Genomic DNA, 144,179 nt, shown 5'->3' with positions numbered 1-144,179 from the left:
TTTTCCCGGCTCCTAGCAAAGCACTGCTGGCTGTGCCACCCCAGCGGACACATGGAACTTGTCGGGTAGGTCCCCTGCAGGGAAGTAAAAGCCCTACAAAATGTTTTTGCATATGATAAATAGAAAAGCCTTAATACTGAAATAAAGGTCTTGTCATGACTACTTTTCACTCACGCTTACTTCCGCCGCCATCCACCAGGATAGGGCCATGTCACAACCTCTGCAGGGATGGGGGTTTATGGACCATACAGTTCCCGAGCAGACAGACATTGATAAAGCTCCAAGCAGGGACAGATTTAAACTAAATCCTTGGGGATGGGGGAGGGTTAGCAGCATCCCTGTTTGTTTGAGAGGACAGGAATGAAAACCTTAATAATACCTAGTTACCCACAGAAGACTTGGTCTCCATTTTCACCAGTGACAGATTGGACATGGAATCATCAGTGGTTTTCAGTGACATTGAAAATAAGCAAGCTCAGTGGAGGACACTGTCATTTTGCATGGGTTTGGTAGTCTAAGCTTTCTACTACAGGTTTATTTAAATGTGTGTGTTTTGCTTAAAAAAAACCACAATCACAGCTAGGACATACCCTTCTCTAGGACATTTGCCAGTGCTGTCAAGGGCAGCTTTATGGGAAGGTATACACAGGTCCTACGTGGAGATGCTGTTCATTTTCCTCAGCAGGCTCAGCACACATGCTTGAGCACTCCTGCTGTGGAAATCTGCTCGCTCTGACTAGCAGGTGGAGAAATGAATTATAGCAACCATCCCTCTAGGCCAAAAAAAAAATATCTACTGATTGTCACAGTAGTTAGATGTGAGCTCTCATTGCCCTTTACTTTTGGGGGGATCATTTTGTCTGCAGAGCGGCTAGTGTTATCATCTGCTCACTTCCCAGGTTGTTGTTTCTGCTCCAGTTGCCTTTTTCACTCATACCGCAGAGCCACTAGGCATGAACTGTAGTGGATTGCCCTTAGGAAACCCAGTGACTAGCATGCTCAGCTTTTGCTGGCCCTTCTCCCTTGTGAGCAGGCCCTTGGGGGACTACCTCTGAACGTCGCCCTCTTGATTCTTCTTCAAGGTGTGTTCTAGGTCAGTGCCTCCACTCTCCCTGTATTGTAACAATTTTTCCTATGTTTATTTAAAAAAGCAATTAACTAGAATGGAAGTTTTCCAGCCACTCCAGTGAAGGAAATAACGACATTTAATTTCAGATCTAAAGTTCCTTTTTTTCGCTCTGCCTTGCCATATAGAACCAAGACAAATACCCAAAAGGTACAAAGTCAATAGCATGTAGCCAATAGCATGTAGGTCATCTAAAATGGGCTTGCTTATGACTCTTTGGCATCGAGGTGAGGAAAACACTCCAATGGGACCAACACCAACTTAGAAATATTCCCAAGAAACCTGATCCCTCAGAAGCATCAGATGAGTCACAATTACTCATTTGCTCCTTCAGTTGGTTGGGGAGGGGGGCATGGAGAAATAGCTTATTAATATTGGCTCATAACATCTAAAAATTGCAGCAGCCCACAAGTGGTTCAGTTACAGTGGCTGCCGTGTAGGGGAGACAGAGCCAAGATCCACCCAGCCTCCATTGCTTCTCTCCCAGACTTGCAGCTTCGCTGACTCCCATTGCAGTCAGACCCAAGGTATGAGCTGTCTATGTAGGAGTGTTTGCAAGTGGTATTTCTCCAAGGCACAGTGTAACACTGACACACACACTCTGATAATCCAAATCATTATCTAGGCCTGCAAAAGGGTAAACCGAGTGGCAATGTTGGCTGATTTTTGCATTATATTGCCAGGTCTGCCAACCGTTGTCTGCTTTGAAGATCCAGTCTAAGCAGCAGTGGGGTCCACATGGACACTCACGGTATTCTTAGGGAGAAAGGGGATAAGTTGCCTCTCCAGAAGACTGTGCTTTTGGTGGTTTAGAGACAAAAGAGGCTTGTATCAGAAAATATTTGTGTACAGGCAATTTGAAAACATTCAAGTAACGTTATGACTGAACTACCTGACTCTATTTTCACAATAAACTCAGCTATAGCAAACCTCCATTTATAGCAAAGCAAATTAAAGTCACTAATTGTTTCATATGTGCAATGTGGGAATTACAGTTTCATTTATAATGAAACTTTGATTACACTGTAATTGTTCTGGCAGAAAAATGACTCCATTTTCAGAGGCTTCTGCTGTGTTTTCAGACTGTGTCTGTCTGCAGTAGTTTTTATATTCCTTGACTAGCATCGTGCAATCACATCTATTTAGGCTTTCCCAGAACTGTGATTCATATTGCCTGTTTCTCAAAATGCAGAGAAACTCAACAGAAACAGTCTGATTGAGGTGGAAAAGCAAATGCAGTGTTTTGGGTGTCTCGGTAAGTCCTGACTCTTCTGTGCAGAATCCCAGGAGAAGTATCAACTCATGCCTTTTACTTTGCTCAGCAGACTTCTGCACTTGACGTGTCCTCTAATGCTTTTCCTCTTTCAGAAAGCCACTATTCCCTTGCAGAATGCTTCTGCCACTTCCTACCAGAGCTTATCTAGTAATTGCTTACAAAGTATGAGCATGTCTGCACTGAACATCTGGAATGAAAAAGCCATCATTGGAAAGACCTTCATGAACTTGGTCCTAAGGTAATTAAATGCATAAATCACATTCCTCATGACCTTCTCCCTCCTGTAACATATTCTGCTTAACGCTCATCCATGAAGATCACTGCTAAGGTGGTTATTGGTATAACTTTGGATGTTACATTTGTTGGCATTTCTCCTGTATGTTTGCACTGGTGAGATGGGAGTTTAGGACTCTGAACTGTTTGTAGCAGGGATCTCATTTTCTTGGATTTCTACATCCAATGTCTACAGGCCTGAGCGCTTTATAGAATACATAATAATAATCTGAAGTTTATCGTCTGTGTTTCCTTTACAAATTTTCCAATGTCCTCTCCTATTACACAGGAATACTGTAGCTATGAGCGGTGTAGGAGGGGAGCAACTCTACACCTGTAGTTCCATAGAAACCATAGGGTAGTTACACATAGCACAGTGAAGGAAGAAGCATTTGTAATTAATGTCAACAGATAGGGGCACGAAGTGACTGACAACACCGTGTCATTGTGGCCCAAAGGAGGGAGACTTGCAACTGAGACCAAGGATGTTGTTTCCATGTCATCGACACCAGGGTTGAACCTTGAAGTCAATATTCACATCGCTGGATTGGGAAGCATTCAGTTTCCTCAAGATCAACTCTCTGTAGTCTGAAAGTGTGAGAAAAATGTGTCAGGCCACTTTCTTGGCATACTTCTGTGAAAATGAAACAGATTTCCAAGATATGAGAAAATTAACACCACAAATGAAGCTGTTTTGCCAGATGACTTCAGCCTTTTCATTTTAAACACTCTTCCACAAAACGACTTGCATTTTTCCGAGTAACAGTTGTAGGCATCAGCAGTAATATGCTTTAGCATTTAGCTGGCATTGCTAATGAATTTTTATGTGAGACACACCTCTGGATGAAAAAACTAACATATTGACATTGAAAAGTGGAACCATTTTAACCTGGGTTATTTAGAATTCATAACTACTAATGGCTAGGTAGCCTGGTAAAAGACATGTTTTGCTGCTCATGTTATAAATCATCCATGTGACACAGGCATTCACTTCTGTATATTTGAGCACAGCACTGAACAAGATGTGCCACTATTTTAGAAGATCTCAGTGTTCTCAACTGGAGAAACTGGTACTTCTAAAAGACTGTTCATCCCTACATAGGACTTGCAATCTTCTAATAATCTCAAAGCTGGGGGGTTGGTGCCACCAAAAATATCCATCTTCAAATTTCTTTCTTGTGATTTGTGGTTTTCTCTGAAGGTTTTTCGGCAATCTTGTATTTATCTCCTTGAAATTTCAATAATTCTGCATTCATAGAGGCTGAATTTATGGTAAATATATCTGCATTTCTCAGTATGTCATGGAGTTCCAGGTAGGCTAAAAAACTCCTTTGATCAGTTATAATAAATATCTTGGTTCAGATAATGTCAAAAATATCCATTATCAATTAACATTAGTGCTGAGGCACATCTCATAATTGATTATGTCAAATCGCATTCGTGATCAAACATATAGAGATGTCTGATCATGCTGGAAAAATATAATTAGCAAATTTGATTGTAATCTATCATAAGCCAAATTAACATATGGAAAACAATTCAGATAATGCTTTAGGAATCTAAAGAGAATTCTTATTATGTTAGAATGTCATAAGCCAGAGACTGCCATGAAAGGAAAGAAAGGTAAAACTAATTAAAGCATTTCCAGTAAAAAGCACTTTTCATTACAAAATTCCATGTGTCAAAACTGGAACTATTCACAGAAAAGGGTTGGTTTTAGTAAGTCTTAGGATAATTTAAATTCCAAATTGTCAAAATACCTCTTTTTGATTCTTTAAAGGAAAAGCCTTCTTTTCTGACATAAAATTCCTTTTCTGTTCAGCAATTTTCATAAATATATAATGAAAAAGCTTTAAAAAATAAAAGTCAGTCGTCAGAAAAAAATGTTTTTATTAAAACAATCTTTTTTATTATCATGACATCACACAGAATTTCTTTTTTTTCTCTCTGTCCCGAGTAAGCTTTGAAATCTCAAAAATTCCTACAGATCAGAAAACTGCTTTGCATTCAGCTCTTACACACATGGCAGCATTTGATTATCTCAGCATACTTGTTTTAGTTAGAAGTCATGAGACAACGTCAGTACTATGAAACCTATCCAAACTTACAAATTCTTTATTTGGGGGCATATATTTTCAGTGTGTCGTTTCAGACAGATTTAAGTTTTAAACGTTTAACATTTTGCACTCTTTTTTCTCCTAGACCTTATTACATTATAGAAATAGCTATTGCATGATGTTAAACATTTCTCTGTCATCCAGTGATAGACAGTTGATCCATCAGTATGTATTTCATGTGCAAATCCTTTCATTTTCTGTTATACACTTCCATTGCTGGTTTCATGATTTTTTTTTATATGCAGTTCCTTTGATGTTAAATAAATTAATTTTGAACCACAAGTAATTGACCGAGTTTCCTACATAAAAGCATTTAATATACTACTTTTTGACCTATGGTCTCCCACATGCCAAGAGGAATGTTAAAATTCATGCCACGTTTAGCAGGACTGCAAATCTGGGCTTGGGAACATTCAAACAGAATTTTTAAAATAATATCAATGCAGGTAGCATCTCAACTACTCACTGCTTACTTGGATGTCTTTAGTTAAGACTGTGGTGTCACTGTGGCCAAAAAGAAACTGCCTTTCCAATAACAGGTCTGAAATCAGTGCAGGGACTACATGATAAAAGCAAAAACATCCACACGGATCCTTATCATCAACCAACCTAAGCATCAAAGCAGTAGTTCAATGTACCAAGACTTGAGTCAGAGGCAGCTATCTGCTCTATCAGCTTCAATTTCACAGGGAATTAGATGGCAGGTCTTTGCCGTGAGCACGAGAGCAGCCTGTTCCCAAAGTGACTAAGATTTTTGGCAAGTGAGGCAACGCCTATGCTGTGTGTTGAGGCAAGAAACAACCACGTTCAGGGTTACTGGCCAGCAGATGCCTGGAGGCACTGGACCAGCACTGTTATCCAGGGCTACCATCTTGGCTTTGAGCCCCATGAGTCCATGGCTACTCAATGTTTTGTTTATTCAAAGGGCAGAGAAAGCAATCTCCCTGTATGCCGTGTAGACCTATCCAAAGTCACTGCAAGGAGGGCTTGTACCCCTTTCACCACCAGCAGTTAGAAGAGTCCTCATAAGTGTAAGAGAACCAGACACTAAAGGAAAATAGCTGGTGCCTCTGGACCAGCAACACAGTGGCACCGTTGCGAGCTGTCCCATCAACCCGGTAAATGTTACTCACGATTTATCTGGAGGGGGACCCAGAGGGCTACTGCTTGCAGGGCATACACTAAATCTGTGCAGGCACCATGTCCTTCATGTCGCTGTGTGGCATGACTCAGAGAAGATGGACATGCGGAGCCAGGAATCATTAACATACTAATACATATCTGCCACTTATTAATGAAGTAACACTTATACATGTTCAACAGGACAGTTGAGAGTACAAGAGGCCGCATGATAGTGCTTTTAGGGCAAACTGTGACCTTCTCAGATGTCTAACAAGGAAAGGAACAAAGTCTTCGAATCATCAGTCTTTTACCCTACTGAGAACCAATAAGAGTCACCTTGTCACTCACTCGCAGATCCTACGGATGGCTACACTTAGCTGAATTTGCCTAACTCCCTTTGACCAAGGTCTCTGTTTCTATCACCCATATTGGAAACCTCAGACTTAAGCTGAAAATATTCAAATCTGATTGAGTTTTCTGCAGGATCTGGGCAGGCTTGAATTGGGGCTACATAGAATTTAGGCTAAAATACTCCCACCCACTAAATAATCTTCCAGATCTTCCTGTAAGTCACTCCTGAGGGAGACAAATGCTCTCTTGGCACTGTAACAGCTGATAAGAGTTATGTGTAGTTGTGGGGGATGTTCATGTCCAAGTTAATGCAGGTGCTCAGACTTTGGCTGCCAGCATTCAGGATAAACTGAAAACCAGTAAGTCCCAATCTTGCTTCACTTTCCTGAAAAATAAATAAGAAATAACTGAACTACAATCAATAGATTGTGTAGCATATGCAAGAAAGAAATCCAATAGTGTCTAATCTGTCATTAGAAGAACAACCATCCAGTTCATAATCTGGGACATTTTTCTGATGGACTGTAAAGGAACTTTCAACTGTCCTGAATACCACATGGATTCCTAAGGCATTGGGAAATTAAGCCTTAAGGCCTTAACGCCTTGACTTAATTTCTCAGAAAAGGAATGGCTCTATCTAAAAGGACTCACACCTCCAGTATACTGTTTCTGAGAAAAAGGCAGCACAACAGCCTCCTTCAGATAACAAGCATCCGGTTTGTGGTCAAAAATGTTCTAATGCCTTATGCATCTCCACAATTGCCGTTTTTAATATTCCCTGTGGCACCAGCTAGGAAATCAGATACAAAATCAAAATAATGTAATGATAAAGGAGTTTGCCATCTGATACAGTTCCAGACATCAGGGAAGGCAGGAGCTATAAGGATCACCAAATCAACGTCAGCAAATGTCAGCAACTGCTCAGGCTTCATCCAGAACAGGCATTATGTTATGCTGTTTAACAGAATCAAAATTCTATATGTGGTTGGATGAAACATGCTGAAGTTCGGCTGCTTCCTGTCATTATACATGAAAATTCCACTTAGTGATGATAAATATTGAGCCATAAACCACTTCAGAGTTCAGGAAAAATTTCTTGTTTTCAGAATGTTCTTCTGATGTTACAACAATGTGACTCGGGACCTATTACATACGGCTGTGTCTTTTAATCTAATGTACTTAGCTTCAATGTCAATTTTAGAAACTCCCCCTGGAGCTACATGAAAACTGAAGTCTTGATCATTGCCCAGCTTTATGGAAATTCAGTGCAAGCAATTATGAGCTGAACCCTGAGAAGGTCACGTTTGTAAGTAAGAGGGAATAAGGGAGCTTAGTGAGAGTGACTACTCTGTGAGCGGCAGTGACAAAACGAAGTGTAGATACGCTGTTCAGCTCTCTGTCTTGAAGGTGCTTGTCAACCTGATGACACCCGAGCTCCAGGATCTCCTCCCCATGTCATTGCCCACCAAGCACTCCTCCAGGCGATAAGTGCTTCTGCAAGTGAAGTGGGAGGCAGCGGGGACTGAGATCACCCCACAACTGGGGTGCCAGCAGAGTCTTACCCCTCTCTCAGTGGTCTCTGTCTTTGGTCTGCTTGGGCTTTTGAAACTTTTGGGGTAGGGTTACCTTTGCTGAGGGGTCTTTGGTTGCAAGTTAAAAAATCCCTGATCTCAGTGCTTACATTATATCGAATTATTCTGTCAAGGAAGGACTTAATACATCTCCTCCTCCCATCTTATGCTATCTTTCTTTACCACTGAGTGAAATAAAAAAATACAGGTTAAAAAAGCACTTGCTTGTATTTCACTTCTCCTCTTTTATTGCATTTTCTTTTTTGCTTTTCTACATCATACTTTTACAGTTCTCCTGGTTTTGGAAAAGCTACCAAAAGGTAACAAGTGAAATAAGACATGTCAGTCCTGCAGAAATTGATTCCTTCCAAATGAAACTACCTTTGATATGGTATGTTTTTCAAAAGAATCCTTTTTTATTCTGCCAGCCCCACTACACAGCTTTGCAGGCTTGAAATTAAATTGATGTAGTGTTTCCTCTGAGTCCTGTATGATTTGAGAAGAATTAAAATGATTTACATTTTTTTTAATTTTGATTTTATTTCATTTCTTTCATTGGCCTTGAAGGAATGTTTTCATAACTATGAACGTCCATAATTTATCACAATAAAGGACTGGTAAATGGACAGAGGTCTCATTTCCCTCTTTTAGACTAAATCAGAATTGCTGAATAATATACTGTGAACGTGCTGAGATAACTGCTAATAGTGAGTCTTAGATTTAAGTGGTAGAAACCTCAGCAGTTTGCCTAGGGACAAGCTGACTTCTGGCGTCACTAATATTGAGGAGTTATCATGTAACACAGTGAAGTGAAAGAAAATTTTGGTTTTTAATGGATTTACAACATAAAGTTGTATAGTCATACAAACAGGAAAGCACGTGCAGAAAAGGTCTTCTTAAATAACAGTTAGTGTGCCCAATTCACAGGGGTTAGTTTTTGCCTTGTTCGGTCCTTATAGCCTTGCATTTGGACTAAAATAGATGTAAATCGCTACTGTTCTGATCTGGTAGGATTTCAGGTACTAACGAGGAAAGAGATAAAACTAGTAAGTATGCAGCTTGCATTTGTGATTTGATTGATAAAAGTGCAGCAAAAGGTGGGGCAGTATAGGCTAGGAATGACAGCATGTTTACAAGACACATGGCTCTGTAAAAATTATGTCATATATTTTCTTGTTATATTTCATAAAAGTGCATTCCATGCATCCACTGCCTTACTACAGGCAGTAAATCAGCCTGTCCTTCCTCATTCTTTTGTTCTGGCACATAAAATTTCTACAGTTCATATATATTTTGGCAACCACAGGGATGATACTGGAAAACCGGGAAAAGTGTCTTTCTGTATTCACACTGGTTTATGCCAGGAGACTTGGCATCTAATATTAGACAGCTGATTTCATATTTGACACAGATTAGTAGTGCCTTAGACCTACCATCTCTCAACCCATATTTGTCCATTAAACAACTTTGACTCTTTTGTAATGCAAACTAGCTGAATGATAGTTTCCCAAGCGTACAGAATTGCTCATTATGTCAGCATCAGTGTCTGATTTGTGCTCTTGGCTGTGGCAGTAAAAGGACCTGCAACTCCCCTTTGTGCTAGCTGAGTCTTCCTTGAAGAAAATAGAGGGTGTTTTTTTACTTCCTTTAGTCTTTATTTTTGTTGTTGTCACTGAATAGTAGCTTCTACCTCTGTGTAATAACATGGAAATGCAGCTAATTAAATCCAAGGATTGTAAAATATTCAGTGCTGAAAGGGAAGCTGCCAGAAAATCCATTTGTGCAGCATATTAAAAGGAAAAGAGCAAGTGCAACTGGAGAAATTAATAAAACTTGACCAGTGGAATCTCTTAGATAAGATTCAAAAGGCTACAGAAATTCTCTAGGCTCTGATGTATTGAACAAAGTGAACATCTTAGGTTATGACTTGCCCTAAATGAGTGGGATAATTAAAATGACAATATTTATTCACCACGGATTCATTTAGTTTGGAATAGGTCTCAATCATTCATAAGCTCTCTAGAAGTGAGGGCTGCTGACGGGGTTTTATAAACTGGGTTGGGGAGCTCAGAATTTTTCCGTGTTTCTTTTGAGTTGCTCAGATGTGCATCTTCCTCGCTGCACACTGAGGGTGCAGGATGGATTCAACCCAAATCGCAGGGATAAGCAGTGGGCAGCCGTGAGATCTGCCTCGGTTCACAACTGCAGACGTTGTGCCAAAGCTGCAGGCATGTTCAGCAGATGGCTGGGAGCATTTGGGGCATGACGGAGCACATGGAGCCATCCGCAACATCTAGACAGAGGCAGGTAAAAGAGATTTTCCCTCTCACACACACAGCCAGTCTATTTGAGGGATTAAAATGCAGATTTAAGGGAAAATAAAAAAAGCCAAACCAAAAACATTTGGTAGAGAAAACAGGACACTGACACCAACATGAAACTATCACAGGAGTCTTATACTAAAGGTTACCCCCAAATAATCAGAAGTATTTCTGAGTTGCATTGATATTTGCACCTCTGTGTTCATAGTCCTCTGAAAGTCTTGCTGCTTCTTTTTCTTCTTTAACGTCAGACACTCACATGCCTGTGAAATGTTTTGCCTCACTTGGGAGGGAAATACACTCCTCTGCTTTTCTATGCTAGATTATCAATTATGTTAAAGACTTCTCTGCCTACTAATGAGAGAAGGAGAGGATGAGCTTTCACTGAGAGCTTTCATTTGAAGTGAAAATCTTTAGTAGAGCCCTCTCATTACGAAGGACACTATAATCACCTTGATGGGAGAAAAAAAAAGTATTCTGGCTCTGTACTTATCTTCCTCCCACTCTCTCCCTCATTTTCCTTCTCCCTCTCCTTTATGCACATGTGCATATGTGCGCACACACACTCTCTCTCTATGGGCTACGGAAGAAGCAACCTACAATGCATGTATTTTCTGAGCTGCAGGGTTGCATCCACACAGGTACAGTTATTTTTTTTTCCAAAATGGCCCGAACCTGTAACATGTGCACTCCAGCACTCACACACCATACTTCAAGGATTTCACTTTTATTCTTTTCAGTCCACTTTTATGGGTTTGACCTTTATTTTCTGCACACATCCTGTCAAATCCTTTGCAAATGAATTTTATAGACACAAATATTTGCTCTAAAGGAATTTGGAATTATAAACACCCACACTCAAGGAGACTTTACTTTAAACATGAATGCTTTGCTATGGAAATACTTGCATTCTTCACTCGGGGAATAAAATCTGCATCTTGTCTGACCGCTTCCAACCAGGCAGCACAGCCTGAGTTACAATTATGCACCATAATTCCCTGTGATGGAAGTATACTGACAATAACCAATTCAAATGCATTCAGATAAATAAATTTAAAGTAAATGCATATTGCTGGAGGATGCTCAGCTAGCAGAAAAAAGAAAAGCCCAGTAGCCTAATATGTTACTCCTTGGGAATAGCTCTCTGCCCTTATGCTGATACATTCTTTGGGAATGCTTTAATGCAGTTCCTATAATTAGCAAGTACTTCATAATCACCTAGAGAATGAAAGCTGTCTGTGAAGCTTGGGTTGATTTTGCAGGCATTGTAGACCAAATGCTTCTTGTATCAGCAGAAGGAAGGTTGCAGGCTGGGGTGGGGGGGCTCTAAAATATTACCAGGAGGCAACAACAGTTCCCTGTATCAGACTACATTTCTCTTCTTTGAGAAACAGGAGTGAAATCCTGGTCTTGCTGAAACCCCTGGGCATTTTGACAGCTGCTCCCCCAGCAATCCGGCTAGGGCTATGGCTTCATTGACATCATGCAGGGGGCAGGGAGCAGTGAGGTATGTGGGGACAGAGTCAGGTGCTCCTCTCCTTGCCTGGATGACGAGGTCACCCGTGGGCTGTGTCCCAGCCTGGGGAGGCAGCAGGCAGCGCTCACCCAGGCTTTTCCCCTGTGCCCTGCGCTTGCAAAGCCCCTCCAGCCACTCGTGTTCTGTTCTGCCCACCCCTCTCCCAGTCACACCTCGAGGCTATGATGTCTACAGGCAAAATGTGTTCCTCTAAATAAGATTAACTGCCTGTGATAGTATGGAGAGATTACTGTGTGGGTTTTAACCCTTTGAGTGTCCTGGGACAAACTCTATGGGACCCCCTCTGGCACACGGAGTGCTGCTGCTGCTGCTTGACGGTGCGTTCTCTATTGAGTGGGCACGCTGAGAGATGTGGAAAACGCTGGCTGGATATCAATCTTATATATCGTCTTGCTTGGTAATTATTCTGTCAAGCGTCTTGTGAGAGGAGAGAGCCGTGGAAAACTGGGCAAAGACTGTTCTTGTAAATATCTTTGAGCTTAATGTTCAGAAATTACATAGCGATAAGAAGGACCAGAGTTTATAGTCTTATTTCATTTGAACGTAAAATCAGCCTAGTGAAAGAAATGTCTAGAAGAGAAATTGTGTAAACATTTTACTTCTGGTACTGCTTGCCAGGTGTTTGAGAACTTAAAAAGAATAAATGACTGGAAAAAACCCCAAACCGTTTTAATTTTAATGTAATTTTTCCCATCTCTTTTCTTTCTATACAAACTTGAATTTGATAAGAGAGGGTTGCACATTTACAAAATACATTAGTTGATTACAGCTCACTCGCTGAACCCCGTGGAACCCTGCACCTTCTCCTGTTAGTAAGCGTCTCAAATAAATTCACTGTTTTTCACTTTGAAACAAAGACGGCTTTTATGACATTTCATTCTGAAATGTATTTACCTGAAATAATTGCTTAGAAGTGATCTACAGGATTTAGACTGCTCAGAGTATTCTATAGGATTTAGATTGTGACAGCCAAAGGATTTAGACCGTGATAGCGCTCTATGTCTAAAAAAAAAAAGAGCAGAGAACTTATAGCCAAATGGCTCTGTGGTAGTCTGATTAGACCAAGCCTGAACCTTATGTATAATAAATATAATGCATAGTAATATATCTCTTTGATTTCCTGTAGAAATTTGTAACATGCTCATGTGATAGTATTGTTCCACAATTACTGGAATACTTGGAATGAAAAGTTGAAGACTACTGTACAAAAGCTAGTCAGTATTTTTGAGAATTTCAACCAAAATGTGGAAGGGGACTGTGCCTTTCAGGCACCCAAAAGCAGCTAGTTAATAGGGTGATTTGTTCATTGTTGGAAAGGTGAGGGGAAGAGCATTTCTAAGACTAACCTTTCATGCAAGGATAAATTAGATTAATGGTTTACAAAATGTTCTGGGTAAAGTAACTCTTTTACCTGCAGGGTTTTGTGTAGGCAGGCATGTGAGAAGTCTGTTTGCAGCACTGCAGGGTTGGCATGCACTGCTTATTTAGATTCATACCTGCAAAGTCAGTAGTGATTTCATGCCATCAGAATGAATTTGGAACAGATTTCTTTGCTCTTTCCAAGAGAGATAATTTGTAAGAAGCCCTCTTAGAGGAGGTTAGACTTGTCCTTTCTTTACCCTTCACACCTTCTGAACCACATGCCTTCAAGGAGGATGTTAAAAGGGCATTGAAGGACTTTGGTCAAAGCGTAAGACCAGATTCCTAAGTCCTAGATTCTCTGTCTATATCAAGCACAGAGATCCTGTGTGATCCGGAGATTGCCATTTAACTTCTTATGTGCCTCAGATTCAGTTGCTCTGAAATTGTAAAATTTATCCATCTCCCAAAGTAGGTAGCTCATATTATAACTTTTTGCTCCAGGACAGGAAATGTACTATGTACAAGAGGGGTCTGGGAGCTTTGTTTTGTCACTGCTTGCATCACACTTTCAAATTATCAGTTTCTAAGGTGTAAACTGGGATGGACACGGTCCTGGGAGACGCCAAGCAGCCACATCTTCCACTAACCAAAGTGGCAGCAGAGGAAACTGAACATCTCCTGGGAACGCCTAGAGAATCAAATCATACTATAAGAGCAGAGTCAGTGCAGATACACGTATGTATATATATACATATATATATATATGCATGTCTACGCACACATATCAACCGATTAGCCTGATAAACTAGCTAACATTCAGGCAGAATTGTTTTAGCAATGGGTATAAAATGACTATATAAATCAGACATCTCCCTTCCTTGCAATCCCAGTCATTGTCAGAGAACGTACATGGAGCTTATCCCCTTAAGTGTAGTAGAAGCAAAGTGCAGCCAGCACATTCCCTGCCCTCCGCTTCCAGATTTGCTTTTCCAGAGAGTTCCTGCCATAAGAAGCTCTGACTTTCTACCCTAGATTAAGGTGACAACGCTTTTCTTATCATCCGTTTTCTTCTTTCACAGTCTCTGGTGCTACGGCTTTCAAGAGGCACAAGGAGACCTCTTACACCACATGCTTTGGCTGTGGCCATGGTTTGCCATGTGGTACATTGCCTGGGGCAGCAACTTCTAGAAACTCCCACTCTCTCTTACTACAAAGGGCTTTAATTGTCTCTTCCGCTCAGTCATAAATGTGTCTTGCACATGTGGTGGGTTGAATAGAGTCTCTGGTTGTATGGCAATGAAATTGTCTTTAGATGGGAACTGCCCATACATAATAAGCTATAATACTTTCTCACATTCTGTAAGAAGAAGCTTGACAAAAGCTTCAAAAAGTCATTAAAATGTACCCTAAAATACTTTACAGATGAGAATTTTCTCAGACACGTGGCCTGGCTCTCGTTCAAGTTGATGCAAAGTAACTTGCTGCCCTTATGTGATCTTATTTTTGTTAAATAACAGCAGAAGGAGCAAGAAATTGAGACACACACATTCAAACCAGTTCAGTAAAGATGGTTAGACCCTACACAGAGACTTTTCTGTAAGCATCATAGGAAAGGACCTCAGAAATGTTCAATTACGTTTAAAAATACCATGATAGGATGCCTTCTAAAGCAATCCCTCCCTGCATGCTGTTTTCAAGCCAAGCAGCCAAGGATGAGTCTTAAGTGGTGAAAATACTATTGAAGATGGGGATAGGAAGCCCAGCTGTCTCAGACTGTCACACCTGCACAAAAAGACGACAGTGGCCACTGCTTAATGGTTTCTTAGCACCTGTTGGGGATGAGTACCAAAACGGTGTTCACTGCTTTTTCTCAATAAGCCTTTTGAAAAGAAGAATCGAAGAGGATCAGTAGCTGTCAAAGGAGAAGCCATGCAAAACTACAGGATCACCCCCTGAACATATATGGTCTGAGTTCATTAAACTCCACGCATCTCTGTAAAGGCTTCCCCTTGTAATTGAGGGAAGAAAATGCTCCCTATTTCTTTTCCTACTAGAATAATTACAGTTATTAAGACACACCAGGCAGGTCAGGGCAAAGCCTGTTTGGAGTTTGCATTTCAACTACACATTATGCACTTGCATTGTAATATATTCTAACTGACGGCATCGTTATGGTGAATTAATCTAAATTACGTCTAGACATATATTTACAGCAACGAGCATCACAGAGACTGCTTGGTGGCTGACTGCTTGGAGGATTTAAACAAGAAAATCCTGGGCTTAAACCTTACAAATAAATGACTAAATTGATAAACAGAGGAATAAATGAGTTTAGGCCATGCTTCAGGAACAATACCAAAATCTTCTCCCTAGAATTTTACTAGTTTACATGTTCCTTCGCCAGTTTACCATTTTAATTATCATCCTCTCTGCTGCAGGGACATAACCCTGCTGTAATGCTATTGCAGGCTCAGAAGCTGGCACAGGGAGAGTGCAGGGAATTCACAGTAAGTCATAGGAAGCATTACATGTTTTCTGTTTCTGTGCAGTAGAAGTGCCTGGATATACCTACATTTTAAAAGATTATCATGAATTTCCTATGGCTATTTTAAGTCAGGTGTGTCAGGAAGCTTAGCCATCATTTTACCGCTAGGAAAGTTAAAGACTTTAGCACTGTTCCACCACTAGTGGTGATGGGGGGAGAAGGAGGCTTGTAGTTCACGCTGTTATTATTTATTATTTCTAAGGAAAAAGGCTTTAGGAACAAGGCTGATTACTTTTAGCACTTTCCACCTACAGAAAATCATTTTATTACCCAGCTGTAATAAATCCACAGCACTGCCAGTGGATCATGTAATTAATTGTAATTTTATAGACTAAGTATATACAGCACTTCATCCTAAACTCACTGCAGGGTTAAAGCTCGCAACTGCAGGGTGAGGGACAGCATATAAGAGGTTTGGTGCTTCACCAGTGGCAGTAGCCGTGACTCTCAGGAGAGCTCTCGGGGGAGCTGGGCACGCAGGAGATACCTGACCCAGTGTCTGTGCAGCCCGAGGAATCTCCACGTCATCAGAGAGAACCGTGCTGCCATGTCACGACAGCATTCCCCTGCGGCAGCAGGGGGACAGCATGTTCCCAGCCCTCCCGGGGAAACGACATGCTTTCTCCCCCAGTGTGTGCTTAGTGACAGGGGAGGGACTGCCTCTGCCAGCCCCTTTGGTTTTGAGATCTCAATCTGCCGGCTGCAGTGCAACCATTGTGGGGCCGTCCAGGAGGGCTGGGGAGGTGCTGAGGGTGGAAAGCGGGCTGAGCCCAAGCAGGGGGGAATTAGGCGCTCAACAAGAGAAATATGAGGCCTGAGACTGCTTCAGCAGCAGGGCTCTGCGTCTCCCAGTGTGCTGGAAAGCACTAGTGATTTTTACACTCGAGGAGCCCCACAACAGTGAATTCAACTCCTTGACATGCCTTTTTTCTCCGTAGGGAAGCAGGAAACATTAGCACAGGCACAGCCTTGAGTAACATGTCTAAACAGCTTCCAGCCTGGAGAAGGCTTTCACTCAGCTGACTCAGAGCGCGGGCAGAGCTACCGTCTGTGCAGATGTGCCTGCAGATAAACCAGGTGGAAAGAGAGCAGTGCAAGTACTGTATATGTCCTACAGAAATGGGGCTGAGGTAAGAGTGATGGCAACACAGAAAGGTCAAATCCATTTCTTAAGATTGCCCAAGAGGCCTGTGCCAAACCCAGCGTTTGAACCTCGGCACCCCTTGAATCCCGGGTGAGTAATTGAGAGTGCAGTGGAGGTTTACCTTCAGGAACACTATTGCTGCTACCTTTAATAAGTGCTTTAAGAGCTCTGTCAAAAGTGTTTAATAGTTATTTAGAAAGCAGACGTAGAGATGTGAGTGTATGGCATTAGTTAGCTGCTGCTAGAAGCTGGCTTGCATTTCTGGTCCCTGCTGGTTAAGGGAGGCTGAGGAAATACTACAGAGGTTTCAAAGGGGAGCCACAAAGCTGGCTTGTGGGCTGCCAAGCGGACCATAGGAGGGGAGACAGAAGGACCATAATTTATTCAGTTTACTGAAAAAAAGAAGCCTGAGGTTATTCGGGTGTTTTATCCAAGTGTTAGCACATGGGATGGATATCTGAGAGTGGAGAGCTTTTAAACTTCTACTGACAAAGGCATGACAAGATCCAATCACTGATAAATGTCTTTCGGTGGGAGAAACTCCAAATCACAGCCTGCAATCAGTGGTGAGGACCTCACATGATTGCCTTCAGGCTATGAAAGAATTCCTTCTCTCTGCCTCCGAGATATATTTTGATTACTTCCCTACCCATCTACCACTTTCTGAAGTATCAGACCTTGGTCACCAGTTGGAAATGGGACAACGGTGGGGTTAGACCACTGACAGAAGGCTCTACATAGTCTCCACTTTCTGCTTTGTGTATCTTCCGCTGATGTTTAGGGTCATGACAATGGCCAGATTTGGGGTAGGAAAAGCATTTTAGTCCAAAAGATAGTGCGGCAGGGATCTTGAGATTTTTTTTTCCTTTATCTTCAGCAAGAACTGCAGTTTGCAGGCTGGAATTCTTCATTGTCCCAGGGGCCTTCAGCGTGCAGATACTTGGTTGTGTCTTCTTTGCACCTGGTGCAGAGCTTTTTCTCCAGAGAGCTGAAACACTTAGTATAACTGTAGTCTTTGGTACATGCAGGAATTCAGACAATTCTCTCAGGACAATAAAAGGACATCGCTACCCAAGTTAAACGTTTAAAGTCCCAGAAAGTCCTTCTCAGCCACTGAGAAGGTCTATCCTGGCCCATCCTGGCAATGCCTGAACTCCTCATGCAAGTCCTTCAGGCTGGCAGCAATGGGCAGCTTCAAGCCCGTCTCATTTCTGTTTCCCATTAGGATCGGTAAACTGGAACCCTTCCTGCTCACCTCCCCTTAAGAACTTAATCTCACAGGTGTTCTGAGAAGATCCCAAACTGTATTCAAAATGTAATGCCAGTCGCTTTTAAAACATAGCTGGAGAAGAAGAAGGTCTTTATGTTCCTGGTAAAGGGTGAAAATGCCCAGCTGAGTTACGGTCAGTTGACACAGGTTTATTTGTCCTTTCTCTGCCTGGGGGAATTTAAACCCCAGATCTCCAGAGGAAGAAATCTTTGCTTCTGGCACTCCTTTGAGCAATCTAGTTAAAAGGACATTTTACAAGCAGGTAAACACCAACATCAGTCATGATTTTGAAGAAAAGTGTAATGTAGGAAGAGCACTGACATATCCTTTCTAATGTAAATTAAGGCCTGGGTGTGCTCAGTGAAAGTACTCAGATATCTGCCTGCAAGGAAAAGTGGAATACAGGAGTTTTGGCCTGGTTGCTAGAGTGTCCCATCAGGTTGGCTTCCCTCGTGTTTTATCCACTCTCTGGCATGGAATGCTCCCCTGCACTGTATGAGGAGCCTATCCCAGGACTAGCAAATAGCCATGAGCTTGTGCATGGTAGTCCTTCTGTGAACCTGAAGCTTAAGGATTTCTGAAATTTCCAGACGGATAAGTGAGAAACAGAGAAAGGCGATGCCAGAAGAAGAATATTCTTCTGGCATATTTTCAGTACATGGTCGCTTTTGTAAACTGCCCGTGAGAAATATCTGGGCTTTTACAAAACCATTTGTCACAGAGTTATTCTGTGAGCAGCAGGGAAAAAAAATATCTTTGGTGTAAAACAAGAATTACCGCAATGCTTCTTTCATTCATATTTTTAGCCTTTTTTAAAATGAAAACACACCTAAGTGAGCTGTCTGTGTATGCAGTTCTGTTTCCCCTTAGCTTTTGAACCTACTCATTGATTTGAATCAAATTTGAGATAAGAATAAAACCCTCAAAGGTTTTAACTGCCAGAACATTATTCTGGAGGGGAGCTGGAAGGTTAAAAGTGCAGGGTAATCTGGAGAGGGGACAGAAAATCTTAACATTGGTCTGTTAAAAAAGCAAAGAGACACAGGCCTGTAAGAAACCTGAATTCATGTTTTGTACTCATTGCTGTAATCTCATTTTCTCTTTCTTTCTGCAGATAATATCCACGGTTTCTAAAGGTCTGAGCCTCACTTATAGTTCCCTCCAATAGCTGACTGTTCTTGTGACCCTTGTAGGAACTTTGCAGGGACAATATATTTGAGGGTTGTCAAATTTGGTTCAAATCAGCCAGCAAGTTCTGTGACTACCGAAGAGGAAAATATATGCAGGGTGCAGTCCCAACAGAAATGGGAAAGCTTGTCAGCCCTGCAGCCATGAACAAACCACCTGATACCAGCCAGAGCTAATGAAAGGAGAAGGGCTCAGGCTACTTTATCCACTCCAACATATCCCCCTTAAAATAGCGTATTGAAACACAGGCTAGTAGAAACTAGTTTATTGCTTTTAAATGCTTCAATTGCTGCTTGTGGTTCATCAATAGAAGAGCGGGCTACAGCACGCAGGGAGGTTTGTTTGGCCAGCTGTGAGCCTGAGCAAGTCCAGACTCATGTAAGCAGTCATCACTTTCTCACTGCTAATATACCCATGCAGAGCTCTCTGTTGTTGTTTTTGGGAAGAGTGGGTGAGGATGGAAGGAACATGTGGATGAAATACAGTTCCAGGACAGCGAGCGTCATTTGATCAGCATGTGGAGAGGCATGGGAGAGGAACATTTGCAATGTGCTATCATACATAGAGATCGCTATATCCTGACTGTCTGAATATTACAGATATTTTTAAGAGGCTGCAAAGTGATAATTAACTTTCGTGTCCAATATTCCAGGGCAAGAATCTTGTTACCGAGCTTATTCATTCGTGATGGCCAATGTGCATTCATTAAAAAAAGGCATATTTGGGATTTTTATCCAATTTTTCTGAGCCCTTATGTATTTCAAAAACTCTTAACATCTTATAAAAATCAAAAATCTCATTTTCTAGGCAACACAAAGAAGTAATTATAGTAATTTTATTTTCACTAAAATTATGTTTGGAATCTGCTTCTGTGGTGTAAACATAACCCATCCTGCCATGTAACAGAAATTCATTTTAAACAGGGCACAGTTACACAGCTCATGTGAGGTCTGATTCTATTTTCAGTTATTAGCCATGAAAGCTACTACTGTACAAGCTATCGGTTCAGTGATAACCATTTGGTGGGTAATTGCATAACTTACATTAGCTCAATGCCCCATGTCAGCTAGGGCTTGAAGCATTCGCTCAGGATTAGCCACTTCTGCTGAGGAAATTTCTGCAGGCCCTATTTGCATTTACACTAATTGCACTTTCTACACTGTGAAAGGCAGGGAAAAGGAACATTAAGCTGAGTACGGTTTTCTCATATTTTCTCTTGTGGGTCCCTTCACACTTCCTGGGCTATGTGATTACAATCTACATATCTAGATATTGGTCAAGAACATCTGTATGTTTTCATACAGATGATTATATCACTGCAAGTGCACACACGAAGCACAGATAATCTCTGCGTGCACAGCGGCATGTTGGATTTACTGCTTAGGTCTGACTCACAGTAGAGCAAGTACGCAGAGCAAGTACGCAAACGTAGCAGATGGATCAGACTCCGCACAGATGCTCCGTGATGCTGTATTCCTGTCTGGGAAATCCCTGACCCCCGCAGAGATCCTCAGTGCTGCAGCAAGAGATAAGGATTGGGACCAGTTATGAACAAAGGTGAGTGTTTGTGGCAGTACAGCAGTTCCACAATGATTAACTCAATTTATTTTAAATCAATTTAACATTTCAGTCCAAACTGCTGGAATATTACCTTTGGCACAATGCATCCACACTTCCCTCTCTTTTTGCAGCCAGCCTGTGGCTCCCCGGGATGTTGAATTGCCTGCATGTTTGGCAGCCATGTCACCTTCCCTGACATCTAAGGAGGTATTTCCTTCACTCCCTGACCAGCAACTTGACAAGCAGCGCAGCAAGCAGACGAAAAGGCAGTGTGTTTTTATGAGTAAAGGCCAGACAACTGCGATAAAAGCTGCCCCTTTTACTGATCACAAGCCTCTCGAGTGGACTCAGCTAATAATGTTGCAGTGCTGAAAAGCTGGAACTTATCAAATGCAAGGAGCCCTGCGGTGCAGCAGGGAGGGATGAGGCAGGAAGAAATGGGAGGGGAAGGAAGAGAAGGCCCCCTAGAAATGCCAGCGTGCTCTAACAAAGCCCGAAGCCGCGAACCCTGGGCAGAGGTCTGTTGTTGGGAGGTGGCAGCGTGTGGCTGCCCGGCAGAACACAAATAGCTCCTTGTTGTGCTCCTGGTGGCTTGTCCCCAAGTGCTACAGGTCCGGCTTTGTTTTCTGGTTTTAACCACTTGATCGCTTGCCCGTGGGTTTACCCCTGCCTCCCCTCACAGTGATTTTAACTGGAATTCAACTACACTAGCTATTAAAATGGAGCTTTTGGGTGAGGGGAGTGAGCAGCGGCTCAAGGCCCATCAGCGCTGCCTTCTCCTCTGCAGGGCCGTGGAGGGCCAGGGAGGCACTGGGAAGCCCAGCAGTGGGTCCGGCCTGCTCCATGTGGCTTTTCCAACCCCCTTCAGCAACGACCCCCCTCCCGGCTGCCCCGGTGGGGAGAGCATCTCCCCAGGCTGACCCCACACCTCTGCCCGCGGGCCCAGCTCCTGCCTCGGCCTGCCCCAACCACCTGCACCCGGCATGGCCGCAGCCTCGGCCATGGGCCACGCCATGGCTGCCCAGGCCTGCGAGGCGCAGCGCGGGTGAAAGCTGCCCCAGCAAGGGGCACCTGCTTCCCTCAGCGTCCCCATGGTGGGGACAGGAGGAAGCATGGGGGCTGCCGGTGGTGTGTGGCGGTGGTGGGGGAGAGGGGAGGCGGCTGGGTTCGGCCCCGATTATCCGGCTTGGGAACCGCTCGTCATCTTAACAGCCCGGCCTCTGCAATCAGGTAAAAGCACTGCTGCTTCGATCCAGCAGGAGATAACCAAGGGGCTGAGATCGCATCTCCCTGCCTCTCCGCCCCGGCCTCCGCAGGGATGGGACGGGGACAGCCGAGTGGCTGCTGGCACCTCCTCACCCCGTTGCAGACATCTGCTTGGGGCCAAAGGGGAGTCACCTCCCAGGAGCAGCCGTTCCTTCCCTTACGGTCAAGGTGAGTCTGAAGGACTGCCTCGGATGCAGAGATGCTCCTTGTAGCACCAGTGCGCAAAGCTGCAAGAGGATCCCAGTCCTAATTTTCATTTTCTATCAGGTTGACTGAATCTTCCCAGCAAAATAATTTATGGAACCAGCAGCCGTGTCTTACAGACGTCTTTGAGCAGAGTTTCTTTTTTGAGACAGACATTTACATTCATACAGAAGTGGATGGATTTGCATTAGTAGCGAGCACTCCCAGCTCCTGGTGAACTCATCAAGACTTGACCAAAGGCAACACTCCTGGAAACAGGAGGCTTGTAAAAAATTGCCTAGCTGTCAGTATCGCATCAGGAAACGCTGTCCTGTGCGTAGGTCACCTACACAGGCATGGCTGCTCTGGAGAGGCATGACAGCCTCAGCCCTTGGCCAGCCATTACACTACTGTGTGTATAGTTAACGTGTGAAGCTGCCATCAGGGGTGCCGGGCAAGGCAAAAAGAAGACTCAAGTGTGTGTAACAGGCTGTTTTTCTGTCCAGCCGAACTCTTTTTTCTTGACCTCCCTGGCCCTGAATGCACAAGCTGTCCTGGTTTGCACACCCCTGCATATCAAATTTGAAGGAAGTCACACCAGTTTTCTACTATAAACCCACTTGCACCTGTTTATCTTTCACAGTGAGTGTATCGGCACCAAGCGTAGCCTCATGCCTCTTGCCTCCACCACCTCAACAGGGGATCTGCCACTGCCACTCACATCTCAGCTCACTGTAGGCTATTCTTCCTCAGATGGCTCTAGAAAACTCATTTAAGAAAACACACTTTTAAAAATACTTTTTCTGCTTTTTAAAGTTTGTTTTGAATTTTGGTTTCAGCTTTTTCTGTAGGGTCTTAAGGCAGGTATGTCAAAATGCTTACAATTTTAGTACCATTGAATCTCACTGGAAGCACAAGCTGGGTTGCTAAATTCCTAGACACATTTAGTACGTGGGTTTCATTTGTTTCTATTTAGTTCATTCCACTTAGGAATGAATACAGACAGGATAAATATATATGGCACAGGAGAATTCAATAGCTTTGACAGCAGCTTGCTTCTGTTGGTTTCATGCTCTGCTGACCAGTGGGATGACACTGGTGTGAAAGGAGAGTCAGGCCAATATCACTGCTCTAAGCAGCCCAAGACTGCTCCATCCTGGAGCACCCCTAATTGGGAAAGCAGCCGGCCTCACGGATCACCCCAGGATGGTGAAGCCATGTCACAGCAGGCACAGACAGTGGCTGGCAGGTGCTCCTGCAAGGTCCCAGGGATACACGGTCTCTCGAATGCCAAATCTCCAGCTACCAAGGCCACACCCACACACCCCAGCTACCCACGCCATAGGCAGCTGGTCATCCTGACCTGTGATCCACTGACCAACTGCCCCCCGTGGGTGGGATGGCAGCATCAGGGTGCTGCTCGGCAGGTGTTTGTGGTACGGGGCATTGGGGAGAAGGGAAAGGAGGGGAAAGGGAGAAAAGGCAAAGCAACCAACATCTACTTTCCTACTCTCATGTTCAGCATGTGAGACGTGGCAGTTGTTGGCAGCATGATTATATAGGGACTGAAGGTGATGATACAGGTACTGCCGGAAGGATTGAGAGAGTCGTGCATCTCCTTTCACCCTAAGCATGTGACTTGTTTCACTGGGAGCTTCTCTGGCTTTTAATGAAATCAGATGGTCAAAGCAGACTAGGGGGATTTGAGAATGCGTAGTTAAATTGAGCAATTTCTCCCTCTTATGTTAAAAATAGTTTTGCTATGCTGACCTAAAAGCTAGGTTTTGTTCATCAAATCATTTATTCAGATCTATAGTCCACAGGATAATTAAAATTTAAGAGTTAATTAAACCAGCAATGATCTAAGCATAAGTCTATAAAGAAGACAGGGAATCAGATACCTTATATCTCCTCTTAGAAGTCATGACTTCTATCACATATAATTACTTTCCCCTGTGGTGTGCATGGGAAAGACCTGTTTCTAAATGAGGACGTTTTCTATTAAAAACAGCAGGAGAAAGGTTCAGACACTAAGGGCTTCATCTGTAAGGCTGATTTTCGAATGAAATCAGCCCCAGTCTGGCAAAGCGGTGGTGCAAATGTTTATTTATGAGTGTGTGAATAGTTCTGTTGCCTTTAATGCCATCACTTCTGCTCCTGAAGTTAGGCATGCCCTTAAAGGCTTTGTTCCAGCAGCCTCAGAGCACTCGCTGGAGGCTTGTTCAACTGGCAACACACAAGCCAAGCACCTAGGAATCACAAACTTCAAAAAAGTGACAGCAATACACAGCTCCCAAGATCCTGGCACCTAGCTGTTGCTCTGGCAATGTCATGACTGGCAAGCGGACTGTGAAGGAGGTAGGACTTGGGGAGATAGAGTGCAGAGCTTTGCAGAGAGTTGTGCGTGCATTGAAGGGGAAATATGCTGAGGATGCATTCAAAGGGTGGGAGCTGAGCTGTAGGGTTGTTAATGGGACTGGGACAAAGTGGATTGTAGGGCTCTGTGGAAATGTGGTGAACTCATCAGAGGTGGACTGGGGACCGTAGCTGGGGTTGGCAGAGAGATGCAACAAAGTTTGTTGGAAGTCTGTGGGGCTGCATGTGGGGCAGACTACAGAGCCGGCTTTGGGGAAGTAAACAGGACTGTATGGAAAAGTCCCTGTCTAGCAGTGGCAACTGTAGAGCAACCTCTGGGTATTATTTCTCTTACCACAAACACTATCAATTTTTCTTTCTCTTCTTTGCAAGGTGAGATTCTGCACAGATTGCAAACTGATTCAGGTCATCTCAGTAGCACAGATTAATCCTGCAGGATCCAACTGTACATGCAGGCAGTTGCTACAGCCTCTTGAGTTCTGGAAATGTAGCTGACATGGTGATCAGAGAATGAGATTGCTGTGGAAACTGCTTCAAGAAGCTCTCGTACTTCAGATGAGGCAATGACCTAAATGTTCTTTAAGGGTACAGGGAGTGGCTTGTGCCATAACTATGAAACTGCACTTGAAAAAAGACCGAGGAAACAATACAAATTTTTTCTTCAGTAGTCATTCTTTGATTTTTTTGAAATGGATAGATTGTATTTCCTCTTTCTTCTAATTGTCAGCTTCTTAGATTTCAGTTTTCCCCCAGCCCACCTGGCAACAAGGAAAGAAAGACACTATTTGACTGACTCCTCATGTGTCAAAGTAGAGGATATCTTCCCTGTCTGATTCTGGATTTGAGAAAGCAACTAAGTAGGGGGTTGAAAAGGAAGATGGCTTCAGTTGAGCATCAATTTACTACTGCTCTCTGTCCTCCTCATTGAAGAAGTGTCTCCTTCTGCAGACAGCCTTACTGTCTGAGGTCCTGGTGCTTTGTCTGGCTCCTTGCTTGGTTCAGAGGATGAACGGGTAGCTTGTCCAAGCAGCTTCAAGGAAGTAGCGCAGTTTAAGCGTTGACTAGATATCATTTGTCCCAAAACTGAAGAATCTGGGAAACATATGGCAAAAGCATTAATGGGTAAGCAGTGAACAGAAGAGAAGGATAATACTCATTGAGAGGCACTTAGTGCAAATGATTTGTTGAGCTCTGTTTTCAGTAAATACAAAGTTTAAGTAGATGTATATACACGTGTGTGTGTGTATCAGCTTTTTCAAGGTGCCTGCCTGTTCACATGGTGTATCAGCCTATCCAGCAGGGTAACAACCACTTGCATGAATTTCATGTCACTGAATGAATATTTTTGGGCACACTTGATATCTTGATGATTCCTACCTTCCATTTCAGAGTTCTCATTACTTCAAATGCCAAGCAGAGACATAGACTGTTAAAATAGGCTCTTTTGGGTTTTCTTTTCTGACTTAGAAGGGCAAGAATAAGTGCCCTTGGAATCATTTAGCTGAAAGCAATCAGCCAGCATCATCTGAGCTTTTTCAGCCCTGTTGTTTACATGCAGGCATACTTTGCTTTCAGCCTTTGAGGAGTAGTGCACGTAAGGCAGGCCTTCACAATGATGTTGGTATCTTCCCCTGGAAGGAAGTGCCTGCCCATCAGCTGTGTCAGCAGTTACCAGAAATCAGCTAAACTCCACGCTTGTATGAAAAGGCACCAAAGATGACAATGAAATGAACCCAGATGGTCCCTTTAATGACTCTTCCTTTGGGATTCATGAGGCAAAATGCACTAAGCTCTGCAGGGCTCCTATTTAATGTTACTTTGTAAGTGAGCTGGTTTTGGACTACCACTGTAACAGAACTTGCGTTTTTGTCACCTTTTGCGACCTGTTAGTGGTGGACATTACAGAGCTGTCTGAAACCTGAGTGTAGATGTGGGGGAGAAGAAAGGCTGTGCAGTCACAAGACTGCCGTATCGTATGACAGGGAATATGTGTGCAATGCAGGGAGGGGCTGGTGGCAGAAAAGGGCAAGAGCCCTCATGTTTCTGTTACAGATTTACATCACTGTACCATTTGGTATCACGGTGACCCCCACTTTCCTGGGGAAAGCAGCTACTTTCAAAGCAGTTGGCAATGATCCTCATACTCCAGCAATGACTAGCTAATGTCTCAAACAACCCTACTGAGATACTGGAATGAACTTCTCACCAGGTATGGGTCATGAATGTTTACTTTCTTATTGAAATATTGGGTCTACTACACACACTTCCACACATAAGCATATGCAGACAGCTACATAAAGAAATCAAACAGTATTTTAGCTTTGTAAGAAAAAGAATTGCAGAAGTCTGGCAGAATAGTCTGCTATAGGTAGATACGTAGGCAGATAGCTTGAAGAATCATTCTCCCCTGTCTATCCTGGGAATAGGTCACATGCAGAGAATAGTGGTCAATAGCTCAATGTCCAGATGGAGATCGGTGACAAGCGGTGTCCCTCAGGGGTCCATATGGGGACCAGTACTGTTCAATATCTTCATCAATGACACAGACAGTGGGATCAAATGCACCCTCAGCAGGTTTGAAGTGATGCCAAGCTGAGTCGTGCGGTTGACACACCTGGGGGACAGGATGCCACCCAGAGGGCCCTGGACAAGCTCAAGAAGTGGGCCCATGTGAACCTTATGAGGTTCAACAAGACCAAGTGCAGTGTCCTGCACCTGGGTTGGGGAAACCCCTGGTATCAATACAGGCTGGGGGATGACGTGATAGAGAGTAGCCCTGCAGAAAAGGACTTGGGAGTACTGCTGGATGAAAAGCTGGACACGGGCCATCAATGTGAACTTGCAGCCCAGAAAGCCAACCGTATTTTGGACTGCATCAAAAGAAGTTGGCCAGCAGATCGAGGGACATGATTCTGCCCTTCTACTCCACTCTGGTGAGACCCTACCAGGAGCACTGTGTCTAGCTCTGCGGCCCCCAACATAAGAAGGACACAGACCTGTTGGAGGAGGTCCAAAGGAGGGCCACAAAAATGATCAGAGGGATGGAGCACTTCTCCTGTGAGAGCAGGCTGAGAGTTGGGGCTGTTCAGCCTGGAGAAGAGAAGGCTCCAGGGAAACCTTATAGCAGCCTTCTCGTACCTAAAGGGGGCCTACAGGACAAACTTTCTAGCAGGGCCTGTTGCAAGAGGACAAGGGGTAATGGCTTAAATCTGAAAGACAGAAGATTTAGGCTAGATATAAGGAAGAAATTTTTTACAATGATGGTGGTGAGACACTGGAACAGGTTGCCCAGAGAGGTGGTAGATGTGCCATCCCTGGAAACGTTCAAGGTCAGGTTGGACTGGACTCTGAGCAACCAGATCTAGTTGAAGATGTCCCTGGTCATTTCAAGAGATGTTGGACTAGATGACCTTTATAGGTCCCTTCCAACCCAAACTATTCTATGATTCTATGATTCTCTCCTCCTCTGCCTTTTGATTGCCCACTACTACCTCTGATTCAGTGCTAGCAAAATCACTATGGATCTAAGCACAACTAGATTGGGAGGATGGAGTATTGAGGGAGAGATTGGCACCCTTTCTTTTTCTGCAAGTCAGTTTTAGTCTGTATCACCTGTGGGACCTGGTTTAGTGCATGCTGCATGGGTGGAGGTGCACTAGAAGGGAAAGAAGGTAGTAACAAGAAATTGAATGTGAGGGTGGACGGGATTGCATCTTTCTGGTGCATTTCTGGCTTAAAATGACCGTGAAGTCTATGACCTTTCTGTAATATATTATGTCAGGAAAACTTATGCAGTTCTACTCTTCAGGCTAAATTTATGGGAGGAGAGTGAAAAATAAAGCTTCATGTTGGATACTCTAAGTTTACTGTGTAGAATTCACTTCCATACATCCATGTATCCATCCATGCCTATCATTACTGTAGTATCTGAATAAATAGTACTACTATTTAACTCACACTTCTCAATGGATTTTAATATTACTCTTTTTTTTTCCTCATGCAAATGGAAAGTAGTCAGATTCTCTGATGAGTTCCAGGTAAATAGTCAGAGAATGACATGGGTCTATGAATTTTTTTTGTCAGTTGCTGTTATGTTCTTGACATAGAAAAACAAAGGTGGTGATAGAAGGGGAGGAGTAAGGGATGCTGAGCCCAGCATTTCAGCAATGCCCTTGAATTCTTGTTTTACCTGTTCACCTGTAACTGTATCTTATCAGAAGCACATCAGAAGCCTCAGGTAGAAATACAGGCAGATCACTGGGCCTGAAAAAATGAAGCCGTGGGCTCCCAAAGTGCACAAGAAGAGAACCAAGACTGTGCTTTACTGAGAACATAATGAAATGCATTAGGCTCTCTCTAACAGAGAGCTAAATTCCTAAGCTGTGCAGAGGAATGTCTTAGAAATGTTCAGCTTGTTTCTCCCTCAGCTCAAATGCTTATTTCTAAAAGTGAAAAAGAAATTCATTGTCCATCTGCACTCACTCCTCTGGTTTATGGCTAGAAACACCTGGCAGGATAAACAGTTAGACCCTAATCCTCACTTTCATGAAGTTAGGTACCTCAGTGCACTTGAGGGCCTGAGCTCCAGCATGAAGATGGGCTTTCAAACAGAGTATTTTCTCAACACAACATCATGTTTCACAGGGGTACCATGTAGCGCTCAAGCGACTTCAGCTATTCCTGATTAGGGAGGTGTATTGAGGTGAGCACATATACCTCTGCCAATGCTTGAGAAATCCAGTCATATGGTCAAAATGAGCACTAGTCATTTAATAATTTATTTGATCTGGAAAAATCATGAAGGGTGTGAGTATTAGGAATTCAGGAGAATTCCCACAAAAGCATTCAATGTCTTCTCTTAGAGCACTGGAAGGGAAAGAACGTGATATAAGGCAGAACATTCGCTACAGATGGCCTTTCAAACCTGCTGCAAGCCTGACATGATGTAGAACGGCAGATTTGTGTCTCCTGAACACGGCAAGTCTGCAGAAAATATGAAAACTCCTGGAATTCTCTCAAACAATTCTTACTTCTCCATCAAGTGTTTATTTACAGATGTATTGCTCCAGGGGTAGACCGTTCGGAGGGGGGAAAAAAAGTAGTAGTAATTTGTATCATGTGACAAGAATGTAGCCTTATGACTTCTCACATTTCCTTGATTATCTTGCAGAGTTTTAAAGTAATAATCAGCATGTGAAAGACAGAATGTTCACATTTTTTGTGCTATAGATTTCAACATGCCAAGGCAGTGGCGTGTAGCAATATAAATCGTCAAGACACTAAGAACTTGTCCTTGTGTCTTTAGTGATGTTTGTCATTCAAACTATGAAAGGTACAGCACTTCAACTGGTTAATCTGAAGACAGGATCTCATAAGACTACTTGACCAGAAGTCAGAGCAGAAATAAGAATGAATGATCCTTACAAATACCACAAAACACTATACAAAATTAATCCTGATTCCATCTGAACTAAAATGAAATTCTGAGCCGTACCCTGAAAGGGATTCAGTTAAGTGCTGTGATCTAAACACCCGCTCTTTCCATACGCGTTCTCCCTGCGTATCAAACCACAATACTCAGGTTGGAAACACAGACTGTGTGTTAATAACTCAAAACAGATGTCCTTTTGGAAAGGCTTGCCACCATACAGTAGAACCCTTCCAGAATCTTAAAATTCACACATAAAAAGAGAGCTTTACGGGAATATTACTACATTCATTAATGTTTAGAAAATTTCACATCACCACCACGCTGTAACAACGCTGCTTGCAGACTATTAGGCTGTACTTCAGTGCATCACAGTGATGCATTTCCAGGTTTAAAGATTTTGTATGTTCATCCCCATCATTTCCAAGCTTTAAAGAAGTGCATCCCATACTTTCATTTGCTGAGATAACTTGGAAAAATACACATTGCCATGATACTGCACAACCAATTTGCTGCAAACTGAGAGTTTTACCAAAATGCTATTTCTCACAGGGTAACAAAGCTCAGGTTTGAGAAAAGCAGTCTGGAGCTTCATTTTCTATCCTGCTTAGAATGACAAAATGAATAGATTTACCAGGAAGGTTTAGACACATCAGAATCGGTAGCTCCCCTCCAAGTGGCACTGCCTGGGGTGGCAAACGTGGCCTTCATGGGGTCACAGGACACGTCCTGCAGCTCCCTTCCCACCCCCTCCTGCAGATCAGCGTCCAGCCCTGCCCAATGTCCTGCCCTGCCTGATAAGCAGCAGATTATTTCCAGACCTTTCCATGCTAGAGATATCACCTGGGTGTGGAACCATAGGCACTTCATATTTAATACCGTCATGACCTTGTATTTAATAACTGCATTAAGATAGTTGGTAGGTACGCACAAAGTCCAACTTGTAAATGCTTAAAGAAATGTTTCTTCTGATTCCTGATAAATGAACAGAGGTTTGTAATTCACTCAGGTTACCTGCTTTTCCCCCTCTTCTGTCCCCTGAGACTTATTTAGTGGCCAATGCTTGCAACATGGTGGTTGCTTGGAGAATTATAGTTGCTTGTAGATAACTTTCTTTAAAATGAAGATCTTGAGGCTGAAACGAAAGGGGAAAGGTCTTTCAGTTTCACTAAATGCACATATGTTCCCATTGTGTTTCTTTTTTGCTAGATGATATTCTAATAAACTCAGTGTTTTGTCATGAGCACCAAGAATCTAATCCATTTTTAACAAAAGGCAATGGAAAAGAATCTTTTTGTTTTTCATGGAGCTGAGATTCTGCACCAATTGTGTTTTCTCTCTCTGCCTAGCAGATATATGAATAAAATGCTGCAGATGTGGGTTTGATTGTCATGAGATGTTCTTTAGATCATGTTATTCAACTGCTGAGCCAATTATATCATTAGAACATCTGTTTATTCCAGATTTGTTCCTTTTGGATACCTTTTCATCTCCATTTTGAAATCCTGCAATTTGTTCTCCCTGAGAAAAAGGAAAAATGCTGTGGAGTTATACCAGGAAAAAAAAAAAAAAGATTAACAATACAGTGTTACAGACAAAAATATTTCTCCTTCTGAAATATGGAAGAATTTTTTTTTCAAGACAATATGCCTCTCTCTTATATCTACAATTTAACTATCTAGTGTATTAACTATTATCTCTTGTTTTTAGCTAGTCTCCCTGTCCTCCCTTTTTCAGTCAGTGGCAAGAAAGGAGCCCTTTCCTGTCCTGCTCTTGAGGGGAAAATGCATCTGGCCTCTTTCAGAAGTCTATGTGTGGACAAGGGTTCTGGAATTGCCTGCTCCTCACTATTAACTAGCAAGTTTAAACAACTGAATCAGATGCAGGTGGCAGCATTTGTAGATATCTTGCTTAGGTCAGATGTTTCTCGCCTGGGTTGTTGCCCTCTCAGAGGACAGACAAAATCTAGCCCTAAAAAAAGAATGAAATAAAGTCACAGCTAGAAGGAAAGTAGAAGAGACACTTCTCTGAAAAACGTGAAACTCCAGCAATGGCAAGTTAACTCATGATGACTATTTCTGAGGACTGGAAAACAAAAAAGCAGAACACGCTTTTTCTCTTGGAAAAGACTTCTCCGTTGCTTACTCTTCATGGTGAACATCTACACATTTATAAGCTTATGTAAACCCCCCTCCCAGATATTTTTGTGAGTGTAATTCATGATTCTCTTGCCAGAGAAATAGTTTTCTTTTTTGAAATATTTTCCTTATAGTTAGACACTCTTTTTTTCTCACTGTGCATGATTGGAACATTAGTACAGCTACATCACCATACACTGCCTGAGGAAAGAATCCATGGTTTGTTTAGGGTTTTTTTCATTTTAATGGAACCCTGCACGTTCTGTGATAGAAGACCTATCTCAAAAATTTGATTTCTGCCAGTCGACATTATGTATCTGATTTGTATGTTCAACTCATATTTCCCATAATTTTAATTTTAATAATTTTCTTAATTCTTAGCTGCCATTTTGAACATTAGCCTGTTGTGAAGCAGCTAAACTAACATTTTTATGTCAGTTGAGCTGAATCTGCAAAACATGAACAGAATCATAATGAATGAGTCTGTACATAATTTGTTCATTTTCTCCAACCATTTTTCACTTTCACCTGCATCTTTGCACTGATCTAAATACTTCTGTATTTTGAAAGTGGGTGGACAGAGGCGACTGCACGTGTCTGATGAGTAAGAGGGTTATATATACACCTCAAGTAGCAACTGTGAAAAGCCATGAGGGAAGTGTGTTTGAAGCTTGGGTAGCATCAGACATTCTCTTTTTGTCACTTTATTGGACCTCCTTTCATGCAGAGAATATCGACAAATTCTGTCAATACTCTTGCAGCAAGGCAAACCAACTTGTTTTGGTTCTGTTTGCTGTCTCTGTGTGGCAAGCACAGCAAGAGCCAAGTTCCTGCTCCAGGTCCATGTTTGGAGAGGGATGTTTGCCATGGAGCCTCCCTGATTAGACTATGCAAGGAACTGTGCTGGATATGGTGCAGGAATGCACCAGTGGTTGGATGATTACTGCAGTGGTTTCCTCTATGGTCTTCTTCATTGTTCCCTCTCGGTTTGCCAAAATTAAAAAAAGGGGACTTTTCATCCAAGTTTCTCTTCCCTTCAAATCCTTCCTTGGTTTCCTAACGACCGCATAACCCATTCAAACTCCTTGTACTGTCTTGAAAGACTTTCTGTAACTCTCTAGACTGCAACTTTAAGTGCTTCTTATACTTGTTCACAGTTATGTCTCAATGACCACATCCTTCATCTGAGCGTGGGTGACCTGTTCTTCCCATCCCCAATATGTTCTTAGTGGAAGGGTTCTTGAAGTCTTACTCACAGAGGTATCGTTTTTCTACCCTCTCTTTCCACTGTCCAGTAAAGCTTGTTTCTATTGACATGAGGCCCAAGTTTTTTCAATGATATCTTTAAAATGAATAAAAGCATCAACACAACATTACTTGTGCCAGACCCAAGCAGTCACCTTTTGAGGTAAAGGCTGTGGTTCTCATACTCCCTTAGTCCATAATCACCATGTTGGTTATTCTCATTGTAGCAGCATATCTAAATTTAGATTGCAAATTCTTTGCCCGTTAAATTGCCTATTTTGTGTGCCAAGCGCAGAGCACAGTTTAGGCCCTGCATGGTTTGGCTACGGGTTAGGATTACTTACAGCTGGGGTGGCATGTGTTGCTGGCTTGCTGACCAGGCTTTCTTGCAGGATGCAGTCTGTCCTATGCTCTGTTTCAATTTCATTCGTGGGTGCAAATTAGGGTATTGTCTTTGACCATTAGTCTTAAACCAAATCTGGAAATAGCTCCTTAAAGGCTGCCCCTTGGCTTGTGTGAGACCATGGAAATAGAGGACTGCTGAGATGCTTCATAGGAACCCTCATTTTTCTATGCAAAAATGTTTCTGGAAACGTAATTTCCACAGAAAGAGCTCAACTCCAGAGCTCCCTTTCCTCTCACCTTGAACCAGCCAACCTGTGGAGGAACAGGCATCCAGTTCTCTTTCCTCCCGTGTTTGATGGGAAAAGGTCCAGTGTCTGAAAAGCTGAAAGTTAAGCGTGTGTGACTTGAGGGTGGAGAAAGTAAGCATAGCTGGTGATGAGCAAGGAGAATTTTCTGGATCAACTGATCAGGTGTACATTTGTCTAGATCACATTAAAGAATAAATAAATGTAGAAACAAAAACAGAAACAAAAAAGAGCAATGTATTATGAAAAATACATCTTAAAAGGTAGCACTAAAGATAAATTCTGACTGCTGTGCTTAGCTTAGCAAAAAGCCTGCAAACTTTTCATTGCACTCCTCTGTTTGCTGGCAAATAGCATTAGGCTCGTACTGCTTCCAGCACACTACATAATGACTTTTCAGACTTAGTCAGTATTTAAAAAATTCATTTGAGGCCCAATGAAATGTAGGTACACTTTAATCTAATTCATTTAAAAAATAAAACCAGGTAATTTTTTGTTTAAAAATGTCAAAGTAAAACATTTGATCTTAAATAAACACATTCCTTTATTTTTTTTCCGTAGCTGAAACAATTTCATGAATTTGCTAGGGATTTCCATGCAATTTTGCCTGACCCAACCCCCTTTTTTTTGGAGAATATGACACACAGACAAAAATGTTTCCAATTCTTTCCATATTCAGAAACGTGTAAGTAAAAAATCATAACTGTCTGTGGAACTGGGACCTCTTGTCTTTCCAACTGTGTGGCCTTCGGGGGCATAAGTGGGTATTTGTGCCAACAGCCGTGGACAATGTGAGTTGAGCCTCATCGACACTGATAATATTTTTCTACGGTTTTGACTAGCTAGTGCTAAGCAGCTGTTTGCTGTGATGCCTGCCTCATCCAAGTTTCTGCATCAACAGTCCCCCCGGACTTGCTCCTGACAGTTCCACTCTCCTCCCTGCCCTCTTTCTCTCATTCCCTCCTTTGTTTTGTCTTTCCCTTTCACTTACCACATTCCTGTCCCTGCCTTCAGTGAAACCAGGGCTGTGAAAGTACCAAAGGGTTGTTGCTGTGGATTGCTGTGTTTTATCTCCTTTCCCTAGTTTTTGGCTGTCTTGTCTGTTTTGACTGTAAGCAATTCAAGGTGCAGACTGTCTTCTTCTCTTCATTCACATGGTGCCTAGAACAGTAGGTCTCCATTCCCGGTTGATCCTTAACAACATGAATAGTAAGTATGTAAGTAGAATGGACAGCAGAGTTTTATGTACTCACCTAAATAGGAAATGGTAAACAAGCATGATTCTCGCCCCAAACCTCTCCCTATATGAGGGAAAATAATTCTGTCCTCCTATAGTGGGACCCTTCCATGCCTATTCTACTTTAAGTGTGTTCTGTATTTTTATCTTCCGCTGGCAGCCTCATGTGCCTTTACATAGCTATCTTTCCAGCATGACAATTCCTCACTCCTATTTTTCCTTTCCTTTCTCCTGCAGACCAAATTCAAATTTCTCAATCTCCATATCCACTGCCTTATAAAAATTCTCTCTTCTATCCTGCTCTGCAAACCTAATTAACAGCAGACTCCTGCAAGAAGTCAGCACACATAAAACCTGGGGTAGGCTCCTGCACTGCAATTTCTTTTCAAGCAGTGGTGAAACCAAGTTGATAGAAGTATTCAGTGTATCCTACAGTGTTTCCTTATCTCCTGTGAGCGTAGTCTCTCACACAGCTGCTTGCCAGCATTTTTCTGACTCACCCAGCAAAGCTGGGATTGGAACAAATCAAAATGAACCGAGTTTCCAAGCTTTAATCCTGAAGTCCTGCACCTAGTTCCCAACCTGCGCAAAAAGGGCTTGCTTACATTTTCCCCCCTCGATCCAGGAAGTCTCTTATATAAAATGCTTTCCTAGGTCACTCAAAAATCATTTCATGATGATTCAGTGGTCCATAATCTTTAATGAGCTTTTGGCACTGTTTGGTGACTGCTTGGATATTTGAGGAGTGCACATATAAGGTGCACTATGTAAGTGTATGAGGGAAAAAACTTTTTCAGGGCTCATAATTTATAGCTCAGCAAAGATCAAGCATGAAAATAGTATAGTCTCAGTTAGCTGCCGGTCTGGATGATACAGGCAAGCTGTAAATAAAAACCGTCTGTGTGTTGCTGGACTGTGAATAAGCTGCTTTGCGCAGCCGAGGAATGGCTTGAGCTGGCTGTTAGAGGCTCAGAAAAGCCCCAGTCTGCGCGAGAGGCTGCCGCCCTGCTCAGCTGTTGGCAGTCACCTAATAGTTCGGGGGTTGGTTTTCTTTTTCTTTTAAATTAACTTGTAATAAACTTCAAGTTAACCTTAAACTGAGGTCAGTCTGAGGCTAGGTAGATGATATATGTCCGTGATACCAAAAACATCTAAAGGGTTCTGGTTACTTTAACTCCTCTCAATCTAGTTATAGACCTTCATATAAGATAGAAACTATTCTGGTCCCACAAATCTCTAGTCTTCCTAGCAATAGGATAAGAACAGGCTTCTCGGCTATTTTTTTAGATACTGAATTTTTTTTTTTAATATCAGTGATCAACACATGGTGTTCATTTCCCTCCCAAAGTCAAACCACCAGAGCTGAATGCAAACACAAATGAAGCATGTTTTCCACAGACTAAAAGCTCCTGGGCAAGGGAACTTGCTGCCCTTAAAAAAAAAAAAAAAAAAAAAAAAGGAAAAAGAAAACAAAAAAGAGAGAGAGAAAAAAAAAGATATTGTCTCGCTTTCTTACATGTTTCTAAGGGCCATTTCCAAATATAGTCTTCCAAAGAGCCGAATACCACCTGCAAGATCTTGGTGTGATGTAATTTGCTGCAGCGAGGTCTCCAGGCGCTGTATTTTCTCAGAACTTTGTCAAAACCTCTTGTACTAGAATTTTTTTGGAGCAGAGTTGATCTGATGAGAAGTCTTTCTACTGAACATTAAAAAAAAAAAAAAAGTTGATATTAAATTTCTACTTTGGAAAAACACTAGGAGAATGTTTTTAAACTACTAAAATGCCCACTTACGTCAAAACATTTTTCTAGTTAAAAATTAGCTCGATTTACAGAAAAAATGCTTGGTCTTTTTTAAATGCTTAGAATAAAAGTTTGTTTAAAAATTACATTCATAGAATACTTAGACTTACCAAATCAAAACTTTTTTTCTAACCTCACAAAAATAGTCAAATGTTCCACTTTTGGCTGAGGAAAGCTATTCAAATCTAGAATGTTCTTGTAGAAGCACTGAGTGTGAAATGGCTTTTTAGGTGACATCCTTTCATTTTGCAAATCTGCCAAATCTATTCTTCACTCCCTGTGAAGTGGTCAGGTGTTAATCAACATTATCCTATTAGCTATGGAGTTCTCTGTTTTAACTGCCTGGGGATGGTATTGTTTGCACAGGTGTCCTAGCTGGGGAACTGAATTAATATCCATTTTCCTTGGCTAAAAGGCTTGTTTTTCATGTCTTGCCTGTCTTTTTGCAAACATAAATGCAGAATCTCTTTTGGACTTGCATTTACAATTAGCTGTTTTCACACAACAGGCTTTCTTTCCTGCTGATGCTGGTTCATTAGTATGTAGATACACTTTCATGCCTTCACCTAATGGCCTGATCCTTTTCTCACTGAATTAATTAAATGTCTTGCCATTAATATCAGTGGAAGCAATGTCTAACCCTACATCAGTACTTCTCTTTTCCTGAAGAAGTTGCAGGTTTTCCCAAAATTAGTGATTAGACAGCAGGTTGCTCTCCATTAAACACAACATTAAGGTGAGCAGCTTTTTCTAGTCTGTAGTTCTCGGTGTTCTCAGTCACATTAAGTGTGCTCTCTCTGTTGACAGTGCTCAGTCTGTCATAGTCCCCAGGCTTGTGCTGTCCTTTTCACTGGAATTTGGATACGCAGATCTGAACTCCAAACGTTTCCTGTCAGATTATTTGCCTACCTACCAGCCAGCCGCTGCTTAATACACTAGTTCATTTATCTTTCCTATGAGCTAAGAGTTTTCAAAACCAAATCCTTTTTTCTCCCTAGGAGTCTTTGTTTCTAGTTTGTATCTCTGTAGCTCTTTATGGAACAACAAATCAGAGAGATCAGCTTTGTATTTAGCTCTGAAGGTGGAAAGGCTGATTTGCTCTCCAAGACACATCCAGACCCTATGACATATCCTCTCCCCAGTAAACTTAGGAAGGATTTCTAAGTGAGTTAGGGCTTGTATTAGAAAATTATACCGATTTGCCCTGACACAGAGCCCAGTTAAACTAAATGTGAAGGTCCGTGGGGTTTCAGTGAGATTTGGCTCAAACAGTGAAATGAGCCCTGTTCTACAAAACAGATACCTGCTGCCTTTTCCAGAGTATTTGGTCTTGCGTCTAAACAAAATGAAGTTTACCTAAGCTTACTACCCAGGAACGGACATATACCTTAACCAGTTCTCTGCAAGATAAAATAGGCTACATTTTTCTGTATTTATTTTTTCTTCCTACCAGACTTTCAGATTATTTAAAGCACTGAAGTGCAAATAAAGTTGTGGTGATAAAGCAACCCACTATTCTGTTTAGCATACCTCTCCCAAAGCGGAAAGAAATGGTTGGGTATTGTTGTAGCAGACAAAGACTCCATCCAAGAACATCATGCCAATGCAGGAAACCTTAGATACATGCGCATTTGGCAAACAAATGACTTTATTCTGTCCGCACCTGCTTAATTTTACCTACATTCAATTTTGTCTATCTCTCTTCTGCAAAGATAATAGTGAAAGAACATCTAAGAATGCAAGAAGCTGGCAGTTTCTTATTTTGTAGGATGAAGAGTATCGGCCTGCAAGGACAGACTTTGTCTATAGCTTCCCTAGAAATCCACTTTATAATGGCAGCTGGGTAACTAGGTATTACTTGTGGGAAAACTGGGTAGGATGTATGTAAAGATGACCTTGTTCTACCCTGACCAGGCTACATATCCATGGGTGGTGAAGTCTACAAAGATAAAGGCAGACTGATGATCTTTATGTATTTCACCACTTTGTTGGAGAACATTTCTCACGCTTTGCTAGGGATGCCCAGGTTTTGGGATTGGGAGAGAGGGAGGCAGGGGTGGAGGGATAGCAACATGGGGAAGGTTTGGGGCACAGCATCCAGCCCCTGTCCATCTCTAGTCTCACTGATTGCATGGATACCCTGGAATAATTTTGATTTGGGTAAGATTTTCCTGCTTTAAATGTGAAGGGAACAAAATGGCTGCTCCATCTCTTTGCTATCCCTTGGCTAAAATGAATATGAAAATGGAGGGTGGGACAGTTGGCAGCCTGGACAGATGTGCAGTGGTTAGCGAAGCTGATTTCTGTAGGCAGAAATTAGTTGAAGATAGCCAGCGTTTCCTTATCTCTGATTTTTGAAAGATTTTTGAGTGTCTGCTAACTCCTTTATAAGCTGGTATTTGTAATTGCTTTGAGATATTGCGTTCAAGTGCTGTAAGTGCTTTTTGAAATTGCTTCCAAGGGGACAGTTTTCTGAGATGCTACCAGATATAAAGTAAATGACGCACAGCTGAATTCCTCACCTGCTTCTTTGCTGAGCTGTTCCAGCGACACAAGAAGCCACAGGCACGCAGGGCTCACAGGTCCTGCACCCCAGCTGCCCCTCCCTCAGCACTCGCCTGCTCCATCCCTCCTTCCTCATTTTACTCCGCAAACTCTTGCCTCTCAGTTGTCAGACAAAGTGGTTCTTACCTCTCACCTGAACCCCGTAATCATAACCCCATTAATTACAAGACTACTTCTACACGAATAGAAGTATGGTGAGGATGCTTATTATTTAGATGACAGAGAGAGTGTTTCCTGTTTATCTGGTTCTGTTCTTACGAAGTATCCTGCTACAAATAAGCACCAGCTTTCATAGGATCAAGGATCGCCTTGATTTTACCAAGGCGAGTCCACATCCTGGAACCTGCAATTGCGTTTTAATGCCCTGGAAACTATTTTCTTGCTCGCAAAACCTTTATTTTGCAATGTTATGGTGTAGGCATGCGGTGCCATCGCCACATGCTGTTCTGCTGTGATGTCACCATGTTGCAAAGTGACACGTTGGCATTTACAAAGCAAGAAGAATTACAACCCAAAATAAGAGATATGGGAGGATTTTCTTTGTTTATAACCAGGGGGCTGGTGAGTCAAAAATAAATCAGCAGTTTAAAACAAATCACAAAAGTCTTTAAACAGAATTTCAACAAAATGTTGTTCATTAGTCATTCTTCTATTACTAAGCTGCTTCATAATTATTGCTTATACATAGGAAGCTTGCTAATTGCTTTTATATTGAAATCTCTAATTAAATATTTGGCTTAACTAAATAATAGATTAAAAATGGCATGAAAGGACATGACGTGAATAGCCGACTTCTGGTAATGGGGAAGATGCCTTGGGAGAGAGCTGTGTGATAACAAACAGCCTCTCTGCAGCAAGTGTGCAAGGAACTGGTCTATTTCAGTATAATTCCCCCCTCAAAATGCTGAAAAGAAATAGTCTTTTATCATAGATGAGTTTTTTATTCAGCTAGATCTTACTCTTATATTGCTTGTTTCTCACTAGCCAAGCTGGACCACATAAAGTCTCCTTTTCACTCTGTGTGTAGGGAATCCCTGTGTCACACCAGGTACAGACTGTGGGGGATGCCTCAGAGGGGTTCCCCCTTCCCTAGAGATAACTCGATTTGTCTGCTATCAATGCAAACAGCTTTATTTTTAAGCGCTATTTACATCAGGTCTGGGCTATTTCTAGAGCCTCACAAGCAAAGATGAGCAATTTCCTCTCTGGTAATCTAACTGGGCTACTAAATCTAAGATTAACAGCCTTCCTACCTTAAATGGTCTTAGTGACGCTGTCTACAAAGCCTTCTATGTTAGGACAATCTAGTGACAGCATTACTTTTGAGAATACACATCCAAGTGATTGAGCTTAAATTAATCTGTTAATCATTTTAAAGAAAACACTGTATAAACTATTATGATTTCTTCATTTGTTAATTGTTGTCCATCATAAAGGTATAGCAATTCCTTCTACTTAGGCACAATTGTTCTAAATTAAAGGGCAATATATTTCAAGGTGAATTTAATTGCATATGGTCTGGCACATTAAAAGGATTTCCAGTTAAAACATCTGAAATGTATCAGAAGCTGGAGCCAGAGCTTCACAGCTCAGTGACCAAGCCGCTCCAAACAAATGAACTGGATCACTTCATTGATTCATATACGGGCGCCAAGACAACGTGTTTTCAGGTTGCTATTTTCAGCATTGATGTGGACTCTATTAGAGGTCAAAAAGCCATATTACCCATCCAGCGATTGAATTAATGTTCATTAATGTTCATAAAGATCACCTTGCAATGACAGTGCTTGGAAGATTTCAGCCAATGTACACAGACGTATGGAAAGAGAGAGCTGTATTGGAAACAGCTTTGACGATTATGTAAAATATATCTCCAGGCCATTCCTGGTTTTTGGAAGAAGATTTGTGACACAATCACCTCGGTGTTTGCCATTGTCATCTGTAGTTTGTGCACATCCCTGTACAGAAGATTCAAAAGGCCACTTCTTCTAAGAGCAGAATAATAGGGGAAGAGGAACCTCAGGGCCCAACATCACAATGTTGTCATCAGAGTTGGTTTTACCATTGTATCAAGTGAGAGAAGGACTCATCTTGAGACAGTAGGCACAGACACAACAGAAACAGGTATTTCCTGTGGGTTTTTTGCATTTTATTTTGCCCTGTGTTTGGCAGTCCTTTCAAATGCCAATTTCCCTGCTCGATAAGGGCATATCATGAGAATGAAAAACAGACAACGTCTTGTAAGCCACTATATTTTAATCTTTTGTAGAAAAAATTAGAAGACAATATAATTCTTGAGAAAGTGAGTCAGCCTTATTTCCTGGCCAAATTCTATTTTGAGTTATTAGTTTCCCTTTGTCTGTATTCCCCCACACTTTCAGCAACACTGTAGTTTACATCCAAACTCACAGTACTCTGACGTGCTGTTAAAAGTCTGCTTCCTTCCACTGCACAGGTGACTGCCAAGGTTGTAGGAAAAGAGACTCTTGCTTGTTAAATCATAGCATTCTGCAGTCTTGGGTTAGTCTTTACATAAAAAGTACTGTATAAATACAGATTTCAAAGGAAATGTATTATTCTTTATCACCTTTATTATTTTATGTTTCTTTACGCCTATTGGGAATGAATACTTTGAAATATTTTGTAATGTAAAATATTCATAATTCTGCTTCTTTAAGAACATGAACTAAACTCAGTGATCTCAGTAGGATCTGACCTGGCATGTGAGCTTTGATCTAAATCTAAGTATTTTAGATCTTTCAAGCAGCATTGACATGACTAGTGGATAGGGTTTCTGAAGAACCTCAGAGTCGCAAGCAGTATAAAGTCATATTGACTCGGACAAGTAATAGCATTTATCAAGGCGATGTCGTATTAGTGGTGGTAGTGTGGCTTTATAAACATACCCTAGAACTCCAATCAAAAGTCTGACAAACAGGAACATGCTAATCTTACAGTAATAAAAATAATTATATTTTAAAAGATACACCTCAACCTCTCTTTACTTATAAAGCATAAGGAGATTGTCTTCGTGATCCGATGACTGACTGTCCTTGAATTATTTCATCATAAACTAAAAATGGCAACAGAGAAACCTCCAAAGGAATGAGCCTCTCTTCTGAGATGCACTGAATATACACGGGGTATGTTTGAGTCAGTCTGTGCAGTACTTAGGGAGCCTTAACACATTGCTATAGTATGCTACAGGTCTGGTGTCACATGCACTAATAGCAGGGTAGAGGGCTGGAGCTAATCTCACCTTCATGCACTCAAGGCATACTCACTGTTCACAAAAGTAGTACCATGGTGCCGTTGGATCTTTGCTGAGACTTCTGCCCTGTGGTAGCCCCACTGATGGTCAGAAAAGGCCTGAGGGGTGATCCTGAATCAGTGTGTCCCCCAGCAGTCCCGGAAGAGCCCTCCCCTGCCCCAGGGCTGCGATACTCCCAGGTGGGGGAAGACCTGCGCCTGCCACCCAGCTGGGCTCCTCCAGGCAGGCTCTCCTCCCCCGGGGTTTCCTGCCAGGGTCAGCATGAACCCAACGTAAATTTGCTTTCAGATGTTTACAGGCTGCAGGTTGCTTTGGTAACATGGTTAAATCCCAGCCTGGGTCTGTTTGATTTCATCTGTGCGGTCATCTTTATTAGATGACCAGGATTTCTTTTCCCAGCACGCTTGTTCTGCTGTTTATGTGGGACAGCAGTCAGGCAACTCTGGCAGACCAGGACTCTTTCAGCATCGTCATTCACGGGAGCTATGCCATGGCTTCGTCTGTTTTATTTTCCTCAGCAATGCCGCCAAACTAGCAAGTCCCAGAGAGTGTTCCATTCTCCCTGTCCCACAGGGAGTGGGTGTTAGCCACGCACCTCCTGCATGGGATAGGGAAACAATGCTGCATCTCCATAGGGCATAACTCAGCTCTGACTGTGCCTCGCAGAGCCCAGCCCAGCTCCTCGGCAAACTTTGTTATCAGATTTTCCATCTGCGGCAGAAGCCTGACTTTACCCAGCCGCCTCAGCTGATCAATACACTGACACCAATTATCACAGCTGCGAGATCATGTGGTGAGAGGTAGAGTCTCATCAGACACGTCTGGAGGGAATTAAAGAGTTTCTGTTCCTCGCTTTGCTTCTCCACAACCACCATCTTATTCAGAATATAAGACAACAGAGGCAGTGGGGAGCAGACAAGAAGGACTCATCCCTTTCATTTCGAAAAAGGATCATGTCATTGTCATTTAGACTTGATCCTCATTGTGAACGGAAGTATTAAAGGATTAGTGAGTCATTTATACCCGGTTATACCTCCAAACATCGGGGTGGCTTTCATTGCAGCTCAGGGTCACTGCTCCCCTGTGTGTGCAGAGGAGAAGAGGATTGCCCAGTGTGACCGCCACACCAAGAGAGGGGTTAGCTAACGATTTATTTCCAATGAATTAACAGACTAAGGGAATCCTGTGTCTGAACAGCTTCCTAAAATAACACTGCTTAGTTGTTGTGACAGTAAATCCTAGATTAACATGTTGCGCTCCCTTTCACCTTTCCTTCTATTTCTTATGCTCACAAAAAGAAAATTAGTCTCCTCCTCCTCAAGTAGGATATTGAATGTGACTGTCTAGAAACCTGTGTTTCATCTGAGGACACATGACATGCAAGGGAAAGCCCAAATCCTAAAGCTCATGGAAGCTGACAGGAGTAGTGCCTGAAAAAGAGCCATATAAGACTTTCAAGCATCGCTCTAGAGCTAGACATGACATATTTGTTTTACAACACCAGAAGCTGAGGTGGAGTAACATCACAAACTCAGGTCTGTTTTATGCTACGTTCTTGAATGCAGTCTAGTGTCAGACAGTTTAAACTCAGTTGCTAATCTCAATTAAAAGCTACCACCACAAAAAAAAAAAAAGATTTCTCTTTGTGGGATTTTTCTGGGGGGAGGGTGTTTAGATACTATTTTGATTGCTGAGCATTGAGGCACCAATCCACCAGTTTCAACAGCAGCAGCAATGCAGGCCACGTCAGATAGATAGCATATGGGTATATAAGGCATTAACTGACTTCAGGGGTAGTAGAAGTTGGATGACATTTAGTGGCTGTGAATCCCTGTTAAGATCTGATGAAGTAAAAGTGCTCCTTTTGGCAAGACTCTGACTTAAATGGTCTCACGGCATCCTTAAGTGATTAGCTGTGTACCAAAGTGTGTTCCAAAAACCACTGTTTTGTATGTACGTGAGGTTACGGTGTGATAACTACATTGTGGGAAACTCTGAGCAGCCCATGAGGTGGGAGAGGACTGCAACATCTGTGAATAAGCTCTGACTCCCTAATTGCCTCCCTCAATAAGCTGCTGAAGTGTGCAGCAGGAAGGTGCAACCCCACCAGCCTGCTGTGCCTGGTGGGTGCATTTAGGTGGGGTCTGTGCCCCGGTGCATCCACCAGTGTGTCCAGATCACTGCAGCAAAGGGGCCGCCTGGGAAATTGCGTCGCTGTAGGCTTTGACAGGGAGAGGCTGAGCATCTCCCACCCAGGAGAAGAAGGTAAGGCTGAAAATTAAGTTAATGGGATATAGCTGGTATCCAGAGAGAGTCCTTGATCCTCCAATAATCTCTCTGAAAAGAGGAATTCAAGTTGTACGTACAGGTCTGCAAGTTATCCATTATTACCTAGCAGTCTCTTGTCTTTCAGCTGTATAATATGGCCATAAAGATTTATTGTCTGAAGGCCAGAATCCTTTGGAAACCCAGTAAGCCTCTGTTTCAGTTATGGCTGGAAAAAAATCTCTCTCCTCTTTATTTCTCCTGCTGAGTTTCATGCTTCTCTACTTCCAGGTTGTATTCACTGCAGTATTGTAAGAAAACACCGCTTCTGGCTGCACAACGCAGCAGGAAGAAATAAAAGAGCAATGAGACTTCCATCATGGTTTGAAGATCTGATCGGTGCAAGAGTTTAAGAAAATTCTGAAATTATTGCTAGGATAAGGAGGTATCCAAGCACACACACAAGTAAGACCTGGAAGTCTTACTGTCCATGGTGAATTTTGCACTTGATACCACCCTGCCAAAGGAGAGTGAGGTAGCATGGCCACCTTGTACAGGAGCCTGTTTATAGCTGTCATTAGCAGGAAAGTATGCTGAAACTGATGCCATTGATCTGCAGCAGGATTTTGGAGTCACGAGCCTTGTGCCTTTAGTGGTGTTCAAAGTCCTACTTTAGGTACAGAGACTCCTCCTGCCCTGTATGGGGAAGGTTGGGTAACTCAGAAAAAGATGGAGAAAGAGAGGGATACAGGCTAGGGATTTGGGGGTATGGAAGTCAGTGTACATTTCAGTGTTCCCACCTTGTTCCCCTGGCTGCCCTCCTGCCTTGCTCCCTTGCCCCCTGACCAGCGGGTGGTGAAGAAGGACCCCCTCTGGCAGGGGATTAGGGTGGGGGCTGCTTCCCACCAGGCGAGGAGAGCTCAGCCCATGCCTCACGGAGGGGCAGCCGAGAGTTAAGGTGGCTACCTCCGGGGTGCTCCAGCTGTGCACTGTGCTGCTTTCAACAGGCAGGGGAGGAGCTTCCTCCAAGCTTCTCTTTAAAAGGAGTTGACTCAAGAAAAGAAGCAATTACATGCTCTGGTTTTGAGAGGGTTGATGTCCGCCTGGGTGGAGGTTAGCAGCTGGTTGGATTTGTACTATATTAAATGTGCTCTAAGCAAGCAGGTCAGGATGACTCCCTCAGGTGACAGAGGTGCCAGGGAAGATAGCTAAGTGCATGCAAGTCTCTTGAATTCCCAATACAGAAGTCTCACCCACTGGACACAAGGCAGGAATGAGTGTACAGGTCCAGCTGGTCAGAGGTCAGGTGAATCCCAGGCACAACAAATCATCTGGCATGGTTGAGAGGTGCCTTCAGCATTAAATTGCAGCAGGGGAAAACGCCTCTCCTGTTGTGTGACCACAGATAGCAAGTGAGTCGGATACTGGATGTACAACAATGAGGCCAGGGTGGCAGATGCACTTGGAAAGGAAAGGCAGAGATTAATCTGCACTGGGACGAATGGGCGTCCAACTAGGAATTAAGTCCAAAGTGCTTCATTGGTAGCATCAGGGCTTTTATTGGTTTTTCCTTTCAAGAAATGGAACTTCTGATACTTTAAGAACTTTCATGATATAACACCCAAAGTGCCTTTGGCTACCTTTGAGATCAAGTTGCAGCCATGCAGAGGTTACATGTGCAAAATCAGAATTAGGAGAGATTCAGGAACCTCCGTCCCTCTGTAGCCATTTTATACTGTTCTGAAGCCTTCACACCCCATAAGAGTAATTAAAGGTGGTGCAAGAATCAGACCTGAATTCCCTGACTGCAGTGTCCTTATCATCACTGACGCATCAGGGGAAGCCAGAAAAAGGTTTCATATGAACACTTCAGGGATGAACGGCAATACTTAAAATTTGTGGCATATAAAGTCACACTGCCATTCACATTCACTTGTACTTGACAGGTCTTTTATTATTATTTTATGTCTTTTTTATTATTTTCTTTTACTTTATTTTATATTTATTTTTGTGTTATCTCATTTCTTTTTTTATATTGCTGCTGTAGCAAGTTTAGCATTCAGCATATTATTCTCTGGCAAGAGGATGTGAATGAACTCTGATTCAGCAAGTCAGCAGCGCTGCGAGAAGGACTTCAGGGTCAAAGCAATCAGCTGCTATAGACATAAAAGCATTACGCTAAAATAGCATTGCAGCATCCACAGGAGGCACAAAAAATCAATTTCTCTTTAGAGACCACAGAAATAATGATGATGTATTTTTACAGTAGAAGGTAGAATGCAATTTTGTGATGATGTCAGGCCTTTTAGATACTCGGTGATGTCATTTGCTCTGGATGGAATAAGAATAGCCAGCATCACAGTTCTCATCAGTGATGGCTGGATTTGCAGTTTCATTTCAAATAGATGCCAGTCAAGAGCCTGGATATTTAGTGAAATGTCACTTAACCACAAGGAACACACTGACCTGAAAAACTGAACGAGATGATCTCTCACGGGAGCTCAGTTTCTTGTGCAATCTGCATTTTTTTGCTCTGTTCTTCTTTAAAATGCAACAAAAGAAACCCAAAAGCAATTTGCCATGTTGGCTCAGAATCAGAAAACACTGAAGCAGAGGAAACTGCCCAGCATGAGGTTTTTGGGATTTCTTTCCAAACTGACGATATTTTGAACATGGAAAATATTTCCCAGCAGGTTTGGCTCAACCTGGGGGTGAAGGTTCCTGATACACCTGACCTCATATGTTCGCCTCTATTCATCAGGTGATTGCTGCTCAGCCCCCTGTGGTCCACCCCCCTGGTGCAGGACAGAAGTGCTTACTGGTGCCCTGTGGTTCAGAGCCCGCAGGAGATGCTGGGTTTGACTTTTCTCCATGACTTCAGCTCTGAGAGTAGGGATGCAGGGGGCTGTGAAAAGAGACGGCTCCTTTTCTCAAGAGCCTGCGCCTCTCTTCCATCTTTTTGCAGGACAAGTAGGCCAGGATGGACCCCTGGCCTTCAAATAAGCTCTCCATCGAGAGATGGTGTCGCAGCAAAGTCAGTGCAGGGGAACTGCACGCTTAGCAAGCTAAGCCTGGCAAGGTGTTCACTTCAGGAGCTGGGCAAGATGTATCTCCTGCCGTGTTTATTTGTTTGCAGGTGAAATAAAACACAGCCAATGGGTAGGGAATATAATGCGCTAATGCACATTATCACTTCCCTTCTGAGTTTACAGCATCAACAACATTCAGTCAGCCCCTTATTACATACAGCCAGGTGCATGCTCTTTCTTTAAATCTATTCAATCATAAGACTACCTCCGTAAAGTTTAGGATACAAAAGGCATTTGACCATGCAGAGGATAAAAAAGAACATTTGCATCCCAAGGTAGTATTTTTAAAGTGATTACTATAAACATATAAAAATCAGTCCAGCTAGAGGTGTAATAAAAACTGGAAATTAAATGGAAACAATTAAAAAACCCAAAGCTTTTCCACTTTAAAACTGCCAAAGCAGATTTAAGTAAATAAAAAAAAAAAGCCTTGTTTAGGACAAAATAGCAGATTGTTTTTCCCTACTTTTCCACTGAGAAAATTCTCAGTGACTTCAAGAGATGTGAAACTTCTGAATTATGAAACTTCTTGAAAGTAATAATCAGAAGCTGATTAAAATTGTTGTATAAACATGCATTTATTTTTACACTATTCTAAGCTTTATGATAAATCTTTACAGAAAATATCAGAGAATTCCTAATTTCTTTTAGAAACAAACCCGAAGTCCATTCTTGTTCATTGTCTTCAGCACAAAGGTCAACAGAAATAGCAATTTAGTCTGTAAAACAATGTCTGTGTGACTTTTAATTATTCAGTGAAATAATGGATGCATTAGTTTGTATTTTCAGTTCACATGAACACTTGGTCCTGATGGATATTTGCTTATGCAAGCAAAAGCCCCAGTAGTATATAATAAATAATTAAAACCCTGTTCAAAAATACCGGCAGATACTCTTCATTTTCCAATCAGAAGATTGTTTCATTTCCTAGGTCATCATTTTTGCACCTTTTCCCCAAGTGGTCACTTACCATTAAAGACATTTTCCAAAGAGGGTGGCCCTGCTGAGGAAGTGTCTCCTGCCTCGGCCTGTCCCTGTCCAGAAGTGCCCACTGCTTGGACTGGCCTGCATGGCTTCTGCTGACCAAAGCTGAGACCTCCAAACAGGATGGAAGGTCACCTCTGGCAGGGGGACAGCGACTGAAAGACCGGAGGAAATGCTGGGAAAGGTTTTCAGAGCTGTTTTCAGGCAGCTAGAACCTGCAGCTAGAAGTCGTATGTGAAAAGACCTCAAAGAAATAGCAAAAAAGCAGAGTGCGAGGCAGTTGCATTAAGACCTTTGAGGACTCTGACCAGGTCTCCTGCACTAGGAAGTATTGAACAAGAGATATTTTCTCTTCCACAACTTATGTTGGCATGTATTATTATATTTCTAGGTGTTCCTCAGGACTTACACAAGCTCCTATTTGTGTGTAGTTACTCCTTAGGTCATAGATACCTGCAGGCACAGGTAGTCTTTTCAGCTCAAAGGGTCTAGGAGACGTTCTGTGTCAATGAGCTGTGTGAGTCTGATTGCATGTTTTGGGCAAGAATATTTCCTTCTATTGGTTTTGAAATCAGATAGATTGAATTTGTACAGGGAGGTCCAGAAATTCTTGTCATTATTGATATTTTAGGCATTGTCCTCAGGGGACAATAGATCAGATCTGCTTGAGGGGCTCTTTCTTTTCTTCCCGCAATATCTGAGGCAGTTCCATGCTCCAAATTTTAAACATTGCATTTAGACATTTACCCACCATAAAATGAAGACATTAACTGAAGAAAAATACCTCCTGTTTCTAATTTGAGTTTGAGGAGAGCAAATAACTTTCAGAGACCTGCCTTGCTGTAGATCTAGTTATGGGTGAATCAGCAAGGAAAGGTACAGAGCAAACTGCTCAGCCCTGCCTGGTGGCCGGTCCCAAAACCCTCCAGAGAAAGAGGCGGCTGCCAGGCTGCTGACCATCATTGCATGATTATGACAGAGGCAGGTGTGGAAAGAAATAGTCCCTGTAGCAGCTCATGTGAAGAATAGCTTGAGCTTCACTTGGGAGTTGGCCAGCTGGTGGCTGGGACCCTGGAACTCATGAGTCCTTGGTGGAAAATGCAGTGGAAAGGCTGTGTCCTGCTGTGTTGCCTCAGCTATAATTTCCGAGTGCCTTGAAGGTGCAGTTCCACGTAGCTGTAATTTGACCTCAGGGTGACAAAGTAAGATCAATAAACACGCTAAGGTCCCTAGCAGGAGACAAGGACGTAACCTGCCTGCCAAACACACAAAGTACAAAGAGCTTGGCAAGTCTCTCAAGTTCATTATATTTAGTAACTCACTCACTATATTGGATTTGCTGTGCATGGTGCAAACAAGGATTTTAAACTATTGTGAATATCTTTCATAATGATCATCTAATGCTTTTAAGGACGTTGCATTTAGGGATCAAATAAATATATTCCAGAGCTGCTTGCTGCACAACCATAAAGAAACAAATAGAAAAAGCCAAATAAAATGTCTTCATTTTCTCCCAGAATTGTATGTATGACTATTCAGAAGCATGGATTTATCTATTGTTTCTCCACATATGAATTGTTCAGAAGGATAATCTTTAGAAAAATAGCTACTGTATGAGTAATTTTTTTCAAAATCTTTACAGTCATCTTTATTTTTAGTATAAGAAAAAGTTTTTTTGTACTACGAAGGACTCAGAAAAGACCGATCTGTTGACAGATTTTTGGTTCTGCCACTTAAAAATAGGCAAATAGTTTTTTTTAATAGATTTTTTTAATATCCTTCTGTCCTGAGAATATACACTATACGGCCTAGTTTTAAGGCCAAGATATAAATTCTCTGGCAGACCTGCCTACCCAGCACAGCTGTGATTAGTTTGATTCCAGCCTTGGACTGACTCTCCAGCTCCATTTGCATCTCTGACAGAGTTGATACTGCCTTTCCAAATACAATTACACAGCGACAAAAGGGAAAGTGGTTTAGAAGACACTGCAGCTCCATTTTTGCTTGACAAAAGAGATGGCACTGCTGCATGGAGCCGAAGCCAAGCTGCATAGGCTGGGGAAAGGTCTGGTTCAAACAGGCAGCTGTAGGGACCGGGAGCCCCAGCAGGAAGAGGTAAGGGATTATCGGAGGTGGCAAGCTTCAAGGAAAGGGAGGATGCAGAAGTTCAAGGTGTGTGCATATCTGAAACTTATGTAAGAGACCGATTATCTCACGGTCTTGCCACATTGGCACATTGTGTCTTTTCCAAAATCACTTCAGATAGAACAAAATATTTCTGTCAGGCAATTACATAAAAACCTTGGCCCTAAATCAATACAGGAATACAGTCCTATCTGAGGCTTGGGGATGTTTGAGAGGGGCGGGGGGAGGTTTCCCTGTCGTGCGAGCTCATGGCTGTTTGTATTTTCTATTAATACAAGTCACCACCTGTCAATTAAAAGCAAAAGCTCTAACATCCCGTTGCATGGATTATTTTTAAGATGTCCTGCTAGATAAATAACTGCATTGAACTGAGCATGAATGCTTCTGCTTCTTTCGTGATATTTAACTCTTTCCTTTAGAATTCTTCCACTTAACATGAAACAATCAAATGTTCCTAAGGACAAAGAGAGCAAGAGGGAGTCCACTTCGGGCATCCAGTGGATGAAGCAGGGAGTGCAGGAATGCATGTGCTGCATTAATGGATATTGCATTACTTTGTACAAAATATTTGCGGGTAAAGAGGCTGGATTGCAGGCTTCCCTCTCATTTACATGTTTTATATTCGTGTTTCTGACTGATCAGACACCAAAGTGATTCCAGTAAGAAGTTTCCTTGAATGTAGAGCACAGAAACATTGTACGGTAGACTCATACAGGCCCTTGACACAGATTTTAGCTTGTCCTGTGCCAATATGCACAATATATGCCAACATCCCCTCCCTCCATAGGAATTCATACTGCTCACAGGAGGAGGAATGCTTATGCTCAGGGAAGTGGTCAGCACACTGTACTTTCAATATCCCTGCTAGATGTCATGAGCATGGGACATGATATGACGATATGACATCTGCCCAAAGGCTTAGGTTATCTTTGAGAATATAAAATGAACATTATCCACAATTCAGTAAGTTCTTTATGGGTAATTTGCCACCTACACATACATTATTAAAGCTCTTGATGCACCCGAGTGCTCATCTCTAAGTTACAGCAGTAATATGAAATCCCACAAAGTTATTATTACACAATTTTTCTTGCAAAGATGATATTTTACTGCTGTAATCACTTCCCTCTGGGAGACTCCAGAAGATTTCATCTCCATTACTAATGATTTATAGACTCAACTCTGTGCACGTATCTTGAGCTTTCCTGTGACCTGCTGAAGCACAATTAATGGAAGCTGTAATAAGGAAAGTTGACTTCCCTCTTCCTACTAAAGAGGAACCTTTGCAAATAGGGTCTATTTGGAAGTTTCATACAAAGTAGAATGGCAACGTGTCTCTGCTCTGTTAGAGAAGGAAACAGGAAGGGGGAAAAATCAATTAAAGTAAGAGGAAAATGGAGAAGAACAAGAACATATTCAAATAAGAACAGTTACAGGGAACTTGACTACAATGGAGCAGAGAGGTGGAGAGAGAAGCATTATAATGAAATAATAATGCATGTGCTACTCAGTAAACCCATTCTGGCAAGGGTCTTTTTTACACAGAAAAACCTTTTGGCTTTGTTTTTAAAATCTCATTGCCCCAGGGACAAAATGAGCTAAGATGTTAGTGGGGAAAAAAGCCTCAGACTTCATTCCTGTGTTGGAAACACATGAGCCAAAGCTCAGCAACAAAGGCAATGCCCGACCCCCCCACAGGAAAAGAGAGCTGTCTGCATCATTGCTCGGAGGGCCAGGGTCTCAGTCTCCACATGCTGAGGGGTTCTTTGGCTGAAGTCCCTCCTGATGAGATTAGGTCTGGAAATAGCACTGTGTTCTTTGAGGACAAGGAATATAGAGTGGAATTCAATAAAAATTCCACTGAGTATGGTATTCTCCTTCATTTCCTCTCCTGCTTTGCTTTACTGCAGCATCGCTCCTCCTGGCTACTGACTGCAACAAAACCTGTCTGGGGAGAATAAGGTTTATGTACAATGCCTGCTTGCAATAAAGCTGGCTGGGCTGAAGAAGAAAGCGTCACATAAAGCTGTGCTCTTACTTTGACGACTTGTCTTTGTTGCTTCAACCTTGTTGCACCAAAAGGGTTTGTACTGTTTTAATTCTGTAACATGGGAATGCTACTGAACTCACATGTGGTGTATGGTGAGATCTAAAACCTTCCACGTGGTACATCTCTCATTCTCTAGCATTATTACTTTTTAGGGGAAGTCTAATATTATAATTACTCACAATAAGAAGTATGTTCTTGACTGCTGTTAAACTCTTTCTGAAGTGGATTCCCTCTATGACTGTAAATTTACCAGTTATGGAAAAGGAACGCTTTCCTTTATAATCTTCATAGCATCCTTGCTTTTCTCTTGATTGGCAGAAAAAAAACATTTAAGGAGAATTTTCTTACTTGTTCTTGTTGCAGGTCCTGGGAGCTCAGAATTTACAGTCTAGTTTTTGTCCTTGGGAATGTATCTGCATGTTCACACCTTCAGATTGAAGTATAAATATTTTGGCTGCTCTGCTGAAGCCCTAACTTAGGTTTCCTGCTGGGATTTTATGGACAGAAAAGATACATCTCTGTTGTCTTTTTACTTTTGAAATATTTTGTGTATTTGAGTTGTGCTATCTTTTGTTTAGAATTTAGCTTTGTGTTGTTTTGTCTTGAAGCAGTTCAAGGACTGAGTAGGCAGGGTTAGAGTGTTAGACCTTCAGGAATACATGAAACAAGCAATTGCAGAAATAAAATCCAAAGGCAAGACAGCTTGGAGATTTGGAGAGAAAGTATGGTTGCATTTTGTGAGGGTGCTGAATTGCAACTATTGAAGAAGAGTGCTAACGAGTAAGTAGGTGATAAATCTGTACTCTGGAAAAAGAGTCATCGGTTTGCAACTGAGGTTGCGATACTATTTGTAGGTGTAAGCCCACATAGTCTCATTTGTATGTGTGTTAATTCCGTGTGTGCATCCCTATGTGAATTTGTGCTCCCACACAGCAGGCTTTATTTAGATCCCTCATACATGTGGAATGTGTCATTTGTTCGTGTGTACCACATTTTTTTTCTTTTTTAATTTTGACTTGTTTCTTGTGCTACTCTTAGCTTCCAAACTTAATGCAAGGGTATAAACTTGTGTGAGAAGTTACATGCTTTGGGCAGTGATGTGCTATGATTTATACTAAGAAATGCTTCACGTGGCTTCAATTTCTACAAAGCTCCATGAAACAGACTGCCTATTTTTGTATGAACACATGAATAGATGTAGAGACAGAGTCATAAAGCTGTCATCTTGTCAACTCTGGTTGCTAATACGTACTTAGCTTTAACATATAGATATATCTCTTGATTGCTCTGCAACAGTTGGATAGATATATGCGTATGTTTTTTTGACATCAGCACTTATACAAATATTTATCTATGCAAGCATAGATGCATATGTGTTGCTTGTGTAATTATTTCAAAAAAAAACAGAGAAAAATAACCAAAGCATGAGCATGTACTGTTGTTGCACTGAGTATTTTAAATAACACATGTATGTACGTGTAATGCATAAGTATGTAGTTCCTTAAAAACTACTAGTTTGCCCACCAGTAAGCAAAACTACAGGTCATATCTGTGTAAAATAAATACACATAACATTACAATAGTAACAGCTGACAACTTAATATACTGAAAGCATAGAGCTTACTGAAAGACTATTTAAATGAAAACCTTTGTCCTTTTACACAGGGATAAGTTCTTGTCCAGGTCAAAAGTTGTATCTCCTTCCCAAGAACATCCCCTTCTGCCTATTACATGATTATAGTTGAACATCTAAACAGTAAATAAAAGAGATAGAGAGCGGGGAAGAGAATTCAGGAAGCAAAGACATTTATGAGGGAATAAATTAGTTACTGACTAAACATTTTCAGCATTTTGATAAGATGTTTCTTGCATGCCAGAGACATTGCTGAGTAGGTGTCAAAAGTCCAAGCAGATTCAATCTAAAGATAACCTCAAAGAACATTCCCTGCCAGCATTTTGTTGATTTTAGCAGTTCAATATGTTTCACAACATGAGATGAATTTTCATTACATAGTGTATCATACTGCAAGAACCTGCGATGACCTGACTTGAATTTTTCACCCACTCAGAAACAGTTTTTCCATTAGCCAGGCTGCATAGGGCCTGGGGGTGCAAAGTTCCTGCAGCTCTCAGGGTGAAGAACATAGCAAGCATGTTTGGAAGATGAAAAATCTAAACACAATTCTAGGAAAAATGGACCATCAGAATTAGATAAGAGGTAAATAGCTAGAGTCTGGTGAAATCTGACTGGTGGGGATGCACTTTCTCAGAGCACATGACAGAGGATAATGGGTCTCATTCCCTGTCGTGTGGCAACTCTTTTATTTTGTCCCCATGACATAAGGGAGGATACAGATCCCTGGGTAGCACATCCTCTGATGGAGAGTGGCACATTAATCTCTCTTTAAAATGCCCTTTACTGTTTTCCAGGAAGCACTCCAGTGAAAGAGGGTCATGGCTCTGGGGATTTTTCTAATTCCCAGTGCTCCAGCCCCTGGTAGATCTACCTTTGAAAGGAGACACATATCCAACGCTGCTGCGAGTCCGGCTCAGTCCAGCCGGATGGCAGGCCCAGGCACCAGCCGTGTCAGGTGTGCTTCCAACCATTCATACCCATCTGGTCACATCTGGAATGTCCACTCATGTCTTACCAAGATAACTTCAGATGGAAGAAAAAAATGCCTTTAAGCCACCCACGCTACAGCAGAGGCTCCTGGCTACGAGCTTGCAGTGTGTGCATCCCCAAAGCTCCCCAGTCCCCAGGAACGGGCAGAGTGAAAATGATGTGTCTCAGCACAATGCTAGAGCTCACCAGGTAAAGATGCACGTGACTGGGATAATAAGCTAATAGGTGGCAACTCTGTTTAAGGCATTAAGAGGGGGGGCACCAAGGGGAAACACGCAGTTGACTCAGAACAGTCTTTTTTTGTGGCTGAATTGTACCCACAAATGTTATATAACTAATGACATTATTATATATGCTATTACAGTATGCTATATTATAAAATCAATCAGACTAAGAAAATGGAATGCCTTAGTCTAACTTTCACCTGTCTAAGGGCTGCCTGTAAAGTATGAACACCTCCTAAAATCAGTGACAGTCTTTGCTGGACCTTCATTAAAACACTGCTTTTTCTGAACAGGACAAAATGTCTGAGACTGGCACAGTAAAATAATTCAAACATTGTTTATATTTTGACTTTATGCCTATCAGTCTTTGTTTGAACCCAGACTTACCAAAAGAAGCGCATCAAATTTACAGAGGAGAGCACAGTAATCCCTACCCTTTAGAGGACAGGACGAAAAAGTAAAAGGAGAGCTGAGGACATATTTTACTTGAAAAATTCAAAATTATGCTAGACGATTTTTTGTCCACACAAGCACAACATGGTTCAGCAGGTTTTTTATAGTGTGAAGTCTGAAATGGCCAGAAAGCAGGGAAAGGAATCTCAAAAATATTGGTATGTTTTCAAGCAGGTTGTACAATACAGAATAATACACCAAAGAACTGCTCTACGTACAGACTACAGGCAATCTTTGTGCATAACTACTAAAGAAATTAACTGCTTTATCCTACAGGATTGTACCTGAAGTGACTGTTGTTCCGGACTTGTATTTTGTCGTTTGGTTGGCCAAGAGCATCTCTTTTGCTAAGTTTATATAGGGTCCAACAGAACAGCGTTCTCAACCAAACATAGGGTCTCTGGGCAGTATAGGAGTAATATGTAAAAGGATACTTTAACATTGTTCTTTGGAGACCTGGAATTAAGTCTTCCATTTAACTGTGATCGTTACATTGACAACACAGTTTGCGGTTATGAATGTTGGTCTTGTGGTTAATGGGGCTCCAGAGATCTGGGTTCAGCTCTTGGCTCAAGTACTGGCTTCAGCTGGTCAATTAATCTCCATGTGCCTCAGTGCATAATCTGTAAAAGTCAGATAACAACGCATTTCTTCACTATCCTGTTTCTGCTTCATGTAGTTAGCACATAAACCCTCCAGGGTAGTGACAGTCTCTTTCTTTAGGTCTGTATAGCTTCTAGTACAATTAGGCTCTGATCTTGCTGTGCTTCTGCAAGATCTGCTGTATTAGAACAATGAATAATTGCAAAATATTTCATGCTAGTTTTTAATTTTTTAGTGAGGCTCACAGTCTTTCTTTCTTCTGGTCTCCCTACATAGCCCTTGAAAAGACTTCGTTTATTCTGTGAAATGTGCTGGGCCACCTCCTAGAAATCCTTCTGTGCATAAAAATTCTTCTCACTCTGCTGTGATGCTGGTATGCTTTTTTTCACAAAAAATGAGATGCTGCAAATTATTAAAGAGGATGACAGACCCTGCCATCTGACAGTGCCATCAGAATGCTCCACGGTCCTCTGATCAAGGCAGAGATCATCATTTATTGTTAAGCATTCAATTAAAAAAGAAAAAAAAGGCACAGAGAATGCTTTCCAAGGTCATTGTCTTGCTTTCCTTTTTTTTTGGTAGCAGTTATGCTATAGAGTGAATGTCCCCTCTTTTTGCACAATTTTTTCAGTGAACAGTTAGAAACAAAACCATATTTGAAGGAATAACACCTTCCTAAGAGAACTGCAGTGTATTGACAGAGTACCAAAATGAATTTACTCCAGGGCCAGAGAGGAGACCTTGTGCTAAGCCTCTGAGTGGGCACAAGTGCTCCTCTTAGCCATGTTTCCTTATCTCCATCTGAAGAAATTTCTTCCTCATAGCAATGCAAATGGCTATAAAGTTATTAAATCCCAAAGACTATAAACACATTATTGCAAAGTGGGACATGGTGTTTATAATATGTCTTTGCAAGTTCTTGTTTTGTTTCATTTTTTTATCTGCGTTGGGTAACGGGTAAGTGCTACTCTATGCCAGTAGAGACAAAACATATTCTTGATATTTATAAAAACGCTCATTCCTTTTTCATTTTCTGTAGGTTCTTGACTACTGTGATTCTGCAGTCCCCTTATGCGTGGTGAGAAAAAAATATGTCCTTTGAGAGTTTTGAGTTTGCTGAGCATTCAATCCATTCACTGAATGCTCCCTTGCTGCTGCAGGGGCAGTGATCTCTATCATCAGTGATATCTATCATCTCTAGCTCTTTCATTATCCTTCAGACTTGTGCGGTGTCCCTTCTTATTATTCTCCTTTCTAGGGACAACGATTCCAATCTTTTCCATTTCTCTGGCATATGAAAATTTTTCTGAGCCTTTGCTCATTCCTATCAGCCATCAGCAAAATCCTTCAGTTCTGTCATATTCTCTCAGAGATCAGGTGGTTGGTACCACATACTGGATTCTGGAGAAGTCCTCAGCATTGCTTTAGAGACAGGCATCCCAAGAGAATCTATATTCTTCTCTGTCCTGCTCTTCATTTCAGCTGCCTTTAAGATGTTTTTAGGGTGTGCAAGTTTTCCCGCAATGATGGATGGGAATTTCCTAAGTTGGTGCAAGAGTGGGGTGCTCACTGCTAAAGAACGTTTTGCTCCCTAATAGATGGATTTGTTAGAGGAGGACAACAGGACTTTCATGGGCAGCATGCATACCTACACCAGATACAGTGAGAGTTCCTCCCAGAAAAGAAATGCCTCATGGTGTCTGAAGCATTTACAAGAAGCTCACAGGTTTCTGCTTCTGTGCCCCAAAAGTAATTATTTTAGAAACCCAGATTCAACTGACAAGATCGTGGCATGAGAAGCAAAAGTCACATAAAAGAATAAAAGAAAAACTCTGGACTACTCGAAAGTGTGTCATGGACTTGCAATTTTTTAGGTGAAGGTCTCTCCTAAGATACTGCTCTTTGCAGACAAGAGTCCCAAGATAATATTCTGTCTGCAGAAAGGTTTTTTCCTGATTACTTATCAGCTACTTTTCCAAGTGAACTTAGTGCTACTGAAAGATGCCAATTCAACAGCTGAGAGGACAGAAGGTCCTTCAGAGGGACACAAGGACACACATACACCCATGAGCTGTTCAAGCTCCAGTGTGCTGGCAACGTGGCTCGGTCCAAAGGGAACTTTCTCAGTTGGAAAGAATTCATCTTCTATCTAGATGATATTTATATGGCCCTAATTACAGTGTTATTTAAATTATTCATAATCTTGAACTGTATCATTGTCAAAAACTGGGACATTTTGCAGGTACACATGCAGTCACACACGCCACGTTCTGGAGCCGCATGGCAATGGCCTTTTCCTCAGCCATGGCTGCTACTGTGGCACCTCACCAGGGAGGACGCGTGGGAATCTGTGTTTTTGCTGTGGAAGACACACAGCAGTTGTTGAGCATATGCATGGCAAGTATTTGCCCATGCTCCTCTTTTTCCTTCCCAGCTGCAGAGCTTTATCCAGGCTGCCATTTGGATTGCAGCATACTGGATATCCGTCTGGCTTGTCTGCTCCACTTGCCAAGTAATGCACATTAGTTTGGCCTTTGCTATTTTTTCAGTACGTGAATGTGCTTTCTCAAAATACGGAGAAACCATCATCTCATTTCATAAAACCCATCAGGTTTCTAAGCATTGAACTGTAGTTTAAGGATACATTGACTCACTCACTGACACAAACTCCTTATCCTTCAGTCCATTTAATGCTTAAGACATTTTCTACTTCCTCTGAAACCTTCTAAATATTTGTTTCCTTTTCCATTTGCCTGGATGATAAGAACAGAATTACTTACCATACTGAGAATAAAGACCCAGCTTCTAGAGAAACAGACTGACAGTCCCTGAATTTCACCTCAGTGCCCTGTCATTCCTCCCTCCGGAGCTGCACGGGTGACAAAGGTTCTGTGCTACCTGGGGCTGCTGCGAATTGCAGCCTTTGCCCGGCTTCGTTCATGGGGCAGAGCAGCCAGAAGCAGCACGCCGAGCCGCCAAGCACTGAACCAGATACAGGACATGCCAAGAACGGGAAAGGATGACAACGGGCTCATCCAGTCAGACGTAGATATGCCAGTCTGAACAATGTCCTTGGCAGAGAAACTGCAGCTGCAGCATTTCGGGCAGCCGGGCACGCCAGGCAACAGGAAGGGATGGAGCGTGCCCAGGGCTGAGGTTCAAATGACTCTGAGTGACGGAGACTGAAAGCGCTGGTGAATTGACACGCAGCGGCCTCGCTCTAGCCACAGGTAACAACACCGTGTTGCAAACACAGCTGGGTTACCGTTCTCCAGAGGGACTCTGGTGGGACCGAGTGAGGCTCTGCCAGCCATAAGATAAGTGGCCGTGACGTCCTCTGGCTCTCTGAGCTGCTCCTCACCTCCAGGTCACAGCAGGGATGGCAGGGGGTGGTGTGCGTTCATTCTGCAGCTGCTACAGTTCACAGCGCCGATGACAGCGCATTTGCGCTTACATGACTGACCATGCACTGCAACCACTTGAGGCACAGGCACACTTGGTTTTCCCCGCCTTACTTCGTGCCACCTTTTGCCACCTTACTGTGGGGACACTGGCAGAAGGATGGAGCAAACAGCTGAGGGGCCAGGAATGTCTTAGAGGACTTGGTTCATTGCACATCATTTACAATGCTCAATCCAGCCCAAGCCAGATGCGCAGAAGAGAGGAAAGAAACACACAGGAGATGCTTCCTGTTGGCCGTAGGAGTCAGACTGCACAGGTTTATCCTCAGGCATCTCTTTTTAATGGTGTTCTGTAAGTTTCCAAATGCTATGTTGTGAACATCTCTCAAGAAGTACTGCCAGACATCACATTGACATTCACAGCTTCATTCATTGCCAGCTCTTACATCACCTGTTGTTGGCAGACTCCATCAATGAGGATGGTTTTCTGGCAATTATGTCAGCCAACCTTCTTCTTTATATAGCTGTGGTGTTCTGCATTTGATATCAGCTGGTGCGGTTTATGAACTGCTTTCTTGAGAGCTTTCAATTGACATATTTGCCTGTAGTTTCCAGTTTTACAGTTTTAACACACCTTGACTGCAGGTGCAATTCTGTCTTCTGCACATGCACTGATTATTCTTTATTTGGAAATGGGCTGTCAATTAAAGGAAAAGCTAAAGACCCTCTTTGGGGAACAACCACCAGAATCCCTCTAAAATGTTCAGAAAGATATAGAAGGTGCATCCTGCAAACCTATCAGTCAGCTTCCAAAATCCCCAGTGAGGGCTTGGAGGTTAGGGATGGTTGGTTGGGGATTAGGTGGAAGCTGTTATCACAGGCTGGCTAGGTTATGCATTTCCTTCAATTCAGTCCCTCCTGTGCACACAGCAGCAATGTACCTAACAGCTGCGTGTTCTTCACTTCCCTTTCAAGCCCTGCTCTGGCCAAAAAAGCCTTTATCAGAGGACACATTTGGGTACCTTTGTTCATTAATGATAGCTGAGATGGAATACAATTTCTTCTTCATCTCCATTGCCTCTGCCATAAACCCCCATGGAATAAAATCTCCTGGGACTTTGCAGCACTACAAGTCAATAGCTAAAGGGAATTTAAATAAACAATGCCTAAGTTTGGCGGCAGTAACCAGTTGAGGTTTTTTTTTTTCCTTTGATGTCCGCAGTCTGCAATCACAGCAAGCCTTACTAGCCCAGCTTAAGGGAAAGGGGATGAGTCCGCCGCAGTTTTGTGCTCTCCTCTTGAGCACTTGCGTGCTTGTCTTTCCCTTATTCATTATAATGACTGGGGGATCTCAGCCAGCCACCAGGACGGGAGGGAGCCTGGATGCCGTTCTTGTGGGAAGTCCACATTCCCTGCAAATCTTGCATAACGCAGACTTTCCCTCGGACTCAGTCCAGGATTACTTCCTGCCAGACACTTTTCCTCCAGCAATGAGACCATATGAGGAAAAAAGAAACATTTATTCCCTATTAGGGAAACACCTCATTCTTCTTCTTCCCCTCAGACTTAAGATACGTTAAAACTCTTATTATATAAACATAAAAGAGCACTCTAATGAAACTGTCAGTGTCTTTTTGTGGCGTCCCAATATTCTGGTTCAACAGGTTTCTGTGTGCTCTTTGCCAGTCTCCCTAAAGCATAACACCTTCTGCCACCGACTAATGACATTACTTAAGTAATCTGTGTTATGACACTGAAGGTCACGGGTTTAAATCCTGCTGATCAGTCAAAGCAAATGTCATCACAAAAGCAGTGACTTCTTTCCTCACTCATTTTTTATCCTAGAATTGCTGCTGATGAGCAGCACACGTCCCACTGGCATGGATGCCTCAGCAGGTAGGACTTGCCGTGCCATTCGTGTTTCAGTACTGGAAAAACAACCACTTATGTAATTCTCATACTGCCAAAAATCCACACCACAGATGAACCATTAAAATACAAGCTGAATTTACTGTATGGCCAGATGAGCAGTCAGAAACTAAATACTTACCTAGAAAAACTGCAAAAAACAAACTGCTGGAGCTCACAGAGGTTACTCACAGCAGAGTTGTGCATGGCTTTATCAAAATCATATTTTAAGCACAGTTTTAACGACCAGCTCTATATTGTAGAGATTTAGTTATCTTTTGGACCATAAACTCTAAGGACGCACAGGCAACGAGACAGAAGCTAATCTTATGGAGTGAAACACCAACCCTCTTGTTCGTAACTGCTTGCCCTTAATTTGCCTTGTTTCTGCTTGTGAACAACCGTGAATCAGACTTTGTGCTCACTGGCGGTGTGAAGTTAATAGGATGTTGCGCAGCTTTAGGTCAGCTGAAAGCTGATTCTTCATATCACTGAATTTTCCCAGAAGATTTGCAGCATAAGCTTGTGAACATTACTAACAGGGAAATCTCTGACCCAGGAAAACATACAGCTGAGTTTATATGGTGTAATTCTACTGAAAGGGGTAGAATAACAGCCCAGGTGGCCTTCGGCCAGAGGGGAGCCAGCGTCCTAGAGGAGAAGAGGTCCTTAGCAGTGCCAGGCTGCAGTGAGTGCCAGACTGTGGTGGCAAGAGGTCCTCAATGAGAGCAGATGGACCGGTGGCAGGGGCCTCCCATTTTTCCTCCTTGTTTTCCCATTCACCTCCGCTCACCCCCTGCCCTTATGTCTTGGCCCTGCCAAATGCCAGAGGGATAACTAACCTCTGCAGTGTTGCAACTTTTCCCTTTACCACAGGACAAATCAGTTTTTCCAAGTAAAAAGCAGGGCAGTACCCTTACTCATGCCGCTTGTGAGAAAGACAAAAGCCGGGAAACACAGTGGAAGAAAAACGTAAAAAGAGAAGAAAGATGACCAATAATACACACATCACATGGCATCTCTGCAGGAGAGAAGAGACCTACTGTACAAAAGAGGTTTTTTGTAATGTGTGAGCGTGCTAACACAGAAAACCGGAGTGGATGGCCACTCCTCTTCTAGAGAATAGCCTAACTCATTCTCGCTCTCTGACTCTCCTGGAAAAAGGAGGAGGATTGCTGGGCTGGGTGGGAAAAGTATTTTTCCGTGAAAAAGTGAGACAGATGAACTCTGTCTCCCCTCCATGTGTGTTTTTTTGAGCTTAGCTCCTAGTCATGGCTGGGGTTAGCACAGGTGAGCCCTGGAGGCAGCATAATGTGAGACACTGAAACAAGTCGAACTGCTGAACACATTTGTGCCGTGACCCAGATTTCATCAGTGCATGGAAAGTCCCCAAGTTGAACTAGGAAAATATTCCTCAAATTCATTAGAAAATTAGGGGCAATCTGAGGCTTGAACTCAGTATTAGAAATGCACTCACACCTTGTTCGTTCCAAGGGCTGTGAAGCAAAGTGCAGTGGAGATTATTAGAAGTTAACCGGATGGGTCTATTACTACGTTAACGTGGCAAACCACAGTAGGAAATCTTGACTATGATTTTGACCAAGATTCCTATTATAGAACTGTTGTTCTCATGACTGGAACAGGTTCAAGCACCAAGGACACGGTTTTTTCAACGTCAACTCATGGGCAAAGTAACCAGATTTTAAGAACTGCAGCTGCTTTTCTTTTTTTTTCTTCTTCTTTTCTTTTTTTTTCTATGTGTAGTTAAATATTATGACCGTAAGTGCCGAGCCACAGGATAAAAGTAGGGTAGTTGGAAGTGGCAAAGAAGAGAAATTACAGTAACAGAAGAATTGCAGTGACAGGTTGACTGAAAGCTCCTCTGATCTGAGGGATGAGTGCTCAAAAAAACTCCCAAGCAATGTCCACAGCCTTGGCTGTTCCTTTTGATAGTCATAAACCTGGGACTGCATATCAGTAACAGAAAACCACTAAAACCAGCACAGTATAAAAGAGTCAGAGCAGTGAAAAAATTATAGATGTGGACAAGAAAAAGCTGTTGTAGAGGCAAAATGGGGAACAGGAGCCAATGTGCCCGACTGGCCCTGCAGCTGCCAGCATTGACCAGCTGATTGCCCCAGGGAGCCTGCAGAGCCTGGTCAGAGCCAGGCGACCTTGCCTGCTCTCCTTGGTGGCCTTGCCTGCGCTCTCATGGACCTTTTTTGTGTTTTAACCATTGGCAGGCTGGATTGTTCTACATGTTTTTTTATGGTGAGGTGTTTTATGGCAGTGTTGTGCTTTGGCCTGCTGCTGATGGCAAAGCTTCGAGTCCACAGGTCTATAACGAAGCAGCCTGGCCAAAGGTCAGGGCTGGCGACATGGGGGTAATGACAGTTGTTTGCAGTATGAGCATTATCCTTTGTCACGTCCTGACATAAAAAATTTTCAGCTGTTGTAAAATGTGAAATTTCCCATTCCCCACCTTTCAGAGAGGTGATTTTTTTTTTCTGTGAGGTGAGACCAGAGGAGTCAGACAACCCCCGAGCTCTCTGAGAGCCAAAGGAGACTCAGCCACATCCCTGTGAGAACAGTTGTCTACCTGTCATTATTTAACATGTTGTCAACAGTATGTTCTGCACTGTGAAGGCAAAAAAAGAAACAGGAAGATAGATTAAGCCTGTCTGTTATAGTGACTGTGTTTAAAAGAACAAAGGGCATTTCGCGCTGCCTGGAGTTAGATGCCTAGGGTGGGATTTATCTTTCCTAGCTTTCCTAGTCTGTCAAGTCAGTCATCTGTATCTGAGAAGGCAACTTCGGCTGCCTGCATAGTCAATTGAGGAGAACAGGAGCTTCCAAAGGGCAAATCACTGTCTTATTTCAGACACCCATAGCAGTCAAAAGGACGACCCACCATGTACAAGGTTTTCACTATACACTGTCTCTGGTTTGGTCCCAGGGACAGGACATCCACAGACAGCCAGGGCATGTCTTCAGGAGTCTGTTTCATGCAACCCAAGATGATTTGCAATATGATAGCATGCGGCGTGTGGGGGTGACTGGGACTCCCATTTCAAAAGCACACTCCTGATGTAGGCAGAGATGAAAATGTACACACACAGAGTCTCTTCACAGAAGACAAGGCTTTGGATAAGCATCAAGTACAGGTTGGACCAGGCAGGATATTCTTGCCTGGTCCTTATGCACCACTGTCAAGTGTAGGTGATCTACTTGCCTAGCACTTGCATTGGGGGAATATTTATCACTTATTCATTAAGGAGTAGGCAAGAATGATCTTTGAAGAAAGAAGATTTCTAACTTTGTATTCAGTAAACTCCTTCTCTGTGGACATAGAGTCAACCTGATTTAGCATCCACGAACCTTTTGTTCCATATTTTAGTCAACATTATTGCTGCTATAAATAACTTTTATTGCTATTTACACTTTGCTTACAGTAGGTGTAGCCAGGACAGGAGAATGGGAAGTGGGAAGTGCAGTGCACAGATTCATTCCTAATTTATTTTGATTTAGTTTCTGCCATAACTAAATGATTTTGACAGTGCTCCAGATGTACTAGATACTGTATCATTTCAAAGATCACTGTCTTTGCTGATCTTACAGCTGCACAGAGAGACCAATACAACAGACAGGGCAGAAGACAGAGCAACACCAAACATGGTTGTGGAAAGATGAATAATTATGCCTCTGAAAGCTATTTTCACACACTCAGTTTTTCCGAGTCGTTTCATATCCCCTTCACACACACACCTAAATGGCTATTGCACTGTGCTCGTGTTTAGGGGGCCTGTTCCTGTTGCTATGGTCCTCAAGTCAATAAAAGCTCTTCTAGCATGTCTCCCCTTTCACGGAAGTTAATGCCGGGTTTATTTTCAGTAGTTCTGCAGTCTCTATTCCTCCATTTTGCCATGAACGTCCCCCATGAGAACGCAGGGAGGTACCTTATAGTTGTGGGCACTGTCTGTGTCAGCAAATGAGGGTCCTACACAGGCAAGAACAGAGAAGGAATTGAATGCACCCAGGCTCGGTTCTCTGGATTTGGGATTTTAAAATGGTAACTAATCTCAGTGAAACTGAAAGGGAGAGTTGGATGCATGTTGATTTGAAGCTGTGTGTTGATACCTCATTCTGAAAACTGCCAGCAGGACATTTATATGGTGCACAGTGTCTAAGAGTGTAGAGTGCAGAATCACTTAGTGTCACATGCTCCATGCCAGAACAGTTGGGAACCCCTTGGGAAGTCTTTTGTTCTAACATTATTTAAGATATGGGTTCAATACTGCCCTTAATGGGAATACCTAAAATGTACAAAGGGTCAATCACCCTGTAAAGGAACAGGAAATAGTTGCAAAATACACAGGGAGGGGCCAGTGTTAGAGAAGTCCAAGGAAATGTGTTGCCTTAAGTAACTGCCGATGTCTTCTGTGACTAATGTGTTATTGTTCATAGAACAACACAGGTTATACACTTGCCCGTACTGCTTAATGAGGTATAGAAGCAAACAGTTTTGTAACTTAAAGAAAACTGCTATTTTTCTCCTACAGCTTATGCATAAGGCCCAGATTCAAGGGAAAACTTCTCGTCTCTGAATTCCTATAATGTCTGAGAAAGCAGTAAGATACACAATCGTGAATCACAGAGAAGAAAGTCTTGCATTTCAGCAGCAAATACATGTTGTCAGTGCAGGAAAGTAGAGCTGGCACTGTGCAACTTTGAATTTGCAACTGCCGGTTTGGCACTCAAAATTGCCTGAAGGCGTTTGCAGTCAAAGTCTGAAAGGTACAGCGTAGCAGTTCCAAGGTAAAGAAGTGCAACTGCTTGGGCTTTTTTTTTTTTGCGGGGGGGGGAGAATAAAAGATTTCTAAAGAAGTGTCCAAACAAGAAAAGGAAAGAGGCTTAGCGCATGAGAAAGTGGAGGTAGCACCCATTATGAGAAAATGTATGGTAAAACACCCAGGAGGACAAAGATGCCAAGCAAACAGCCTGCCTGGAGCTACTGAGAAGCCAAGGAGCAAAGCAGGTAGAAATGTAACTGGAGAGGAAAAACATTTAGGTCTGTTGTGGAGGAAAAAGTAGCAGAGGTTTTTGAATTTGAGTATTGGAGAACTGTAGTAAATGTTGGAGTGACAACCAGAAATACAAGCCTGGACAGTAGGCAAAAGGTCAGAAGTGAAGAGAGAGATTTGTGAGTCACCACCACTCAGGTTGCACCTCTAAGTACTGGAGCACATGAGGTCATGAAGAATTGTACATATGGGAGCCCATAATAAATCCTCACCCTCCTTCACCTTTCAGGTAGTTGGATTTATTCCATTTCAAAGCCAGGGATTCTTTAAGGTCCTGGTTGTATTCTACCTACCTTCAGCACCTCCTTCTTAGATACCCTTCTTCCTTCACACGTACACTACAGCCATGTCGACATAACAGCACAATGCGCTCTTATACTCCAGCAAGCGCCTCAAACTACCTAATGTTTACACACAGAAATATCAGGTGTAACATGTGAAGCACCTCCTCCTCCCAGAAAGTAAGATATTCAGGTCAAAGCTCTGGCATTCCAATGGTGCTGTGTGGACATAGCAGGTACCTAGGTCTGGCATTGTAAGCAGGAACATCTCCCAGTTATGCTTCACTACCACAAAAGGAGGACGGGTAAGCAGCATCTGCCTTTCTGCTTCTCATATGCAGAAAATTTAACTTTTTACCAATAGCACAGTTTCACAGCAACTAAATACAGGTTTTGCTCAGACTAACTTGTTATGGCTTGCCACATTGTCAAAAGTCAAACTGGCAAATTCCTTTTCTCAACTCCTCAGGATGTATTAATTTGTTAAAAAAAAAAAGTTACATCTAAAAGACACCCTTAATTGTTGTGTGCCTTTGATGCAAACTCCTGTTTGTTCTTTTTTTCAGTTCATCTATGTAGACTGCAAAACCAGCACCATTATTTTCTCTGTACTTAAGTGCTAAGAGCATTGGTGCTTTGGTGCAGATTTCAGGCTACAGGAGCTTGGAAACCTAAGTGAATCCCATCCCACAGAGACCCATTAGACAGTCATTTATTGAAAAGAGGAGAAGGAAGCTCTCCAAATTCGTCTCTTTCTTGGAATAGCTTTCATATGCATACACACTCTGAAAGAAAACAAATTCTACATGAGCAAGTTTGTGGAAGAAGGTCACGACATTTCCACCGAAAGGACGTGATCTTGTTCCTGTTGAGATTACTAGTTAAATTCCCATCAGCTTCAGTCAGAGTTAAAGTGGAATGTGAACAAAATCCAGAATGGCTCCCTCGGCTGCCTAATAAATTTTACGCAGTTGTTGCTGGTTTTAGGAATTTGTTTTTTAGACAAATGATAGAGATATGGAAAGTGGAGGAGCTACAAGAGAAGCAGAGAGAACTGTTTTGTCTGGACCAAAGGAATGCTGTTACAACAAGTTCTTTAAATAATAAATTGACATAGTGAGTTGAAATGAAATGAAAATGTTTTTCTTTCTCAATGTCACTTTGAAACAACTTTTTTTTTTGCATCTTGCTTCCCATGAAATGGATAATATTCATCAGAATTCAAATGTTCTTGTGCCAAAATGCTGCCCTCCCATATTGAGTTTTAAGCAAGCAAACTTTTTCACAGAATTGACAAACTTTGTTTATTTATTTACCGTTCAGAATTTCCAAGCATATGTCAGGTATATCATCAAAAACCAGAAACAGCTGTTCCTGCTCTGCTGAGCATAAACAGCAAATTTAAAGACAATGCTGATATTCCCAAGCTGGTCATAAGGGTTTTGTGGTGAGGAATGAGGATAATCTCCTCAGGCCTCAGGACTTACCTGGCAGCCTCTGGAAGGCAGTGAAGATGACAAGGATCAGGTTTTTGATCCTCACATCTGGCTAGGTTTATTTTTGAAAAAGCACAGGTACAGGATGAAGGTCAGTGAGAAGGACAATTTTACCCACGCAGACAAACATGACACAAGCAGAGCAGTCCAGGTGCCCAGACCTGAGGGTGCCAAGGACATAAACTCAGCTGTGACTCAGGTCCAACAGCAGACCCTTCTGGTGGAGCAGCAGGAGGTCAAGCAGCATGGCCAAAGGTGACCTCAGACACCTCTGCGTAGGCATTTGAATTGCTCCTGGGGCGTTTTGGCGTCCCCACTTCCTGCCTCCCGACGCTGCTCCGGTGACCGCTCAGCCCTCAGGAGCTGCGCTGGAGCATGAAGCCACAGGCTGCTTTTCCGGGGAATCATCCTCTCCTGGAGAAAAACAGTTTCCTGGTCACTGTGGGCCGGAGGGGCACTGAACTGCCAGCCGTGGTCAAGTGCAGGTTGTAGCTGTCTGTTGCCAGAGAAGTAATTAGGACAAAGCCAAGCAAGCAGCAGCTCTTTTTACTCATGGTTTATTCTTTCATCTTTTGATTGTGGCTACTAATTGAGGTGTTAGCATGGCTGTGGTCACATCAAACCCAACATCAGATTTGCCACTGGCTCTACTAGGAACCTCGTGATGTCCAAAGGAAGCCTAAGTGCTAAATGGAGAAACCTCTTCCTAACAAGAGAGAAAAAAGACAAAAACTCATTATTTTTCAGTTTGAATACATATATACGGACACTCTATTTTTAGGTATTTTTTACTCGTGATCTGTCCTACCTGAAACTGAGCTTCTCCAGCTGGATGTGCTCGGCTCCTGTGCCTCCCACTCAAGTCAGTTAGGCCCACCGTAGAAGTCTGAAAATGACTTACAACATTTGGAGGCTTTAATACAATTAGTGGAAGTACAGGAGGATCCACAGGGCTATCTAGCCTGACCATTAAATTATATTACATGCAGACTGTGAAGGGAGAAAGCCAGAGGGGAAAATGACACTATACATCAGCTGCTACAGTATTGGACTGTGTAGTTGCAATCCAGACAAATTAGGCAATCACATAGGCAAATTCAACATCAACTTGTTAAAAGCTTGTTTTCAATCCAGTTCCTAGAGTGCTTTAGGACCCAGACAAATAGAGGCTCTTCAGTTGTTAACCACTCAGTGGATTGCAGACTGGGATGACTTCACTACCTATTTCAATTTGTTCTAACTCAGCCCCAGGGAGAAAAAATGACAGCATAATCAACTTCAGGAAGTTAGTTATTTGGATGAAAACATGAAGCATGAAGTAGCATGACGCATTTTAAACTGATAATCAAAAATACTTATGGCTTGAATGTTTTCGTCAATGTGCTTTTGCTATTATTTCAGTGCTGTGCAGCATAAATAGCCTATGAGACCGTCACATTGTAAGCTGATTTTGTTTTGGTGGCATGATCACTTCCTGTGCCTGTGACTACCTCCTTCTGATCCATGGTGGGAACTCTTGAGGAAGTTTGGGGTCAAACACATGGCATGACTTCAATTGGCTGATTAAGCAAGTTATCATTGAGGATGACATTCCAGCCTGAGGTGGTTCCTCATAGGTGGCACTTAACTTTATGTGTAATGTTAAGACACTTGCCGTAGTTTATAAGCACAAAATGACCAAATCAGGAAGCTGTGTCACACCTCCATTTTGCATAATTCGCTCCAAGAGTTTCAGTGGTTTGTGACACCACCACAGATGAAGGTATTAGAATGCAAACTTCCTTTAATTATGCAAAACAAAACCAGCAGTGCACTGCTTCCAGAAGGATTTAACATCTAGCAATTGTGGGCAATTCAAAAGGTCACGGGGTTCACGCTAGCTGTGTTTATATTGAGACAGGCATTTGGGCCTTCCACACATTTCTCCGTTCCATTCACCTTCCCATCCTTCAGCCCCCTTCCTCCTGGGTCCTCTTAGCAATCACATACCACTTGGATGATCCTTAAAGCACTAAAAGACTTTTCATGGAGCTGTTACAACAGTGAAAATGGATCCAGGATACATGATCTGATGTCAAAACCAGTGACTAATGTCAGGGCCGTCTCTCTACTCATCCCCCTTTTGTCTATTGATACTTTAAATCAAAGTCCTTCTGCTGACTGGCATGCATTTCCTAGCTGGCTGCTAGAGACATTTGGTTTAGGCAACGTGCCTTATCTGGTTTTTACCCTAGTCAGCTGGTGGGGAAAATCCCACCCATACCAAATATTTAGAAGGTATCATTATCTGCCTATCCTTTTATTTGCATTGAGCATCCTTTGTTTGGGACTCAGAAGAGCTGTGTGGTTCAGGAACAGGAAGAGCCGAGACAGACAGACTGGGGACTGTGCAGGGAACTGAGGAAACTCTAAAGAAGAACAACGTGTCCTGTGTTGTGTCCTGGTTTGGCTTCGGGGTAGTAAGCGCTGATTTATTCTCTGAGGCTTGGACAGGAACTGCATGTATGTCAGCCAAAAGGGTTTGGAATATCTAGGCAACACCTGTGGATTGATTTGCTTTCTTAATATGCTGGTTTCCAGCCATCCAGCTCTGCAAGAACTGCAGACCCTATTCCAGTGATTACATTCACAAAGGGATATTTTGGTGTTGTGGGACCAATGCTCCGCTTTCAATTAAAAGAACTTCTAATTCTATTAAATGCTTATTAGTATTTTGAAAAGAATATATGTTTTTGTGAATGTTTAGAGTATGGTTTTCATTTCCACTAAACCAACTTCATCTTCAGATGACCTTAAAGTGCATTATACAGTACAGATCTATCATCCCCATAGCAATATGAGAAGGGGTCACCTGACTCTGAGCACTCATTATTAAAACTGAAGGATTTTTCTGAACAAATTTTAAAAAGTTCTTTGCAAGAAACTTTCTGAACTTCTGAGGAAAGTTTTAAAAATAGTCGTGATGGTTACTTCGCTAGTAACCAGGTAATTACTTGAGAGTTACTTTCAAGGGGACAGAACACACACTGTACAGGATCAAGCTGGTAATGGCCTGCAGATATTAGTTAATGAAGCAATCCATCAGGACTGGGCACTTGATGTTTGAGTGATGTTTATTACGGTAATAGCCATTGAAGTCAATGTGAATAACTGTGACAATGGCATTGTGGAATTCCAGCCTTATTTCCATATCAAATCACTTTCGATGACAGGTGAAAGGGTGAGGCTCCTGCTTGCCAGGCCGTCAGTCACAATGGGCAATTGAGGTTATGTTGATGCTTTCTCTTTAATGTATCCCCTGTGATCAAGATACTGAAAGCCAGATTCTGCCTTCAGATACAAGTATGTAAATTTGTTGTCTTAAAACTTTGTCATTGTTCTTGGGAATGAAGCAGTCAGGGCGCTCAGATTGTATCTTCGGTCACAGTTTAAGCAATCTTCACAGCAGCTTGCATGAGAACAAAGAGACTTTAGTTAGGAGTGCTTTCAGCCAGTTATGCATCAGATGAAGCAAGGGGCATCTACATCTGTAGCCAACCTGGCTATGCTAATGTAGCTCTTTTGCATTTGTGAGTGAAGAATCTATATAAATGATTAACACAAGGCTCAGCTGAGACCTGTCATTAAATAGCGCCTCCTGCTAGTGCAAAATACCCAATCTCATGTAAATGCACCTTTGAGCTCTGAAGTGGGAAACTGTCTAATGAACAGTCTGATGGATCACCCAAGATAAACTTGCTGCTTTTGGGAGTTGGAGATGTGCTTGAGTACAATAAATCCACATTGGGTAAGACCTGTTTACAGTTTGTCTTTTGAGAATCATTCAAAGGTTTGACCAGGAACACCAAGCCACCAGGGCGGCCCATCGAGTTTGGACAACTCCTTATAAGAACTCTTAGGAGAAGGTCATGTCAAGGATGAGACCATATCTACCAAACCCTAGATTTACAAACCTAACACGTAGCTAGGTACCAGGCAATCCCCCTTACTGTGTAGGTGCCTGTTTTTATTAGTTGCCACCCTAGCCTGATACCTTCCTTGGAATGGGTCTTCAGGCTCTTACACATGCTCCAAGTCTGATCTGGGAGATGGCTTGTGAATTATGTCCAAAGCCTCCCTCTCCCTGCCCTCCAAAATTAGTCATGGTATCTGTTTCATCCACATGCTTTCTTCCCAAGAAAATGCAAGGTCTTGGCCTCTGCAGTTGAAACTTCCTTTCCCACATCCCGAGGAGGTGCCCTAACTGCAAGATTTCATATAGTTCAGAAGATTAGGCCATGGAAAAGCCAGGAGTGCAGTGTCTCAAGGCCTAAGGGAGAACCCTACCTGATGGCTATATCCACCTGGCAGGCAAGGGAGCGCTGGATTATAGACCCAGCTCCTTCAGTTCCTCATATGTTGGATCCTTCATGGCTGAAGAAAAACACTCTAGGAAGCCCTTGATATCTGTACTCCTGTGAAGCACGGAGAGTCAACCCTGCACACTAAAGATTTGCCTGCAGTCTCCTCTCTTTGCTTCCTTTTGTTTTGAGTTTTGGGCCAATCCAGTATCCCCTAAATTAATGGGAATTTTTCCATCAGCTTGGAAGGACATCAGATCAGGCACCATCTGACTGGAAAAAGTGACATCATGCTTCTAATAACACAGATATTATGAATAGCTTGGCTTTATGTAGTGCTGTTAAGCAGAAAACACTGTGTAGTTTTAACCTCTGTGTGCAGGATTTGCTTTTACCAACCACCAAAAAGCAACCACATGTGGAGAGAAATGTGACTGCAATTAGACAGTTCACAGCAAAGTTATATTATGATAGCACAGCTCTGCAGTTCATGAAGCTCCAGGCACCAGATGATATACTAACAACACAGCGAAGACGTGTGGTGCAAAGCCAGGTGAAAAGCATCATCTACATTAGTTGCCCATGTTGGCATTTTGACTAGAAAAGGTCATTAAGAATTCTTTGGGTTTTTTTCCTTCTTGTCTCTCTTGCATGCACTTTCATTTCTGAGCAAATGTCCTGTTAATCTGACTACTATTTCTCATTTTATCCCCTTCTGCCTTTGTAAAGGAATAATAAATGAAATCGATGATCAGTCCATGTGCAAATCTGTTGCATAGTGACACATTTTTCAATAGACTATATTTGAAAAATTCTTTATATTTTGCAGCCACAGGATGAAGAAATCTCTATAGATTTCAAATTTTGAAACACGTTCTGAATCGTTTGCAGATGGACTCAAAAACCAAGAAGGAATGTATCTGCTGTAGAGACACTACGTCCTTTGAGGGTACTCTAATACTGGAACTTAAGGAAAAAAACCAAACCTGCTCCTTCCTCCCTCTCTCAGGCAGCTATGTTCCAGCACAGTAACACTAAACTTTTGAATTACATGCACCTGTCAACACCTGCTTGCTTGCTTCATTCCCTTAATTTTAACAATTATTAGTATGTTTCCTAGAGATGCTATATTGTGATTAAGAACTGTGGATTCGAACTTACCCTGATACAAACGTGAAGGAAATGAAGAGCTGTTTCCAAAAACAGATTGTAGCACTGAGTGATTGTAACTGTCCAGGTCATCCACATGTTTGGACAGCTGAGTCGAAATGCATGGGGTCTGTGTTATGAAGGGGTTGCAGCCACAGGGTACCTATAAAGGGCACTGAGAGGCTGGAAAGAATTTCTAGGAGGGATTTTCACCTCCAGAATGAAAGCAGTGGGATTTAATTTCGGGGAAAATATTACAGAAGCCTACCCTCCCCTAAATACACGTAAAGCAAGTGAAGAGCTCAAGCCCTGGATCCGAAAAACAAAGGCATTGGCAAAGTTAAAGCATTAAGAGATGGGAGGGGTTTTGTCAGCAGGAGATTCGTTTGCTTCAGGCTTCTTGCCATATGCCTCCCAATGCTGCCTCTACTGGATTGAAATTTACTTCCACAGGACAATCAATTAACGTTATTAATAATGTTATTATGAATCTGACATTAAGGATCGTGAGCAAGCAGCTAGGATGTGAGTCAGCTGCAGAAAAGGGGCCTGAAAATTGTCTGTCCTTAGGCAGTAACAAAAAGCAGAGCAACGGCATTTTTCATCAGATCCGAGCTGAAAGCTTTGCAAAAGATCAGGCAGGACACCAATTCCCTTGCGGTCCATCTTTTCCAGGGTATGGACTTCTTCTATCTCCCTCATTACATCTCAGACTGATTTTTGTTTTGGATAAACTGGCTTTCAGTAGCAAATACAAACTCGTCATCCAAAGCTTCAGCTCCAAGTGAACGTGACTTTGTCTTGTCTTATTCTACAGCACATCTGCCAGATGAAGTCTGTGGTTCCTCGACCTCAGTGATAGTGAGGTTCAGCTCTTCACAAATATAATTAAAACGTTTGTAACAACAGAAGCAGAGCTACAGAGCTACACCCCCCAGCATGACTTCAACAGGCTGTTCTTTTGCTCCCTTCTTGCCTCAGTTTCCCATCTGCTAGCCACTAGCATTTCTAAGCCAGAGTAAGGCCTAAATTTATGGTTGCCATAGGAATTCATGCCACCAATTAGTTTTATATGAATCCAGATAAAATACAGTTTCTTCTCCTCCCTCAAAGTCTTCAGTTTTTGCTCTCTGACTTCCAGCTCCTTCTTCCTCTGCACCCAGACCCAACGAAGCACTCTCCTCTCCTTCTGAACAAGTTGTCCACCCACTCTGGAGAATAAACCTTCCTTTTGCCCCCTTCCTTTCGGGCTGTGGCAGCGGCCTGACAAATCATGCTGTTTCCTTCACAAACTCTTCTGTGCCTCTCAGTCCAACCCATACTTCTCTTCTTGCCATGGTCTAGGCTGTGGTCCCTGCCTTTTTGGAGGGATTTCCCAGCCTGTATCAAAACATTCACAGCAAAATCTTCCTTTCCTTTCTTCACTATGGACCTGATGTTACCCTTGTATTTCCTAACAAGCTTCCAAGTGCTTCCCCCCAGTTGACTTTATATTTATTCCCTTTCCAGGACTGCGGGGCTAGACCTAGCCAAGTGCCAGTCCTAGGCTCCCTTAAAAGACCAGACTGCTTGGTTATGCTTGGGAAAACAGCATGGATTAAACTAGGCTGAAACGATCATCATTAGTGGTTTTTATTTTAAGGTGAGAACTGCGCATTTATAGAATGCCAAAAGAACATCTCCTTCCTCAGACTTCACATAAAGTTCATGATATTAGACATTAATATTAATATTTGAAGGAGGTTTGCAAAATTTATGTGTAATTAGTATATAAGTGATTCCTGCTATAACTTTGACAAAAATCACTATATTTCTGGAAAAACTTATAACTTTTCTTGCTGTCTTTTCATTAAGGCAATTAAATAGGAGTTGCTACAGGAACCTAAAGCTTTCCATCATTAGCATGAACTGTATTTGGCTGTTTTCTCTAATTTTAAGAACTACTCTGAGGAAAAAAACAAGGAAAAAATGTCATCCACTGAGGTTTCTGTTTTACATTTATTCTGCTGGAAAACGTACAAAACCACCAGTTATTTCTTCTAAGGGATCTTATGGGACGTGACAAATAGTATGTACAGGAAAATCATGTGCCTACTTTTGTAGATGTAAGGGTGGAGGAAGGTTCAGGATGGCAATTTCCAGCAAACCCAAACTGCTGACAGTGAGAGGCACAAAGCTGCTCTTTGCTGTGTAGTCCACTACCCTGGCTGCCAGCCCACGGCTGGAGGATCCCAGTTTGGGGTGGTTGTACCTTCAAAGGTGAAGTCCTACCCTTTGGCACTGGGTAAGTCATGACATTAGCCTCTCATCACACTCTGCTTCATACTCTGCCACTGTTACACTTGGACCGTTTGGGACAGCAGTGTCACTGCCTATGTCAAAGCATGTTATCTTTTTGCTTGCAGTCAGAGACCGGGACCGGGCTTTTCAAGTCCAGTGTTACAGATCTGCTGGCAGCCACAGCAGTCTCTAAACATTTTCCTGTCTTAAGGGTGTTCAGGACATATTCCACAGGTTTTTTTGTCTCTTGCCCGTAAGTCAGTGTTTTAAAAATAAATCCTTGGGGAAATTGGACCTTTGAGATGCGGCACAGAGCAAGGGCCACCGTCTCTGAACTCTACAAATGAAAGCAGCAGCTGACATTGCCATAGAATCATAGGGTTAGAAGGGACCTCTGGAGATCATCTAGTCCAACCCCCCTGCCAGAGCAGGGTCACCCAGAGCAGGTTGCACAGGAAGGCGTCCAGGCAGGTTTTGAATGTCTCCAGAGTTGGAGACTCCACCACCTCTCTGGGCAGCCTGTTCCAGGCCTCTGCCACCCTCAAAGAAAAGAAGTTCCTCCTCATGTTTAGGTGGAACTTCCTATGCTCAAGTTTGTGCCCATTACCTCTTGTCCTGTCATAGGGCACCACTGAAAAGAGCCTGGCCCCATCCTCCTGACACTCACCCTTTAAGTATTTATAAGTGTTGATATGATCCCCCCTCAGTTGTCTTTTTTCCAGACTGAAGAGACGCAAATCCCTCAGCCTTTCTTCATAAGAGAGGTGTTCCAGCCCGCTAATCATCTTGGTAGCCCTTTGCTGCACCCTCTCCAGCAGTTGGATGGATACCTGTTGGACCTTTTCTGCTGATACTTGCACAGCTTCAGTCAGTCAATGTCTGTCTGACTGTAGCCAGAATCTGTTGAAAAATATGGACATAAGCTTGCATTCTTTAACTAATTTATCTTTTTCTCTCTTCTTTTCCTTCATATTTGATGACACTGATTTCTAGTCTGCTTGGAAGCCCCAAATACATAGAGCCTGGCTAGCAGGAATGTGGTGGGTTTGAATGATGTTGTCCCAGAAGGTCCATGAGGTCTATCAATCAGCTGAGAGGAGACAGAATCATTGGGGTGCATTGAGAGTCGCGATTTACACTTAAAAAGGGAAACTGTAGGTTGAATAACAACAATTTCCTATGGTCTGTTGGACCGTGAATAGAAGCCCACAGCAAAATGACTAGAGAACTGTAAAGTTAGGATGTTTAAAATCATCTTGGGACAACACATTGCATGGGGAATGTGTAGGGAATAATCGTGCATTGTTGCAGGAAGGGACTAAATGACCAAACTGTCTCCAGCTTCTGTGAGTCTGTGTCTTGAGCAGTTTTCAGCTTGTACAATTAGAATAATTGTTTTGTCAGTTAGTCACTAGAAACTCCCTTTTGCTGGAGAGATTGTTCTTGGCTAACAGCTCCGGGCAAGATCCACTCCTGGCGTGACAGAATTATTCCAAGGATGAATAGAGCGAGTGTGTTCACTTGTGCCATATAATCTGTGCTTAGCAAATCAAGCCACTCTGCTAAATATCTTTACCTTAAAAAATCAGCAAGAAAGAAAAAAAAAATCAGTAGAAGTTGGGCAAATAAATCTCACAGGCTCCTATGTTATTCCTAGCTTTGGCTTGCTGTACAGAGAAATTCTGGGTAAGACACAGTAAGGTTCACTCTGAGTAGCAAAATCCAAATTCTTTAACTTCATCATTTTCTATGCTGAAGTCAAGGCTTTTTTGTGACATCCTGGTTGATGTCATAGAGGATACTCCTTGCTGGCTGGAAGATGGCCATAAAAAAAAAATATGTAAACCTGATTTTTAGCTTGTTTGATTGTATTTACTGGTGTTTGCAAGTTTCTAACTCGTGAGCTTTAAATGAAAAATTTAGTTTCAATTCAATTATGCATTGATCAGAATGAAAGTAACATGAAGGCTTTTCAGCATTTTGCTCTCTAATTTGACTCCCTGTTATCTCATGGAAAAGCAAGATAGAAAAGCAGTAAAGTGATATCAGGGACACCAAAAATGACCACCCTCAAGACAAAAATATTCAAATTGAATCATGTGAATGAAAACCTGAAAGTGTCCAGTGATAGGTATTTGTACAGGAAAGAAAAAAAAGTCATACTTTTCCATCAATGTATTTTCAAAGAGAATTTTTACAGAAGAGTTATGTTATTTGCTTAAGCATGGAAATGATCATAAGTGCTATTTTATTAGTAGCAGTGATGGAAAGGCTTGGCTATAAAATAATTTTTCTGTATATTTCAAGATTTGAGTGTTTCTCTGAGTTGCACTTTAGACAATGAGAAGGAAAACTCTTTGCTTAGTTTTTTTACGTACAATTGTTTATAACAATAGCTTTAGCCAGTGGTCATGCGCCATCTGCTATCTGCTATCTGATATACAGAGTATCACTAACATTTTTTTCTGACTAAAACAAAGTTAAGTTTGCAGTGTACTGTTCTTGAAGGCTAACCTCTCACTGCCTCCTTGGCAAGTGCCTTAAGCACAAGCATTCAACACAATGGAGCGACAACATCTCCTCATCCAGGAGCAGCAGCAGGTACGGCCTGTAGGAAAAGAATGAGATGAGATGGCTGGCTGTGCTTGAATGGGTGACTCAGGTGCCTAAGTTTTGAAAGCAGCTTCGAAGTACAGTTTCCTCTTTCAATCTGGTGTAATATTCAGGATGAGCCGCAGGAAAGCGTCTTAGTCCCTGAGAGTGACAGGGTTTCAGATTAATCCCACTCTTCAGCCTTTGCCTCTTGGCTGTCTTATGGGTTCTGGTGTCGTGTGTCCAGTCTCCCCTCCTCTAAACCCCCTGTTCGCAGCACTGGGAAAACAAGTGGCTTAGACAAGGCTGTGATTTCCACTCTCATAGCCAGGACCTTCGAAATTAGAGGGTAACAGTGTGTGGTATCATCATGCCTATATCTCTTTAGTTCTTAGAAGTGGAAAAATAGCCTCCAGATACAAATGCTATCATAAAACAGGTGTGGGAGTGGTTGCAATTTTTTTCCCTGCTGACCAGCATATCTCAAACTGTCATTTCAATTAAGTCAAAAGTACTGCAAACATTTGGGCATGGTGATAAAGGGAAGCCACTGTAAACACATTGTAACCCAAGAAATAAACATGAGCCCCCATATCCAGAGTAGTTACTCCTGAGCATCAGTTTCTTTCCCAGAATTAGGAAGGTAAGAAATTCAAAGGAATAAACCCACACCTTGTCTTTTCATGCCTTTTAGACTGTAAAGTTTTTCTGATGTAAATTCTCTCTGATACTTTGGTACGAAGCTAGCAGAGCAGAATCTCTAGAACAAAACTTTAAAATGTACAGTTTTAACCTAGTATAAAGGTGTACTACTTCTGAAGATAAATTCTATGTGTGAGAGTCACCATTTACAGGCTGGACCTCAAACACTCTATCAGCTGGTATCACTAGACAAATTGAAGTCTTTTCCTGCAGGGTTCCATTTTCCACCCCCCTTTTCCAGTTTCCTCCTCCTTTGAAATGCTTCATTTTGCACGTTTCTCTTTGTCGAGTGTTTTTAAAATGCTTCTGGCAGAAACATTTTACAAGAGGGGAGGATGCCCAGGGCTTCTTCCCGGAAACTAGGAGACTCTGTGTGTGGGGAGGCCGACGCCAGCTCTGCAAACCTTGTAGCTCTGCCTTAGAAAAAAGTCTTTTTTTACTTTGAGTAAACATTGGAAATCCATTATTTACAGACTGTATTGTAAACATCTATGGCAGAGAAGTCTTATTGTATGCCTGCGATGACAAGGGCAAACCCAGCACAGGAAGAAGGAAGGACCAACCCACTTAACAGAATGAGACTTATTTGAATTCATTTTAAAGCCACCAACAAACAACCGATGGTTTAGCTGACGCAGGACATAAACAAATAAGGAATATACAGGATGCCTACATGACATTCTGGCTTCATCAAAATGAGCAGGAGGTTTGGTGTTGGCATTGGGGTCAAGGCTGAGTCTCTATTCTTTTTTTTTCCCTAAAAAAACCACAACTGAAATTGCTCAGCTCAGATCGTAAAAAGACTGTTAAAACTAAAGTTTTCTGATTGATTGGGGTACTAGACACACATTTTTTAGAAACGTCCAGGATATGTAACTACAGAAAAAGTGAAAATATTGTGCTAACTCTAAAAAAAAAAGCAAAGAGGCAAAGACCTGTGTGTGTTCAGGTCTCTTGAGGCTGAGGGGAACAGGGTCTCACCTTCCACGTCCTCAGAAGATGGTCCATGGCAGGAAAAGTAATAAGGTAAGGTGTCTCCTGGACAAGATTAGCCACTGTCAGGCCAAGAGGAAGCTCACAAGGCTGGAGAGTGATAGCAAGCTGGAGGAGCATAACTGGATCTCAGTGATATCTCTTGAAAGAGAGCGGTCCCTACCTGTATGGGTTTTATTCGTTGACTTTTTAATGCAAAATAGAATCATAGAATCATAGAATGTATTGGGTTGGAAGGGACCTTTAAAGATCATCTAGTCCAACCCCCCCTGCAGTAAGCAGGGCCACAAATATACAAATACATTCCAAAAGGCTTTCAGTATCAGACAGATGCGCAGACGCTCACTTTAGTCACAATGCCTAAATCTCTTCTTGGAGTTGGATTTAGCTTGCTATTAATTTCCGATCCTACCTTGAATGCAAAACGTGAGATGCCCCTTTTCATGCTTTGATAAGTTTATCTCTGAGCTCTGCCATAACCCTGAACTAGTCTTAGTTTTTCCTTCTTTTAAAGGATATTGTTGATGTCAGTGTGGTGACCTCATACATTCTTCTAATAATACCCTGCTTCTTAACACCATAATTAATAGTACCTCCATGGCAAAAAAAAAAAAAAAAAAAAGCCAAGCATCTTTGCTCTCTTTTTAATCTAATTTGGCAAGCAAGAAGGTACAAACAGCAAGAGACCCATCATGAGAGGTCATACATTAAACATTTCATAAATCCAGTACCCCACTGCAGAGGGAGTGGAAGCTCACATATCTGAATTGTTTTTCCTAATCTCCTTTTAACACTAACTTACACAAAATGCACCTGCCCAGAAGTCTGGGCACTTTCATAAGGTTTGAGATTCACACAGCAAAGCATGCAGTGCTAATGCCCTAGAGTCACTTTCCAAAATTGCCTTCTTTAACCATGTCTCATATATATTTTCGTTGAAGTCTAAGAGAATGGGCAAACCTTCGGGTATTTCCAGAAAGACAGCCAGACTGGATGCCATCAGAGAGAAACTCTCGTGACATTTGTATTCTCTTCTCTTGCCACTAGGCCATGGGTTTTTTTATCCATAAAAAAGCACGTTTGGGTCCTTTCACTGCAACAAACTGCTGTGTCTCAAGGAGGGGAAAGTAGTCTCTGGGGCAATAGAGGCCCATAGTGTTAAATGCTGTAGAATTAGAAGATCACATTTTAAGCATAGAACAGAAACTAATTAGAAAAGAGTGCAGGCTAGTGCTGAATGCTGGCCTATTATGTTATTTTTCCTCAAGCAAAGGTCTGAAGTCAGACGTATTCTTCACTAATTAAAGTGCGCGAATGGTCCCAACATGTATCTTGCCACAGGAGCTTCCAAAGATTTCCTTAAAATACCGGCATTGCCAACAGCGGGAAAAGGAGAAGCAGCAAAACTGCTGCTAGGTGAGCCCAGGGAGTCGGGACGAGTCCCTCGGCCACGGGTCAGGGCTCACGCAGCGCTTGGAAACAGCCAGCACACGGGCAAGGTGGGAGCCCTTTCTTGGTAGGCATTTGGCAGCGTGTCACAGCAGGGAGCTGTAAAGGTCTGTCACAGAGCGTAACGGAGGGCTCCCACAGAGAACTGTTGATCACCGTCCCGCACCCAGAAGCTGTCCCCAGAAGCTACAGGCAAAGGAACAAGAAGTGGCTGAAAGGAAGCTAGGGCTGTTGCACTAAGGAACAGGGTAAGATACTCCGTTTGGCTGAATCAGGACACCATCTGATTATTAGAACCGGCCACAGCTTTTGGACAGAAGACAGAAAAATGTCTTTTGTCAGAAAGATGATGCTGCAAAAATGTTAAATTCCACTGCATTTCAAAAACCAGATTTAAATATGCTGCCTCTGTTTTCCCAGTTATGTTTGATGCAATCAAAATATTTTGAATTCCTCATTTAGTTATATTTTCATGTTTCATTATGAAGTCAATACATCTAAATGCACCGCTAAATTAAATTTGAAATATTAATATTTCATATTTTTTTCCAGCATTATACTGCAATATTGCAGCATTACTGAAGGCAAATACTGTTACCTCAGCAAATGCTGCAGCATTATAGAAAAAACCCACATTTTCTTTGAAGTAACACTAAGAATTTCAGTGACATGGCAAGTTTGGGCATGTTGAATTTTCATTCCAGTTCAGAATGAAAACAAATGTCAAATCACTGTGAATTCTTATGGAATAGAAATGCTATCCCTGACTGGCTCTCTAGACTGTAATTGTAGATGGCCCTTAAGCTGAGAATATTTTGAAGGTCAGTACAAGTGGATCTGTGGCAGAGCACAGCAAGTAATGACGCCTTTGATTTCAAACCCAGCCAACGTAACCAGCTAGCCAGCCGACGAGCAGCGAACAGCTGCTTCCTGAAAGGGGAGAGTAGGTTAGAGAAAGGGGACATGAGATCACCGTCTTGAAGCATCCTGAGTCAGCAAGTTAGGTGAGAAAGTTTGCTCTGGTCCCAAGAGCTACATCTGCCTCCAGAAGTGCTGACTGGGCTGGTGCTGAGGCTTGCTCACCACTGACTGGATACCCAGGTGGCTGGCGGACTACAGTTTGGTCCCAGCACCCAGGCAGGGTATGCATTCTGTACTCACACTGAACCTATAGTGTCCTTGCTGACACAGGACGCTTTCAGATAAGAGCTCCAAGAAGCTGGTGGCTGGATAGCAGTGAGTAGAGCCTGCAACAGCATCTCCCTGACTGAACTGCTCGTTAATCATTCACCTGCCTGCTGGCGTGGCCAGCAAATCTCACTGGTGGCTAGCAGGTGCTGCTGCTGGCACTGGGATGGCCAGTGATGACAGCCCTGTTAGTGGGTCCCTGCCTTCGTGGGTACCTGTCTGACCTGCAGAGAAGATTTTGCAAGTTGAACCTTGGTGTAACAGCTAACGTAAAAAGAAGTGGGTGATTAAAATAGCAAGGTAGTGTCTCCCTAGGATCTAAATCAGATTTTTCAATTGCGACGGGAGTTGCAGCTGGATTAACTGTGTGTGTCGTGTGGCCAGACCAAACCAAGATATGTTTCCTGCTGACTGCCTGGTGAAGAGCGTTGTCCTGGGGTGTTGCTACCGTCAGTGGCAAGTAAAACACTGGACGGTCACTGGGCACTGCCCGCTGGTGAGGGCAGGGAGCTGGGAGCTTTCTGCTCTCTTGTGAAAGCTCACAGGTGTGAGCAAAGGCTTCTTTCCCACTCAGACATTCTCAGAAATTATCTGTATGCCAGCACATACACGCCCTGACTCCTTAATCCTAAACCAAATATTGCTTTGTTTATTATTTTCTATCAAAAAGGGTGGCTCATCTATGTGCGCATTCATTTTCTTTTCCTCTCTCTTTTCCTAAGCATGTAAAACTTCTAATTTTGAAGGAACAGGAAAAGAGTTCTTTATCTCAGAGATACTGCCTTGTTTGCTCCACAGGCAATCTAAAATAGCTCCTGGAACAGAAGCACAGGACACAGTTGCCTCACGTCTATCAAAATATCCTATCCATTTCTCCTTCCCCTCCAGCTTGTGTCTGCTGTGCCGGTTTAATCAAGTCATCTGAATTCTGCCACGTGCAAGCTGCAGTTACACAGTATCTCACAGAGCCTCCTACCTGAAACTGGACCACAGAGCACAAGGAAGAGCTTTTATTAGTTTTGAGGTTGTTTTTTTTTTCCTCTTTTCTTAGATTTTGGGCTATAAGTGACTCATTTCTCCTTATTTTCCTAGTGATAAACCACAAGATGTTAAGAACTTCTGGCCTGGATACTTATCCTGACCTTAATGACAAATTGTAGGACCCTTTCTTCCTGTGACACAGAAACAACCTCTTTCTCAAGATGTCCTGGCTACTGTGGTAGCAGAAGTTTCTTAGGAAAGCCCTAAGAAACTCCCCACTCCGCTCAATGAAGCTGCTCTTGAGTCACTGAGGAGGCATTTTTTCTTTCCACAGTATATATTCAAGGGAAGAATCCTTTCCAACATCACACCCACAACATTTCTCATCTTCTGGGTGTGGTGTGGAGTGGGGATCTTAAAATCAGTAAATAAAAGCATTAAAAAAACCAGCCTGCTTTCAGGCTGGGAGACTAAAGTTACAGAAAAGACCACGCTGTGTCCCTGAGGCTCAGGAGAAGGGGATAGCCTTCTGGGATTCTGCAGCCACTTAAGATTCTCATTTCGTGTTGAAATTAATAGAAAGCTCCAGTGTTTGTCTGGGTCAAAGAGACGTGAAGGAAGCCAGCAACTGTGATGCGAGGAGGGAGGATAAGAGACCACTGAAGAAGTGCTTCAGATGATGGTCTGCGGCCCTATTTTCTCCTCTGAGTTGCGGTAGTGGCCCGTGCAGACACCTTGCTGCTGGCTTGTGTTGCTCCGAGAGTGGCCATGTAGGGTGGTACTCAGAATATCTCAAGGACAACCTTGCTCAGTGGCTCCCCAAGGGGTTTTGCAAAGAAGCCACAGCATGAATGTGTCTCTCAAGGTCTATGGCAACCCGGCTAGAGAGGAACTGAGAGGCACAGAGGTGTCAGTAACATCAGGTATGTGCCTCTGCAAGTGTCCTTCTCGACTCACTGCCCCACGCGCTTACCATCGTGTAAGACTCCCTTCCTCTCAGTCCTGTAGTCCTAACTCGTTTCTCTGTACAATACTTAAATTACAGCTTTCAGATGCAAAGACACCTGATGCCGTGCTGCAGACAACTCCGAAGCAGGTCCGGAAGGTCACACTGAAACAAGAAGCAGACCTCTCCCAGAATAGGTAAAGCTGCCCTGGCATTTCAGTTGCTCTCTTGTCCCTAACCCGATGACTTTGCCACCCAAATGAGATGACACCAGCTGGGGCAACACTATTTCCTCAACATTCAGTTTGCCTGGTGTCTGGCTGGCTTTGGTGTGTGTGTAGGGTGCTGCAGGCACACGTATCCTGAACGGCCAAGAGCCTTGGAGCAGGGCTCCAAGTCGCTGCCATCCCCAGTTATGCTCCCTGGCTACACACGCCGGCTGGATGGGCTCAGAAAAACCACCAATTGCAATGCACCGTCGCGCTTCAAACCCGGCCAAGGAGGCGAGCCAGGGCACAGGGAAATATCACTGGACCCCAGCCAGTGTTTGGGGATTTTCACTTGACTCGTAGGAATGCAAAATAACACGCGCAAAAACCAGCCGGGGTGCCAGGTCAGGCCTTTTCTATCCCTTTTATATTTATAAGTGTAATGTGAACTGTCATGGGGTTCATTTATATATGACTTTTAGCAGGCAGCTTACAGTTCAGCTGTGCCATAGAAGTCCATGTTTTTGTAAGACCTTATTCTGAAGATCTATCTCCTCTCCCTCAACATAAGGCAAACAGCACCATAAACCAGGCAATTTCTGTGCAGGGCAGCGTGCTTTCAGCCAGCACGGTAAAGCAATTGGGTCTGGTTTATCTGTTGTTACCTTAATAGGAATCATTTTGTTTCTCATTTTTGGGGGCAGGAAGGGAGAGGAAGGAAGGGAGAAAAGGAATTGCCTCTGTGATTCACCTCCCCTGACAAAGCTAGAAGTGCCTGGTTATTCCTTAGAAAATGAAAAAAAAAAAAAATCCACAGGAATGAGGTAAAGACTTTATCATTTTGGCTGGCTAATGTGTCCATTTGCAGCTTTCAGTAAACACAAATGGAAAAATAAGTTCAGCTGCAGGCTGGACAGTGAGCCTAGAGGCGGTCTGATTTCTGCAGGCTGTTTGAAGTACATTTTTGAAGAAGACCTGGGAAAGAGGCTGAAGCTGGCAGCCCCTCTGCGAGGGATTAGTACCCAACCCTGCCCTCACCGTAGAACAGCCACGCTGCGCGGAGGGACGAAGGGCCAGACATTCCACTTTGGATGCTATAATCATCCTGGTTATAGAGTTATATAAATACAGGATAGCATGCAAAGGAAGCAACTCTGCAGACAGAGATTAAGTTATAAGTAGAAGGAGGGAAAATATCAGTGGGCTATGAGACAGCCAGTGGAAGCCAGGAGGACTTCATCAGTCTTCCAGCCACATACCTACCAGTGCTCGAGTTCCTTGTTCATGAAGTACTGGCACGGGCATTAGCTGACTCCACACGTCCCATCCAATACATGGTTTTAGCACTGACAACTGGCAGGCAGGAATCCTTGGTGCTCCTAAATAACCACTTATAACTCCATTTACTCTCTAATGACCGCTCATCTTCCATTCCATCTCTTCTGTTACTCACTCACAACCACATTTCAATGTTTTTTTCCCTGCTCTATCTATCTGACTTGTTCTAGAGAGGTTTCTTGGTTAGCAGCAACAGTGTGTCAGCTGCAAAGCTGTGTTGGAGTGTAGTGTAGTGTAGTGTAGTGTAGTGTAGTGTAGTGTAGTGTAGTGTAGTGTAGTGTAGTATAGTATAGTATAGTATAGTATAGTATAGTATAGTATAGTATAGTATAGTATAGTATAGTGGGCAGTAACAATTTTCAGGTAGAAAGAGATAGCATATACCTCACGTTACATAAATATATCAATTCTAAAGCCATTGAGAGCGATAAAATCAAAAGTCAATCTATATACGAAGAACATTTTGTGTTAAACATACAGCTAGCATTACATAAGAATAAAAGGCACCAGAGGTTTTCTTTGCTTACTGCATCCTTTGCAAAGGAGCTAGCCACAGCATCTACTCATAAATATTGGAAAGGTTGCGTCCCACCAGGTCTGGTCTCCCCAAAGTGGATAAAGAGGAAAATGGACCCATGGCCTATAGCTAGTGCTGATCCAGTCACCAGAAGTGAAAGAGAGCAAGGAGAAACTGTTAGTTGAATTTGGTTTAGATGCCCAAGTTTTAAGCTGGACTCTTAAGGTATGGGAGATGCAGAAACTTCCAAGTTCATAGCCCTTGTGCCAGGCCCAGAACCAGCAGTGCCAGGTCATTTACTATGTGGAAAACAAACTAAAAAGCCATGTCAGCCAAGTGCCGGCACAGAGAATCCTCTGGCTAAGGAATCCTGTTTGACTGGACTGCACAATGTGTGGAACTTACTGGCTTGGGTCTCTTCAGTAGACTAAATTTCATCCTGGGATAAACGTGCCCTGAGTAGACTGATGTAACAACTATTGGCTCAAGGCTACATTCAAGCTTATGTTTGTCTAGACAACATCACTGGTTAATATCTGAAGCCATTTTAATTGGAAAATAGTCTGTGTTTTTGCAAAATAGCATTATTTATACCAGTTTACTTTTTTTTTTTTAATTAGCAATAAAGAAAAAAACATAGAAATACATCTGGATCTTATAATTTCACTATATGCATGTTTTCAGCTTTTGTGGAGTAAATCTGTATGTCTGCTACTCCATGCTTATACCACCACAGCTTGGAGCAGAACTTGGCTTTAATTTAGACTGGATCTCTAGGGTACGGATGTGTTGTAACTCGTTCTGCTGACTTTAGACACAGCCTTATGATTCATTATTCCTAAAGGCTTCCTCAGAAGTCCAATGATTACTGAGAAAACTCAACTTCCATGTAAGAGAAAGCCAAGAAGTTTTAGACACACCACTGAAAAGTCCAAAATACATGAATCCTTAGTCGATTTAAAAAAAAAAATAAATCTCAGCATGGCTATTCTTTAAAATCACGTGCTTTTAAACTTGGTGGGCATTGGGGGTGTGTTTTCAGTGCTCGTTTTGGCACCGATGCAGTCTGTATTCTTCCTTGTTCAGAATTAAGCATGTGTTCAGCCATGGTAATAAGCCATGAAAGAGTCACGGCAGAATTTACAAACAGCACAGCGACCCCACTCCTCAATGGTGTTCTTCTATCCCAGCACACTCAAAAAGCAGAACATATATAGGGAAGCTTATATAATGATCTACAATGGAGCGAGAAGGTGAAAGGCCAGCCCCATGATGTACGTTTAGGGTAGGCTTGTAACTAATGGCTTCCTAAAACAGATGAATGAACAGGTGGTCCCAGGTAAGGGTTTTTGTCAGAATAACCATCATCTCCCTTCTCAGCCTTAGACAAGACACACCAAACTAAATAACAGCAGTGAAAGGCTCAGATGTCTGCTGCTTTTCAAAGTGGTCCTCAACATGGTGACATATTGATTCACAGCTGTAGTGAGATCTTGCCATGCTTTCATGGGCGGGTTCCTGTAGAACAGCAGTTCCTGTAGAACAGCAGTTCACGTAGAACAGCCAACAGTGCTCTTGATGACTAAATTCTCTTTTTGAAAGTCAGGAGTGCACAGTGGCTTGAGAGGTGTCCCTAGGATTTTGGTTTTCTTCTTTACAATGTCATTTTTGGCCAACAGCTGATCTTCATATTAATGCTGTTGATTTGCATTTGGTTTTTGTGGCTACACATTTGCCTATAATGAGCCAAAACCAAAAACTTTGGGAAAAATGTGGATCTAAATTTGCACATTCCAGTTTTTGCTCCTCTCTAGCTTGATTCTTCTAGCCCCTGGAGGATTTGTTTGTTTGTTTGTTTGTTTTGTTTGTTTTAAGAAGCAAAGGCCATATATAAATTTACAGTTCCCAGAAACCTCTTAAAAACTCCAAATGGCATGAGCTTATACAATAGCAAATGCCCCACTAATGCAACTAGGAGGTGGGAATCTCTCCTGCATTACTCCAGTGTTATGCTGGTGTAAATTTGCTTGTGCCAGTACATTTCATGCAGTGGAAAACTGAAGCAGTATAGTGGTGAATCAGGCCCAGTGGTTTGGTTCATATGCAAGTATGAAATACTTAGGAGTTATTGTGCAAGTTCCCGCTGTGTTTATGAGGGAAAATAGTTTCCATGCGCCATTCAACATGATACCCCTGCACCAAACAAAAGGCTATTTCTTCCACTAGACACAACCACTGAAATACCAAGCATCTAGACAAGCAGCAAGGGCTGGATAAAACTAATGCCATTTCCTTGTTTGAAATATTTTTTTGTTAGTCATGCGCATCTTCACACCCACAAAATAAATGTCAATATTGTACTAGAGAAATAAGATGGAGAACACTGCAATTTTATCTAGGTCATTCAAATAAGATACCCATAAATAGGAAAACACAGGAAATTACTGCTGTTGCAGAATGTTCCCTCTATCGGCTTACTCACATGTGTCCACTGAAAGGTTTTCAGCGTGTTCCCCTTCCTTGCTTGCCTGCCATTTGCCAACCGTTCTCACCCTTCCTCTCCTTTCATTTCTCCCTTTTCTCTGCCTTTCTCATTTTCCTTTGGGATCACGTGTCTGTGGCTTTGGTTGTGTTTTACCCTTTCCATTGCAATCTCCCCCTCTCTCCCATCAAGCCAAATGCAAACCCCGTGCCCTTGCCATCCTGCTTTCCCCTGGCCTGGCCTGGCCTGGCCTGGCGTCACCTTGCCATCAGCCCTGGCTTCTCTCCAGCCTTACACGCTTCACCTCAATTGTCTGGTCCCCTTAACACTTTCATCATCTCACGCCTATTGCTCTCTTGCATCATTTCTCCTTCATTTCTGCCATGATCTGGCACCGTTGAACTCAGCGTGACCTGCTCCCTTCAGCTGTGGCTATGCTGAACACCTAGACCTGCCTGATAGTCTTTCTGCTGCTCATTTCTTCTCCCACACTCCCCAGACTGTAAAATCATCTTCTCCTCTTTCATTTCTTCTGTCTCCAGTTTTCCCCACTCTCCCTTCTATATGAACCCTTATCTTTCCTTCTCAACATTTCTGTCATCCATGGACTACCCAGGTCCTTCCTCTTTGATTTGAGTTTGCTTGGAAATAAGAACTTTTATTATTTACTTCATACTACCCTTTGCATTAGGTAGTTAGCACTAGGAAGTTCTCTAAAAAAAAACCCACAAGAAACTGTCCTCCATATTTCCAAGTAATTTATTTATTTATTCTGAAAACTTGGCAATGGCTAAGCTGCTGATGCGCTGAGGCAATTGTCAGAGACATGTTGGTCAGTACTGTGTTACTGGACCTGTTATGGATGTTTCCATCTTTTGCGTCTCAATTTTGAGTTACGTTATAGCTCTTTGTAAAACACCCCCCTCCTCCACCCTCCTTTTTTGCCCTGTGTTATTATAATGCCTGACACTAAGGAGATTTGATCTTTTTCTTGGGTTTCCAAACTCCATGGCAATGAAAATGGTAAAGAATGTAGTTTCAAAACATGATAGCAAGACTTATGATAAATAAAGAAAAGGTAAAAGAAAAAACAAACAACAAACTGGACAATCCTTACATTGCGAATATTCAGAAACATGGTTTGCTATCTGGGAAAATATATCTGAGAGGAAGAAGGTATAGTTTTCTGGGTACATCAAAAATCGCTTTTGAAGGATGATACTGTATCATGTTTTGGCAACTTACCAGTGATTTAACTGTTTCTGTGGTATTTGTGTGGCCTCCCCCCAAAGAAGAAATGAGATGAATTTTAACAGGCCCTTTGTTCAGCTCTCTAGGTAGTAGCCAGCAGTTCAGGAGAATTCCTGCAGCGTAGACGGAGCCTACTCTTTTTCCACTGTAAGGACTTCTACAGGATGAGAGTGCAGAGCAGAGTAGCCAGGTGGTTTTAAGTAAAAAAGATAGGGTACTGGGAGGTATTTAATTGTCATAGTATGCAGCTCTCCTTGGTTTAATTTAACATGAGAACGGGCACCCTGCCGTGTCGGTATAACCTCAGCAGCACTGTGAGAATGAAAAAGGTCTCTTCTCCAATGTAATCTAACCCCAGAATCTTTCATTTTCTGTTGCCAGAATAGCTCTAATGAACACATGAATGCAACTTCAGCTGCCCCAGATTTAGATGGAGAATGGTTGTATGAGTGTTACAGAGCCTTAGGCAGACTTCCACAACATTTGGTGACCAGCAGGAGAGACAGAGGAATAGAAAATTAGTTTCTTCTGAGACATTCACATCTTTTCTCTGTGCTCTGGACTAGAAAAGTATCTAATGCTAACAAACGCCTTTAAACACACTTCTGGTAGCCCAAACTGCAACCACTTCCCTTGCTTTACTTCTACTGTTTCTTTTTTTAACCAAGCACAGATCTAGAGATGGAACTGAAAGGACTTCATTGTCCCCCACCTGTTTTAGGAGAGGCTGGAGGGGCACAAGGTCCTTCACCATTTGTGGTGTCTGTGCTCTGTCATTTGACTCAGGGTTGGATCCACCTCTGTTTCACAAATTTTGCAAAAAGCTGGTTTTTATCAATTTGAAAAGCAAATATATATCTCTTGCCTTGGAGATTACGTTTAGTAGAAATATCTCTAAATGAAAATTCCTGAGAGGGAGACAATGCAGTAAGATCAAGACCCAGCACGTAAAGATTCATGGACTACAAAAGAAGTGAGGCTGGACTTTGAAAGTCCACCTCCGACACTATGCTCACATCACTGGTGCTAGAACAACCTAAGCCCACTGAGGCAGCTCCAGATCAGCCTCCTAGGAGTGTTTTTTACTCAATTAGGGTTCACCATAAATCCACAGAATAACATGCTAGTTCTACTAAAGCCCCCTGCAGAGGGTCTGCAGAGAGAAGCATTTAACAGATGGGATTGGATTCAGCTCCCGCAATGCCAGCCATCAAAAAATTAGGCAGCTAGCCTAGGGTTGGGCAATGATGTGCTTCTAGTGAGTGATTCATCCCCTTATAGGATGCAATAAGAGGGTCTTTGTCCCATCTTGGGTTGTGGTAAGAGGCTACCTTCTCTTCTGTGACTATATGCTACAGACTATTCCTAACACTGAAACTGGAGAAATAGCAATACGGACTGTTAGAATAGGAAAAAATGTTCCTGTCCTTCTTCCCTGCCCCATTTTGCAGTTCTGGTAAGTTCTGTCAAATGTTTTGGAAATGCTGATGGAGGATACTGGTTGGTAGCAATTCCTTTGGGCAGCTAAGCCTCAGCAAAACAGCAGCTCCCAGCAAATGATGTTTCAAACTTTCTGAAAGGCTCTGCTGACCTTGTTCAAGAAGGCTGGGAACGAAGGCAAATCACAAATCCTGGTCATCCCCAATCCTTTTTCCTGGGAGATGTCTACTCCCAGCCAAACTAACTGGCAGTTTTGGAGAAGGGGATGCCTCAGCATAATGCACAAGGAAATCTGTGTGTTGGTCTCTCCTGTGCCTTTTCTGTGGGTAAACAAAGTTCTAACCTTCTGGACCATCAACCAATGACTTCCTGAAACTGTATTTACACCACATGCGAGGCAAACTGAAGCTCCACGGCTCAGCTGCGTTCAGGTTCAGGACTGAATTCCGAGCACTACACAAGACAATGTCTTTCACGCCAGTTGTTTCCCTGTTATAAAGATTCAAGTTCGTTATTGAACATAGATCTGATTGAACTCCCTTGCAATTGGAATTTTGATTCATTGCTCTCTTGTAACCAGTCTCTGGTACAAAACACATATGCACACACACACATGCATGCATACAGTACTGGGCTACAAACTCAAGTGTTCAAGAAACCAGCAAACTGCAGGATTACAGTTTTCTATCCTTTCAAAGATGATTAGGGGACTGGAGCACCTCTCTTGTGAAGAAAGGCTGAGGGATTTGGGTCTCTTCAGTCTGGAAAAAAGACAGCTGAGGGGGGACCTTATCAACACTTATAAATACTTAAAGGGTGGGTGTCAGGAGGATGGGGTCAGGGTCTTTTCAGTGGTGCCCAGGGACAGGACAAGAGGTAATGGGCACAAACTTGAGCATAGGAAGTTCCACCTAAACATGAGGAGGAACTTCTTTACCCTGAGGGTGGCAGAGGCCTGGAACAGGCTGCGCAGAGAGGTGGTGGTGGAGTCTCCAACTCTGGAGACATTCAAAACCCGCCTGGACGCGTTCCTGTGCAACCTGCTCTAGGTGACCCTGCTCTGGCAGGGGGGTTGGACTAGATGATCTCCAGAGGTCCCTTCCAACCCCTACCATACTGTGATTCTGTGATTCTTATTTCAGCTGTTCTGGGTATAAGCCTTATGGCAAAGATTTTTTTGATTACAACTACAGATTACACTGGCCCTTGCCTCAGTCAGGGCCTGAAATATGTGATTTTTCCTCCTCATCTAGTGGCTCTCATTCCACACAAGCCAAATCCCCCTCCAAGGGCAATATTATTTATTAGCTCATAAGCTAATAAATGAGCTCTGCAAGTCATTACCAAGAGATCTGAGAGCCTCTATGGTCACCAGTGAATTTGTTCTCATATTGGGAGGGAGGAGAGCTGGGGAAGCTGGAAGGAAGCAACCTGGACTTTCATGTTTCAGTGCCCAGTAGCTGATGTCTAGAACGCGTATTCAAACCATGTCACATAGGGAAATACTGTGATCTATGGCAAATCTTTAGTAAAAGCAATTTTCCCAGCATCACTGAACCCACTCTATATAGAACTAAGGCCACCTCTGTTACCTCATGTGATAAAAGTCCTTATTTACAGTGTCCTCCACACACATAGGGTTTGTTACTTTTTAGATTAAAAGTCTAACTGGGGCTAAGGGTCTTTTGATTCGCTATTTTATTAACATTTTTGGAAGGACACTTTTGGATAGAAACAGGGCAAGAAAACAAAGCGGGAGCTTTTACAAAGCAAAATAACAAGCAACTGACTTTAGTTACACCTCGTACCCTTGCTTTTCATATATACGCATCCCAAGCCCCCATCCTTCCCCAGTTTCTTTTGCCCCGTTACTACGTCTCCACCTCTCAGTACTTTCAGTTGAAAGTTTGGGTGCTTCTGAAAGGTCCGTCTGCCCCCTTTCTCACTGCCGGTTTTGCTGATGCTGGGGAGCACAGACATGCGATGTGCTGCCCCCTCAGCTATGAATAGATAGCAGCCTAATAGTTCAAGCCTCCAGCCAGGACTGCCACCTGTGAGGACTGGGTGACTTGGGACAGAAAGTCCTTGGCAGGAGCTAAACCTTAATGAGCTTAAAATGCATTGAAGAGCCCGGCAAATGCGAAGCAAGGCCGCAGAATAAGTAGTTGCAGAAAGTTTCCAATGCGAAATGTTTACAAGACAATTATTTACATTATCTGGATGGTTTTAGTTACAGGACAGTTCAGACCAGTTGCTGAAGTTTTCCCAAGGGGTAATTAGTGACCCTGTGAATTTGCATATTTTCCATTGCTGTATTGAAGCAAATCAGCCGTACTTATCAGAAGATTGACCTGGCAACCTCTCTTCTTGGCAGATTATAGTTTGAGTTTCATCGTGACAGTAACGTATTAGCAAATGTTCCACTGTAGCAAGCAAACTTGGGGAAGATCACAGTGCTCCTCATTTTAAATGTAACAAATTTCAAGCACAGACAGAAGAAAGGGGCCATTTTTTACAGCCACTACTCATGACAGCTGCTGTAGATTTCAACATCTCATAAATATGTTAATATTCTAGCCTCTGTCAGTGTGGCAAAAGGACTTGTTCATCTTATTCATAGTAGTAAGCATAATAATCCCATGAACTTCATACGTTCACATGTTATACAGACTGTGCTTTTAGTTATGCCTAGATTTACTAAACTGAACGGCAGTAACTTCGTTCCCACCACAATTGCTCAGAAGTAAACGGGTTTCACAAAGAAATAACAGCACAGTACATTTCAGCTAGCTCATTTTCTGGTATTTTATCAGCTGTGTTCTTTTGCTTGGTCATAGGAGGCATGGAGAAATCCACAGCTGAGATTATCAGCCATTCTTATGTGACAATCAAAACCATCATATAAAGAGAAAAATACCCAATACTGTCAGTATATAAGAAATTATGTGTTACCTATTGTTACAGATTTCACAGTAGAAAATAAACTATTTTTTTCAAATAAGTTTGCAAGTGGCAGCATTTTTTAAGATTCTCATATTGCTTCATATTACTCACATTTTCCACTTGTTTTATTTATAATTTCTGTTACCAGAGCAATGATTGCTTCCACTGAGAAAAGGTGATAATGGACCTAAATCACAGTAAATTTAAATTGTGATAGATATTTAAATAAGTACATTACATTTTTTCAAAAGGACCTAAAATTGGTACTTATCAAAGTAGTAAATTCAAGTGCTCTCTAGCCAGGTTAGATGGGTTATCCTTGAGCCTATGTGTATTCGTATTATGCAGTGAAATGCAGACTAGACAAAGTAGAACATTTTGGATCTCTTAAGTTACTTTTGTTAATATTGAAGTTGAAATATCTGAATGCTCAGAACAAGCAAGCCCTAAGGTTTTATATATAAGAAAAAGGACAGTTGAGGAGTGACAGACACATTTTCAGATATCCTTGTCTTATGAAGCAGGTCAGAATCTGATATTATATAATATCTCATACATGTATGTATGTATAGACACACATACACTTATATAAATATACAATATATTTAATAAAAACTGCATGGCAAGTTTAGGTAGATTAATATCCATTGTTCTGTATGTGAAAACAAACTCGTAATCCTCCTTTTCTTGACATCTGTGCCTTTACTTTACCAGGTAATGAAGCTAATCACTTGGGTCAGTTAGGTTTTCCCCTGGTCATTTTTTAAGCCCCTGTTATCTAGAAGGTCAGATGTCACGATTGGAATAGTCTCTTCGATCTGAAAGTTAGGGGAAATTGTTGGTTTTCAGACAGGGGAAAAAAAACCACATGACCAGATTCTCTTCTACTGACAGCCTCACCAGGCAGAGGGGGATCTTTAGGGAGCTGATGGCTGCTGACACCTTGGAGCATTCACCAGCAGCCCATTTATTGCGTGCAAAGGACAGAACTGAAGAGGGGCTCATATTGCACACACCACGTCCGTGATAAAGACATCCTCTCCGCAGAGGGCAGTAGTAGTGAACTACTGTCCTGCAAACGCTTCACATGTTCACTCTCCCTCCTAATGTACAGCTTGCACCAGGGAATGGGACAGAGAGCTGGCCTGGAGCAAGAGACACTTCTCTGTACCAGTTCTGCAGGATCCAGTTGATCCTGCAGGAATTCCTTCCTCCAGGTTTCGGCTCCTGCAGACCATCTGAGCACTGACAAGACCCTGGCTCTTTGCCTGCCTGCCACATTGCCTCCCAGAGTACTTACGAAGCACACAGCAGAATGTCTCACTCATTGTCTTTTGCCCTGCCACCCATTTAAAAGTTCACAACGTTTGATGTAAAGCAGGAGAGCTGCAAAACCTGATAAAGAACAGCAATAAAGCCAAGGTGGTCTCACCCCTTTTTCTCACTTGGGATAGAAGCATCTGGATACTCACAGCCTGCTGGACAACCAAGTGCAATGAAAAAAGTTCAGTAAGTTGCGAATAAGCACACATGCATACATGTCAATTCATTTATACGTGCAGTTATTCCTTACATACATGTAAATTCATTTATACTGTTTTTAGGTGCAGTTATTCCTTGCTTTCCGAAATGCTATCCGTACTTAATTTAGATCCAAGCAATAATATACCACAAGAACAAAGAGCTTGCAAATCTTCTAGGGTTAATATTGAAATTAATGATCTTGAAAGGAAGTTTTCAGGAGGGAGGGAGGAAGCAATTCAATAGTAGAACTTCATCTGAATCACATTAATGCGACGCTATAGAGGAAGAACTTTCATTGTAACACCAGCCTAGCACCAATGTCTAGATATTTAAATCAATGTTCTAATTGTTAAATTCCATTTCTTTAATTTTTTTATTATGTACCAAGTTTCGAAAAGGAGATCAATTGTTTACTGTAGGTGTCCTTTCATGAATCACCAAGAGTCAGTGAAAATGTACTCACGTTGCAACCCTTAAAATAATAAATTAGTAATAGGGACCTACACACGAAAGTGCTTTGCAAGTCATACCTTCTGTTCTTGTTATTTAACAGAGACATTTCACAGCTTGTGGCAAAAAATAATTTCTCCTCTTTAAAATAAAGCAAGTTGATGCCTGCTTTATTTCAATGTGCTTAGCGAAATACAAGCTTTTACTGAAGGTATCAAGAATCACCCAGAGCGCTTCAGAGTTTCAGTCTTCTGCTACAGGCAGCAAAGTGACCATGATTTTATTGCCTAGTTTGCCTTTGCCAGAGATCCAGGCTGGCTTCTGCTACAGCTCATGAAGACTTCTGTAGGGATGGGTAGTACCTACCTACTGTAGCTGTAGTAGCTACCTAGAAGGGTAATTACCCTACTCTAGAAGCAACAGGGTCATTCTGGCCCAGCAGCTGCCATCCGTCATCTCAGGTCAGTCACTGGTGGTAGTAGAGTCAGGAAGCCCAAGTCACCAGACCTCTTCTCTGCCTTTCTTTGTCACAGGTTGTAAGTTCATTATCTTTTTATTCCATTTGCGCAGCAGCAAACATAGCAGACATCCAGGTTTGTAAATATGCAGTAAATACAATAACAGCAACCTAAATAATGGTCATTGTATCACAAGAAAAGTTTTGATGTGCTGTGGGTATGATAATGTGAGAGAAAAAAATAAGTGATGGCTCACATTAAGCTGAGAAGTGATTCAATTTTTATAAGAAATGTTGTGAATCACAGAATCACAGAATGGTAGGGGTTGGAAGGGACCTCTCGAGATCATCTAGTCCAACCCCCCTGCCAGACCAGGGTCACCTAGAGCAGGCTGGACAGGAACGCATCCAGGCATTCCTGTCCAGAGAATATCTCCAGAGAAAGTGACTCCATAACATCTTTGAGCAGCCTGTTCCAGTGCTCTGTTACCCTCAAAGAGTACTTTTTCCACGAGTGATCCAGCTCTACCCATAAATAAAATTGATTCCAGTGGCAGTCAAACTGCACATGGTTGCAGCTCACTGTTCTCTGATGAATGTGTGTGATGGGGATGTCTCCATCTGCACAGGACATAAACCCACTGGTGTTTAATTGTACCCAAAACCAACTCTTTCACAGAGTGCTCAATACTGGTTAGGAATATGGACATAAGAATCATGTTTAACAAAGACAGGTGAGCTGAAAGCTTTAGCAAAGATTCCCTTATATTGACAAAGCTAAATCTACCTAGCACTAAGGCAGGGAAGGGCTTACGCATGTAGTTCTGTTGTTAATCCATGCCAGCAAACAATTTGAAGCACAGTAAAAGCCCAAAGCTAAAAAGCACAGTATGTTTGTGAACGCATTTCCACCGAACATGATGTAAAGAATTAGTCTCCCCGTCTAATGTTAACAGAACTAAAGGAGGGATATTTTATCTCTTTATTTAAAACATGAATAAAAATATCATAATAATAAAGCTGTGCATAACCCAAGAGCTGTAAAATATATGTTCAGTAAAAATTCTAGTGGCTCCTCCTCATCCCCCTTCCTGAGTCCCTTTCACCTGCCCCAGAGCTACATCTGGAAAAAGAATAGAAGTACAGTCTCCTGAAAGAGCTGGTTTTGCTAAAGTTGGCATGGGAGCAGTGGGCAAGACTTCAAACCCAGGCATCAGCTGAGGATTACGTAAAGTCGATTCTCTTCATTGTTTCTGCTGATCTTTAAGCTGTTAGTATAGAGTCAGTGTGACTTGATTCCTTTGAATGGAAAACAACACAATGGTTTCATGATGAAAATGGCTGTGCTGATTAGGAAAACGCTTTTCCGTCACGAAAGCAAAGATGTGGCCACACTTCCATGCAGGTATGGAATGCCATGTGCTTACTTTTCCTTTTTCTTTTTATGCAGGCAGAACAATACCCCCCAACTCCTGCTTGCTATGGAGGATTTTATGTATGATGTGGAATCAAGAGCTGTTTGAAGACTGGGGATTTGGGAGAGTCATCAAAAGCTGTCTGTTTTCCTCTGGATTTTGCCTTGCAGGTGACTGACCTTTTAACAGGTCAGTCAGAAATTCTATTCGTTTCTGTCTTCTCGCCAACCTATACTAGCAGATCATCCTTTCCTCCTAATAGCTGAGCCAGATTTTCTTGAATTAAGCAAAAATCTGCACTGCTGTCCTACCTTGGGTTTCAGTTGAGATCAACATGGTGCTTCTTCCACTTTTTTGGCGTGACTTCTGCTGTAATGAGCCTGTCTCTCTCTCATATCCCCTTATTTACAAAATTCGCAGAAAGCAAAATATCTTTGTAGCCTATCTGCAGCTCAGCCAAGACAGCTTCAAATCAGAAATTGATCACAAAATATGTTGATGGGGATTAGGCAAGGTGCACACAGTTATACAGAGCACTCATGTAAGCTTGTGTTTCTCTGGGAAGACAAGATAAGACTGAAAAAGTGGTCCACGCTGCTCACAACAGGTTTTTTTTTCTCATCTTTTGCTTTTTTTGTTTTTTCCTTTTTTTAATGAAATATATGACTAACCTCATTTTCTGCTAAGTTGAAACGCTGTGATCAATTGAAAATGAGATATTTCATTTTTTCTTTGGGAGATACTTTACCCGGTAAAATCAGATCTGTTTCAAAACCAGAAGTTGAAATTCGTGAAAAATGTAATCATGAACATGTTTGGTCTTTTGGGGTTTTTTTTGTACCACAACCCTTCAACTTCAGCTGATTGATTCAAATGCAAACCGCTTGTTTGCTTGAAACCATTTACTGATTTAGATCCAACTTACAAATAGTTTCCACTCTCCCTGAGTGCACTTTCTGGCAAAGCAATTCCTTGCAGCTCTGTTGGCTGCACTCTTTTCAATGTCTTCCCTCTCAAAAGCAAAGTATATGAGGCTATAACGTATATTGTAGCTACACACAAAGAAGGAACAAAGGTGCATAAAGCTGTGGAGGAGGTAGGGGATCTTGAACTCATCTTATTTTAAATTCATTCATATTGGAAAATGTAAGAAGAGCATTTCTTATGTGCCTTCATGAGTGGGGCAATGAATGATTTATGTGAGAATTGAGTCAGGCCTTTCCTCCCTGCTTTTGCCATGGTGGTATTCTGCACAGAAGTGACTGGCATTGAGAAATTCCCACATGCTTCATTTCTGACAGCAACTGTAGAGACTTTAACTTCTCTTTCCCAGTCTCCTGCTGCAGCTGAGGAAGCTCAGCTTTGCCAGCAGAGCATCGGCAGCTTCTCGATGGTTCCTTTGCCCCATCCAGCCGGTGCAGCAGGACACAGGGAAGGCTCAGCACTGCAAGCGCTGAGAATGTGATGGGGGCGGTGATACTGCTCCCCTCCAGCCTGCCCACTACTTGCCAGCATATCCTCAGGAATCTATACTGGGACCGGTGCTGTTCAACATCTTAATCAATGGTTTAGACAGTGGGATCAAGTGCACCCTCAGCAAGTTGACACCAAGCTGAGTGGTGTGGTTGACAGGCCAGAGGGACGGGATGTCATCCAGAGGGACCTGGACGAGCTAGAGAGGTGGTCCCGAGCAAACCTTATGAAGGCCAAGTCGTGTGCTGTAATTTATAATTTAATTGAAGGGAGGTTTGCCAAACAGTGGTCACATGGAGAAGATCTGAATGCTTCAGCTGATCTTTGGGTCCTTGAGGTTCTAAGAGATGTTGTTGAGCTAAGAGAGCTAAAACTTATGCTACTGTAATTCCTCCCCCTGAAAGATGGGACATACAGTGTGTTTCTTGCTTCCCCTGTGAGGACAACAAGGCCAAGTGCAGGGTCCTACACCTGGGTTGGGACAATCCTTGTTATCAATACAGGCTGGGGGATGATGTGATAGAGAGTAGCCCAGCAGAAAAGGACTTGGGGGTACTGGTGGATGAAAAGCTGGACATGAGCCAACAATGTGTGCTTGCAGCTCAGAAGACCAATTGCATCCTGGCTGCATCAAAAGAACCGTGGCCAGCAGATCCAGAGAGGTGGTTCTCCCCCTCTACTCTGCTCTCCTGAGACCCCACCTGGAGTGCTGTATCCAGCTCTGGAGCCCTCAGCACAGGAAAGACATGGACCTGTTGGAGCGAGTCCAGAGGAGGGCGATGAAGAAGATCAAAGGGCTGGAGCACCTCTCCTATGAGGACAGGCTGAGAGAGTTGGGGCGGTTCAGCCTGGAGAAAAGAAGGCTCTGGGGAGACCTTATAGCAGCCTTCCAGTACCTGAAGGGGGCCTATGGACAATGGCCACTTCAGGGCTGAAACTCTGAAACTTTCAACTTGTAAGGAGAAAAGTCCTCACAGGGGAAGCAAGAAACACACTGTATGTCCCATCTTTCAGGGGGAGGAATTACAGTAGCATAAGTTTTAGCTCTCTTAGCTCAACAACATCTCTTAGAATCTCAAGGACCCAAAGATCAGCTGAAGCATTCAAATCTTCTCCATGTGACCACTGTTTGGCAAACCTTCCTTCAATTAAATTATAAATTACAGCACACGACCAGGAAACAAAAAAACAAACCCCAACCTATTTAGCAAGGAGCCAAATCTGGTCTTTACATAACAACCATGACTTGATTTTGGAAAATACTTGAAAGCAAAGACTGGATAAATCAAAGAACAGCAGGAGTATGTTTTCTTTTGTCCTGTTCGCTGTACTACATAACTTTCTGACCAAATTTTGCTAGAACCGGCTCTTGTTGGCATCAACAGGTAATTAACTGACAGCAAGTATACGCACTTATAAGATTAATTTCTAATCCTTCAAAAAAGTAGCGCTATTGCCTTGCTTCCAAACAAAGGGTGAGAGAGGTTTAGAGAAAGAAAGTGCAGTGCACTCATTAACTAACAGGATTAGAAATCCAAAGGTACAGACTAGTTTGAACAACATATTTTTCACAATATTTGAGTTGATAAGCCATGTCGACTACAAAAACATCCTAAATCATAACCAAGCACTAGAATAAGAAAAAACAGTGGGATTTCCAAAGAAATAGAGGAGAAAAATGTTCAATAATAATTGATAAAGAGTGTTTGGGAACCAAAACTAAAACTTGTTGAAAATTTTCTGGAAGAAAACTATTCTATTAAAAAGTGGTGATTCAATGAAATCAAAATATTTCACAGGAATGTAAATAACTGTTGGACCCTTTCTCTAAAAATTCATAAATATACATGTGAAGCATCTGGTGGACTTGTGTAAAAACAAGGAGTCAAAACGGAACATTCTGACATAGCAATTTTATAAGGTCCTTTGGTATTTTGTGGGCCATTCTGAAATGTCATTTTGCCCACTAGGGGCTAAAAATAAAATTTCAAATGTTCACATTTTTCATAGAATGGACGTAATCCTTTGCAAACCCCTCTAATCAAAAGACAGATGAGTATACTTGATAGCAGTGACTGCCACGCCAAGTACTCATTAGAGACTCCAGAAAAAATGTTCCCAGAGATGGAGTGGCACTGAAGAGAGGTTCAGATTCTCAGAATTAATTAACCAGGGGCAATTGTGGAGATGTATCTCCTAGACAATTGTAAAAAGAATACTGGGGATTATATGGTCAAGCAATCAACTAGAAATGGTATGAAACTAAAAAATTTTACATACCACCACCACAACAGATCACCGTATTATGCAGCCACTCTGTAAGGTAAACGATATAATCTTGTTATGGTATTTCCAAACAATTAAGAGAGTTATTGAAACTAGCCTATGTCAGACTGTGGTGTGTCTACCACTAATTTCACATGTCTTCCTTTGTTTGTACTGTTCCAGGTCATAAGAATGGCTGGATCAAATGACAATGAGACAGTTCTGTCCAAATTTCTATGTAGTACATACAGATGAGAAATTTGGTCTTGAAGGCCTGGAGAGCTATGCGTCACCGATACACGAAAGCTTCTTGGGAAATGCAAAAATTCAGATATCTACAACTGGATATGCAGCTACATAAAATGTAACCTTTTTTTTTTTTTTGCTGCGGCAAGTATTCTATCCTTTAATTTCACACATATAATTACATCTTCAGATATTGCTGCAATATCATGTCTGCTTTCATGTCTTAGCCGTTCTCTCAGAGGATCAGTTCCACTCCGTTTAGGACCAAAACCTGAGAGCATTCCCTGAATCGTACACAAGGTTGTGCTGACTGCAGGGAGAGTGGCACAGTCACAAGACTTTGGAATGGGCTTTTCATTGAAGTTCTTTAACCTACAGAACAACTGAAAAGCAGTCACGGTAGCACAGAGTTCAGGCAGGTTGGTTTAATCTGAACTTCCCCTGCCGCAGCTTCAGACCATTTCCTCTGGTCCTGTCATTATTCACCTGGGAGAAGAGGCCAACACCCAACTCTCTACAACCTCCTTTCAGGTATTTGTAGAGGGCGATGAGGTCTCTCCTCAGCCTCCTCTTCTCCAAGCTAAACGTGCCCAGCTCCCTCAAAAGAATGGCAAAATAGCATGAAAAATACAAACATAAAGTCATGCTTGACAGGTTGCAGTTCTGTTCAAACAGTATTTATCTCAGTTACCACACCCTTTACAAATAAGCTATTTTTTTAAGCAATGCTTAATCTATTTCCAGTGTATCTGGAGTGGGCCTTTGCTTACACAGGTAAATGTAGCACCAGTGCGTGCAGGAGAGCTGTTCCAGGGCATTACAGATTGTGCCTGCGTTAGTACGTAATTCTGTGCAACAGGAGGTGATGAGTCAATTATAGCTTCCTCTTTTGTTCCTAGCCCACCACGATGCAAACCCAACCAAAGCAGAGTCAGGGAACAGCCAGGGTATTTGTGCAGAAACACGCTGCCACGCCAAGCCAAAATGTCAGCACGGCCACACTTGCCTTTCCAGAGGCTTTCAGAAACTTAGCTCTTCGGGGCTTTTGCTGTGAAGGAGACGATATAGAAAAGTCAGTCTTGCCACTGACAAACCTAAATGTAGACATGACCTTCTGCTTTTCTACACACCTCTCCCTTGCGCGTAGCCTCAGTTCTCTAGCAAGGGCATCCAGCCTGTCAGACTTGGGGCTACTTGTTTGTTTTTTGGTTTTGGTTTTTGGTTGGTTTTTTTTTTTTTTTTTTTTTAAATCGTGCCATACAAACAGTTTTGTGGCAGGTGAGTGCGTGTATTTAAAGGCATCTTTCTAGTCACCTGACAAAATTTGGCCCTAAGCTTCTGCATCAAATCTTTCTCCACTCTAGAGCGCAGCATGACACCAGGACGTAACACAGCTCTTTGTCCTACAGCAGCAGTTATAGTCGAACTATTGTTCTTGCCGCTTTAATGGAGTTCCTAGAAAAGGAGATTTGAAAAAGAGGGTTAAGACTAGGGTTATAAAACTTAAGTATGTACCTAATCTGTCTGGGAAAATTCTTAATTCACTTTGCACATTTTCGAAGCTGTCTCCAACCTTAATGTCAGAGCAGCATGCAGAGTCTGTAAGAATGTAATTAATGGTTCCACTTACAAATAAGATGCAGAGAAGTTTGTATTTAAAGATGTCTGTTTGTATGCTAAATATATAGAAAAAGGCATAGTGTATATTGTGTGTACGTGTACTTGTATATAAAAACATACCTACCTAGCTAGCACTGTATGCATATAGTAATAAAACAACATTGCTTAATAATAAAGTTGCCGCTTTTACTTCCAGAACACCATTGTAAAGATTTCAAACCCAGGCTTCAAGAGCTCTGCCTGACCTTTCCACCTCAAATATGAAGACAAATGGCCATTGACCACTTCTACCTCACCAAGAAACAGGATCCTTTCTCCAGCTGACATCCAGCCTGACAGAGCTCTATTAAAGAACCAGTGGGACTACAGCAGTGTTCACCACCTGAGGTGCTACTTTCTGATTATCTCTTGGTAACTCCAACTGTACATTTTTTGACCGAGCTGTATGTCTGTGGCATCACCATTTGTCTCTGTCAGTGCTGGGGGAGACTTCAAAGACAAAATATGACTGACCACCAGGACAATTCATACAGCAACCAAGGGCTGCCTCCAACAACAGGTACAGGGTACACCTCTACAGGACAGTGCCCTATTGGCATGTCCTTTAGGTGTTGCAGTACTTAGCTTTTAGGTGCCTGCCTTGCAGCCCAGAGTTCAGTGTCGGATTCCTAGATTCGCTATCCAGTACAGGGGGACAAATGGCTGCTTCAAAATGGCATTCAAGGCAGTCTGCAGAGGAGTTTCCTAGAGTATCCTAGCAGTTTCTTAGTTTCATTGAGATTTGCTCAATGAGCAGCTACTTAGAACCAACTAATAGGAAAGGCTGGAAACCAAGCCATTTCCTAAAATTCACCCCTGCCGGTCCATCACTTGCTCAGCTTTTCCATGTGACTACTTGTAAAAAGAGAGTCTCCATCTTCTTTGTAGCCACCTTTTACTGGAACGTGGTGATAAGGTCTCCCCTAAGCCTTCTTTTCTCAAGGCTGAACAAAGCCAGTTCTCTCAGCCTTTCCTCATATGACAGGCTTCCCAGTCCTTTGATCACCTTGGTGGCCCTTCTCTGGACCCTCTCCAGTCTGTCCGCATCTTTTTTACATCAGGGAGCTTAGGTGCTTACAGGATTTGACAGGAGGTGAGCAGGAGTTCTCAGCTTTACTTAAATATTTACCTAAGTACTTCCTTTACTAATACGTACTTGAATACAATGGAAGTCCCTTCTTCAATCATATTCTTAGAATTTCTTGGCTGTTTTTTTACCCATTGCAATAACAAGCACCTTCATGACACAAAGCCATCTGTCTGCCCACTGGTGAACAGCAGACAAGCTTCTGCCTGTTGCAAAAGGACACGGCCTTTTGCAAGGTAAACTTTTTTATCTCGCCTAGTCACTGAGCCAGGAGAGCTGGAGCCAGAAGGGTGGTGGAGTGGGGCTGGGAAACGGCTGCAGAAAATGCAGGGGGGACACGACCCCTTCCTCTTGTGCTCCCTCAGTGAGGGGAAAGCCAGCTCAGAGTGGGCTTTTCTTCTTCCTCACAAGCTACAGAGTGATTTGCTCTCTTGTATTTTTACATCTGCTGAAGCAGAATGGCGCACGTCAGAGACACCCTCTTCCCCCATTTCCTCCCTCCCCCCAGTTTTTGGCTGTTCCCGGCCTTCTCGGGTTTGACAGTACATTAAGGAGAGTTTCAGGACACGGCTGCCACGGATTACCATGTTTTAGCAGACTTAGCATAGGAAAACAATTCCTTCAAAGTGTGAAGTCAAATTTAGAGGTAGTCTAAGCTGAGAAAGGCGGCACTGATTTGCTGTCTGCCTTTTAGTTGTTTTCAGCTATTATTTCAGTCTAATTCGCTCTGTAAGAGGAGAGACTATGCCGACAAGTCATGTTTTGCACAGCTCACCGTTGCAGAAATGGTCCCCATGCAATTTCCTATTCTCGGCACGTCTGGATGAGTTGCAAGTGAAATCAGTCATTTTGAAAACTGACTACAATTTTCAGCAATTTTCCAGTCATTTTTCAGTCATCCAGTTAGTGGAATGAGTAAAAGTAACAGGCTTTCAGTGAACTGACTAGTCTTCTAGCTTGGTTTTTATCCGGCCGTTTTACAAAATGTCTAAATGTTTCAGGCAGCTCCTGAAATGTCTGGGTTACTGTTCCCATCACACTGTGAAACCTGAGGTTATTATGCTTTTGTTGAGAGAAGTGACTCTCCTGAGCTGAAAGAGTCCCCGGCTCAGTGTGACCCAGGTGCCAGCCCCTCTGGATGCAGCAGGGCTGAGCCTGGGCTCTGCCCGAGACGCTTCTCCGGCATTTTCCCGGTGGAGAACAGGGCTGTGTAAAATGTCACTATACACTTGGCACACAGGAGGAGAAAACAGACAGACGCCAGCGTTCAAAAAGGAAATCAGAGTGTAACAGACGATGTCGCAGTGGTCTTAATGGGGTAAATAAGCACTGGCTCCTCTTCAATTGCCTGTCAACATGCCTGCTCACATCTCCGACACTTGGCCTGGGGAGCGCTTTTTCCCATTGCAGTATCTGTGCCCCATGCCTTTGCCGCTTCCCACACGTGCTGGACAGACTGCTCCTTCTCCCACGGCTTGGGAATGTGCTCCCTTTGCCTGCCGCCTCCTGATTTCCTCCTGCTGGCCCTTTCTTTTTTCCTTCCCTTCTCTGCCTTTATAGTTATTTCTTTCAACTCATTTGTGAGTTTAAAACAAAAATTTAAAATAAAAACTTGGCAGAAGACCCTGTATCTTCTGGGGCAGTTCTCATGTGACATTCTGCAGGTTAAGGCATCTCCATCCCCTTCCTCCCCAGTCCTCTGCCCTCTTCCATCTTTCCTTTCTCCTCTCAAGCTGTGGAGCTGAGAGTGTCAAATTATAATTTTTACTTTTTTCTTTCCATTGAATTTAAATTATTTGCACATCTTTCTCTGCCCAGTAATTTACACATTTATGTATTAACTAAAGCTCGGTTATGATTTTTATTAGGCTATTTTATACTCTCTAGGTTCCTCCACATCCCCTGGTTTCCAGTCTCTGTGAGGTGTTGGTAGCCAGGGGCTGGTGATGGGCACTCACGCTGTGTGCGTTTATTGCCTCAGGGAAATCCTGTAGTCCTTGGCCTTTCCCCACCGGCTCCGAATCTTGCAGCCCTCTCATGGTACCAGTTTCCCAGCACAACTGCTGGGGGCAGAGGCGGCTCCAACAGCAGATGCAGCTCCCATAAAGAGGAGACAAAGGGGACTGCCTCTTCCCAGCGGGACATTCCTCCATGCTGGACCCTGTGTGCACCCTGGCTCACGTCCTGGGGCTGGGGGGAAGACATAGGCTTTCCCCACTGCTGCAATTTCCCACTGGCTCTGAAGCAGCCGGAAAGAAGGCACAGCGCTGCCTGGGGGGGCAGATGTGCGTCGGCTCCTGGTGCTCAGCTGTGCCACAGCACAGAGTTACTGGAGAGGGTTTTAAAGCTCACCTCAAATCCTCTTCCCGGGGAAATCCAAATGTGAGAGCAGCTCATCTGCGCCTACACATTCAGACTTCATAGCAACGTGCACCAAGTCCTGAGAGCTAATCGTATATAGTTAGCTCTGTTCATTTGCTGGGCCGCTCTCCGAATTTGAAAGGCATCCATTCAATTAAGTGGTTGTAAGTGTAACAACAGAGGCTCCTGCTCCAAGTGCCAGAGGGTCCCGGAGGGTTTCATATAGCTCTGAAGATATGGAAAAAAAAAAAAAAAGCCAGCAGAGCAGCATGTTCTCTGTTTACCTTTCTTCTCCTTTTCACCTTGCCTATTTTATTTTTAACCATTTATGATCAAGTAATTAGTGTTGACCCAGTTGCAGTAGATTCTCTAGCTGCAGTTTGTTTTCTTAATTGAAAGAGCTCTATTTAATCTCAAGGCCTAGCCAGAGAAATGCACCATAATGTCTTCAGAGATGAGGATGCATATGGTTTTATTGATCGTCTAATACAACTTCACTTTTCTTATATTGTTCAGTGCACCAGGCATATTAACTAATATTTGCATTTAATACTCTAGCTGAACAGTGGAGCACCTTGGAGAAGATTTATATTTTTTTATCTGTTAACTGGTTCTGAAAGCAAGAAGAATCACACGTTGGTAAGAAGGAGGAGGAGCAGATCACATTTCTAATCAGAGTTCAGAAGCCCCACAGGCACCTTGCCCTGCCCAGGTAGAGTCACCTGCACCAGGCGCCGTGCAGGGAGACTCTGTTCAGAGCAGCATCCACACAGCTGCGTACCAGCCAGGCCCTCTGGAAGGAGATGGGGACTTGGTTCCGTAGTTGTTTGAGCCTCAGGAATTGACAGAGAAGAAAACAGAGAGGGGCTGACTCGTGGAATACAGATTCATGTCACTGTATGCAGGCACGAGAAACATTGGTGGCTTTTGATCCTGGGCTTTCTGACTCTTTTTTTCACTATTTCTTCTTCTATTATCTGTCTCTCAATATTGCCTGCCTTGAGGACATGATAATGTTTGTTATTCCAGGCACAGAGTTTCTTCCTCCAAAATGGAGTTCATACAGTCTTTTGTTTTTCAGTTTACATGCTCTTAAAAACCATATTTCTCAAGAGAGCAGAGAAGGTCTTATGATACTACAAAGCCGGCTTAAGAAAGATAGCAGCTATTTCCAAACAAGCATCAAATTATAACGGTGGTATGTGCTGGATGGAAAAATTTCTTTCCTATTTCATTAAACTCCACAGGACTGAATCAGCTGAGTCAACTCAACTGGCTCTTCCCAGAAAGGATAAGTGGCCACTTATTTCCCATTGCCACATAAAGTGTTTCTCAGATATACCTTAAAGTTATAAATAAAGACAAAGGACAATGAAGAATTTTCTTTTGATTTTCATCAGATAGGACAAAGTTGCAATTGTTAGTGCTGTGGAACAAATGGAAAGCGAGAGCCCTGTCTAACATAAAAATGCCTTTCAAGGAAAATTAAAGCTTTTGTGTAAATTCCTACAACATGTTTCCAGATGTCACGTCCAACCAATCTGTCAAATAGTTGATATAATGCAGACTTTCCTCTTAGTCTTCCTAGAGAATGTTTCCCCATTAGAGACCTTCCAACTGTTTCTCTTGTTTGTACCATTTCTAGATTTCTTTTATGCCCTTTGCCAAAGGCACCTTTCCAATCACATTCCCTCAAGAGACAGATCCCAAAACCTTTGCTCTCACTTGGCAAGACGATGATCTCTTGTCCCTTCAAAAGGTGTCTCCTAGTAATGTCACCGGAGGTCATTTCTCATCACAGGGATTTGGAGGTGCATGCAGCATAGTATTTTGCCTTGGCAGTAGTCTTGCTGTGTCCCCTAGACAAGTAATCTTCAGAATAAGAGAGAACTCTTGTAGAGTGACTGCAGGAGTGCGAAGCCAGATATTGTCATTTCTACTTATTCTGTGGATATGACCACGAAGCACACAGCATAACGATCAGGCCCTTGCTTATCTGAAGGTTATTCTAAGGAAGAATAATGTGTTACTTATTTAATGATGTCAAAATATTGTTGTCCTTGACTCCCACCGCTACAGCATTTAAAAATGAAAAATAACTCCTTTGCAGATGCTGGGTAGGATCTAGAAAGTCATGTTATAACTTCAAGGTTACTTTGGCAAGGGACTGAAGCAGAAAGCTCAGTGGAGTAGACTACGGCAAGCTGTTTGATAAAAGCCCCCGTAGATTAGACCACTGCTCTGTTTCCACTTGTGGCGCTAATGGAAATGAATTGATCCACCTACAAGGGACATGTGCCTCTTATTAACACAGGCACTTGTACATTTCTTCACTCTTCTCTTTCAGAGGCAAAAGATGAGAGGTCAGAAGAGGTCATAGTAGCTCTTTATGGTGTTTTTTTTTCCCCATGTTTGCTTCTCCTGCGTAGAACAAGCAGTTTTAACGAGCCCTGAAGCTTCGCAGCCACTTAGATTGCCCAACATCTTAATTGCTTTCTGTGGTATGTATCAGTGAAAGCATGATAAGGCTAAAATTCAACCCGAAATCCCGTGAGTGTTGACAGACATTGGAATCTGACCAGATGCAGGGTGCTACTGTACCCTTTCTGCTGGACTCTGCCAGCACCCTAAGCCAAACACCCTGAGTTTTGTAGAGTTCATAATCAGTCAAGATCTGCATCAAAAATGTGCATCTCAGATCCACTTTTGGTCTAAAATATGCCAGGCCACGTGCCAGAGGACACATACCTAATTACCAGGCTGTGCTGATTATTCCTTCTTCTGTACTTTTCTCAGTAAATTTAGAATAAATTATAACTTTGGCAAATTACGCAAAGAGATGATTATACATTTAATTAGATGTTTACCTCTCATTTTCTTCATGCAATAGTAACTAGTGCAGATTACAGGAACTCAGAATAATTTTTCTGTATGGCCACATTTTCCCAGGGTTGGATTCAATGAAAAAAACCAAACCAGTAAGGCTTTTGGTTAGGAGAATATTTAGAACACATTCAGCTTTTTTTCTTCCTTTAATATGAAAATGAATAGTATCAGGGGATAGTGTCTTGGGTATTTGCAATCCATTGGAAAATGCATATTAGAGGGGAAAATACATAATTTATTAAATGTATTGCTTAAGGTGAGAAACTTGAAATTGAGTTTTGTAAGTCTGGGGATTTTGGGTTATACTTGGCATAGGCTACTCAGTCTGTTGAATTATTCAGTGCTAAGCCCGCCAGTGGGAATAACAAGAAAACAGACATAGATTTTGAAATGTTTTTTCATTTGATTGGGAAAAAAAGTTTAAAAATTAAATAGCTACACTGAAAAAAATCTTTATTCCCTCCTCACTGAACAACTGCTGATGGATGACTGCAGTTCTGCCTGTGAAAGGAGTACCCCTGTGTATTCACTTAGTGGCACTTAAACTTAAGAATGTTATAAGAGACTGCACTGCCCATTACACTGACACAAATGTTAAAAATAATTAGAAATTGCTTCCCATTGCAACTATTTTTTTTTCCCAAGTAACCAAAAAAATACATATATGTTAGAAGATAAGGACAGGAGGTGGTCAAAATGGTGATGTCCCTTAAACCTGTTTGAGGAAATCAACTTAAAAGGAAAACCCATCTCTTAGGAATGCCTACTGTCTGAAAGATTTCTTATATATATAAAGGAAAACAACTTCTTGGCAACAAATATCTTCAACCACCATAAAAAAAGAATAGTTTCAGGAACTGAAGTAAAACTCCTTATTTTGTCAAAGCCTATTTTTTTCATCATTAATAGGGGGTATCTCCCCTTGATAACAGCAGGCTCTTTTTCTCCTCATCGCAAGGTTGGGTAAGACCTCAGGAGATAGGAGGGATCAAAGTAACTAAGACCACACTCCAACTTACCTATGCTGTTTAGTTGAAAACAGACATTGCTAGCCAGGGGGAAAAAAAGCATCTGAATCCGAAAGCTTTTCATTCCTGTCCATCCCAGTTTTCTGACATCCTATAATATTCTACCCACAGCTCTCCTGTGCCCTGCGACCAACACTTCAAATAACCTCAATGAGAATGGATGAAGACAGGGTCTTTACCCATGGTTTCAGTCTCACGCCTCTGGTTCTGCACTTGCTCAGCAAAATATAATCCCCTAGAACTGAGGAAGGGAAGGTAGCAAAATGATCTCTTGGCAAAACACCAGGAAGGCTAATGAATAAATAAAATAAATTGTAGCAAAATTCCCAGGTACTTCAAAGTGTGAGCATGGTCCTCCACACTTGGAGTCCTCCATGCAAAACCACATGCAGAGTTGTGCACCACAGGACCACGGCATTCAAGTATGGGGTAGAGCGAGTCAAAGCCTCCACTGGAATAAACCAAATCCTGAAACACTGCAATGAAGCCAGCATGATGGACCCGCATGTGGACCCTGATCAGTGAGGAGTTGCTATATGGCCAGGTAGTAGCACAGCACCTTACATGATGACTAAGGAAAAGGATGTACCAGGCTGTTGAATTTTACATCTGCCCATTTCATCGTATAACATCTTGCCTTATCTTTGGATAACACCGAACGGATTCACAACCCTCATGGTAAGACAGTGCCAATGTGTTCGTTCACAGAGAGCAAAGAGTTACAGCATGGCAAAAAGCTAATTTCTGGACATCCACTTCCTTAAGCTGTAGGAAATAATTGACTTTCACACTGAGACAGTTTTTCTGAATTTCGTATGTGCGTGCTTTCTCTGAATCACTGTTTTTGACGTTTTGTTTAATATGTCATAAATTTTTACTACACTTGACTGGTATATATCATGATAGCACTAATGTTTCAATACAGCAACAATTTTATGTATTCTTCGTCATGTTTTGGTAAAAAGGAAAATGCTTTTTGTATTTTCTTTGGTTAATTTTAACAACAAGGGCAGCAGTTAGTTGTCAGGCCTGGAAACAGCACTTTTGCAGATTAAAAAGGCTGTGGAAAATTTCTAGGTTTGTCCAAGGAGAGAGTTTCTAGGTGAGGAAGAAACCAGTGGAACAATTTTAAGAGAAACACAGAAATATCACTTTAATCAACATGTACAACTCCTTTTGGAACAAAAAGTTCTGCTTTTTTAACACAAAATCAAGCAAATATGAGCTAGCATTTCTCATGTTCAGAGAGTTCACCAAACAGTGGCTAACAAACATACTTTTGCAAAGCTTTCTAAAGGTCTTTTTATTTAGCAATATAAGGCAAATATTTCAGCTTGATGACAATAGATAAGAAGTACGGACTGACAAATACAAATTGGATTTTTTTTTTCACCCTAGGACTTAAGAAATATCTCCAAGCTGACTAATAAATCCGGTCACTTCCCCTCTGTCTCACTCTTGTCCAGTCTGTGAAGAGCTCCTAAATATTTGTCAAATGCAAACAAGAAATTAGAAATAGGAAAGGTGTGGCTATATACAGGAAAATGGATATCTAAAAAGTTTAAGGGGGAAAAAAAAAAAGTATAAATTACACACAGTAGCCTGCTCCAGGGCTATTGAATTCAGCTGGAGCTTTTCCATCGGCCTCAATGACCTTTGGACTAGGCCCACCACTGTTGTGACGAAATGCAGAGTTCTCATCTCTCTGCCTATTCAACCCCAAACCCAGTCTCTGTGCTGGAGCCCTCCCACCCCAGCTGAAGCTGGATTCGGACCACACTTCAGCCAGGACACCTGAGCTGAAATCCAACCTATTCAGCGAACACAGCACATTGTTTATTGAAGCAGATACCGCACTTAAAATGCAAGCATCATGTGGAGGGACTCTGTCCAACTCTCCTTTGAGTCCAGCCGACTGGAATCAAATTTATCCGTCCACTTCTGCTGCTCTGTGACAGTCTGGCAACACAAAGCAGTTGTGAACTTCTGGGACCACTTGAAACATACTTGGCCCAGGTATAAAAAGTTACAAAAGGGACTGGGCAAGGTAGCGTGATCTACCCAGCACAATCATTTTAAGGGAGGGTCATGACTGTAAAGCTTTACTTTTCCTTAGGTGACCCCCTTGCTCTGTGCAGCAGTGAGAACAAGGGACTGGACAGCGGATGACAGCTTGCACTTGTGACAGGAGTTTTTCCAGTGTGTTTCCTGCGCTGTACAAGGTGAAATAATTCACTTGAATTTCCCCTGCTCCTTTGCAACTCTATAAAAAGCAAAACTGGTATGGAAGCAGAGTGCTTATGGGCAGGATGAAATCAAAGTGGTGCACTTTTGTAGTCTTTTCCAAACACAATAAATTAGAGGTGTGGTTTGATGGGGTTTTTGGTTGGTTGGTTGGTTTTTGTTGTTGTTGTTGTTGTTGTTTTTAACAGAAAACAGATCTTGAAAAATTCTGGTAATTCAGAAATTACCTGAATCTTTCACCATTTGAAATCTTTTAGCAACTTAAAAGATGTAATCTTTTTAGCAGGAACCTTTTCTAAACAATTCCTAAAATATTACTGGTTTTTTTTTTCTTTTTTCTTTTTTTCCTTTTTTTTTAAGCCAACCAACTCAGTCTTGAAACAGACTGATATTCTGAACAATTTTTGTGTTCTTTTACTGTGTAATGAAGTATCCCCTTGGGCTTACCCAGAACTGGAATAACTTACATGAAAAATAATATGAGCTGTTACAGTACTCTCAGCTTAACTGGAATAAAGACGAGATTTGTTTTCAGAAGTATTCATGCATTTGGAAACACATGCATGTGTTCAGTAAGTAAATGAACACATGGGTCCTCATATAAAATCAATTTCCATAACTCCTGTAATTAACCAATTTCCAGTAATTTCCCTACATAACTCTCTGTGCTGTTTTCATCTTCTTCCCATAGCCCTGGAAAACATGCCTGTTCCATTTGGTAGCTGGTTCTTACTGGTATGTATCACAGCACTTCACTAGGTCACATTTCTTCTTACTGACAGTTATACACTTTCCAGCACAAACCACAAGAGCAAAGCAGATTTCTATCTATATCTGCTTTGCAACAACTCAACTTTTGGAACAATTTGAAAACCTAGAGGCTTTCAGAGCTTCATTCACCTCTCCCTTTTTGTTATATCACCACACTCACTGCTTTTTAAGAAAGATAATAGAGGTTGGTGTCTCTCCATAGTTTGGTTTCTTTGTTCCTATATTAACTTGCATGTTTAGCTTCACACTTTTAGTTATTTAAAATGTTAGCATATTTTGTCTTGAGAAGTTCATTCAAAAACCTAAACTTAGAAACAGTATGTCACATCTGGTTCCTGAGCTCAAGACAGCCTAATAATTGTGGTATAGAAAATTAACTCCAGATCTCTCAGCATTAATTGTGTTTATTAATGTCTGTGCATTGACAGAATTACTCCCTATAGTGCAACTGATGGCATCACTTGAATCAAAATGAGTTGTGCTATATGAAGCCAAATTGCTATCGTGCACTTCTATGAGAATAAAACCCTTGGCAGATATCCCTCGCTGATGGTTGGTTGCACCAGCAGCAAAACAGGCTCTGAAGGGCTAGTATGTATAATAGTTAGCCACCATCTATAAGTCCTAGAAGAGCCATTCTGGGGTAATGCACAGGTGGCAAAGGGCCATTACTGGACAGCAGAGAGTAGGAAAGCCTTCAGGGTGCACCAATCTGAGCGCTGAGAGTCCCAAATTAGAGTCACAGCTGACCTTCCTGTACTTTCGCTTCAACTAAACTAGTAGAGACTGAATATATACGTGCATAAATACATGTACATGTTTATATTTGTAAACATTTCCTGCCAGGAGCCAGATTTTCCTCTCCCATCTATTAATTCTCTGTCTCAAACATACACATTCCTTAGACCGTAATTCGTCAATACTTGGATGTGACTTAAGTTTGTTGTGTTTGGACATGGCCTACTGTTACAGCCCATGCCTGGAGCTTCCACACATTTGTGAAATGTAAACAGCAACTAGACTAAGAGTAACAAATATAGAATATATCCTACAAACTAATGTTGGAAGGCAGAGTTGTAATTTCTTTCAAAATTGATTTAATTAAAAAAAAAAAGGTTACAGTCCCCTCAGATACCCCTTAACATTTCACGTTGATAACCTTACTAGACATTTAGGGTATGACATAAACCAGTGAACAGATCAATGAAGACACATTTTAGGTAGTTTGGGTGTCTGCCAGCTGCCCTTTTCTCCTCATAAAGGTGCTGCATGACCACTGCTCATGACCCATGCCGATATAGGCACATGCCTCCAGTACCAAGTGATTGGGCTCCTGGCGCTCCACGTCCTTTGGCTGGCACCATGCGACTCCTCGTAACTCACCCAGAGACTTCTGCTTGATGGCGGCACACGACACTGAATGCAAAGCTGTTTGAACAGCTTCTCTTGCCGCCGGGTGCCTTGCCCGTTGCAGCGGTGCCTTTGAGCCGCCGCGGCACCCGGTGGGACAATAAAAGTCCAAAGGAGGGAATGGAGCCGTCAGCCGGCCGCAGCCCTGTGTAAAGGGCGCTATGGCTTCCCGTCTGGTAGGAAGTGCCCGCTTCGTGACCTGTGGTTTCTGCTGTCTGGACGGCTGTCTCTTCCCTTCCTGGAGCAAAACAAAGCGGCACCAAAAGAGAGTGTCTCTCTCTTCCTTTTGTTTCACGACTTCTTTTCCACTCTCTGAACTTGTGTGCCCAGATGGAATTAATACAGGCAGAGTCTCTGCGGAGAAGGCTGGGGAAGTGGAGGAGGCCCAAGGGGACGGGGTGAGTATTTGCTGTTGATAGACACATAAATCAGAACCAGCGTATCACTCTGTTGGATCTCTGAGGCAGAATCAAGGACAAAGGAACCTCAGTTTGTGATGCTCCTCTCCTAACTTTTCTGTGTCTGGTCCCCATACTTGTATGAACAGCTCTTGGCATAAGTAATAATAAATGTCAAGGAGAGAAAGGCACATCTTTCCATAGCTCCATATAAGCCAGGATGGATGCATCATAGGCAGGCTGCAAGGATTCCCGTACATGTATCTACCTTAGCTTTGGAGCTGGCACCTCTTTCCAGAAGAGGCTGAGGCAAAGACAAAGTAGGCAAGGAAGACAACTGCAGAAGCAGTAAGCACTCCCAAATTATTTTTTTTGATGACGTTCTTGTAGAAGAAGCTTGGCACTCGCTGGTACATGACCCAGCAGGATATCACCCTGGCCAAACACCCTGCTGGGGCACCCATATCACAGGCAAGCATTCGTCTTCTGAATTTCCCCTTTCCAGTACAAAGTGGATATCAAAAGAAAGAGGGAAGGAGGCATACCAGGGTCTCCTACAGATACTCTTTCTGAGAAAGTCTACCTTCTCATTCACACACAGAGGTATACCTCAAAGGTCAGCAGATATTATAGAGCTTTTTTTTCTGCCAATTGACCATAAGCCTGGAAAGCTTCCTGCTGTGAGCCTTTGCTTTTAGCTTTAGATGCCCTGCACACTGGTGTCTGTGAGAGATATCATAGAATCATAGAACCGTAGAATCTGTTGGGTTGGAAGGGACCTTTAAAGGTCATCTAGTCCAACCCCCCTGCAGTAAGCAGGGACATCTTCAACTAGATCAGGTTGCTCAGAGCCTCATCAAGCCTGGCCTTGAATGTCTCCAGGGATGGGGCCTCCACCACCTCTCTGGGCAACCTGTTCCAGTGTCTCACCACCCTCATTGTAAAGAACTTCTTCCTCATGTCTAATCTAAACCTACCCTGCTCTAGTTTAAAGCCATTACCCTCCGTCCTATAGCTACATGCCCTTGCAAACAGATATATTGCTAAATGGAAGAGGGCCAGCTGAGCACTACACATACACGAGTCTACATTGCTCAAGTGTTACCTCAGTCCAGTTTGGATCACTGCAGCTAGATTTCAAAATACAGTTTGAGTGACAGGTCACTCAACGGACCATGTTCAAAAGTTTTTATGGATGCTCTAGAGTTGCCTCCCCTACGTTATCTAGTCCTTCAGTGGGCTTTGTTCCGTGCAGCGACTGCACATGGCTTCTAGCCTCGAGCCATAGCATGCATGTCCTCAGTGTCAGGACAAAAAAACACCAGCTGGGTGGACTGCAAAGCAACTCTTTGAACTGAAAAAAACACAAAAAGGGTAATCGTTATGTCTTAAAGTCAGAGACATAACCCATGGGACCTAAAGAGACCCAGGGCCAACTGCTACAACGCGTGAACATAGCCACTCTGCTCTAGAAGGACCAGAATGGAGCTGTGTGGATGAAGAACACTCTGCCATCTTTAGGAACCACTTCATTTAGTCTGCAATATAGTCACAGCCAGATAGACCTCAGTCTTGACATTACACTGTAGTATGTGTTTCTTTTGTGCATTATTAAATCCAAAACCTGTTGCCAGTAGCAGTTACAAATGAGGAAAATGGGGTATAAAATGGGTGATGGGCTTGTTCAGAACCAAGTAGAGAACTTTTGAGTTTAGTGCTCAGATAAGTTGCTCTGCTTACATTGCCTACGACCTTGAATGAAGATACAGGCTTTAGGAGGGGAATTGACAGAGAAGAGGGAGATTTGCTCAGAGAAGGAGTTCTGGTGTTAGATTATGCAAGAAATAAGAAATTTGTGTTATGTAAAGAGAAGGTGATGAGGTCCAAAGTGTTGACACTGATCAAAGAAGAAGATAGGAGCTTTATGATAATTTTATCATAGAAACAAAAAAGTTGAGAAGGTTTTCTGAGGTAAAGACAAGAAGCCTAAATTTGATTCAGTAAGTCTCTGTACTGATTTGCATTCCTAAAAATAACCATCATTTCAGAACATAGATTTGGCCCGCTGGGTGAAGTTATTAGTCAATCCTGTCTGGTATTCAGCCTGGGTAGTAACAAGTAGCACGTGGTGATCAAATGGAATTACAGACAAAACGTGCTGTCCTTACCCAATTAGGCATTGCTACACACAGAGTGAAGCATTTCTTTCCAGTTCTCACTGCTGATGACTTTATACCTTCGAGTATCAGGCTGAATTACCCTTATCTCCTGCAAAGCTATATATAGTATTTAGCTGTTGTAAAACCTGGCATTAAATGCGTGGGGTTTGTACACATTAACCTTAGGCTGCTTGTGGTGGTTGGAACTACTGGACTTTTCAAGATCACGATATTCTAAAAATGCCATGGAAGGCCTTGACTGTCCACGTGGAAAGCAACAGACCCTCAGAAACTGTTGGAACAAGGTGTACAGTTTGCTTCCAGGTAAGTTATGGTGTCATCATTGCAGAAAGTCAGCTGGGAGCAAAGCTGAGCAGATAGAGCTGATGGGAGATTTATTGATCAGATGAGAACAATGTGTATGTGCCAGACCTCCTACACATCTGTACTGACAGATCCTGACATCTCCATTGAGTGTGGTCAAGACAGTCATCGCCCAGGGGCATGGATCAGAGCAAACTGAGGTGTATCAGCTAAGAAGCAGCAAAAACTAGCCAAGAGTTCCATTTTCTTTCTTGTGCTGAATAGATTTCTATCAGAGTAGAAAAGCTGGACTCCTGCACTCCCGAACCTGGATTTGTCCTAAGGGAACACCAATGACAAACTGTTCTTCAATGTTTTTTTCCTGACAACACAAACTGCCTGGAAATGATGTGAAGAAGTAGCCCGCAGGCAGAAATGGATGACATTAACTAAGAGGAAACACCACCTTAGTTTGTTCCTTGGACCCGATGCCTCTCTTTAAGATTGCAAATGTTTTTAATGCTCAAGCACTATAAACAACCTTAGCAGTAGATGCCAATTGATCGTGTTCCCAAGTGGCAGCTAGGGAAGGGCAATTCATGAAGCATCACAGCTGCTGTGTTTTTGGAAATGTACATCTCCAAAACAAATGGAACAGCCAGGAAAGAGGCAAATAATCAGATAAAAGAAACCCCCCCCCAAAATCTTTTTTTTAAAAACTTTTTTTCTTTTTACAATTTATCACCAGAAATGCTAAATGAGGAAGCTTTAAGAAATATTCTTGTCATCAGTATGGCTTTGGGTGGGGAAGAAGAGTACACGACCAAGAAAATGGTATCTCTCGTGTTCATTTAGCAAGTGGGTTTTAGTATTTGTTTTACAGTTCTGCTAAGGACTTGTGCTGTGTCTGTCTGTTCCTATTGTCAGTGCTGCGGACCTTCCTAGTCTGGAATTGCCTTGAAGTCACTTTCAACTTGCAGACTAGGAATAGTGACAAAAGTACACAAATTTTCTCAGCAAGTCACTTTCCCTGGCAGCCCTCTAGCCTGCTCCAGAAGCTATCCATATTTATCACCATCTGACTGAGGAGTTGTACTGCTCCCGAAGGAGCTCTTTGCCTTTTTGCAACAGAGCTGTCACTCCTTCCTTATCAGTAGGTCCAAAGTGATTCCAGGAGGCCTCTGTGACCGCATTTTTTCCAGAAGGCGGTGGGCATGCTATCGTGGTTAACTGAGGAGATCCCTTCCTGAAGCTGCTTCCAAGCACACAATTTTTTTTAGCTCCTGTTCACCTTTAGTATCATCTTGGTTGTTGTCAGCTAAATGTGTCAACGCACTTTGACGCCTAAAGACGTAGATAGGCACTGACGCCTAAAGACGTAGAGAGGCACTACTGGGAGTCTCCAAAGCGCATCATCCTCCGGCTCACAAATCAATGGGAGTTAGGCACTGCCAGGTGTGCAAATTTTAGATAATTAACTTCTATCTATCCTCTATTTTGGAGCACTTAAATGCAATCTCATAAGCCTCAAAGGCTCCAGACTGCTACCACCTGTAGGAGCAAGGAGCAAAGTCCCTCAGGCACTGAGAGAGATGCTCAGAAAACAGTACCGTAGTGTCACAGCTGAGGAGGGAAGAAATTTGTTCTCGCAGGTTCCTTTCCCTTAGCCTTCACAAAGCTCAGTCCAGGGATGTCTCATGGCCAGATCACTATAAATTAGCGGCCATTGTTTTAACTATAGTGGCATGTTAAGCTTTTCACGGTTTTTGTCCCTTGCCAATTTTTGCCAATCCACACAAGGATTTCTCTGCTTCCAAAGGCACCCAAATACAACTAAAAGCCTGTCCCTGATTGTAAGTGAAGGATTTATCTTTTTTTTTAATTTGTACATTTTCACTTAAATGAATATCCTAATTTCATCTACTGCCTTGTATTGGATTATAGGATAACTTTTAAGCACCAGTATGTGTGATTAGGAGTTATGGTCCACCTTGACTACTCTGAGGAAGGACAGCTTTTCCAGCCACCGGAGTTTTCACTGTTGGATGTTGTTGGACTTTTATGGCTATCTCAAGGTGTACCCAAATACTAGTGGGTACATCCAGGGCTGTCTTGAGCCCAGATAGATCCCAAACTATTGAACTGACACATCATGGACAAAGGAAACAATACTCATTGGCACTCTTCAGGCTGCTGTGACATGCATGAAGAATTAGCCACCACAAATTGGTCTGTAACATGGGAAAACAGTTATGGATTTATTCTTTCCTCTCTTGTTAAACGGTACCAAATATTTGCACCTCAGGCCTTTAAGTGAATGGGGGATTTCATGCAGGGATACCTTAAATTTCTCTGTATTACACATTTCTAATGATTTCTTTTTTGGTCATCCAGGACATCCCACTCCCATCATGTCAGCTGTTAATAGTATCATTCTTTCTCCATGAGCCATATGGCATAGTCCAGAAGCCACAGAGGATATATCTGCACTGATTACTGTGCTCATGTGTCACAAGTAATCTCCCCCGCCTCCACAGAAACAGCACAGCATCCTTGAGAAAGTGGTTTAAACACAGCCATAGGCCAAGTTCACTCTTGAGGTGACCACTAAACTAAAAAGTTAGTCCAGGCATACACTTGGCCTTATTTGTCAGCAGTTCTTTCAAAACCTCTCTCTCCTTCTGTCTGGTGGAGGCTGGTGGCAACATGCCATCAGCAGCTGACTAGCATGACACTTTGTCCAGAAATGGGGTGAGTGAGGTTATCAGGAGATAACTGAGCATCGTTGTCACCATTCAGTCACCATCTTCCCTGTCCGGGTTGCCATGGGGTTGTGGCATAAGCTACACAAAATAACAACGTTATTTTAGGAGAACCATGCAATGAACTTCTGTCCTTGGTCCACCAGGCTCCCTACATGTTGATTGCTGGGATGCTAACTAGAGCTTGCAGGGCTGCCGTGGACGGAATACTCCAAAGTTCATGTTTTACCAAACAATATGATATACTTCTATGGCACGGGCACAAGGCATAGTTATGCATGACCAATATTAGCTGAATGCTCTTAGGCTGTATCTGTGGAAAATTAGCATTTCTCCCTGATGTGCTTGACTGGTTTCACGTCATTCCTCTGGTGAGAGGGACAGAATTACAAAAGCTTTTTTTTTTTTTTTCTTTTTTTCCATGTGCCATAGCCAACAATGTTATACGTTATTAGCCTGTAGCACAATTTCTAAAATTGGAATTTCCATTGCTTGAAAGGCAGACTAAATGTTTTCTTTTTGGAAAGGCTCTATCTGTTTCTCTCTACTGCCTTTCTCCCATACCTCTCCATAACATATGTTTTCAATTTTTTTCATTTATATGTAAGAAATCACTGCTGGCAGACATTTTTTCTTTGCAGTTTATCTCCAACTGACCTCCTTAAAAAAAAAAAAAAAAAAGAGATAAGGAAGAGAAGCCAGGCATGGATTTACTGGAATGATAGAAGAGAGAGAATAAAAAAAAAAAAAAGAACAAATGAATTCCTCAGTTCAAACATGAGCTTGCCAGACTGCAAATCAAAGTTTTGCTGAAATCCGGAAATGTTCAGATCATTTTTCCTTTTCCTTTTTTGTGCTTCGAGGTGCCGTCTGGGAGCCATGGTGCCAAATCATTGTGCAGAAAGTGGTTGTTCCCAGTATCTTCAGCTGGCACCGGAAACACCAGTTCTAGGAAGTCTCCCAGGGAAGCTGCTTTTTATACTACTGCTCTAATTTTAGAGACAAGAGGCTTGGATAATGTGAGCATACACCCACCTTGCAAGAGGCTTCTGCAAACTGAACATTCCTGGAGCCTTTCAAGGGTCCCGTGTGTCTCCCAGAACCTCTGGATTTCAAATGAAGGTCTTTAAAAGTATGGATCACTCCTGATTTCCCCACTTAAGGTGGCTGTGACAGAATCAAGCTCCAAGTTGCCAACTACAGGAAAAGAGTTTTAAGAAATTAATAGTGCCTGAGAGCATGAACAAAAAAGAAGGACAAGGACATCTCAGTTTCTTAGACTTGATCTAGGAGCCGAGACCCACATTATTCAGTGATTTTCTTGCTCCAAACAGTACTTACTAACTACAACCAACAAAAAGGGCCACATTTTATGAATCAGTATCCACATCTGTGATGATTGCTAAGGACTTTGTTAGCTTGGTCCCCTGATGTAGCTCCCCCATAGCCGGAGATCTTTGTCGTGAGCCTGGCTGGCCTCCCAGCACCACCTACTTCCATCTGAACTGGATGCCGTGAGATCCCACCCAGAGGAGTCAAGCCTCCCCGGGAACAATGAGTAATTCTTGGGAGACGCCACTGGAAGGCTGCTGCCATGGCACGGGAAGGCTGATAACATCTCCTGAGCCACAGCAGCCCTTTGTGTCGGCAGACACAAGTGGGATGTTCCTTCTTAAGCTTTCCAGAGTCGGAGGAAGTGGGCCTTGAAACACAATGCTCATTGAAATCGGCTTTCATCTGGGGGATCTCGCGGCGTAAGCGCCGCTTGGTGATGTGCTTTCCATCTGCAGCCGAGGCCTCCTGATGCATTTCCTCTGTTTGTTCCAGAGGGATGGATGGCAGCACCTTAAAACAGGCACACATTGTACTGGCTGGTGGGCATTATTCTGGACTGCGGAAGAGAGTAGTCCTGAGCAATAACAGTATCCTCAGGAGCCTCTGGTGGAAGTGGATGACAGGTTGAATTACCCCCTCCTTCTCCTTCCCTCTCCATATGAATAGCATGCTCGTTATAGAAGGGTTTAAAAGCATTTCGCATCTACCATGAGTTTCTCTCAGCAAGGAAAGGCCACGTACATTTGTGACGCCAAAGAGTTTAAGCTCTGGAGAGCAATACTGTAAATGGGGGCAGACTACAACTGCTAGGAGACTGCTGAGCATTACACACCATTGCTTCACCACTCTTGACAGAGATTGGATTATACAAGAAATGGAGTTGAGAAGGATGTCACTTCAGACATGAACTAAGAAACTGGGAAAGCAACTCAACCCAACAGTGCTCTTCTTGTCACATGTCTACAAACTGGTCTTCTGCTTCAGGCTGAGGCTTTGCAGGACTTCTGGTTGTTCATGGAGTCTTTTAATTAACCACAAGGGAGATCTAAGCCAAGGCTGGTTGCAAGTACAAATGAGTACCGTATGAGTCTGTCATGTGGGAAGTGTGTAATTGAATATGGGAGTATAAGGACAAAAGGTAGACATTTCTAAAGAGTGAATGTTCTCATCAAATCCTATGGAATAAGTCCCCATTTCTGCTATAAGATACTGCGGAAAAAGATAGACATGTGCTCTACTTATTTGGCATCTCCCTACCAGAAGTATTTCAGGAAGGCTCAAATTGCAGTGAGATGAGCTTGGTAAGGAGGAACTGGAAGTAACTTGTCTGTCACAAACTAATTATTGAGCATTAGGCCTGAGCCCAGCTCATGGATCACAAGCAGGTTTTGGTAGCTGGGGATAGTGCCATGACTTAATCACCTGAGATGTTTATAGAGGAAGGAAAATGCCAGACCAAAAATTCACTGAGTGTATGTGTGCATGGGTAGTATGTTGTGTGGGAGGAGGAAATTATTACAAAAAATAGCATCATCCCCTCATAGTCCACTCTGGTAATAAAATCTATTTTTAAATTTTCATATCTAGAAATACTGCTGGTGAATCCCCTCTGTGCTGCCTATTCAGACACTCTAAAAAAAGATCCTTACTTCCATCTGTCTCCAATGAGTAAGTGCCTTCCAGCCTGAAAGGGAGAAGAATGTCTTTTTCCACTCTTGGTCACTTGTCTGTCTGGGTCCAGACATCATGAGGCTTCCCGGGTGAGCTCAGAGCTGCAGGATGGGGCTGAGCTGGGGCAGGCGACACAGCAGGCAGGGCGGGCGGGCAGGAGGGCAGGCTGCCTCCCCCGTGACACTGCTGGAGAAGAGCCACTGGAATGAGAACTTCGAGCAAAGGCAGACTGGAAGGAAAATCACACCAAAGAATATAACAAGAAAAAAAAATGAGAAAAGGGGGGAATTAAATGTTTTATAAAGATCTGTAATTTTTTGCTTTGCTTACTGAGACAGGCCAGGATACGCTAAACAAAGGGCAGCAGGATACACGTTAGAGAAATCATGAGACTGTCAATTTATTAACATGTGAATTTGCTGTAGCAAGGGGAAAGCAACTCAGCCCAGTGACCAAAGAAAATTTTTGGTCAAATACTAGGAAAAAAATATGGCCTGTGAGAACTTCGATAATAATACTGAGGATTACAATGCTACCCAAAGACTTCAGGCAAGTTAAGCCTTTGCTGTATGTAATGCCGTATAAGCATATATAGCATTCAAGAACATCGTATTAAAACCTACCCTAAGAGCAGCTTTAAAACTTCAGCACAACAGCCATTTTAGATAGCTGAGTGTCCAATGAACAAACAACCACAATAGCCACTACCAGGTAGACATATGTATATGGTCATCTGTACTGTGACACCTATCCAACACATTGTTTTTTCCATGGCTGACATTTGGGTATCATTAGGAACCTTAACACCTCACACAGGGAGGTTCAGGGTGAATTGATAGACCTGAACTGGGACAGAGTGAATTTTCCTCTTGCGAAGGGGGATCCTGGTTTAGACCGAGGCTATTCCCATAACTTTTAGGCAATGGAAGATAGATGAAATAAATTCCAGCCTTGGCGTTTTTCACCTGAACAACAGTCATACTAAAAATGGCATTATTGCTGTGATGAATAGAATACCATAGAAAACAAACCTTTAATTTGACAAGCTTCTGAGATTAAGATACCATTTGAGAAGGTAGGCGCTGCTGAAATATATTGTTCCCACACTGCAGAAATCAAGGGAGTTGTCTGGTAGAGAGTACCATACGGTAAGGAGTGTCTCAGTATGACTGTGTCTTTTCAAAGTAATACATATCTTTAATGTAAGCACTGTTTAGAAAGCAGCCATGTCACTTCCAAACATGCCCAACCCTTTTCTAGGGCTTCTCAGATTCTCTGTGTTGAAAGAAATCTCTCTGTGTTGGAAGGCTGAAGATCTCAGAGATATTTAATATAATAATTCTTTTGATTCCTGACTCTGTACAGAGAATTGCTGTATTTTTCATTATTCTCAATGCGTCTCTGAAGAGACATCTGCCTAAATCCTAAATCCATTCTTCTAGAAGAAGTGAGTGCCTGAAAGATTTACAGGGGCACTTAAGAGTGTACCTGAAACAGAGGGAGGGTGAGCAGAGTAAGGTGAGATGTCCTGGCAATGATTTAAAGGGAGACGATGGAGGAATATAACCTCTTAAGTCAGTTGTCGCATTGTTATTTATGCAGTTCCAGCTTTAGCCATCCTCCCACAAGCTTGCCAGAACTCAACAGCTGCTTCTACTTGCTTTCACTTAATGTGAAAGCTTCAAAACATGGTGGAAATTAAATCATACAATCACTATGAATGAGAGCAGTTTATTAACCAAAAGTCTAAAGTGTCAAACAGAGTAGTAAAAGAGTAAACATGATAACACGACTTCTTGTACTGCTGTTATTCTTTTTTCTATTTCCTCAGAGTACCGTCTACAGCTTTAGTCCTATCGGATGAGGACTACCATCTCTTGGTCTGTCCTTTCCTTTAGCTGATGGCAGTCTGAATCACTTCATGTAAAATTCAGTGACTAAGTACCACATTTCATCGACACGGATCTCAACTGCTTACCACAGAGCTGCATCTTTAGTAATTGGCCACAGCATCTGAGACTGTCGGATAGTAGATCTGTAAAGCACCGCGGTGGGACAAACTAGTCACAGCATCTCTTGATTACCCAGGGCTGGGCAGGCGGTGAGTAAACAGCGTAATACCAAATGTGGGCGTCGCTAGATAAAGTATGTCAGCATGACTACAGTCTACATATTATAAACTTAAAGCAGTTTAAGTCCCTAACTGTGGACACACAAGTCTAACATTAAAATCTGAAAAACCTCAGCTTTGCTGCTGGTTAAGCTCAGAGGTGCTTGTGTTCTTCATGATAGTTGCATTCCTCTTTGGAAGGGTGGTGTTGCGGAGCACAGCAGCACTGGGTCGAGATCCTAGGAAGAGGTAGAGACCAAGGCAGCTTGCCGAGCAAGGCTTGCTCTCTTCTGCAGCATTTCCAGCCAGTTAACTTAACTCTGCGGCTTTGCTGTCCCCCCTGCCTTTTCCTCCCTTGTTGCTGCACTGGAAGAAAGCAGAGGAGGGAGCTTCAACCAGCATTCCAGCGTCCTCTCCCTTTCTGTCCTTCCACCTTCACCTCCTCTCAGTGTCCCCCGTATCTTTGGAAAGAGCTGGTTTTCCCACCTGATTCAACAAGAATTGCAGACACCTCCCCGCTGACCTCCTCCCAGCTGTCGGCAGTATCTGTAGTTGTCTTCTTGCCTCCATGCATTCAGCGTGTATTGGTTTAACAAAACTGATGGTGTGCAATTAAGCCTTCAATTTTTGTTACTCTCCAGGAGACTGTTTTTGTGCTTCATTATGTTCCCCTCATCCCTATCCCTGAGTCAGTAAAGGCTGAAGCTTTTCAACAGAGTATGCTTTTGTTAAGGAGCTCATCCTCAAATTGACAACGTGTTCCATCTAGCATTAATTTAGCATCTCACTCATCGATAAATCCTGACTGTTACAAAAAAGGCTGGAGGAGGAATCAAAATAGAAAGCACTAAAACCAAAAAATCCTTCTTAAACTGGGATGCCTGGGAACAAGCCCACAGAGTCAATGAGAAACAGCAGGCCGGATCCCAGGTTCACTGCCGAACAGCCGTGAATCTCAGCCCAATAGTGCCTTCTCAGCTGACCCTGTGCCCTTGAGTCCCGTGTCCCTCGGGAGCCGTGGCGCTGGAACAGCACGGCCCCTCCGGGTCTCTCCCTCCCCACCGGCCCGTGACGCACGCACCCGGGCGCAGCAGGCGAGGGGCTGAAATTGTGAGTCCGAAGAGGCCTCCGGAGCTTCGCGTTGCGTACAAAAAAAAGGACAGAAAAGAAATAGAGGCAGGGGTTTGTAGTCTCTAATCAGCAGTGATTGCTTCCTGTGCAGAAGTCAGCTGTTTCCATACAATAGCCAAGCTGTTCAGTCTCCAGGCGCCATCCCAAGGTCATCACTTTTCTATTGTTGTTCCCCACCCCCATGGAAAATTCCTGTGCTCTTTTATGTATATAAGGGTGGCTTTTTTTTTTTTTTTAAAAACTTGAAAAACTCTCGCCTGCCTCTCGTGGTTGTGGAAGGCTTCAGCACTAGGTACTGACCTGAACTTGGCTTTTCCTTCGCTCTGCATCGTCAATGTCTGATGTGCCTGTTATCTCGACAAGTTTTTTAAGGTTTTTAAGCAAAATACTTATCTGCGCCATGTCATGTGGAGGTTGTAAACCAAACTCAAATCTGACATATTTTTTCCTACTTGCTTTTCTAGGAATTCATGTGTCGTTGCCCTCTGAGACAGTGAGAAATGAGGCCATGTCAGTTCCTCGATATTGTTCCCTTATAAAATATGTATTTACTCACATGGATACAAACCTTGCTCTTTTAAACGTACCTAGTAGAAACTCTGTCAAAGAAAGTGTTTTATCCTAAGAAGACATTGAGCCATCATTGCATTGGTTTATTTTGAGACCTGATAGGAAAAATTCTAAAACCTTCAGAATTCAGAAGTCGTGTAGAAAAATATTCATTCTGGGCAGCTTCTCTGGTTTCTCTGAATTCTTCCAATTCCTTTTCACTGGGCTAGAGCTGATCCTGGGCAATGCCAAGCAAGTTCTTAAAAAACCACCGCTTGTGGTCTGTTGCTGCCGACAGCAATTTCACAAGGAGGTTTAGCTCTTTGCAGGTTTGATACCACCTATAGCCCAGCCTACAGTCTTCAGAAGCTTTGACTAATCCCCTGTGAATTTTTCTGGGCAGATGTAGCTTACTAAGCACAACTGGAAAAAAAAATGGGGACTTAAGAGAGGGCCTATTCACTGGCACCTCATGCTGCTCAGGAATGCAAGACGGGAGCAATTTATTACCATACCAACACTGGGATCTCCGCATGAGATATTGGCCTCTCAGGACATTCAGTGGTGATTGTGGTCTCACAACGTCGTCTCTGGTGCCACTTACTGCTAATGAAACAATTGTGCTCCTCAGCCTGTGGCTTACACAAAATTTAGGACAACTCAGTGCTTTAATGTGCAACCATTGAAGGAAGCCAAGTCAGATGAAAGATGTGTATTTAAATATGGAAATTTTTTTTTCCTAATCGATCCTTTTTTTCCACCCCCCACAAACATGTTTTGATGGTCCTTACTGTTGCTGAAGCAAGACAGGCTGAGCCACAGCAGTGCCCCCCACCGTGTCTGGGTTTGGGGGGTGGGGGCACTTGCTTGGATGTACAGACTCCTTTGAACCCACAAGCTATCACTGCTTGTAACTCACCCTTTAATTTCTCTCTGGGTGATTTTTTGCAGTTTATGCTCCTTAAGTTTCCTTAGGGGCACAAAAATCTGCTACTCAGGTGCCAGCCAAGTTCATGAATATCTGTGCCCCTCAGAGTGCTCTTCAAGAAGGTATGACCAGACAGGTTTCACAGTTCTGCTGGGAAAAATCACTGTTAAATCACTTCTGTTTGAAGGCTTCTTCCCAGTTCTATGGGCTCTGATTATTTCTTTTCCAGCACATTATTCCACTGCAATAGTTTCTTTGGGGCTATTTCTAGCTACTAAATAGATTATCATTCTACTATTAGACAAGACACCATGAAACCCCTCTCTGATGACTCCGTCATTTTGAAAATCCTGAGTTACTGTTTAATGTGAAACCTGTGTAGGAAACAAAGTAAGTTATATGCTTTTTAACCTCTGTGAATAGGTTTTTGTACTATTTGGGGTTATTTTAAAAAAGAAAATAAAGCGGTTTTGTTGTAAACTATTTCTTTCTCATGTTAGCACAGTTTCGAAGTGACAGGTAGAAACTTAAGCACAAAAGGCTGTAGAGATTTACTTATGGCATCTGTACGCTGCCCTCTTACCCTTTCCCTGATGACTGTCACTACTGTATTATATCAAGTGCCAATGGAATTGTATCATTATGTCGAAAGGTTGGCGTTTTTTTCTACCACATACAGCTTTTAAGGCCCTTTATCAGATTTATCTCAAAAATCCAACTACAAAAGCTTTTTCTTTCTCAAGGATGATTTTTCATGTCTAATATTTACTGTCACGGCAAGATATCCAAGCACTTTCTAAGTATGGTGTTCTTTGTCACTACCGAGCGTCTGCACTAGTACAGTTTACTTGCTGCTGTTTTCCAGAAACTGTTAAGTCCTCAGTTGCTCATAATAAGGCTAAAAACAGAGCACTGTCGTTCTTAATAACGCAGTCCTAGGGTTTCAGAAAACAATGTCACAGCGCTACGTCGGACATCGATTCTTAATGAAAAAAGTGAACGCATATGTTTAAATACTTTAGTATTAAACTTAGTGCAAAAGCATAGTCAAATAATGTTTTAGAATTGTGAAATAAAATTAGCAATACTATAAGAAATGCTACTGTAAATTCTTTGTTTCATTTCACACACAAATAAAATTTAAAAGAAAAAGAAAACGCTGGTCCTGATTTGCACAATACCACTCTAATTAGGCTCTTAGACTGGACACTTTGCTGTATCACCTAAGTGTCACTCAGCAGATGGCCACGCAGGCTGAGCTGCACCACTCTTAACGTCCTTTCCATCCCTCTCTCCCCTTCCTCTCCTTGGCAGAAAATGGAATGAGATTTATTGTTTAAAAACAAACCAGAGAAAACCAATTAGAGCAGAACAACTTTTGCTTCTCAGGACAATTGCAAATTTCATTCCCCAGAAACACAGTTGTTATCACCTCCACCCTTTATTTCAATGGTTTGAATATTATTTTCTTTTAATACTATTTATTAATGTTCATTTGTTTCAGGGCAATGGGTCATTTAAAGCTAATAATATGTAATACTGCAGTCCCCAAATTTTATGATCATGCAGGGGCTTTGCACTGTTCTCTGAAACATGTAAAGTACTCAAGGAAAGGGGATGAAATGGCAATAATTCGGGATGAAGCAGAGGTTTAACTTGGGGTGTTATTTTATTTAAAGATGAGGTTTGCCCTCATATGTTATTATAATATAATAATTATGATATAATAATGTTTCTGAAAAGGATGGACAAATTGACTTCCTCACCTTTGCTGTGAGGTATTACCCAAATGGGTTGATAGCTAATATTCTAACAAATTTTTTTGGGTGTTGTGTTTGTCTTCTCTTCCTAGGTCTCATCTATACCTTTGAAGAAGATGATTCCTTCCTGCTATGATTCAATACCTAGTTTATTAAAATCTTGCCAGTTACTTAGATCGCCTTTACCCTCAAAATTGCTGTTGTAAAGGTGAAACCCCTTGGAATAATGACTATGACATGACTTTTTAAAATCCCTCAAGTAGTTAATTATATTCCTGGAGATCTGGGGTAATAACAAGAATACTCTGAGTTGTAATAAAAATGTAAGAAGGTTTTTAGGAGGGTATAAATCAGTCTTTAACTACAGTCTGTTTTGAATTATCAAAGGCAATAGGGAGAGGGAGAAGGGGAGCAGAAATGAGACAACTCACGTGAAGGAGTAACACAGGAAATATAACCCATATGTAAGTTAGGCTATGAAAACACACCAACATGTTCGCCTTCAAAAATCTTGTAAACACATTTCCACGGAGAGCAGGAAGAACTGTAAGCAGCAGTTGGTCACCTGGGGCACAGCACACGTGGCTTTCGCCCCCCACGGCTGAGCCCAAGGCAGGGCACTACCCCACACCGCCGGGGTAAAGGTGGAAACTGGTGACGGGTGACTGAGGGTGACGGCACCAGGACTGCCTGGCAGGTAACCTCCAGGCAGGTTGCCCACCCCTAGGTGTAGGCACGGCACAGCATGGTGTGTTTTCCACACGTGTGGTACTCAGCAGCTCTGACGGAGGCCAGCGCTCTTCGGTGGGCAGGGGCTTTCCCACCCAACATCTGCCACCGCATGGGAGCCACCTGCAGATGTTTTCCCCCGCCATTGTAATGGGGGATGAGACCTCACCTTGCGGCAGGAAGCTGCACGGGACGAGTCTGTGCAAGCACACCGTTCCTGCAGAGCAGCTGGCACCAGGTAATCACGCACAAAAACTTTATACAGATTTTAACGTTTAGCAGGTGGAGGCACTGAGCAATGGCTGGGGTTCTTGGTGATGTTAAGTAAAGGCCATTATTTTTTAGTTTGTGGCAGCTTGGTACTCTTTTAAGAGAGGGAAATAGAGCTAAGCTTACTGTTGACACGAGCTTGTGCAGCAATTCCTGTGCTCCTCCTCTATTCATCTGACATTCAAAGAGTAACTAACTGTAGCATAAAGGAATATTCTGGGTGCTACTTCTTACCCTCTGGTTTCTAGGAACCCCCCTGCATGGATGAGTTCCTGTTGCCACTTTATACAAATCATGTTTTTTCTTCCTTGGCCTGTGACTCTCATACAAAAGCAGCTTCTTTTATCACTACTTAAAAATAAAGAACACTAACAAAATGCACCAATCAAAGTGATTCATTCATCAGCAGAATGATTTTTTCATGTTGCTACTTTGTATGTGAGAACTATTACACAAGGAGAGAGACTGTGAATAGACTTACTGTTTACATAGTACCAAAGTATAAGGTTGCTCCTTGTCACCAAAACAGCACTGAACCCTCATGATACACTAACATGTGCGTGGTAACCGATGACACATCATTGCTGCCTACATTAGCGCAGCAAAGATGCTTTGTTCTCTGATGTCATGAGTTTCAAATCCCAGCTGGGGATTTACTGACTAAGCCACAGTGAGCTGCTGTGAGTTCCCTCCCAAAAGGAGAAGAGGAATAAAATAGAAAGGCTTTCTCCTTTCCGTTTCACTTCAGAAGTACTGCTAAGCACTGAGAGTTATTTCCCCATTGGTACCAAAATATTACTACAGTTCTTGCTGACAAGAGCTACGTACACCCATCAGTGGAGAAAAGGCTCATTAGCCACCCCAGGACAAGGCATAATAGCGATTCCTCTGAATTCAGATATATAAATCACAGATGAAATCCGTATTCAAATAAAATTAGAAACTGCAACTCCATCCTACTATGGGTTGGAACTGGTAATTGCTCAGCATTTCTCTATAGCAGGTCAGTTGTTCCCCTGTGCAAGTGCAGACTGAGGAATTCCGGTTTTACTGTCAGGTAGACACTTCTTAAATTCTTCCCCTGCTTTTCTCCAATTTCTTGTCTCTTAGTAATGACGCAACATATATTGCCTATAGAAGATGTTAGAACATACAAGCCTTGTATATCATAGAATCATAGAATCATAGAACAGTTTAGGTTGGAAGGGACATTAAAGATTTATCTAGTTCCAACCCCCCTGCCATGGGCAGGGACACCTCCCACTAGACCAGGCTGCTCAAAGCCCCATCCAGCCTGGCCTGGAACACCTCCAGGGATGGGCCATACACAGCTTCTCTGGGCAACCTGTGCCAGTGCCTCACCACCCCCACATCAAGTAATTTCTTCCTAATATGTAATGTAAATCTCCCCTCTTTCGGTTTAAAACTATTATCCCTCATCCTATTGCTACACTCCCTGATAAAGAGTCCCTCCCCATCTCTCCTATAGGCCCCCTTTAGGTACTGTCTCATACACTTACACAGAAAACTATTTTTTCTGACTTCTTCACCCTAAGACATGGGTAGTATGAGTGTATCACCAGAGCTAAGGCTAGTGAACCGAGAAGGTTCTTCATGCTGAGAACTAAACCAGCAGAGGACAGAGGCCTGCTGTTACAGTTGCTTGTGACCTTTCTGAGTGATTATCTCAAAGCACTACACAACGGTTGAAGAATTAACCTCATAGCATTCCTAGAAAACAGGGATTGTTACTTCATTGCCAAAGAAAGAAGTGGAAACCTGGTCACAGAAAAGTTGTGACTTGTACGTGGTCACACAGGAAGGAGGCAGGAAGAGGGAAAAAAGCTCTGACCAGTGACTTAAACTCTTCATCTTTTCCTCCTAGTTGTTCACTGCATGATCTTCCTATATACCAACTCATCCCAGAGAAATGCTTTAAAGATTCATTTGCATATGTACAGCACATGGAGATACTTGGATGGGAAGGATAACTACCAGCTTTTCATTGCTGTTGTCAAGAAGCATGGGCTGAAGTCAGGTGGCATCTGAGTCAGGCAGGGTTTGCAGAAGCCTGGTGCCCCAGAGGGGTGGCAGGAGAGCAAGTGCCAGCCTGGCTTTTCCTCCTGCAGCAGCATAAAGAAGGGAAAAGTGAGTGTTGGGGTAAGAAAACAGACTCAAAGTACCCCCAGAGCATGAAAGCATTCAAAATTGTATGACTCCTGTGTGCTGTCATTATCTCTTCCCCAGAGTGAGGGCCAGCTGGGAGTCAAAAGGTTAAAACTCCAGACTGGCCCCTGGGAATGGACAGGTCTGAAAAAGCTCTAAAACTAAGGGAGGATATGAAACAAGACCAGGATATGAAACAAACCTCTCCACTGAAATGGAGAGGAATCAGCAGGGAAGACTGACAAATTTGGGTGAAGACAAGGACCCAAAGACAGTGTGAGAGAACTAAGGAAAAATAATGAGCAAGAATAAAAAAAAAAAGGATTGTAATTGATCTAGTGAGTTGCAGGTGTCCACATAGGTCAATCAGAAAAAGTGGAAAGTAAGACTGAAAAGTGTTTTCTCATCCCTAACTCCAGAAAAAACAACGAGAACTTACTTCTTCAAGGTGCGGGGAGAAAGAAGTCTTTTGCTGCTGCGGTGATTGCAGCACATCAGATGAGGGGGTTATGAAAGTTCAAACACACCCAAAATCTATCAGCTTCCTAACTACCCATTTTGGAGCTAAATGTGCACCAGGCTAGATGTACAAGCAGGGGCGTTGCAGGAAAAGTAACTAATGGTTGTGTTTAAAATAGCACCGACCCTTCCTATCTTACTGGCATTGGCTACGGGGACAGGCACACCCACTCAGGCCTGCTTTGCACTTCAAATATTTTACTGGTCCGATTATTTTGATTAGAGACATGATTTCTTTTAAACTGGAATTGCTGTGGCAGTAAAAGCCCTCAAGTAGAGGCCGTATAAATGTGACCATATTCACAGTCATTCAACGTCCCTTTCAATTTCCATATGGAATTATGCAAAGCAGCATAAAATAATATTGTATTTCTAAACTATGCCAGTGCAGAGGCTGCATTTTAAGTACACCAGACGGCAGTTATATTTTCTGGAGTTTATCATCTTACCCGGATGGCAATCGCTGTCTCACCTTCACTAAAGCTAGGCTGCCGCACAGTAGCTGGGGACATAAACTGTGTCTGGCCAGACTGTTCCATCGATGTCCAACGCCGGGCTCAACCTCGCTCATTAAGTCTATCCAAACCTGAACGTTTCATTTGGCTGTCCTCTCCCTTTGGCAAAAGAAGTCAAAACTAATGATGCAATTGCAGTGAATTTAATTAACTTACACCATCAATTAATGAAGGTTGACATCGTTGCTGTCTCAAAATTGGCCTTGGTAAGACTTGCTGAGCATCGCACAAACCTTGTGCAGCTCCTGGCAGACACGCTCTGGGCAGAGGTGTTCCTGGTGAGACAACCCAACTGCAGCAGCGCCGGGCAAAGCCCACCTGAGGAATCCTTGTGACAGGAGCAAGATGTCGTCAGGTTGAGGATAGAAGCGCGGGCTGTACAGCTCCTGACGCAGAAAAGGAAGGAGAGGAGAGGTACAGCACTGCAGCAGGGGGCTGCAGGGAGAGACTAGGGAAGTGATCACCCCATGTATTTGGCACTGGTGAGGCCCCATCTCGAGTACTGTGTCCAGTTTTGGGCCCCTTACTACAAGAAAGACATTGAGGTGCTGGAGCATGTCCAGAGAAGGGCAACGAAGCTGGTGAGGGGTTTAGAGCACAATTCTTATGAGGAGCTGCTGGGGGAGCTGTGGTTGTTTAGCCTGGAGAAAAGGGGAGACCTTATGTCTCTACCTGAAAGGAGGTTGTAGCAAAGTGCGGTCAGTCTCTTCCCTCAACTAACAAGCGATAGGACAAGAAGAAATGACTTCAAGTTGCACCAGGGGAGGTTTAGATTGGATATTAGGAAAAATTTCTTCACTGAAAGGGTTATCAAGCATTGGAACAGGCTGCCCAGGGAAGTGGTTGAGTCGCCATCCCTGGAGGTATTTAAAAGACATGTAGATGTGGTGCTGAGGGACATGCTTTAGTGGTAACTTGGCAGTGCTAGGTTAATGGTTGGGCCTGATGATCTTAAAGGTCTTTTCCGACTAAAATGATTCTGTGAGTCCATGACTCTGATTTGCTGGTGATGCTGCTGACAGTGCTGGTGCTGGCATGACAGCTGGTGGTGGCCGCTCCTCCAGGAAGCCCTGGCCCTTCTCTGCTTCCTTTAACCTCGTTCCCCAAAAAGTAACCTCAGATCCCAAACATCCTCAGCCTCACTTTGCAGATGTTCTGTGTGGTAGGGGTGGGGCTGTTTGCTGGCTCCCATCTCTTCTCGGCTGAGGAGCAGCACCAGTGGCAGGATAGGCACTATGGTCTGCTCAGTGGCAGCCCTAAAATGTATAAAGTGATTTCCAGAAAGAGGAGGCTGGTAGTTGAGAAGGAGGTTGAGAAGAAGGATCCCTAGAGCAAAGGGATCAAGTCCCTCTCACACTGCCACCTGCTTAGAGCAAGAAAGAGTATGGTCATGCTTGAGGTACAGTGGGAGTAGGCATCAAGAGATCTTTTCTGATTTAGTATTTTATAAGCCACTGTGTGCGGGCTATGGATCCGGCCTTAGCCTGACTCGCAGTAGTTCGGGAGGGGGGGATCTGAATCACACTGTCCTGGTGCAATCCGTCTGTGGCACCACACACAGTGGGAAAAGGCTACTCTCCTTCCCTCTGCTCTCCACAATTATTAGCATATCTCCAGGTGAAAGGAATATCTGAATGAGCTTGGTTACTAAATTCAGTAATAAGCTCGTGCTTACACATTGAAATCAACTATGTCATTCTACTCTAAAAATAGAAGAGGGAGAATCAATCCCAACTTGAACTGGATCCTGAAAAATTCATTTATGGTTTTCCCCGCTCCGTGAACTGTCCTGCAAGCTCAGCAGAACCAATTACCCATTGTATTTATGGACAGCCAACAGCTGCCACTACAGGCCTTTGGGTTTCTTTCCTCTTCAGACCTTCCACCTGCAGCGGAGGCACCAGACCGGGAGCAGGGATTCAGCGACAGCCAACATCTGATCCTGTGCATTGTGCTGTCCTGCTCCGAGCTTGTGCGGACACGGCTTTTGTTAAGGAGCCACAAGACAAGCTGCACTCATGCTCTGCAGAAGTTGCATTGGGAGGACATTTGGAGGGGAGGGATGGGGGGCTGATGCAGAGCCAGTCTGTGTCCAACTCTGAAGATAAATGCTGAGAGGGTCCTTGTTCCATGGGTGCCTCCTACTTTGTCCTAATGGCTTGGCAGGGAAAAAAACACCAGTGGTTGAATGAAAAAATATGTTCACATCTCTTTAATCCGTTCTCATCTAAATCCCCATCATTATCTGCAACCAGCACTAAATATAATTAAAGGGTTTATTTTTGCGTTACAAAATCTCTCCGTAATTATGGAGTGTTTGTGAAGTACAGCATTTCTCTGTGTGTATTTGAAGAAGTGAGGGACCTGCCATTTTCTCCGTTTCCTATATCACCTACATTTTCCTTTCTGCCTACACACCATTAGCTTCCTCCCCTCTACCATGCAACTTGCTCCATTAAGATAATTTTTTTTTATAAAAAAGCAAAGATGAAATTGCTTGTGAAGTACCTCCACAGATACCAAGTGAGGTCTCTGACAAAACACCATTTTTGCTCTGTCGTCTTTCTCATCTGGAAGTCTGGGATACTTTGAAATAAAAAGTAATGATGTGAAACTGAGTTTGGGGCCAGGGGAGAACTTTCCAAAGATTTTTTGTTCTGCTGTCAAACAGTTACGCAACTGTTAATTAGAACTCCTTTATATCATCATAGACAGAGAGAGACGGGAGTAACTGAATTTCAGGGTGATAGGGGAGTCCCGCAGGTTCTCTCCCATACTCATTCAGTTCCTTCTTCTCTAAAGGAGTTGGCAGGAGCATGAGTTCATATTACCAAACACAGAAATTGAAGCTGTGAAAAAAAAAAACAAACATCAAACCTACAAAATTTAGAAATTGAAGTACTATCATACATAAATGTCAATAATGAAACTTGCACTAAAGTCTTTTGCAAAATAGATACCAGTGATGTTTGGTTTATGTTTGCCCAACATGCATCATAAAGCTGTCCATTAAGATTCCTGGATTATTTTATCCCATGTATTTGCAAAATGTTTGAAATGAGACATTTCTGTTTAACTGTAACAGTAGTAAAATACAAAAATAGGAGGGGTAACAGTAAATAAAAGATAGCAGCATTTGATTTTAGATTTTTTTAATTACAAAGAAAAACAAAATAGAAAAAGGCATGCACATACTTATCTTCTGATCTTTACAGATATCAGTCCTGTTTTATGACACTGTCTTATATGTGCTTACTTTCATTTTAGACTTAACAATGAACTACAAAGTTATTATGAAAACTGCACATCACTGATTTGTTTGCCGCTATCAAGTCTGACAGGAGATTTTGACACATAGATTAATTGTGATTTTTTATTTAAAATGTTCTTTCTTTGGCCTGTGTGACTTCTCACGTGTTGATTCACAAATGATTAATTTTCTCAGAGGGTTGCATGCAAAATTGTCATACCTGAGAACAGAATTGCTTTGTTTACAAACCTTTTTTAAAAGAGTAATTTAAATTTGACCTAGTAAAGTATCAAGTGCTTCTTATCTACAGCAATGGTATTCTTATCAAGTTATGCAGTCGTGAGGACAACTCAGAAGTAGCGTGCTTCTGTGTTATCTATTGTTATGGTGATAGTTATTATTGATTAGTATTGCGGCTATAATGCAGTCCCTGAGGGCTTCCTGTAATTGAGGTTACCACTTTCAAGAGCTTAATCACTTGAAGCTCTTTTGACACAAAACGATATAATTACCTAATTAACTGGAAAGAGATGTAAGTATTTCATATTTCTCTTTGACAAAAACAATAGAAGTGTCCTCATTTTAGAAACTTTTCTGTGCAGAGAGTAAGGCAGTGGTAAAGGAGCCCCTGCAAAACCATCTAGTGCTCCAAGCATCCTCTTCACAGAAAGCCTGAATGGGACAGAGAAGCCCATTGCTGGCCCAAGGAGTGCTGGTTTTGGGAACATTCCTCTGCCGCCCCTGATTCACACACGTCCTTAAGCTGCAGCGAACGTCACTGAAGTCAGCTGGGACCCCAGCTAATGGTTATAAGGCAACTATTTCCTGTGCTCGTGTCATTTCTATGACACAGCTGTAATTTCAACCTAGGAGAGTTTTCCCAGGCCCTCTTTGTTGCCTGAACAGAAAAACAAAACGAACTATGAGACTGTTGCCTGCTCTTCTGCCAGAACTCTCTCTAATTTTCAGGCTTTTTGAAGGCCTTTGCCCACAGGCTTTAAGAAGGTTAACTAAATGGATCGGTTAGTGGCAAAATAAATATCTATAGATGCGCTTCTGATGATGGGATTTTAATGCAAGGGCACACTTTTGCTACGCATGGTGCTCATTTCATGCAATGCTATTACATCATGGGTTAAAAAATGTGTGGAGAGCAGCAACATTTACCTAAATATGGGTCAGAAATGCTACACATTAACTGGGAACACGAAATAACATCATTATGAAAGCTAACCTTTCAGCTGGCATAGGAAAGAGCCATGTAAGTGAATACATGTTGCCCCTTTGTCTTTCCATTTCACTCATTATTTTGTCTTATGAATGCTGTTATAGGATGATTTTTGCTTGGCTCTTTTAATCAGTATTTACCTGAATTCAAAGTGGATAGAAAAACCTACCAACTTAGAAAAAGGTATTTGCTTTAGTGTTACCAGTGTCACAAGACATGGGATATCGGAGGATCAAGCTTTTCAATTCTACTTACTAGATAAGAAGAACCTACTTTCCATAAGAAAGCCTGTTTTACCGGCTCAGCTACACCTTTTCTCCCTTCTATCTACATTATCTCTGTTTACCTGGATTGATTGTTGACAAGAACATGGTCGAATAAAACAAAAACCACAAATAGGCCAACAGAGATCCTTGAATATTACTTGCATCTGAAATGAATTTACTCTGGCCAGCAGGGAATGTCTATCCAGTTAGGGAGCAAGAAAAGTCTTACCTAGCCAAGCAAGACTAAGGGCCATGGCTCACATGCAAAGGATGTGCAAAGAAACTATTCACTACTATTTTAGCAGCACCTGGAGGCATCAATCAGGACTGGGACCCTGATGTGATATACAAACACTGAGCAAAAGACACCTTCTACCTGCAAGAGCTTCCAGCCTAATCAGACAAGAGAAGCAAACCAGGAAACAAGGCCACACACAAACACAATGTATGTGCGAGTCGCTCCTTATATTTCAATCCCAGTGACTGCAGACCTGGGTGAGGAAATGTTATAAGTGCAGGCCTTTCTCCTAGCATCCCACAGCTAAATGTAAAGCTGCAGAATGCTCTTCTGAAACACCACAGCACCACACCACAGATACTATTAACTTCATGGTGGATAGTCTATGCTGTTCTTCTTTTGGAGGATATTGTTCTCTTAAAATACCAACGTGTTAAACATGTGTGTGCAAGCAAGCAACACACACACGCTTCTACTTCAAAATTATGAAAAGAGGTCTAAACAGTCATGTGACTGACAGAGGTGCCTGCCACAATAAAAAAAAAAGACAGTAACCATGTCCATCAAAGACTAGGTCAATAACCTTCTGCTTGCCAAGAGCTCACAGCCCTCTTGAACGTATTTTTTAAAATCAACCAATGATTGCACATATGATCCAAATACAGCACATCAAAGTGCCACCTAAAATCTTATGTGCCCATAGACTTCCCATCACTGAAGCAGAGGAAAACTGTCTTGGCAATGCACATAGAGTTCCTGCAGAGTTCAGGTCTTGTTTTTCTAGTGCTTAGGTCATACACTATGCTTGTTTTAGATAACCTACACATGCTACAGGGGAGACACTGTGAAATATCAATGTGAACATTCACAGTCAAGAAAAAAACCAATTGCTTCTGTTTGAGCTGCACAACAAATGACTGCCACCAAAGAAGGATGAGGGAAAGGATAGCAGGTTCATTTGGTTACTCATTATGGCCTTAGTGCAATTATACAATGGGATCTTGCTGTGTTATTACGTCTTTATTAAATTGAGTTTGGTTTTGGGCTGTTGGGTTTGACACAAATCCATGGGTATAACAGCAAAATTAAATTATGAAATTATAAATAAAAGTTTATTGTATTGTTTTTGCCTCTGTTTTTGCCTCTGTTACCAAATTCAGACCCTTGCTATCTGTTGCCAGGTTGCCTTGCTGCCTAAACTGCATAGCTCTTTCTCAAAGTCTTCTACAGTGTTTCAAGTGTGCTTTTTAGTCCAAAAAGATAAAAACTCATCCCCTCTGTGAAACTCTGCATTTAATAGGTGTAAGTTCTCAAAATCTGGCTTCTGGTTTTTTGAAGGACTTGACAAATTGCTATAGACAAAGATGCTGAGTGCAAAGATGCACTAAATGTGTGGCTGAGAGTTGCTGGGTTTTGATGTCGGAGTGTCACATGCTGACAAGCTGTCTCTAAACAGAATTGTTTATACAATAACAGCAGCTGAGATTTGAAACACAGATGAGATGACTTGCTGTTTTGAGGGATTTTTCGTCTGGGAATGGCATCTAAAGGCCTGATATGAAAAAACGAGAAATCGGGAGAAAAAATAAAATGAAACGTTAATGCAGTGGTTTTTTCCCTCCGAATGGGAGAGTGGAAAGAGTGGGAAACATGTTTCAAATCACTACTGCAGATGAATTACATAAAGATCAGAGCAGAATTTAAGATCAGAATATCCAGATCCAATTCTGGTTAGAGAAGTTACAGGGAAAAACTTGTATTACGCAGGCATTATAAAGATTATTTTATTGCATAAAATGTTTAATTTATATTGTATTTGTATACACAATGTCTAACTTTGCCTCCAGCTGCAGCATTTTACTTATGATGATAAAGTACTGTGTAGGTACCTAATGACTACTAGAAAGTCTGGAATTACACCAGTAGTAGTCTCAGACCTTAAGACTGAGCTGAGTAAACTACACTAAAAATATATATACAGAGATATCCTTTTCCAGACATTTTTCTGGAAGTGTATTTCTTTTCTGTATTCATTATAGTCTTGACTACTTATGAACACTATAGCTATAACTTTCTTTTACAGTTATAAATTAACAATATTGATGCCTTCTATTTGCAACACTTAAATTTTCCTGTTGTTGAGAGATATGGCAGCAAGCAAGCTTACCCATAAACACCTTACATTGCAGTATGTCTCTACTACTGCATATATTTGTCCTTATGCAGTGGAAAATAATTTAAACACATCTACATATATACCTACAGCAAAAGCAGTACTTTCCACTT

General features: G+C 42.5%; 1 long non-coding RNA gene across 2 annotated transcripts; it reads left to right on the top strand.

Moving 5' to 3' along the window:
- The first annotated feature begins 24,361 nt into the window (after positions 1-24,361).
- On the top strand, positions 24,362-115,579 carry LOC134513216 (uncharacterized). 2 transcript variants are annotated; one of them, XR_010070341.1, is made up of 7 exons: positions 24,362-24,570; positions 85,022-85,247; positions 86,250-86,347; positions 100,212-100,365; positions 104,098-104,278; positions 105,977-106,167; positions 113,293-115,579. It is a non-coding gene; the product is annotated as an uncharacterized LOC134513216 (long non-coding RNA). The 2 variants fall into 2 exon arrangements; XR_010070340.1 differs by lacking the exons at positions 24,362-24,570; positions 85,022-85,247 and adding an exon at positions 85,568-86,127.
- Positions 115,580-144,179: the final 28,600 nt, after the last annotated feature.

Source organism: Chroicocephalus ridibundus, chromosome 3 (assembly GCF_963924245.1).
Source record: "Chroicocephalus ridibundus chromosome 3, bChrRid1.1, whole genome shotgun sequence".
NCBI lineage: Eukaryota > Metazoa > Chordata > Aves > Charadriiformes > Laridae > Chroicocephalus > Chroicocephalus ridibundus.
The sequence above is the reverse complement of the archived record's forward strand: the minus strand, read 5'-3'. Positions and strand labels throughout refer to the sequence as shown.